The 127,361-nt window shown below is 43.8% G+C and overlaps 1 protein-coding gene and 1 non-coding gene across 6 annotated transcripts; one reads left to right on the top strand and one right to left on the bottom strand.

The window, feature by feature from the left end:
- Positions 1 to 11,696: 11,696 nt before the first annotated feature.
- Positions 11,697 to 110,940, bottom strand: MTR (5-methyltetrahydrofolate-homocysteine methyltransferase). 5 transcript variants are annotated; one of them, XM_028104523.2, is made up of 33 exons: positions 110,473 to 110,940; positions 106,847 to 107,061; positions 102,214 to 102,303; positions 99,927 to 99,996; positions 98,058 to 98,150; positions 96,540 to 96,646; positions 94,801 to 94,860; positions 93,948 to 94,042; positions 84,079 to 84,179; positions 82,882 to 82,943; positions 81,539 to 81,606; positions 79,287 to 79,366; positions 76,375 to 76,487; positions 72,987 to 73,127; positions 70,551 to 70,736; positions 58,569 to 58,748; positions 56,472 to 56,588; positions 56,057 to 56,197; positions 50,223 to 50,312; positions 48,793 to 48,945; positions 46,886 to 46,993; positions 45,654 to 45,754; positions 39,497 to 39,564; positions 38,794 to 38,914; positions 31,698 to 31,779; positions 27,580 to 27,678; positions 26,448 to 26,523; positions 23,132 to 23,287; positions 21,703 to 21,899; positions 19,016 to 19,216; positions 18,075 to 18,267; positions 16,849 to 16,961; positions 11,697 to 16,409 (listed from the first exon to the last, which is right to left on the bottom strand). In XM_028104523.2, the coding sequence occupies exons 1-33, from the start codon at positions 110,504 to 110,506 to the stop codon at positions 16,323 to 16,325; spliced, it is 3,798 nt and encodes a 1,265-aa protein (XP_027960324.1). In that variant the 5' UTR covers positions 110,507 to 110,940; the 3' UTR covers positions 11,697 to 16,322. The 5 variants fall into 5 exon arrangements, with proteins under 5 accessions (XP_027960324.1, XP_027960325.1, XP_027960326.1 ...); XM_028104524.2 differs by having other exon boundaries at positions 106,847 to 107,058; XM_028104525.2 differs by lacking the exon at positions 46,886 to 46,993.
- Positions 89,589 to 89,692, top strand: LOC114210382 (U6 spliceosomal RNA). The gene has a single exon (XR_003609522.1). It is a non-coding gene; the product is annotated as a U6 spliceosomal RNA (small nuclear RNA).
- Positions 110,941 to 127,361: the final 16,421 nt, after the last annotated feature.

Here is a 127,361-nt window from a genome sequence, read left to right as displayed (position 1 = left end):
GCACGGTCATCATCTGCTAAGCAGAACATCCTTTTGGAAAGTAATTTTGTTAAACACACCAACAGTTTTCAATGTAATGTTCCTTGGAGTAAATCATTCTTAGGACATTCTCAGAGATGTGAACAACAGTTTAGTGCTCAATTATGCTCACACTTTTGTAATCTACAATGACAAAAAAATTAGAAACAGCCTAATGTTCCACAAGGAGGAATAGTTACACAAATTATAGAATATATTTAGAATAGGGGTTTTGTTTTGTTTTTGAGACAGAGTGAGAGAGAGTGAGTTGGGGGGTGCAGAGACAGAATCTCAAGCAGGCTCCAAGCCCAGCGCAGAGCCCAATGCAGGGCCCAATCTCATGACTCTGAGATCCTGACCTGAACCGAAATCAAGAGTCGGATGCTTAACCAATTGAGCCACCCAGGCGACCCTAGAATAGATTGTTATATGGCCTTTAAAACGAAATCTTTAAAGACTTTGATACAAAACTGAGTGGGAAAAAGGTAATATGAAAATATACACGTATAAACCACCACTAGAGTGGCTGTTATAAAAAAAAGTAAGAAAATAGTAAATGTTGGCAAAGATGTGGGGAAACTGAGGTTCTTGTGCTCTGCTGATTATAATGTAAAATGATACAGGTGCTGTGGAAAGCAGTATGGCAATTCCTCAAAAAATTAGACATTGAATTACCATATGATCCAGCAATTCCGTTTCTGGGTATATACCCCAAAAGAAATGAAGGCAGCGATGTCAGTAGGTATTTGTACAACCATGTTGTTAGCAACTTTATGCAAAATGGCCAAAATGTGGAAGCAATCCAAGTGTCTGTCAACAAATGAATGGATAAACAAAATGTGGGACATCCATACAATGGAATAGTATTCAGCCTTAAAAAGGAAGGGAATTCTGATACCTGGTACTAAACGAATGAATCTTGAAGACATGATGCTCGGTGAAATAAGCCCATCACAAAAGGATAAATATCATACAGTTCCAAATATATGAAGTCCCTAAAGGAGTCAAATTCATAAACACAGAAAGTGGCATTGTGGTGACCAAGGGCTGGGAGTGGGAGGAGAGGAAATAGGGACTTAGTGTTCAATGAGGACAGAGTTTCAGTTGGGGAAGATGAAAAAGTTCTAGAGATGGATGGTGCTGATGGTTGCACAATGTGAATGGACTTAATGCCACAGAACTATACACTTGAAAGGTAAATTTTATCACAATAAATAAATATGTGAAAATATACAATATGTATAAAATATATGTTAATAATGTACATATACATATTGTACATATAATTATGTATATATGTATCTAGTAACATATAAGTCATATAAAGAAAGACAGCAGGTGGTGAATGGGTTGGTAGGTATAAAAACTGGTAAGATTCATGGTATATTCATTTCCTATCACTGCTATAACAAATTACCATAAATTTGATGTCTACAGTTACAGTCTCTTATAGTTTTGGGGGTTGGACATCAGAAATCCATATCGCTGGGCCAAAATCAAGGTGTCAGCAATGCTGGGCTCTTTCCAGAAGGCTCCAAGGGAGAATCCATTTCCTTGCTTTTGCAGCTTCTAGAAGCTGCCTGCATTCTTTGGCTCACAGCCCTTTCCTCCCTCTTCAAAGCCAGGGGCATCTTGCCTTAATGGTGACTTTGTCTTCTTCTGTGTCAAATCTCCCCTTGCTTCTCCCTTCTAAGGATACATATAACTGCATTTAGGCCCCATTGGATTATCCAGAATAATCTCCCCATTTCAAGATTCTTAATTTAAGGCCACCTTTCATCACAGAAGGTAACAGTCGTCCTTTTGCCATAGAAAGTAATATTCATAGGTTCTGGGGATTAAGACATGGCTATATTTGGGGGCCATTATTCAGCCTACTCACACATGGATGGAAAGATAACAGAAGGAAAGGTCATGAAATATTAGTAGTAGCTAAATGTATATTCTAGAATCATGAATTGTTTTCCTCTATATACTTTTATATAGTTTATAATTTTTTTGCAATAAACAAGTTTTAGGATAAAAAAATACTACTGAAAATGCAAATATAGCTCAGTGTATTGGGGGTGCTTTTCCAGGTGTGGGATGGATTTAACTCAATCTCATATAACTCTCCTGATGACCACAGTAATCTATCTGTAGACATCAATCCTCTAACAGGAATGTTGTCCATAATGTAGAACCAAAATAAGTTACCTACTTATGACTTTGTTCAGGAATGAATCCAGGCAAAATTAAAATGAATTTCCTATATAGAGAAAGGTTAATTTAAAAAAAAATGTGATGCTACAGTTAGAAGTCATTTCATAAAACCGAGCTCTTAATTCCCAGCATGGCCTTGGTTTGCACCCAGTTGGCTCATCTGTAGTATTTATGGCTCCTTTTGGAAATTTTCCAGTCTCGCCACAGTTAGGTCTCTTGTCCCTAAACTCATGTGCCACTAGCATTCATAATTAGACTTATACACATTGTCTATAAATGAGGTATATTTGATGTGGTGTTGCATTATTGTGGTAGCACGGTGAAAAAGTGAGAAAATTAAATCTCTCCCAAGGATCTTCACTATCATCCTTCAGTTAGTGATTTTTTTTTTTTAAGCAAAGCACCATGCCAGGTGTGCAGCCACATTCCAGCAGACTCTCAGCCAAAGGTGGGTGATGGTCCAGAGAGAACAAAGACAAGACAGCGATCAAGACATAGGTATACTGGGGGAACTTACATACAGGGAGTCTAGGAGCAGCCTACTGGACAAAGCATCTGCTCTGGGATCTACAAGCAGCAAGCTTTTATGGTGTAACTAGTCCAGCAACTATCTGTAGCTTCTCCCTCCTTAAACAGTCAGTGTTCCAAGGCGATCAAGGCTTGCCATCCAGACACTCTTCATTACAAAGGAAATGCTTCAGGTTGACCACCCCTGGAGCCCTTGACCTTGAACGCTGAACCACATGCTCCTCCACATACTCTGCTCGAGGGAACAGAGAGGGAGAACAGGATCTCCACTTTCCCAAGATAGTGATTAATGGGCATTCAGGGTGTGCTTGCACAAGCCAGCCTTCCAGCACATACCATGTAGCTGCGTGCTTTCCGTAGAGTACCACATTCAAGTTCCTACACAAGCATAATGGTCCTTCTACAGGTGGAGAAGCTGCAGCTTACAGAAGCCATGTAACTTGACCAAAGGCACCCAAGCTAGTAACTGTTGGAGGCATGAGTGGAGGGCGGGGGGCATCTATGAAGCAACACAGAACATATACTATGGCTGATCACACACCTGAGAAGATAAACAGTCTGACTCGAGTCCCCTCACACAACTGGTCACCTCAGGTCGGATTCTTCATTAACAAATGCCTAAGTATCTGCTCTCTTCAAAGTTTCAAAACATACAAAGAAAGCAGAAGAGATCGTTTTTGCTCTTTTAAATGCCCTACAATCTAAATTGGGAGCTAATACATTATAGCCTATGATGTAAATAGAGTTACGAAGCAATATGTAATCTCGAGAGCCCCGCACAAGTGACAGACGAAAGGCTAAAACTTACGAACTGAGGGAGCTGTAAGGCTGGCGTTCACCATAGAAGGGTATTGGCTGATTAAGGGCATTTATCTTTACTAGTCACTTGAAGGCAGACTTATTTAATGCAATAAACCAGGGTTCTAGAGATTTTGCTCACTATAAATACCCTTTAATGACAGAACAGAAAAGATGTTGTAAGTTAAGGTGGGGGCTTTTTAAAATTTATGTTACCATCAAACTCCTATCTCCTCATGTACCAAGGCTCCAAAAGCAAATTTTTAGGAAAGACATTAGGAGGGAAAAAAGAGGGAATCATGATTTAGGGCAATGGCAGGAAGGCAAGCTGCATCAATAAATCTGTAAAGAGCAGTCTGTTAAATAAATGGTTTCTCTCTGGAAGGCAGATGTTTATCAGTAAATACTCTTTGGAAGCACAGTTTGTTAATCTGCAGGGGGAGATTTCTGAGCACTTTTGTCCCTCAAAGGCCAGGGTGAGATAGGGCGGAGGGAAGCTTGACAGTTGCTCTTGGATCTGTGTTCATGAAGCGACGCAGAGCCGTGTTTCTGCTCATGGCTGATGGTAGACGTCTCCTGCTAGGATACACGCTGGGGCCGCTTGCGCACACACGTGCGGTGCACACAGCCACTGTACCTGATTCTGGCAGAGCAACAAGGAGATTAACATTCAGAAAGAGGTCTGTCACGGGATTGTACCAGTGTTTTTGATGGTACTACATAGCACACTGGTTTCAACCTGGGTTAAGCAAGAAGAAAGGCAACCAAACTTACCTGATGAAGTCTCAAATTGGGGCTGGTGAGGGGACAAAGCAAAAGGTCGTTTCCTAACCGCTGGCATTGCACTCAGAAGCATCTTGGGAAGGAGGCCTGAAATCTACATGGGTGGTGCAACATTCCTCCAGGCCTTGCCCCCAAGCAGACCAAGAGAGGGGAGGGATGCCTCCTCTGCTTTTAAATCTGCAGTGGAGGATGGGTTTAAGGCTTGAATGACACAAGGTACTGGAGAGAGTCAGCTGGCTAGAAACTCTGCGGAGAATTTTACTCTCCCTGAGCCCAGAGAATCTGACTCATTTGCTATCCTTGCATACCCAGCCCTAGAACAGGACCCAGCCCAATAAATAATTGATGAATGAGCACTGAAATGAATGAAGTGAATGAATATGAATGAATGCACAAATGTCATCTTAAGGCATGCATTCCCCCTCTTGGGGATCTCAGCCAGAGCAAAAGAGAGGTAACTTTCCCAGCCAGCATTTCATATCATGAGCGCTGTTTGAGCTCATGACAAAAGAAAAAAGTAGACGTCAACGGTTTTTCCCCTATGGCTGCAAATCTCAGCAGGGCCCTGATCACAAGGTACCAACCAAATCTACAAAATAATAAAAGTTTTTCAGATTTTTACCTGAAAGGAGTAAGAGAAATTACTGTATTCATAATACCAAAGCCACTGGCAACTGCATACACATATCTTTTTCCCTATGAAAGGCAGGCTTTACCCCTCTAATGCTGGTAAGAAAATATTTGGGTAAAGTCCCTCCTGCCCCCTCCCAAATATGCCCACAAATGTTTGCTACTTACATTACCAGACCCTTTGAAAAATTTACCCTCATTTCCCATCATCAACTTTCCACAACCCCTCGGACCCCGCACACTTTGTGAGTAAAAATTTACAGGTGGCATCCAAACCCAATGAAGTCATCACTAAACAAAACCCAATAATTAGTCTGCTTTCTAGAGTCAGATACTTCTGCTAATCGGATACAAACCATCCAAAATTAGCATCTTCCTTCCCCCTCGGTGCCAACGGCACTGAATGACTCAACCCCGCCATGCACCGGTCCCTAAAGCTCCCAGGGTTTGTGCTGACATCCTTATCACGACACACTCCCTCATCCTGTAACTGCATTCTGTCTGCATCTTCACACTCACCCTGATGAACCCCCTGCCCTTCAGCATCGCTTGGTCTGGTTTAAACACCGTCAGGCTGGGGGCTTTGGCCACACAGTGATAATGGCGGAAGATACTCTGGTAGCTGACATGATGGGGGAAGGAAGAATTCTTCTTAGTCTGTATTCTGGTTAAGGGAGAGGGATCACGCTTCTCATACTTGTTGGGTGGCCAGCCTTCAAATATAGTAATTCGCACGGGAAAATGTACTGCATGCTGGAGTTATCCTGAATTTTAACGAGTCTTTGATGATTCAGAAGGCACTGCGGGAATACTGCAATACTTGTGACTCATCGTTCTGAATATCAGTGATCACGGAGGAGTAGGTTTTGGAAAGGCCACTGACCGATGCTTCAGATTGGTTTCGGCTCAATTCTTTCTTTGCATTGAACAGGTGCAGCAAATCTCTGAATGTGCCTGGAAAAGCCCTAGGGAGTCCTAGCTGTTTTTATTATTACTATTATTATTATTGAAATATAACTGACATATAACATTGTGTAAGCTTAAGACCCACAATGTGTTGGTTTGATACATTTATATATTACAATATGATTATTACAGGGGATTAGCTAGTACCTTTACCACGTCACATATCATTTCTTTTTTATGTGAGAACAGTTACAACGTGGTCTCTTAGCAACTTAGAAGTTTATAATACAGTGTTGATGACTATAATCACTATGCTGGGTATTAAGTCTCCCTGACTCATTTGTCTACTAGTTGTAAGCTTATACCCTTAAAACAACATCTCCCCAGGCCCCCCACCATTCTACTGTTCCTGAGAACCACCATTCTACTGTTTTTACAAGTTCAGGTTTTTTTCAGATTCTACATACAAGTGAGATCATACAGTATTGATCTTTCTCTGTCTGACTTCTCTCCCTTCCTGGCTGGTTTCTTGGTGCTCGAGCCTCCAGTATGATTTCATCCATCCAACAAATATTTAAGTTCCGTCTACACGCCTGACAGAATTTCTAAATTTTTGGTTCTGGCATTACCTATTGCAAATGCTCTCCTTCCTTGAGTACCTCATCAAATAGAATAGAGGCCATGCCTCCTTGCCTCCAACTTTCTGGTAAAGGTTTGTCTTTGCCCATTTTCTTCACGATGGTCAATTATGGCAGACAGAGAAGTTTCATAGGGCTCTTGTCTTGGCTCATCTGGTCTGGTGGGTAAGAAGGCACCAAGTGTGAAACATGAAGAGGTTTTTAAATTATTTTCAGTTTATTGACCATTTTTCTAATTTTTTTAAAAAAGATTATTTATTTATTTGAGAGAGAGAGACAGCATGAGCCAGGGAGAGGCAGAGGAAGAAGCAGAATCCCCACTGAGCAGGGAGCCCGATGTGGGACTCGATCCCAGGACCCTGAAATCATGACCTGAGCCACAGGCATATGCTCAACTGACTGAGCCAGCCAGACACCCCCACTTTTCTAATCATAAAAAAGAACTGTACCCAAACTCATCCCTATGTCAAGCTGAGAGGCACCCCAAAACTTAGAACTGTACCCATCTCCTTCCTTTTATCATAACTCTCTGATTTGAGGGTGGGGGGAACAAGGAATATATCCACTCACTGATACTTGATGCTTAATTTTATTCAAAGTTTAATTAATTTGAAGGCACACTGGAGGGAAATAGGATTCTGCAAACCAGGGACCAACATTGGCTCTGCTAGTAACCAAGCTCTAACTTGGCTTTTCTGCACTTCAACTTCCTGAATAGTTTTAAAGCAGGTACGTTATGACCTGCCCAGAGCAATGCAAGAGCAAGCAGATGACTGAACAGAAGGCTTTATATAAAACCAGCCACTGAAAAATGTCTTGGAACTAACTGCTGCCTTTTCTCAAAAGAGTTGCAATATTTAAAAATTAACCAAGCACTTCTGACACTGAGATGTTTTCCACTGAAATTCTTTGCATTTTCTTGATATGCTCATTTCAACAGAATTAAAAAGCAATCTATCACATCAGGTATAAATGTTTTTAATTAGTGATATTTAGCACTATCCACCAGGACAGCTGGAGTTCACAGGTTCCTACTGAAGACATGCGCAAAATAAATGGCTCTTCTTTTCTATAATAGGATAAACAATGCCACATGATTGAACACAGGTAAGCCTTGAAATCCTTCAGAGAACCTGGGAGGAAATGTCACTTTTTTCTCTCTTCCTTCTCTCTCGGTAAAAGAACAAACAGGACCGCAGAAAGTTCAAAGTTCCTTTCTCAGCAGCCATGAGCATCATAGGCTGCAGGCTGCCATACATATCCCATTATGGAAGGCAGAGGCTGTGAGAAACATCACTCATCAGTCTGTCTGCTTTTTGTTTCTTCCATTTCACGCGATATCTAATTTTAAGGTTCTCAAAAATGATTTAATCCAATCCTTTTCTAGGCAACAATTACAGAAATCACTTGTTTTGTGAGTCTCCAAAAGGCTATAATAATACTTAAAAGCAAAGGACAAGGCAAGAGATAGCCTTGAAAATCACATTTGAAGAAGGGAGAATGTAAGTGGAATTAGATACTCCACGTGTTGAGAAATGGGACCAAGTTTGGGGCTTAATTGATTTAAATCCTAACTTTTCACTCAGATTATTCGAAATAGCATCTATTTCAAGCTGGGTTTGTTGCCAAGCTAATCTTTTTTTAAACTACAGCCATAGAGGCTTGTTGTAGAACTCTGAAGCAGTGCAGAAAGAACGAGCCATGCCCCAGCCATGGGTCCCTCACCCCTGGTCCCCCAGTCCCATTCCCCAGAACCTGTGTACCCTTCCAGACATTTTCACTGCATGTACTAGCGTGTTTTCACATACACATATGGAATTAAAACATACTCTGTGTCCTCGGGGGGCCTGCGTGGCTCAGTCGTTAAGCGTCTGCCTTCGGCTCAGGTCATGATCCCGGGGTCCTGCGATCGAGCCCCGCATTGGGCTCCCTGCTCGGCACGGAGTCTGCTTCTCCCTCTGCCTCTGCTCCTCCCCCTGCTTGTGCTCTCTCTCTCTCTCTCTCTCAGAAATAAATAAAATCTTAAAAAAAAATACTCTGTGTCCTATAATCTGACCATACATCCAGATGATCTGTAGCAAGTAAGCTATGAAGCAAGGTAGCTTTTCTGCAGGACTGTCAATGTGCTGTCTTCATGGGGCAGCATGGGGAATATGAACAGGGCTGTTTCTTCTAATATGAAATCGTGAAGATGGGTGTTTAGGGTGCTAGGGTTTATTTATGTCCCAGTCTCCTTCTGAGCAAGAGAAAATCATCCTGGTTCTACTCCCACTCACTCAGAAAACACTTTATGTAGTGAATTACATGGCAGCTGGTGGGCTAGGCTCTGGGGGTTCTGGGCCCAATCATCGAGCTTTGGTCCTGCCCTCATGGAGCTTCACAGAATGCTCTCCCTATAAACCACTGTCTCTGAGAGAATCTGCTCATCAACTCAAGCCAACCTTTATTGAGCACCTATCAGGAACTGAACTCTGTTTTAAACATGTTAATACAAAGATGAACAAGGTTTCAAATCTGTCCTTAAGAATCCCAGTCTAATGGGGAAATAGATTATTCTGTCACCATGGGAGCAGTGGGAAATATGCACGGTTCTATTGCCAGGCAGGAAGAGGGGTCACATAGCTTTTCGGGGACTGGAGGGTTGTTGGGAAGGTTTCCTGAAGCCTGTGGGTAGAGTTGGGGCAGGGTTATGTCAGGGGGGAGGAGACAAGGTGAGCAGTACCTCCTTCAGAGCACGCACAGGGAGAACGTGGAAAGCTTCGCAAGTGTGTAAGGACTTTGGACAGATCCTAGGCAAGATGGGCATACTGATCTGGGCAGCAGGATAGAGGTGGGCGTGAAGGTTCAGAGAGCTCACTAGTAACAGCTGTAGGAGCCCGAAAACCCACCCAGCGGACTGAGTCCAGAGGAGAAATGAGAATCTAAGCCTGGGCAGGGTAGGAGAGACAGACTGAAGACGTATTTTAGCGTGTAAAATGGTCAGAGTATGGCCCCCAACTGGATGTGATGTTTCACAAAAAGGGAGGGTAAGGGCAACTCCCAGGTTTAAAATGTGGGGGACTGGTAGATGGAAGTCCAGTCTCTCTGGACTTAGGGGAAAATATACATTTTTTACTTTTGCATTATCTGTAACCCTCTTATATTTCCTCTTGGCATAAAACTCCTTTTCTTATCTTAAAATACTCTCTCCATTCTACCTACCACTCCAACGTTATTTTTGTTTATTTGTTTCAAGTTTTTATTTAGATTCTAGTTAGTTAACATATAGTGTACATTAGTTTCAGGAGTAGAATTTAGTGAGTCACCACTTACATACAACACCCCGTGCTCATCACAGCAAGCGCCCTCCTTAATAGCCATCACCCATTCAAGCCACCCTCCCGCCACCCTGCCCTCCAGCAACCCTCAGTTTGTTCTCTATAGTTAAAAAGTCTGTTTCTTGGTTGCCTCTCCCCACCGCCATGTTCACCCGTTTCCTTTCTTAAGTTCCACATATGAGTGAAATCATATGGTATTCATCTTTCTGACTTATTTTGCTTAGCATAATACACTCTAGCTCCATCCACACCGTTGCAAACGGCAAGATTTCATTCTTTCTGATGGTTGGGTAATATCCCATTGTGTATGTGTGTGTGTGTATATATATATATACACACACACACACACACACACACATCTTTATCTATATATATATACACACACACACACCACATCTTTATCTATTCACTTATCGATGGACATTTGGGCTCTTTCCATAATTTGGCTCTTGTTGATAAAGCTGCTATAAATACTGGGGTGCAGGTACCCTTTCAAATCAGTACTTTTGTACCGTTTGGGTAAATATCTAGTAGTGCACTTGCGGGATCATAGGGTAGCTCTATTTTCAACTTTTTGAGGAACCTCCATACTGTTTTCCAGAGTGGCTGCACCAGCTTGCATTCCCACCAACAGTGTAAGAAGGTTCCCCTTTCTCTGCATCCTCATCAACATCTGTTGTTTCCTGTGTTAATTTTAGCCATTGTGACAGGTGTTAGGTTTTGATTTGTGTCTCACTGTGGATGTGTCTCACTGATTTGTGTCTCATTGTGTCTCACTGTGGTTTTGATTTGTATTTCCCTGATGATGAGTGATGTTGAACATCTCTGCATATGTCTGTTGGCCATCTGGATGTCTTCTTTGGAAAAATGTCTATTCCTGTCTTCTGCCCATTTTGTAACTGGATTATTTGTTTTTTGGGTGCTGAGTTTCAACAAATGGTGTTGGGAAAACAGGAGAGCAACATGCAAAAGAATGAAACTGGACCACTTTCTCACACTATACACAAAGATAAATTCAAAACGGGTGAAAGACCTCAATGTGAGACAGGAATCCATCAAAATCCTAGAGGAGAACACAGGCTGCAACCTCTCTGACATTGGTCATAGCAACTTCTTACTAGGGGTTATGTCTCCTGAGGTAAGGGAAACAAAAGCAAAAACAAACTTTTGGGACTACAGCAAAATAAAAAGCTTCTGCACAGCGAGGGAAACAATCAACAAAACTAAAAGGCAATCTTTGGAATGGGAGAAGGTATTTGCAAATAACATACCTGATAAAGGGTTAGTATCGAAAATCTGTAATAAACTAATCAAACCCAACACCCAATGTTCTTTAAATAACAGCTTTCTCACCTCCGATTCAATCTTCAACCCGCCACAGTCCACCAACGGCCCCCACAGCCCCGACGATGCCGCAGCTGCACCCTCTCTCCTGGACCTCTGGATGTGGGCTCTCCCAGCGGGCTGCCTTCCCGCCCCGTTCCTGGAATCCAGTTCTGTCTTGGGCTCCCTCCTCCTCACATCCTCCCCAGGCTGTCCTGTCCACGCTTGTGGCCTGACCTCCATCTCCACACTGAAGCCTCCCAATCCTAAGGCCAGACAGTCTTCCTAAATTCCAAAGTCACGTATCCGGCTGCCCGCATTCAGTCATGTCAACCTTGTCCCGAACTCATCTCTTCTCCCCTCCTACATCCTCTGCCGGAGCAAACGGCACTGCATGCACTCATTCGCCAAAGCCCGTGCACAAAGCACCCCTCTGCTCCCGCCTTTGCACTGCTGTTCACTCTGGCCGACATGTCCTTCCTTTCTGAAAAAAATCTATTTGACACATACACAACATTATATGCAAAGTCACCATCCCAGATTTTTGCTTATTCTGTCTTTATTTAAAATAGACTTAAAACATGCATTAAATACAACATTTAATACATATAAAACTCTGTTACTAAAGAATAATATAACAAACAGCCATAAACCTATCATACAACCCGAGAACTAGAGTATTACTAATGACCTGCATCCACCTAGGTGTCCCTCTGTGACCCGCTTAGGTTCCCCCTCTCAGGGTTAATTCCTCTGCTCAATTTTGGTTTATCAGTGTTACTTCTTCTTTTTTTTTACAACATAGTTGTACCAGTTACGTGCGGTTAGACAACATATTCTTTGGTTTTGCTTGTTTTTGAGCTCCATAAAAATAGCATCACAGCCCATGATCTCCTGGGGTCTGCTTTTGTTCTTATTTCCTGAGATTCATTCTTATTGTCCCATATAGCTGCAGTTCATTCATTTCCACTACTGAATAATAACCGCTTAGTATGAATATACCTAACTTATTTACCCATTCCCCTACAGACAGATGGGACATTTCGGGTGTTTCGGTTCTTGACTATCATGAAGACGCTGCTATGAACGTTCTTGCCCACACCCCCGGGCACATGTGTGCAAGTTCGTTGGATACCCGAGGGGGAGTCTGAGTCGTAAGCCAGATCCTAACGCGTGCAAGAGTTCAGCTTTGGGAGGTAGCATGGTTTTCTGAAGCAGAGGTGCCTGGTCATGTGCCTGCACCCTGAGAGTTCTCACAGAGCTTCTTCGGCACCCCGTATCATCAGGCTCCTTAACTTCTGCAAAATATGGATGTAAAATGGGATCTCGTTGTTGTCTTTATTCATACTTCTGATCTCCGAGGCTGTGGAACACCTGTTTTATAAGCCATGTGTATTTCCTCTTCTGGGAAATGCCTTTCCAGTCTAATTCTGCCAAGTTTCTCTTTTTCTTAAATAGGAACCCTCTATCTATTCTGCTTACTAATCCTTTGTCAGTCAAGTGTAGTACAAATATCTCAAGTCAGGGTTTGTCTTTTCACTACTTTAAATTATTAGCTTAACATCAATCTTTAAAAAAAAAAACAGTTGATTTAATCATCTTTTCTTTTTGTGGTTAGTCCTTTATGTCTCGAGGGATTCTTTCCTGCCCTTAGGCTTGTCCACGCAAACACTGAAATATATATTTTTTGTATTTAAGATCTCAATATATTTGGAATTGATGGTTGGATAACACGTGAGGCAGAAACCAAATTTCACCTTTTCCCTTCAGATAAGCATTGTTGCAGCACCCCGTGTGGAGTCACCCTGCCTGTCCTCCCGGATGCGCCAAGCCACCTCCACCATGTTGTGAAGGTCAACACACTCACAGGTTATCCTGCAGGCTCCTTATTTCACGGCACTGCTCGGAATGCCCACCTCTGCACCACGTACAACAAAACCTACTACCTCGTAACCTCTTCTTCACATTTGGAAGCACTCAGCCATTCTTAGTCCTTTGCTTTTCCATATAAATTTAAATATCTGCTTGTCATATTGAACCCAGACTCTACTATAATTTCTGCTGGAAATGGCACTGAACCTATAGATCAATTTGGGAAGATGTGATACCTTTACAACCCTTCATACTCCTGTTCATGAACAAAGACAGCTTGTTCCTGCCTTGTTTCTTCATCTTCATCCCTCACATCCCAAATCAGGCCTTCACCTAAGCATTGCCCTCCCAAAATATCCCTACCGCCATCCTGACTAAAGTAGGCTAAGTGTGTCTTTCATGTGCTGACTTTGTCAGATGCCTGCAATAGTCTAAGCCAAAGATGATACAGGCTGAGTGTGAGGTTTCATGTTGGAGTGGTGGCACCATTCTTCATGACTGAATTTCACGGTTGGAGAGGGATGAGACGAGACACATGGAGGTGTCTGTCTGTCTGCCTGCCTGGAAGAGGCTGCTGGGTGTACGCTGTGCTCTTCAGGACAGAGCTTAGATGGGGATGCTGACTCCGTGAGATCACCCACTGGAACTACACATGCCAAAGAGGCCACTAATGCCAGGCCCTTGAGGCACCAGGATTTAAATGGGCAGAGGAAGAAAAAAAAAACTATGAAAACGGCTGAGAAATGATCAGAAACACAGAAGGGTAAGCAGAGAGTGATGCCAAGGGGGAAGCAGGGAAAGGAGAGTTTTGAAGAAGTGGGTCTGCGTTGTCCAGGCCCACGCAGATGACAAATCTCCGTGAAGGCCACTGGGTCTAACCTCTGAGAGGTCACTGATGCCAGAAGAGGCAGGTAAAAACCTAACTTCACTGGGTTCAAGAGAGAAAGGGGGAGCAGGTGGGGGGCACACAGCAGTCAGTCAGTATCTGTTGAGGGCATGTCGGAGAGAAACAGAAAGAAGGCGGACTATTCTTACGCGAGTTCAGCTGTGAGCGCAGCGAGGACATAGGAGAATCTCTCAGAGGAGAAACGGGTTGTCATACACCCGATCTCCCCACCATCCCACCAACCAGACTCCTCAGTGTGGACAGCAGAGCAAGCGGCAGAGAGAGGAAGATGCCAAACAAGCGCCTCTTTACAGGGAAAAATACTGTGGGATCTTCAGTGAAAATGATGACTATGAGTGGGTTCGAATGACAGCCACAGACGGAGACAACCAGCAGAGGTTCTGCATGGACAGGCACTGACACTGCATTCAGGACGGCCACCTACCTGCCTTCCAAGTGTGTGACTTAAACAAGGGAGGGGGCTTCAACTTGCATTTTATATTCTTTCATGAATATACAGGGGCTCGAACTTGCACAAACTTGTTTCTGTCTTTGGAAAAAAAGGCATCCCTCATGGGATGAGATGAACAGTACATTTAAGGAAGCCATTCTGTCACATAACCAGCTGAGGGAAGAGATGGTAAATACCTAATGAAATCAGGAGACTCTTAGCAACTCTAATTCTGACGAAACACAGTCAAATATTCGGAGGAGGTTACCCTTTCTCACAGAAGAAGGTACCAAGAATAACACACCTGTTACAGAACAGAAGATAAGTCTCCCGACTAAGTGCCTCGGGAAACTGAGTCCCGTTCTCACTCACGCACAGACCGACTGTACCTCAAGAAGCACACAGCTGTGTATGCTTCAAGGGCAAGTGGTGGCTGAAAGGTCCGTTCCTCTGTAAGTCCACGTGGATACACTGCAGATGTGGAGGGTTCTCCTTCTCCGAAGATTTTTTCCTTTCACCTCCGATGCACTTGAATGTACATTTGCTAGAACTGCTTTGGGAACCAAGGCTTAAATCACGAGAGCCGAGGGAGAGGGCTGTCACACAGAACATGAGTCCTAACGGTTCATGGGACACGAAGGCAGCTTCCCTGTCCCAGTCACAGTGTAAACGGGGCTCTAATACCAGAAAGGGCACCTCATGCAGGCAGTCCAGTCTTTATCAACTGCGATCCCCTGGTATCTTTTCGCTTCCGTTAATCTATTCCCTTCCCAGGAAGACTAACCGTGTGCCGAGCTGGAGGCGCTACCCATTGAGCTCTACAGAAGCTACTGTGTGTCAGATCCCCTGCTACATGCCCTATGTGCATCACCTCATTTATCGGCCCCTCAGGCCCATGACAGAGGAACTGGTGTCCCCATTGTACAGATGAGAAGATAGTGTTGGAGAGTGGAAGCAATTTGCCCGCATTGCACAGCGAGTGGCAAAGGTGAAGTCCATGTTCTTAGCCATTTCCCCCAAAATAACTGAGAACACATCAGTGTGCTGTCCTACACTGCAGGAGTCTGCAGTCGGGTCGGCACAGAAATGGGGGAATTGAGTGCAATCTCACTGCTCGTCTGTCCAACTCTGCACAGGACACAGCGGCTCAGCCGAGAGCCTACTCAGCTCCAGAAAACAGTGACAAGATGCTAACTACCCTGAGCAGCCACTTCCTCGCCCCACCTCCTTCTTCGCCCTCAGGGCAGAGAATATGAAACTAGAAGAGGACAGAAATGCTAGAAGAACACCCCTGTGTCTGACCACCCTAGGGCAAACAGCCTGAGCATCTCTGAGCAGTCAGCGGTGAGAGCGGGCCTTCTGCCAAAGGGACTTCCGCACGCATGTAACCGGGACTTCAGAAAATGAAAATGAGGTCTTCCAGAGGGAGAGCAGAGTTGTACTTTCTTCCCTGTCAGAGTGCTGTTGCAACCGTTTTAGATTAAAATGCCCCATTTCGCACAGGGTGATTTTGCCACAGGGTCACGTTTTTCTATACATTTCTCTACTCAGCTAAGTCTCAGGCCTTTTTCTAAGAGAGCAAGAGAAAAAAAAAATAATAGTAAGTGGCCTCCTAGACGCAAGGTAAAAATGGGGAAAAAAAAAAAAAGCAAGTTGACTTGCTATGAAATGCAGAAGACCTCTAACTCCAGCTTGTCCTGTCTGTGGGGACCAGGAAAACCACCAGCGCTGTGCTTGCTGCTCTTCGTTCAAGGTCCCCCGGAAAGGAGCCGCTTGCTTCCCAAGGACACAGGAAGGCCCTGCTCCTCTACAAGGTTCCACCAAACAGTCTTCCAAAGCCTGGAGCAGAGTGAGGCGGCCGGGCTTATACGTTGCTACTACTGCTGTTCATTTTAAAGGCACTCTGGACTCTATTTCCTTGAGGATCCTCAAGCAGAGAAAAGGATTTTAAAAATAAATAAATAAACAAGTTACTCTGTGTCGTATCCCAAAATGGGTCCCAGCCATTTCTCAACCTCAGCCACAGACATGTTCTTCCGCAGAGCATAATCCTCAATCTGCAAAAGATTAGAAGCAGCATATCAAACCAAAATGATAAGACTTTCTGAAGTGAGGTTTCCACAGGATTTGCTAGGAAACCCGAAATGCCTTCCATTTCTTGTCGTAATAGCAATCTACTGAGTTAGATGGAGATGGATATTTATCTGTTCACCAAGTCGCCTCATTCTCTGGGCAGGAAACAACACGCAGTAAGTTGCTGGTGCCGAGATGCCGGCTGGAGTGTGTGAGCGCTGGGGGTGTAGGTGTGCAAATGGGAGGGCGAGCATCGGGGTAACGAGCTGATATCAAATTAAGACATTAACTGGGGGTAAATTTCATCACGCTTTCCCTCCCTTTTGATTCTCATTCACATGTAAAATAAAACAGGTTCTTCAGTTCCATTTAAGACAAGATAGGCATCTAGGGAAGCCATACACAAAGAAACGGCTAACTTACCTGATCCTTGGAAATTTTCCCCACTGCAAAGTATTTGGACTTCAAATTGGAGAAGTAAAGGCCGGATACTGCTGAAGCAGGTGCCATTGCTAGGGATTCCGTTAACCTAATGCCTGCAGAGAGCAACACGGGGGCGGGGGGTAGGGGTGGGGGGGAGAAAATGCTGATTTCTCCAGTGCCTAGCATAGGGCCTGGCGGTTGGCAGCACCCAATAAGCTCTTGTTTAGGAACGAACAGGTGAATGAAAGTGAGCTCACGCCTTGTAGGTGGACACATGACACAGCATGAAATTCAGGCCGATCTCCTCTAACCCAGGGGGACAGACCTTGAAAAGACCGTCTGTACCCCCCCGCCCCCTGCCAGTCCTCCAATCTCAGGGACAGAGGCCTCCACTTGGTCCTATACCTGGGCCTCTCAGAGAAGGAGCGCCAGCCCTGGGAGGAAGGCACCATCTGGACCCCCAAGCTCCTGCCCCTTGGGATGACCAACAGTTGGGCCCTGAGAACGAGCCCACAGGACACAGAGGGAGCACCGGGCTGCCCCATCCAAGCCTCTCATCTTATGGACAAGGAACAGAGCAACACAAAGCTTCAGCACTTTGCTGGAGATCACCAGGAAGCTCACGGCAGGGAAGGACTCGAACCTGTATCGTACAGTTCCGGGAGTCCACACCATTCCTGCCAACGTACGTCCAAAAGCCTCAGTCCCTCAGCTGAACCCAAGTCCCCTTCACCTGATCGGCACTGATGGCACACTTCTGATTCATTCCACTGACACTGTTAGTTGTGATAATAAAGGGGAAAAGCTGAGAGGCGGGGGCGGTGTCCAGAGACTCGGTCTGTGAGCGGAGGGAGGAGGAGCTGACGGGAACTACGTCACTGAAGGCTCTGAAGGCCGCTAATGGTGAGATTAGAAGCAGGGACAGCCCTGTAGCAGGAAGTCAGGGCGGGAGATGGGTGGGAGCTACGATAAGCTAAATTCTCATCCATTACAGCCCAAGATAAACTACTGGGAACTGATCCATCTAAAAGTGGGGGGTGTGAGACGGCTATTCAATAATGTGGACGTAAAACAGTGAGATCAAGGGCTAGACAGGAGGAAGGGGGGTTCATTCTGAGCCTTCCCACGTGTTGACACGGGTGGCCACATGTGCACTGCTGTGTGTGACCGGAGCAGGCCCATGACCCGCACAGGGAAGGAGGGCGCTCCCCGCTCCCCGCACACACCCGTGCACCGCTCCACGTCGGCGAGCTTCCACATGGTGAGCTTCTCGCTGTGGTCGGGCTGGCTGGGGTAGCCGGGCGCCGGCCGGATGCCCTCGTAGCGCAGCCGCCGCAGGTCGGCGACGTCCAGCTCTTCGTGCCTGCAGTAGGCCCACAGCTCCCTGCGGACCCGCTCGTGGAGCTCCTCCGCAAAGGCCTGCAGCAGGGAGCGAGGTGTGCGTGTGGGCAGAGGCAGGAGCCCCCTGCACCGGCGCCCCCCCGCCCCCCCGCCCCCGCCATCAAAGCGGACCGGGGCAACCCCCGCCCTCGCCTGCACCACAGGCGGGAGGAACTGGGCAAGAGGGGCCGACTGGATTCTCAGTTCGCTTGTCGCTTCATCAGCTGCTCTCTGCCCAGTTTTGGCCTCAGCCTGGGCTCTGACGTATCCTCTTCAGTGATCTGAGGATTCGAGGGCCTTGAACTGAAAGACTTCCCTGACAGTGGCCACGAGGAGAAGCGGGGACCACTACAGCTGCCAGTTCCTCCCCTGCCAGCCTCAGGGGAAGCAGAGGGGACTCCGGCCACGCACAGGAAGATGAATCTACAGAGGATCACAACACGAGAACGAGGAGCCCTGGCGTAGAAATCTGTCCTGAATTTTTCAGGCTCCTCAGGAAAACATCACACTACAAGCAAAGGGAGACATCAGAACTACAGCGAAGAGGTCGCGGTTCTAAGGACAGCTACAAACTACAGCATCGCTGGAGGCATTCCTTTGCCCAAAAGATGATGTATGAGAGCAATTCCAGAAGGGCTGATTTTTAAAATTGCGTGTGATGCTAAGGCCAGCCTCATCTGACTCGGTAAAAACAAAACGGCAGGACATGGGTGCTAAAAGGGCTGCTTAGCGCCTGGCACCGTCACGTGCTCCCCCACCCGGTCTGTCCCCAGCGCTGCCGCTCTACCTCAGCCAGCCGGTCTCCCAGAGCCTTGACCATGATGCTGCTATAGTCGTCACACTCCTGCTCATAGGCCTTGCTCAGCTCCTCCACCCCGAAGCAGGCGACGGCAAACAGACCCAGGTAGTCGCGGACGCCGGAATGCAGCGGAGCAATGAAGTCCGAGAGGCACTGGTATGGGTCCGCGCTGGCAGGGTCCTTCTCGGCCTTCAAACCCAACAGACGGGCAGACAGACCGTCAGCACGGATGTGGGAGCAACACGCAACAGCAATCTTGTCTCTTCAGACGGATCTCAGCTTCACACAGTGATGTCTGTTTTGTTCCCTGTTACATCCCCAGTACTTAGAAGAGGGCCTGATATGTAGCGAGTATTCAGTAAATATTTGTGGAATCAACAAGTGAAAGAAGATTCTAAAAAAATACATGATGTGACATGACAGACAGTCAAGAAACCACTGAATTTGCTCCTTCCCACATTTACTGCATGCCTCCAGGCACTGTGCTGGGAACTGGAACCCTAAACATTCATATAAAACAAATTTCCCCCAAAAGTGTTTTCAATTCAAGATCAACATTAAATCCAGAAGTTACATCCAAAAGGGATCCACAAATGCCTAAGCCTCTACTTAGCATCAACAGACACAGTTCAGCAAACTTCTGGTCAGCAACCCAGGGCCCCGTGCTGCCCGCCACAGTGGTGGCTCAGGAGACCGCGAGGCCACCCCTGGGCCAGCCTGACACCAAACCCAGAATTCAGCAGCCCAGCTTCGGGAGTCTCTCCTCAAGGCCAGGTGCCCGTACTTGCCCATTTCTCATGCCCAAATGGTGATGGACTCCCCCCTGCCACCAAGCAGACAAATAAGGTCGTATACATATCTCACAACCAACAAACACTTGCCCAGAAGGTAAAGAGCTAGTAACTAGTATTTACTGAGTGCTTACTGTACGTCAGGCACTACTCTTGCTGCTGTACAAGAACTCGCTAATTTCACGCTGTCAACAACCGTGTGAAGTAAAGAAGTGATACCATCAGCCCCATTTCACAGACAGGAAACCTGAGGCAGACAGAGCTTGATCAGCAAGCCCAGTGTCAGATGGTAGTAGGTCCAGGGGTCTGATAACCATAACCCACGCTCTTGACCGCTGTACGGCACATAAGACTGATCAATTAATCGGTGAGCAGCACGCCAGAGGCTTCAGAGCTATTATTTGCTTGCTGGCTCTGGAAACAAGCACAGCCTAACCAACACTGGGCAGGAAACGGTTAAATGGCCAGAAGGTGTTTGGTAATGGCCCGCGGAAATGTCACAGAGCACAGGGACCACTATGCGGGGGCCATTATCAAATGATGTACTCTGTCCATCCACCATTCTTCACTAACAAAAGCCAGAGGGAGACACAGAGCTTCCTGGCACCACAAGGGCAGACAGGTCACGGAGCCCCTTCACAGCTCGAAGAGACAGCCACTACAGTCTGAGACAGAAGCCTCCCAGAGCAGTAAGTGGCTGCAGCCAGAAGCATCTTCCGGAGCACTGGAAGAGAGCCCCTCCTCAGCAAGAGCTATCTGAATGTGTCACACATGCACATCGAGAAGTCCTGCTGTTAAATGCCCTAACACAGTCTGCCACAGCCTGCCGGGTCACGAATGGTGTTGGACATAAACACCAGGCCAGGGCAGAGGTTTGTGACCCGAATTACACCGGCAGAAGAAAAGTCACCAGTTGGCTAGTGGGGGGGCGGGGGGGGGGCGGGACTGTAACATTACAGCCGGTGGCCTTCTGTTCTGTGGTGTCGGAGCCTGGGGGCAGACAGGAGTGATGTAGCTGCCCTACCCGATCTTATTACGGTATCAATGTCCCAAGTTTAAGAATCCCTTCAGACGCTGTTACGGTGAAACTAGCTGTCATTATGAATTACGTGGTGGCTATGATTAAAAGCAATACTATTGCTTCTGAATGACTGAGAATGGTAGTGGAACTTTGCAGGACGATTTACTGCAACCCTCTGTTAATGGCTCTGGTGAGTTCTGGCTCCAACTCTGGATGAGGACAACTCTTTCATCGCGGCCACAGGGACACGCACGAGGTATCTGCGTTCTTCCGGGTGGGGACACAGGAGAGGCAACCGTGTTGAGAAATGCCAGTTCTCACCACACTGAGGGAAGCCACCGGGTGTGGACGAGGTGGGCTCTCCCCTCTAAAGCTCTGGACTTGGCACCATCTCCATCGGCCTTCATCCCCCTCCCCCCGTAGAATGGAAACATAAACTGTCTACAAGGCAGCGTGGAAATGAATGAAGATGGTCCATCCAGCACCCGACTAAGCACCTGGCACGTCACAGACGTGTCTTCCCCTTGAGAAAGGGAGCCACCGGCCTGTTTTAATAATATGCATGCACACAAACCGATGTTTTTGATCAAGGAAATGTCCGTCTGTGTGTGACCACCGAGGCGGCAACAGCGTGTCCCAGCGGCCTGTCCAACACCACATCTGACACCCCTCTCCTGCTGGTGCCAAAGGGCCAGCCTCTCAACCCACACTGGCTCCTTCTGTCCACTGTCCTCCCAAATGCCTCGGCCTCGGGCCTATGAGTGATCATTATTTGGGGTGAGGTGGGCAGACCTATCATGTATACACAGCCCAGGCTTGCTTAATTCCTAGTTATGATTTTTCCAGCACCGCGGCCCCTGTACCTGCTGCCTTAGCCCGTGGAAGGTGGCTATGGGCTCCGCGGCCGGTGGCGCAGCGTCCTCCGCGTACAGGTGGATGTCGTCGTCCACGCTCTGCGCCGGCCAGAACCCCACCACGCCCCTGGCTTGGAGCTTCTTCTCACTGATCAGCACTTCCAGCATGCCCTGGGCATCGTCATAGACCTTTTTGGCCTCTTCACCTATTAGGAAAACATAGTCAGAATTCACTTAAAAATGCCAATGATAGCCAGCAAAAAAGACTTCTTTTTAAAGCCACTCCCCCTCCTCAGCCAGCCTCTCCCATCCCCCCTCTAATCCCCCCAAATACTTCACTGGTGCCTGTCAGCAGCTGAGGGTTAGTGGTTCGGGCTGACTGCAGCGCCCCTGAATGCCTCTATTCAGTAAGAGGCAGAGAGAGCCCAATCTGGGGCTCCCCAACGCAGTCTCAGACAGCGAGTGAAACGGAGCCAGCCAGATCCTTCCATCACCGACCTTCTACATGCACCCATCACTCCAGTGACCTCACAGTGGCCTCTGGGGCCGTGGACCAGGTAGAGGAGGGAAGTGTGGGCCCAGCCCCTCTGCAGGGGCTCCAGCGCTGCACTTGGGTGGTTGTCCCTGCACGATGGGCACCTGGCTCCCCCTGACCCTCACCCCAACTTCCTAGCAGAACACCCCTCCACCTTGCTCTCCTCTGGCTCTCTCCTAATCCTCTAGCGGCTTGGCATTGTGATCCCATGCCTCTGGGGGCAGATTCTGGGGGTGGGGCTGGGCCTGAGAAGTGGGGCCAGCAGTTTACCAGCTCACCCACGTCTCCAGCTTGTCGCTCCCTCCCCCCACCAGTGATCCAGGCACAATGGGCTCCTGGCATTTCCCCCAATGGGCACATGTGACTGTGCCTTCCCAACCTGTCTCCTCTGCCGGGGACATCCTTTTCTCCAGGAACATCTCATATCCCCAATCCCAGTCCCTCCCACTTCATCTTCAAAAAGTACTTCACATACCACCTCCCCCAGGTCTGCCTCGTCATCGTATGTTCACAAACGCCCTGGACTCAGCCCCAAGGCAGGAGCTTGGCGGGCCACGCAGGAACTACCCATCGTTGGCGGCCACACCAGCTGTGAGTCCTGCACTGGAGGGCCGGGTTTACCCCCGTTACCTTCTGTTTATCCCCGGTGCCCGACACAGAGCCTGCCTCGTAACTGACATCAATAAGCATTTATCAAAGAACAGATCAACAGAATGCCCAATTATCCCATAAATAAGGACCGATCTAGCAGTTTAAAACCACAGAAGAGCTGAACAGGTGAACGATTATAGCAATAAACTATATCCGACAGAATCCAAACCCTCTGCCCTTTCTCCTCTTCAAAGTCCCAACACTATGTCTAGAAGAGCAGAGCAGAAAGGAAGAAGGGCTTACTGAACTAACCTACAGTTTTGTCCTTAAATATCTTGGGAAAGCTTCGATTCGGGTACTTGCCCCGGAGCTGCCAGACATCGAAGAAGGGCTTCCAGTCAATGTAGGCCACCAGCTTCCGCAGGTCATAGTCTTCGAAGACCCGAGTCCCAAGAAACGTGGGCTTCACTGTAAAAAGAAGCCCCAATGTCAAGGCCAATGCCAGGGACTGGGGCTGAGCCACCTGCATCAGACGCTCCTGGCTGGCTCTTCCCTGCTCTGGGGCTCCCCCTCTCCCTCCCTCCTGTTGCCTGTTGGACTTGTTTTACAAAGGGCGGAACTTTAAATGATCACGGAGGAGGAGTAACTCCGCAGTGAATCTTAAATCAAATCACTCTTCCCGAGGGGCTGACTGTCTACACCGCCCTTGGAAATTCTTCCCTCAGCCCTTCGGTCCAAGAGAAGAGACTTGGGCTTCTCTTCACTTGCACAAATGAAGACAATACTACAATAAATGCTACTGTAGAAAGGCACACACAGTAAGCCACTTAGAAAAACGTTAGAAACATGAATCAATCATCTCTACCGCCCACTGCTATATACGCCGGGAAAATATAAGGAAATGCACAGAAACAAGGCATCAAATTCAGGATCCTGCAGGGGAGGGAGGGGCGCTAGGGCGACTTCCACTATGTATGTGCTGCTTTGTTTTTGTTTTTGTTTTTAAATGGGCACGAGATTCTTTTTTTTTTTTCTAAAAGATTTTATTTGTCAGAGAGAGAGAGCATAAGCGGGGGGGGGGGGGGGGGGCGGCAACAGGCAGAGGGAGAAGCAGACTCCCCGCTAAGTAGGCAACCCAACAGGAGACTAGATCCCAGGACCCTAGCATCATGACCTGCGCCGAAGGCAGACGCTTAACCGACTGAGCCACTCAGGTGCCCTTATACCAGGGGTTATTTCTTAGGTGGCTAGCAGGTATACATGGGTGTTCAACATATTGTTCTTTTTTTTTCTTTTTAAAGATTTTATTTATTTATTTGAGAGAGAGAATGAGAGAGAGAGAGCACGAGAGGGAAGAGGGCCAGAGGGAGAAGCAGACTCCCTGCCGAGCAGGGAGCCCGATGCGGGACTCCATCCCGGGACTCCGGGATCATGACCTGAGCCGAAGGCAGTTGCTTAACCAACTGAGCCACCCAGGCACCCCAACATATTGTTCTTTACACTTCCCTGCGAGTCTAAAATAGATCATAAGTGAATTAATGACAAAGAATTTGGAGACAGATGGTGCCCTGGGGCCCTCTGGGATACCAGGAGTGACGTTACTGCACCCTGCCCCCCCAAACCTGCAGCAGGGTCGGGCCAGGGTCAGATGCCATGACCACCCCCCAGCTTCCTGGCCTCCGTGTCCTCAGTTCCCTGCTCTGTAAACAGGGATCAGAGAACTTACACTCTCCTACTCATCTCAGGTGCTATGGGATAACACCAGAGCCTCCAGAGTATTTTTGTGTCACCTGATAGTCAGAGGTAGACATGAGAGGGGGAAAAGTACAGGGAGAGTAGGCTCTGCTTCTTACTTCTGCCTGGAAACCGCTATCTTTTCATACATGCTAACAGGAGCTTTTCTCATTTGTTGTCATCTTTTTACTATTCAGAACAATCTCTTCTTCATAACATTAAATTGTGTTGCTGTGTTTGACCATTAAGAAGAAACTAGAATTCCTCTGGATGAAAGCTCCCTCTTGCCTTGTAGTCACTGAAGGATGCTATTCTGGGATTTTACCACCAAGGACCTTGAGAGAAGAGCTCTTCTTTTTCCCCTTAGTGACTTCCTGTGACTACTGGAAGACTGGGTTTTCCTCGGAAACTTCTCTGCGGGCTATACCTCAGGGCCTCAGCCCTTCTGAAGTAGCAGGTGCAGAGCCCCACAGCAGCCCCGCCCTGGGGACAGAGGGCCATTCGAAAAGTATCCCCACTGCTGCCTTCAGAGGACTGTCTCCGCTGAATCATGCTGGATATTTGGGCTAAAATGGAATTTTTCGGGGCGCCTGGGTGGCTCAGTCGTTAAGCGTCTGCCTTCGGCTCAGGTCATGATCCCAGGGTCCTGGGATCGAGCCCCACATCAGGCTCCCTGCTCTGTGGGGAGCCTGCTTCTCCCTCTCCTACTCTCTCTGCTTGTGTTCCCTCTCTTGCTGTGTTTCTGTCAAATGAATAAATAAAATCTTTAAAAAAAATAAAAAATAAAATGGAACTTTTCTTGTGATGTTTTTCTAATTTTGTAGTGAAAGGTAAAGGGAAAATAGCAGTTGGACTATCCAGTGATTTACATTTTTCAGAAGTTGATCTTTTATCCTCACAATCTTCCATAGGGTAACTCCTTTTTACACATTAGAAAATGTCAACCACGGAAGTGAGATGCTCAAGGTCATTCAGTGATTCGGAGCCGGGAACCAAACTGGGAGTAGAACCCAGACCTCCTGACTCCCGATGTGGGATTCCTCCTACTCACCCACACTGAACTCAGCAGGACTGAAAGTAGAACCAAGTACACCTACATTTCTAATTTAATGCTCTCCACTCTGCCAATCATATGCATAACACTGATGTTGTGAGCCAGGAGAGTGGATTTGAGGCATTACCTTGGAAATACGGATTCAAGTAATACAACCCCTGTTCACCCTGTCTCAGTTCTGCATTTGTACCTCATGCCCTTCTAAGCGTGTCAAAACATCTTCCATATTTTATTCCCTTATGAACACCTCCATAAGGCAAGAGAGATGGCTGGAAATAAGGAAAAAAAAGAAGAAAAAAAAAAAACAAAATAGAAGGAAGCATTCGGAGACAGCACGGGAAAGAGTGAACAGGAAATAGGAGCTCTTGCTTTGCTGGAATGTTCTAAAGGTCTGTTCAGGGTGAGGGCATCTTCAATCTCAGGCACTCCATGTCTACTAGACTTGGGCCTGCCCCATGACCCAGGCCACCCAGGCAGGTCTCCAGAACTTATGTCAACCTGCAGGGGGCCCCTCAAACCCCACAGAGAGGAAAGAGTGTGGGGTCATAAGACAGACCAGAGAGAGAATCCCAGTAACCTTTCGTGTTCTCACCCGAAATTCAGGGTCTTCACATGTGAGTGGGGACAACAGCACATTCACTACAAAGTGCAGTCAGTCTGGTCCTCCATAAATGGTACCTATTTCCTTTCCTTTTCAATCATCACTGTGCTTCATCACTATTATTAGACACAAGTAAGAGTCTCTAGCTGCCCATTTGATTCTGTAGCCAAGGACGTGCAAACACCTCTCCAGCTCTCACTATCACACACAGCCTTTCTCTAACCCATAGCCAGACAGACCTGGAGGGGGCTCCGACAGCCAGTCAATACGGAAACCGTTTTTTCTAGCTTGACTTAAGGTTAAGTATCTTCTCTCCTATGAAATAAAGAAAAGTTATTTTAGTTGGAGACTCTTCTCTCTCCAGCTGCTACTATGGAAGTATGTCCCCAAAGCTAGTACATGAGTTGTGTAAAAACAAAACAAAACAAACACAAATGCTTTTATTAATGAAAATTCATATCCTAAGAAGCTCTTCCTTTTCCACCCAATATGGCTCCATGTTAGCACCAGAACAATAGAGAGTAAAGATTCAGTAAATACGCATTAAATGTTGCTATGTAGCTCCCTCAACCTTGCGGTAAGCCCGGCAACAGACCGGCACCCCGCCTGTCCTTTTAGAACATCCGAGGCCAGGGCTAACTGGCCTGCCATCGACTGGCCCTAGGACCAGAAGGCAGAGCTAGGAAACTGTCAACTGTGGGCAAACCAGAGGAGAGGCAGAAAGCCAACCACAGAATTTTCGGCTAGTCAACACCTCAGAAACACCTTTTCTCTCCACGCCGTTTGTCGTCTCCTTTCGCTCGCCTAACCACCCCCAAAGTGCCCCCCACCATGGACAAAGTCCAACAGGCAGATGAACCAGGAAGAAATATCCCGGTGTCTTCTAACGAGTGATTACGTCTGCTGCCCAAGGATTCCCTGACGCTTATGTAGAGAGGGACAGTTCCCTTAACACTGCTCTGCAGCCTGCACTGGGCAGGAGGGAGAGAGGCTGCAATGGTCCTGTCTGATGTCCTCATTTTCTTCCATTATTTCAAGAACAAGGATCCGGGGGAGTCATGTCCACACACCGTTTCAGTTCCTGTTCTCCTGTTGGGTATGTTTCATTTGTTCTCATAACTCTGCTCTCGGGCACAGCACCTAACACCTAGAGTGTACCCAATAAATGTTTGGTGGAATAAATGAAATTAATTTTAGCATAACCCCAAATTACTGGGAACTCAGACACCAGAGAATTCTGATTTGAACTAGAAAACAGGGCTTCTCTAAAATGATCCTAAACCTTTGCCCTCCTTAAAACAATAAAGTCACATTCAAAAATGCAGGATCGTTTTAATGCCCAACCAGCAGGGACCTGTTTTTGTCACTTACCTTGAGAGACTCGTAATGGTCCTGTCTAATATCTTCATATTCTTCCATGATCTCCTCAAAATATTCATCCTTTAGATTCTCATCTAATAGTTGCGAGCACTGAACACGCAAGATCGAAGTTCAAGAACCACAGAGGAGCAAAAGGAGACAAACGAAACAGGAGCAACACTGGTCAGTTCTGGTGACGCCTCCTTCAGGGAGTTTTCCCTCGTTCATGTCATTCCCTCTCCCTTCGCCAGCTTCGCTAATTCCTGCCGGGGTGTGCAGCTGAGGGCTACCTCAGTAGACCTACGATGTCCAACTCTCACACATTCCAGAGAAACACCTGGCTCTTGATGGCTCCTGAGAGATAAGCTCTAAGTCCTTGCGATATCCTGCCTGATAAGAGTCTTTGTCCACCTGGAGCCCTGGGCCACCCTGCATAGTTTACGCTAACAATGTGATTTGCGGGGAGACCTGGCTTATGTTGTGTCTGTCTGACTCTGAAGTAACTAAGGCCAGTCAGGTGCTTAAAGCATTCCATTCCCATGGAACTGACTCCCAGGAGAAGCCCCAGATACCAAGGCTTAGCCGAGCTTCCCTGGTTGGCAATGCGCTGCCTGTGGTGTCCCGCCTCACTCTCGGAAGGATTAAGCACTGTCTGTAGGACTCCACCAGGGAGGACACCTGGAAGCTGGTGCCTGGCCTTTCTTGGATTCCACCTTTTGTATCTTTTGCCTCTGCTGATTTTAATCTGCATTCTTTCACTGCAATACGGCATAATTGTGAGTGTAATGGTGTTTCTGAGTTCTGTGAGTCCTTCTAGCAAATCACTGAAACTGAGGGTGGTCCCGGGGACCCATACAACAACACACTGGTCAGGTACCGATCTTCTATGCTTCAAAGGTACTTGGTGCATCTCTCCCTTACTGCATTTCCCACAGGCTTTTAGTATCTGTGTATCCACTTGGCTCACTAGAGGACAAGCCCTTGGAGGGCAGGACTGCACCTTAACCGCCTTCGTGTCCCCAGTTTCTAGCTCTGTGCCTGGCACGTACAAGGTGCCTCCTCACTAAATGTCTGCTGAAGGAATGAGGCTGATCTTCACAGTCAACTACGAGCTTGTGCTAAGGAAAGAAAGGAAACCCATCATCTGAGAAATGTGAGGCGACTCAGTCAACTGTAAAACTAGGATCAGCTAAATATTGTTTATGACTGGGATTATCAAGGTGATGGGAGAATAACCACCACCAAAGCTCAAAATACAATTATCCAGAAAGAGGAAATGGCTGCTGATCATCATCAGCTCAAAACCCTGCACTGCCCCATCTCATCTCTGAGCCTCCAGCTGGATCTTCCAACACAAGGGCTGGAAGGTCAGTATCATTATGTGAAACTGACCTAGTTAGGCTGGACGATGGCTGAGGTACCCACCGGCTTGAAATGCCTTTAATTCTACGTGAATTTTCTAAGTATCTCTAACAGCAATCCAATCCCCTAAGAGTTAGCATAAAGCCAAATCACTTTAAGGAACCTAATCAGAAAAGACCACCGTGACAAGCCTGACAACAGACTCCTGAATGGTATTCACACCACAAAGTACCTCCCAGCCTTTCATCCACCTTAACTCAATGGGGTCCTCGCTTAGGAAAGCCAGCAGAGCTAAATGGAGAAAGGAAGGGAACACCTGCTCTGGAGCCTGCCAATGTACATGGAATCGGTGTTTTTAAATATTGCTTAAAATATTGTTTAAAATCCTGCATTCTGTGAGATTTTAGACCCTGAGAAAGCAAAACCCTAATTTTTCTAAACATCCAAAGGACTTTTAACAGGACCCTGACATGGCTCCCATTGGGTAGACAGAGCACACCAGTTTGCTGGCACTGTCCACACCCTGGGGGCCCCAGCCCAGAGCCAGAGTGGCAAGCCCCTCCCTGCCTAGTCTGACTTGCTCATGGCCCATTATACGGGCGGATCTCTGTGATCTTTCCACCACAAATCAGCACTCGTCAAGGGTTTTCAGGCCAACCATTCACACGTTTTATGCTTTTATTCTTCAATTTTCATAACAGCAACAGCACAGTGAGGGGGAGAAGTTGAAAATACAGTTTATAATTTAGAAAGAACTAAATATCGGCACCTCGTTTTTTACTTAAAAAGAAAGGAAAGACAGCAGGGGCATCCTGAGGTCTAAAGCCCCAACAATCCCGTAGTTGCCACATTTCGGAATCTTTCAGATGCTGGAGCCAGTGGTCCCGAGCACGGGCCCGGACCACGCTCACTGTGGTCGGATCAAGAGACTCTGAACCGACAATCAGCCTAAATGAATTGTACCACTGACTCCTGAAAAGTGTCACCAGCAATGACCCAAATGACTTATCATTGCACTTATGTCTGAGTAATTTCAGAAGGGAGCCATCTCTTTGAATCTGAGAAGAGCTAACCACTGCCAGCTGTCCAGCCGGACCGACCAGAAAGAGCACCAGTGCCCACGCCTCATCTCTGGGCTTTCAGCTCAGCCCCTGCTGCATTAGCTCTTCAAGACGGTGATGGAGTGCCCTCAAAATAGAACCCAGAGGCCGGTTCCTTCCCCCCCCCCGAGTCGTCCCCCTGCCTGTCAGGGCAACGCTACCACTGTGGACTTAAAGAGGGACAACAGCCTGGTCTCCAAATGGGAAATGTTCAGTCATTCATTAGCATCTGAAAATAGCAACAAGCCTTAAAAAGAGGCCCAATGGTTACTCAGCCGTGAACTCAATGTAAGCTCGATATATGAAGCACAATCCAAATATAACATACAAAAAACTGTCCTGAAATTGTAGAAATGTAGTTTATTTACACATTAGTCTATGTCAATGGCAAATAAAAAACTGCAACTTTATGATCCCAGTCTGATTTAATTGTATCCTTTTGAATAAAGGAGGATCATTTAAATATTAATGGAAGCAAGTTTAACAGAGGCATAGAGTTAAGACCACCTGCCTTCACACCCCACACCTGCCGCTTGACGGACCTGTGGCTTCAAGAGGGGTACTAACCTCTCCATTCCTGTGTCCTCATCTCTCAAATGGGGATAATGAAAGTATCTGCTTCACGGGGTTTAAAAAAAAAAAATCCACGGAAAGCACTTAGCACAGTGTCTGGCACCCTATCAATTTCCAGTAATGTTAGCCATTATTGTTCAACTTCAATATAAATGAATTCCCAGATCTGGAAGGATGCCTTTGGAAAATGGCTTAGGACATGTGGTCACCCGAGCTCAGGCCACGTGATGTCACTGGGCGGTCTCACGAGTCATCAGAGCCCCTCGGTAACTCTCCTTGCCCGCAAATCAGAAGTCTGCGCTACATTAGCAGTTTTTAAAATTGTGCTCTTTTGAGAACGAGGTGCGGAATGAAGGATGGAAGGGGCCACTCTCACCCATGCGGTGCTGTACCCGCAGACAAGGTTTCCGTGGCTAAAACAAACCTGGAAACCACAGGACCACACGGTCCCTCAGACTCTCTCCAGCTATTATTTCCTATTACACAACGAAACAAACGAAACACGTAACAACAAGAGAGGATACTGGGCTTCACTGATGGACAGAAGCATAAAAACACACTCAGGTATGTTGTTTACTACATTCTTTGAGAAAAAGCATCTATTATTCCGGGTTTTGAACATCTAGAGAATGTTTTTCTCTCTTTGGGTAGGGTCAACTGGCCCATTCCGGGTTAAGGGTCTTTTTATATGGACATAGGTCATTTTTTAAAATTCCACATTCCTTTTAGCTCTGGCTTGGAGTTAAGACAGTATATATTCATATTTGTAAATGCATGTAAATGGCTGAAACCTCTCTCCCTCCAGGTTGGCGTCAAGGTCACGAGTGTCTTGGTACCATGTCTCTGTTACTCAGACCAGCGTTCCGCTGCTAGCTCAGGACGCAGTCTTCGAAAGCACAGGACACCTTGCCTGGCGCCCCCCTTCCAGCAGTGCAGACCCCCGCGGTGACACCGTGACAAGCTGTAGGCTCTTTTTCCACATTTTTTTTAGTAGACTTGGACAAAAATAAAAGAAGATCTTGGGAAATACCCTGAACTCTGCATCTTCTCCTCTCCTTACGACATATCTGAAGGAACGCAAGGCCCCACACTTACCACCACCACACTCTTGGATGCATCCAGGACGTGGATTACAGGCGCACTGTACCTTGGAGCTATTTTAACCGCTGTGTGGGTTCTAAAAAGAGGGGTCGGGAAGAAAAACACATCCATCAGGGCTGACAGTTCCTCCACAACATGTGTTTGGAACCATTAGAGATAATGTGTTTCTACAGAGTGCTTTCCAAGGAAAGATTGTAAGGTACTTCAAATATTGAACTTCACATTTTCCTTGTAAAACAAGGGGACTTCCTCCCCTCCCCCACCCCATAAGATGGGGAGACCGAGGGGAGAAGACATGGATTTGTCGGCTCGCACCACCAGGCAGGGGACGCATGCTCTAGCTCAGGACGTGGTCTTCGAAAAGCCGACCTCGGACCTGCAGTAAGGAACCTCAGACCCTGAATAAATTTGACACGAAGTAACACAGAGAGGCAAAAGCGGCAACAACATTCAGCCCCAAACCCCTCCTGCCAGACTGGGAAACAGGAGCAGCGAGGAAGAAACACCCTTTAACCGTTGGAGGGGCCTAACTGGCTACAGTGCGCAGCAAGCTGCCCTCTGATTACTGAATCTCATGGCCCAGGCTCTGCAGCTGCTAAAGTGAGACCCAGTCGCACACCCTCCCCGACAGTGGTCACACCAGGGCCCTGAAGGTGGGACCCAAGTGTGGACTTTGCCACAAGCACATTTAAAAGGGTAGCCACTGTGGCTCCCCCAGGATGGGCTGTCCTTTCCGGTCTTTTCCCGCCCCATCCTGTCCCCCTAAGGTAGCAGCACTCTTCCCGGGGTCAGATGCTTTCCCATTCTTCCCCCTCAACTAACATGCACTTTCCTGTGTAAAGATGTCCAGAATAAGCTACTACGTGGGGAGAAAACCAAAGTAACAGAACAGTCTGTTTAATACAATTCTGCTTTTTAAATAAACAAGTACTACCACCCTGAACCTGCCCTCACCTGCCAACCTTGTACATGTATTTAGAAAAAAACAGAGAGACACACATCAGATGTCAGCCCTGGTTACACGGAGGTTGGAGGTGGAATGGAAGGCAGGAAGGGAGAGACTAAATTTTACTTTCCATTCCTCTGAAGGGTTTGACATGTTCTAATAATAAGCGTGGATTACTGAGGTAATTTTTAACCAGGAGAATATTAAAGGCACAATATATGGGTGAGTGTGTTTTTAATAGGCTTCTCAGGGATGACTAAAAGTTTATTCCCAAGAAGACAGACAAGAGCCTGACATTTCACCTGTCCCCTTTCTTTTTTTTTTAAGATTTTATTTATTTATTTGACACACAGAGAGAGAGAGAGACAGCGAGAGAGGGAACACAAGCAGGGGGAGTGGGAGAGGGAGAAGCAGGCTTCCCGCTGAGTAGGGAGCCTGACGCGGGGCTTGATCCCAGGACCCTGGGACCATGACCTGAGCCGAAGGCAGATGCTCAACGACTGAGCCACCCAGGCGCCCCTCACCTGTCCCCTTTGTACAGGTCCCTCCACACATGGACAGGAAGCAGAGGACTAAAGCCCAAAGTCACAGGCACTGAGCTCTACAACAGATGTGCAGGCCCAAGGTGCTGGGCGCAGGAGGCTCTGCTGGACCGGGGGGCTGGGGCGTACAGAGGCAGAGGGAGTCAGACCCAACACCTCCACGGCCGTCCCAGGGAGTGCTGTTGGTGCCAACTGTGTGCACAAAAATTTGAAAGTATCTCTGGTATTCTACAAGGCAGAAGATTTTCAAACAGTGGGAATAGTTTTAAAGAAGAAACTGCTTCCGGCTTCTCAAGAGAACACGTGAGACTATGCTTTCTTCCTCTTCCTCAGGTGGTCAGCTCTTCGAACATGCAAATAGCGCTCAATATATATTCTGCATGAAGTTCCTCCAGGAAAAATAGCCCTCAATAAATATTCTGCATGAAGTTCCTCCGGGAAACATTAGGCCTGATGTGACTTGGCTACTTCTCTTAAAGGGAACCAGCGCAGTTTTAAATCTTAAAGTCAACACAATCAATATTCATTAAGCATCCAAGGATTCCCAGTGCAATTCTGGCCATTCTCTCATTGATGATCTTCTGGACAAGGGCACCGGGAAGAAATGGATGGATTCCACTATTTAGAACGAGCAACAACAAATAAAAGCAAAGTGCTGTTTTCCAGCGCGCGCGCGCGCGCGCACACACACACACACACACACACACACACACACACACACACACAAAGCTAAGGGAGCACAGCCATGAAATTTGAGTTGGCTCAGCCATCAAGAGCACTTCTGGTTTCCTTATAAAATAGTATGACATTGATTCTACTTTCTTCTAAGCTTCCATTTACGCATCCTGTCTCCAGCGGGAAGCAGACTTCTTTCCGAAGCCTGAAAAGATGGCAAACACTGTAATCTCCCCTCCCCTCCTACAGACCGACAGCACAGGCTGGGCCCTGAGGCTGAACCTCAGCTCTGTCTCTGCCGAGTCCCTCAGCAGTGCTGGGGATTCAGTGAGTTGCCCCCCATGGCTGCCCAACGGACAGGACAGTGTTAACTTCAGAAGGTCTTTTTAAAAACTCTGAAAAAGAACAAGTTAGTCCAAGAATTTTTTTTAATGCCTTATCCTTCCAGAATTAAAACGTTTTACATAAATGCAGCATGACCAAAAAAACCCTTAGAATTTGATGAGAAAAATGAGAGTCAGGGGAAACGAAGATGGGAGGCAATCAGCAGTGGGGTCAGACGCAGAAGTCGGGTCCGTGAAATCTCCCCCAGCACCTGAGCTCCAAGCTTCCCCCTAGCCAACGCCATGAGGAAAACAATGCTAGTTATGCGATTCAGCATCTTACCTCCTAACAATTCATAAAAAAAACAAAAACATGGGGCACCTGGGTGGCTCAGTCATTAAGCGTCTGCCTTCGGCTCAGGTCATCATCCTGGAGTCCCAGGATTGAGCCCCACATTGGGCTCCCTGCTCAGCGGGAAGCCTGCTTCTCCCTCTGCCACTCCCCCTGCTTGTGTTCCCTCTCTCACTGTGTCTCTCTCTGTCAAATAAATAAATAAAATCTTTAAAAAACAAAAACTGTCAAATAAATAAATAAAATCTTTAAAAAACAAAAACTCGGGAAATGACCTCTCTCTTCGAGCAATGTGACTTCCTTTTGAATTCTTCACTATTCACCAAAAAATAACTGAAAAAGACACTGTGAAGTTACTGGTTTTGAACCATTTATAAAATTGAGTGCTAACTACCAGACTTGTGCCTTTGAGAAGCTGTGCAGCTAACAGGGCCAGATTTCCATGCAAGTCATTTCTAGCTTGTGATACAAAACAATATGCATTACGGACGGAAGAATATTCAGTTTCTATCCTCTCGGAGCTACAGGTTAAAAAGGGAACTCCAGGCATGTTTCCATGTGCACATGACCCCAAGTCTGTAGAGCCCTTTCAACTCGTCCCGGGATCCATCAGTCAGCCGTAAGGCTCATTGCAAGTGTCCTGGGAGTAGGGTTCTAATTCCATCATGCCACCACAGGCCACTGAGATCTGGAAAAGCCATGGACGTGGTACAGCCCCTCATCTTCTTTAAGGACAACTTGGAAATCCTGAGCCGCCATCTGCTCAAATAACAGTTCGCAAAGGCAAAAAATGGAACACGGCTGCTCTCTCAACAGGTCTACAGGAGGTAAGAGTAAGAGCTCCCAGAGGGCTTCTGAGACATCCCAACTCTCCTTGCCTTCTAGCAAAGCTGACTCTCCCAGGAGTAGAGGGCATTCTTAGATGCAAAGAGCACTAACCGTAAAGGAAGAGACTGATAAATCAGACTTCCTGAAGATTAAAAACTTTGTTATCCAAAAATACAACTAAGACAGCAAAAGGCAAGCCATAATGGAAGAATCTATTTGCCATATATTTCTAAGAAAGGGCTTGCATCCAATATAAATAAAGAATGCATACCAATCGGTAAGAAAAAAGGCAGAATACCCAATTAAAAAAAAAAAAAAAAAACTTAGAAAGCAAACCCAAACGGTCAACATACACATGAAAAGGTAGTCAGCATCACTAGTCAGCAAGAAAGGCAAGTGAAAACCATACCAAGATACTATTATATATGTACTGAAATGGATAAAATTGAAAAGGGTGTGGAGTAACTGAACTCTCATAGTTGCTGGTGGGAGCGTAAATTAATACAAACACTTTGGAAAACTACCCAGCAACATCTAATGCCAATGATCGTATGCACAGGACCCAGCAAGTTTGCTTCAGGGCAGAAATACGAACACAGCAGCATTCTGCCCAATAGCCCCAAACTGGAAAAACCCAACGTCCACCAACAGTAGCCTGGATAACTAAGCCACAGTATATTATACAATGGAATATTATATACACCGCGGTGGAAAAACAACTACTATACCCGCCAGGTTGGGCCTCACAAGCAGAACGGTGCACAAAATAAGCGGGACACAAAAGAACACAAGCAACAGGATTCCACGTCTATGAAGCAAACCCAACCTACGGTGATGGGAGACAGCACAGTGGTCATTTTGTTGTAAAGGATGAGGAGGTGGGGGACCAGCCAAGCGCCCACAGGGCCGATAACGTTCTATTTCTTTATCTAGAGGTGCTTACATAGGGGGTTCAGTTTTGTAAAAATTCATTGAGTTGTAGATCTCTGACTTGTGTACTTCTCTGTATGACCGTTGTATTTCAGGAAAAGGGCTTCCTTAAAGAGGAGGGCTGGATTAAGCAAGACTGAGTGAGGCTTCACCCACTGTCACTACTTTAGAACGGAGTCAGAGTCAGGGAGTTTTATGCCGAGGTTCTTAGAATCTAAGAAATCTATCCTGCAAGGGCTGTTCTAGCAGAACGATGGAGAAGAGAACATGTAACTGGCAATTGGCTTTTATTTTCCAATTATTTTCCCAGAAACTGTAAGAGGTATGAAGAGAACAGCATGAAAAAAGGCAGAGTTCATACAGAAACAGAGCACTGGAGATCTGAAGGAACTTTGTGAGGTTGTAGGACCCAGATTTCCACCTTCAGGGAGGATCACGTCACCGATTCCCAGACCAAGAGAACAGAAGTTTTGCAGGAGCACGGAGAGACAGTGGGTAACTTCTGACCTGCCTCTGACTTGATATGCCAGGTTCTAACTGTCAGGAGGCATGTGTGGCTAATTTTGCATATGGTATATCTTGGGAAGCTAGTTATGTCACTTCTGAATGTTTTTTTAAAATCCTCTTTAATCTGGTGTCCCTTACTTGGTAAGAGATGTAACAGACTGGACCATTTATAATGTTCCAATTTGCATAAGAGCAATACGTGGTTTCCCGACGTTGAACTTCTCAGTGTGGTGTCCTGCCTTATAAAATGGTTTATTTGGAAACCAACATCACATCTATTTATTCTATTTTATAACTGTAATTTTAAAAGGTATTTCATCCTCACAACAGTGGGTAAATTCTGATCATTCTCTTTACTAAGCTGATGAATATTCACATTAAAATCATCAGTTACCCAAGACCCTGCTCACTGAAACCCCAATTCTTGACGGGTGGTCAGATCCCTAGAGAATAATCTGCCCCATATCCTAGTGGGTAAGTCCTGAGTGGAAAAACAAACCCAGTTTTCTAAGGTGAGCAACAATGGCCACATTATGGAGTCCTTCAAGTACGAAAAGCAGTTAGTGAATAAATGACACATAACACTGTTACTACTTGTGAAAATGATGCCCTCAGATTATAAATGGGACGATGGTTCATTTTATGTGTCCATTTGGCCACACCATGGGATCTAGGTTTTGGTCATACACCAATCTAGATGTTTCTGTGAAGGTATTTTTTTTAGATGTGATTTAACATTTAAATCAGTAGACTCTGGGTGAAGCAGATTACTCTTCCTAGTGTGGGTGGGCCTTGTCAAATCAGTTGAAGACCTTCAGAGAAGAGACTAAGGTGCCCCAAGGAAGAAGGAATCCTGCCTCCAGACAGCCTTTGGAACCAAGACTGCAACATCAGCTCCTGCCTGGTCTCCAGCCTGCTGACCTTCCCTGCAGATTTCAGTCTTACCAGACCCAAAAATGGCATGGGCCAACTCCTTAAAATAAACCTCTGTATATATAATATATAGTATATATTAATAATATAATATAGAGTAATATATATAACACAGGTAAAGTAAATATATACATACACATCCTATAGATTCTGTTTCTCTGGAAAACTTGGTTAATACGACTGGCTTAATGTACAGTTGTTTCTAGTGTGAAAGGAACTTTGGAATATCTTTGGACTCTACTGTATTCTTGTATCAGAAAAAAAATAAACTGTGTGCTAGTAGGATCATCAAGTTCAATGTTCCACCTGGGCATTATTCCCTGCCAAAGTAAATAACATGGGGCATAAGGAACATGTCAGAAAAAGTCTAAGAGTACCCATAAATTAACATATTTCTCACCAAATATCATTATGATCACGACCCCAGGAAAAATCTGACAAACTGAATAATGTCATGGAACCACCTTATAACTTTCTCCTCCTTAAATTGCTTAATGGAAAGTTTCTCAAAAGGCTCCCCCTTTCAAAAACAACTTCCCAAGGTGATCCTTTGGTTCATTCTTGCTAGCTTGGCCTCCTGCCTCAACTATTACAAAGCTGGAGTTTCTTCAAGGGAACCTGTAGTTACTCAGACACCTGCCTCCAGACAGAGAATGGGCTAAAGTTCAAGCACCGTCTTTGCGCCAAAAGATACACCTTTCTCCACTTGGTTTGATTTCAAGAGGAGTGTTTATCAGAAATCTCAGGAACTGAATGGGAGGTGAGGGGATTGAGGAAAAGACAATGACAAGCCCAAAGGAATCCAAAAAAAGGCAAAGGGTGGGGACATCACAAAGGGGTTTCCTAGACCATGCTCCAAAAGCACGCCGGCTCTTGTCCAAGGGAAGGCTGAATGCTCATGGGCTTATACAGAAGGAGCCAATGCACTGTGCATAAAAAACCAAACCAACAAACAACGTCCCCCCCAAAAAACCCACAGGTTTTATCACTGTTTTTAAACACTGGCATTTAGATGAATTTAAAGGAAAGCAAACAGTTCATTAGCATGACTTACCTCGAAGTGGTTGCTCCCCCAATCAACAGTGGAATCTTTATAGCCAATCTCTCCATTTCTTTGGCAACAAAAATCATTTCATCCAGGGAAGGAGTGATGAGTCCTGATAGGCCAATTATATCTATTATTTCAAAAAAGAAAAAAGGACGGTGAGAAGGAGCATGAGAGAAAACGCAGAAAAGTATGCAAGACTCACTTTAAAACCTTTGTAATAAAGACCAGGAGACCTCAAATGAATTCCCAACTTCTAATTCTAAGACATCTTTTCTGGGGAATCTCAATTTATTTGTTTGCTTTTGGTAGTAAACATGATTTGCAGCTTCAAGTTGCAATAATGTGCTTGCCACAGTTTGGGGAAGCCATGCAAATAAAATACACTGTTTAGGATTTCCCAGACTTAGATGTGTCACAGTGTCTCAAGAAACATAAAAACGATGATACACAGAGAAAAATCTAATACGACCCTGTAATAATCCTGTTCCCATTCCCCATCTTCAGAGCTGGGAGGAGTTTCACTGGTACCTATTCACCAATCCAAACCCCACTATAAACGACAGTGAAAGCCCCCCACGCAGGAACTGGCCCCTAACTGCCTGAATGCCCCACTGGTCCCACGCGGGCTGGGGCGTCGCCGTTCACCGACAGACACACCCTGCGGGTGAGGACATCCAGTGGAAAGCCCAGAAGCACAGGTGGACTGTACCTGCTTTGTGGTCAAGAGCAGCTTTCAGGATCTTGTCGCAGGGAGTCATGACTCCTAAATCAATAACTCTGGGGGGCAGAAAGGAGATGTGAGGAAATTAATGAGAACCCATCAGAGACAAAGTCGAGATGAACATTTTTACTTAGCCACCAAACACTCCTCTAATGTCAACTGGAGTCACAGGGACATGCTCACTAAGCACTGACAATCATCACAACTACAATGACCACTTATGAAGGAAGTACTTACCATATATGCCAGGTGCTATGCTAAGATTTTTAAAGCAGCTTTATTGATACAGAATTCACACAGCATAAAATTCACCCATTCAAAAAATACGATTCAATCATTTTTGGCATGTGGCATTATTTTTTTTTTTAAGTTCTGGTAAAATATGTAAAATATCGTTTGCCCTGTTACCCAATAAGTTTACCCAGAGGCACGAATTACACTCAGTCCCAATGTTGTGCAACCATCACCACTATTTTCAATACCCTGTCATCATCCCAAATATAAACTTGGATCATTCAGTAACAATTTCCCATTCCCCCCATCGTCAAGACGGAGAAAGGACCCACCATGCCAGTCATTTTTACAATTTAAGTTTATCATGAGTATGCATTTCACAGCATGCACTTTCACTTCTTTTACAATGTCATTAAAATAGGCAAAATAATTTTTTTTTCTTTTTCAAAGACTTTATTTATTTGACAGAGAGAGAGAGAGAGAGAGACAGCGAGAGAGGGAACACAAGCAGGGGGAGTGGGAGAGGGAGGAGCAGACTCCCCGCTGAGCAGGGAGCCCGATGCGGGGCTTGATCCCAGGGCCCCGGGATCACGACCTGAGCCGAAAGCAGACGCTTAACGACTGAGCCACCCAGGTGCAAAATAATTTTAGATTAAAAAAAAAAAAATCAATGCTTACGAACTACTACTTGACACAGTATCATCTGGTAACAGTGGATGCCGGGCAGGAAGGAGTTTGCTTCTTGCTATATACGTTTTATATTGACTTTTCAGCTTGCTCCCATATCACTTAAAAATTTCTTAAAAAATAAACTAGCACATACAGACTCCTCAGTAAAAACCAAGACAATTTCAAATCAATAATAACTATATTCAGGGTGTTAGCACTAACCTGGTAGAGGAAATGCTGCAGATTTTAATGCTGTCTTACCACAGGTTATAACAAGAGTCAGAGGACACGAGCTTTTTTTTTTTTTTTAGCATATTGAAAAAGTCTGGTAATTGAATCTTTTGCTAAACTATGACTAAATATAGACTGTTGCATATAAAACTAAGCAAAATAGTATACTGCCTTTATTTTTTTAATTTAAATTCAATTAATTAGTATATTATCTTTAAATCAAGACAAAAAGGCATACATTTCAAAGCTAACTGTAATCAACATTGTATATGTATTTTTAAAATTCAACTAAAAATCGTCAGTGTGATATAGGAATCAACTTGCTCTCGTGTCTTTTTCTTGTTTTAAGCGATGTGTCTTTCAGGAACATCTCTGCATGCTTGCTTGGTTTGAGGACAGTAAGGAGACCTCGTGACTGAACGGAATGGAGGAGAGGAAATGGGAGGCAGAGAGGTCAGGGGGGAGGAGGGAGCATCTTAAGGACCACAGATAGTTCAATTTTCAAAATACTAAGTTTGAGATTTCTTTCTTTCTTTCTTTTTTAAGAGAGAGTGCAACTGAGGATGGGGGGGTGGCAGACGGAGAGAATTTTAAGCAGGCTCCACGCCCAGCACAGAGCCCAATGTGGGGCTCAATCTCATGACCCTGAGACTATGACCTGAGCCGAAGTCAAGAGTCGGACACTCAGTCGACTGACCCACCCAGGCACCCCCTAAATTTGAGATTTCTTTAGTTACCCAAATGGAATCTGAAGCATCCCAGGAGGGCGATAGCTCAGCTGAATTTTCAAAGAATAAGTAGGTATCAGCTAGATGAAGGAAAAAAGGGAGCAGGCCAGGAAGAGACGGGCAGTAAAGGTCCAGAATGAGGAACCAGGTGCCCCAGGGACTTCGGCTGAAGGAAGGACCTGATGCCCGGAGGGGAGGGGAGGGTTACAAACCCAGCCCTGTGTTCCGCGGCTGCCGCCCTACTTCCCACCACCCCCTGCCGTTGTCCCCCATCTTCACTGCCACATCCTGTTTCCCCCACACCTCCATTCTCCATTCCCCCATGTCTTCCCTTCTCCACCTCCCTTCTCTATGCCCCACGTCCACAGGCCTCTTCTTATACACAGTCTTGTATTATGCCACGTGAGAGGTTAAAGACAATAAAAATTAATGTTATGGGAAAATGGTGATTTTAAAATCATCTTTCTAAAGTGTTTATAACAGCTGTACACGCAAGCAATAATTTGGGATTGTAATTCAGAAAAAAATGTAAGCTGCACTCGCTGCTTTAGCAAAGGCATCCGATACTACCTAAGAATACATATAACTTAAAAAGTACTGTAATAGATAAAGTCCCTTGTACTCTCTGGAAGAATTAAAAAGGAAACTCAGAGCCACGCATCTGCATCCATTCAGGGTGCCTCCTATCTGCTACAGTCTCCAGAAGTGAACTGAACAAAAAGACAGAATTTCCGTTCTGATCCTGCAATTCACAGGTGCTACCACCAGATGGCAGTACCCTACCACTCTGCAGTCCCCGTGGACCGTTTCCAATCTGAGGTTAAGCCGAGCTAATAGGGTCTGTTTCCATTTCTCCTTTAAAAAAAAAATAAATTCTGGAAAGTCTCCCTTTCAAATATAATAAGTTGGGCAGACATACTGAATAGCTATTTTTCCAAAGAAGACCTATAAAAGACCAACATGTATATGAGAAGATGCTCAGCATCACTAAGCATCAGGGAAATGCCAATCAAACCCATAATGAGACATCACCTCAAATCTGTTATAATGGCTGTTTTCAAAAAGACAAGTGGTAACAAGCGTTGACCAGGACGTGGAGAAAATGTTCTCACCACAAAAAAGAAATGATAATTATGCGAAGCGATGGTGGTATTAGCTAACACTATGGTGGTAATCATATTGCAACATGGGGCTGTATCAAATCAATACGTTGTACACCTTAAACTGACAAAATGTTACAGGTCAATTATATCTCAATTAAGCTGCACACACACCCATACACACATATACTCATACATACACACACGTCAGGTTGAAAGCCTATGAATAATCATCAAGTGAGCATGTGCGGTCAGGACAGGGTGGATTAGTGTGCCCTCGACTTAGTATAGTTGAACACTTTACCATTATTCTCTTCATTCATAACTCTTTGCTGCTTAATTTTTACTTATACTCCACAGGTAGATTAGCAAGCACTGGTTAAAATATAAACAGGCCTCTGTTATTACATTTCACCAGATCCATATTTTTAAAGTACTAGATATAGGATATCTAATTTTAAAATTTCTTTTGACATATCCTACTTTTTCTTACACAATTAAACAGTGTATTACCTGTTTATTAAGTGGGAAAAATCCACATTTTCTATGTAATAATTAGTAAGGAGTCTGTCTGAAATCCATTTTCATGTACTATCTGATCAAAAATCAAATTACATAAGAGGAATTTAACTAGAATATCAACATTAAACAGTACAGTTAAAGTTGTTTAACTTCATAACTAGAATCAATACTGGAAGATAAACTGACAGAGCACAGGGTCCTGACTTTTGGAACCAGAAGCCCTGAGCATATGGCCTGCCTCTTGCTGGCTGTGTGACCATGAAGAAACCGCTTAACCTCTCGAAGCCTCAGTTTCCTTGTGAGAAAGTGAGAAAGACAGTAACTGAAGCAGGCAGAGCAGGATCAAAACCATAAAAAGAAAGGAAGGATGAAAGAAAAGAAAGGAAAAGAAAAATATCAGGAAAAGACAGAAAAAAATCAGTGCTGTGAAAGCACTATCTAATTTGTGAAGTGGTAAACAAATGTTAGGTATTAGTAGACTCTCAGTGGATACATCCCTGAGGTCTATTCAGATTCTCAAATTTATACATTCTATTACAACATAGAATCTAATGCGTCATCCCCATAAAAATGTTCTCTGTCTAGACAGGACTATCGTCTTTAGTCCCCTTTACTTTCTTTTCCTTCACAAAGAAGGAAGTTCTTTCCATTTTATTAGATTTTCTGCATCAATGACAAACAGCCAGGAACTAGAAAGTTGTATTAGGATTTGGTACCGGATGGTTTGCTAGACTTACTCACTAGCTGGGTGGTTCACCCCAAATCCAGCCTAAAAACCTGATGCTCAGCAAAAGTACATGTTTAACTCCACAAGGTAGATTTTCGGGGCACGTGTCTACTAGCTGACGCCATAAAATTAAACTGACCAGGGGACCACGTGTTAAGAGACACAAGACCCAAAAGGGTGTCTGACGGGATAGAAAATGTTTGCACATTCACTTATATTTTTATAAAAGGAATAATTACAGTTTCACTGGAGAAGATATTCCTCCAGTTAGACTTATGAGCAAAGATAAGCAGACTTTCAATGCACAAGACAAAGGACTAGATGTGCTGGAGGAAAGCCTCGGGTTTAATAAGCAGGCTTTCACAAATGCTGACATTCCGCACTAGGAGCACCCTGGAGAAATGCCACAGTTCTCCCTGGCCTCTTACAATGTCTCTACTGGAGGAAAAAACATCCCTAGTGCGACTCTCTTGGCTACTTACCATTTTTCAAAATAAAAAATTATAAACACATGACAATTATATCTCAAGAATTGCTTTAGGAAGTTTACCTACAAACTGCTTTTTTCAACAGTTTCTGTTCCATGATCACGGTTGGCTATGCAACCTGGATATTTAGTAAACAATAAATTCCTTGAATTCTTGAGAAACGCCAACTAAACCATTTCAGGTGTCGCTAGTACAATGTGTGGTGTATAGGAGTTGACCTATTCACATTTACAAGCTGAATTCAATTTTAACTAATTATGATGAATGCCAACAGAAGCCAACAACATGGGACTTGAAAAGGTGAGATAAGAGCGGAAATGTCTTGTAAATTTCAGGAAGCAACCACCTTAACCAAATACTTATTCTACGGGGGAAATCTCATTACAACCACCTCCGCAGTATCTCCAATATATTTATCATTTAAAGAATAATGAATGCATTCCAAGAACAATATTCATTTCCAAGGACAAGAAGGAAGTGCTAAGTGTTCTGACAGTGAGTAGGCAGCAAACAGAAACACCAGTGAAGACAGAGGCAGAAAGGTGCCATCCTGACGCGGCTCCTCCATCTGGAGCCTCCCTGAGTGCTTCCTGGTTGCACTGAATTGCCTGGAAGGCAGAGATGGTTAACCAAGATGAGAGAGGGAGGGGATCAACAGGGAATTGTCATGGGACAGCAGGGGACACCTGTGAGGGGCTCCCGACTTCACAGAGAAAACAGCACATTGGAAAGAAGTCCATGACTCAAAGGGACTGGTGGTTGGACACGGACCAGAGAAGGCATTAGTTGTATTAGGCTTCTGATCATAAAGAATATGTTGAAATCTGGGCAAAATGTACACTTACGGTCATCAGCTCTCACATGGAAATAATTGAGGGCTGAATATTCACTCTAATGAGATGTATCAGCCAGAGATTTTACTTCTATACAACATTACAAAATCTAGCTTCATTGTTTCCAAGAGGGATACATGCTCCTGTTCTAAGCAGAGGAAAGAGAGAATTGTACAGTCAAAGCCTTTTTACAAAACCCCATTTAGCCAAAGTCTTATAAGATCTCAGTTCTAAAACATGGCACTTTATTGAGAAGAAAAACAGAATATGCCCCATGCCACTGGCTATGGGCAGGACCCCAGTGTTCTAGTTATTAGAGCCTAGGCCCAAGGTCAATTCTCTAGAAGCCTCTTGGTTGTTCTGACCCTGCTGGAATAGCTTTTACTGTTCTTTTTGTCCTTACCACACAGATCACAGATTAATTACTAATTTATTTCATTTGAAAAGGTGTATTCAATGTAGAGAATATACAAAACAGTCAGGAAACAGAAATTAAAAATCATCTACAATATCCACAGCCATACCCTCCCCCTCCTGACCAATAAAGAATCATCCTGTTAATGCTTTTATTTTTAAATAAGAAAGGGGTTGAAAGAGGTGGGTCTTAACTTACCTGAAATTATTGCAGCCAAGGACCACGCCAACTATGTTCTTGCCTATGTCGTGCACGTCGCCCTTCACAGTAGCCAACACAATGGTGCCCTGGTAAGGATCCTGGGGAGTAAGCCACGCAGCTGAGCATTGCTGTGCTCACTTAGAGCAGATCACCTAATTCCCTAGAGCCAGACAGGTGTTGCCACAGAAAGCACTTTCATAAAACCAAGACAACTTCAAAAGCAGACCTAGAACCCACATCCCATGCTCTGCCAGTAGAAAGCTGTAAGCCCGAGCTGGTTGAAGGAGGCCTGCCTCGTTGGTTAGCCCAAGAAGCTTCATCCGGGGGTTCCATCACCTCAAAGAACAGGTTAAGGTCAACTACAAAACAGTCCCATAGCTGAAGAACGTATCCTTAACTCCAAAAACGCTGCCTGATGAATATTTATTGTGAGCAGTAAGGGAGAAGGAGGGACCAGAGGGAGAAGCTGGAGAGTGCATACGGCCCGTCGGAACCCGAATCACCATCTCAACAGCCCACTGCAGGGGCATTTCATTGTATTTTGTTTCTTTAATACCATTGTGCTATGCATTGTGGGCACCCCTTCTCCCAAATACATAACTAAATGAATGAATAAATCATTTTTTTAAAAAGAGAAAAGAAAAGGGCACGCAAGGCAAGTGGGACTCTACATCTGTCGGGGCCATTGGCAAACGTCAGCGTAAGAACTCAGAATCCCACAGGCCAAAGCCGGCTGCACTTCACAGGACGCTAAACAAGGTCAAAGCTCAATGATTTACTCTGGTGGTGCAGCCAGCAGGAATTAAACTGGGTCCAGAAGCAGTGCCAAGAACGTTACCAGTGTACAGAGACAAATCAGTGAAGAGGTTTTCCAAAACCAAACATCACTCAGTTACCTCAAGGGCAGGGACCGAGCTCTAAAGCTATAGTGTGGAGCACCGTGCTGGGCACACAGTTGGAGCTCTGTTAAATGGTCAGCAGATGAATGAACGAACTGGTTTTGATTTGAAATCATGGGCTCTATCTGAAAAACTACGGTCATATTAAAAATTCACAAAGCCACACACAAAGGAAAAGCCCAGGGTATTCCGAGACTGGGTCAAAGAGATCGTTGCTCTATTTTATCTTCAATGACAAGCACAGCCAAGCCCCATGGTCCCTACCCCACCCCAGTAAGTCTTTGAGGCCAAGTGCTCCCAGGGCTCAGCGGCCTGGACAAAATGACTTGCCTCTTCTTCTTCTATGCCAGCATGCATTTTATTTTCTTCTCTTTCTTTTTCCATGAAGGGAATAAGGTGGCCAACAGCCTTCTTCATGACTCGAGCTGACTTTATAACCTAGGAAAAACACACGGAGTCGGGCGTCTTTACCTGACCCTAAATGGTTGCTGATGGCCACTTGTGAATTTCAGCAGAAATCAAGAATGCAAGCTTTGACCACTGGAGTCCCCTTTTGACCGCAGACAGGATAAGGAACAAGTTCCTTGTGGGCAGAGACGATGAGCAAGGCACAGCAGAAGGAAAACAAGGCTAGGCCCCGCGTGCTGTGGTTTCCGTCTTCCTAACTGCTGCACGGTGTTTTTTCCTCAGCCTAGAAGGCTGGCTGTCACTTCTCCAGGTTCTAGGCATCGTTTTCCAGCACGAGCCCTTTCTCAGCCTTCTCCTCTCGACCCCCAGCATTACAATTCACTTATAATTAAGGCTCATGCTTAAGCAAGAACAGGGCCTTTTACAAAATTCATCAATGTATGCTAAAACTCATGGGCGGAAGTATGATGGGAAACAGGATATTTGCGCAGTCTCCAGGTTTCTCCCTACAAGTAAACTCACAGTGCAGGAAACCTAGCAGACACCATTAACCAAACGAGCAGAGTTCATATAACCATTAATGAGACCCAGCAACATTCTGGAATTCCTGATAAGAGCCACTGTGAGGGGCACGGCAACGCTCTTATTCTTGCCGAAGAATGAGCAAACGTCAGACAAACTCAAACCGAGGAACAGTCTACATACTCACTGTACCGTACTGAGGAAGGTAGGATAAAAAAGTAGTGTGGGATCTTGGAATAAAAAGAAAACAGTAGTGGAAAACCTGGTGAAATCCGAATGAGGTCCTTCTTTAACGGCATTACGTCGATGTTAGTTTCTGGGTTCTGCATTACGTCGATGTTAATTTCTGGGTTCTGCTAACTGCGCGAGGGTCAAGTAAAAACGCTAACATGAGTGGAAGAAGTTGGGGGAGGGATACAAAACATTTTTCAAACTACACTGCAAAATGCCTAAAGTTCACTCAAAAATGCAAAGTGAAAAATAAGTCAGCACCATGAAGAACCAAGACGGAGGACCTGTCACAGGTTGGAGGAGATTAAGGGAACTGGACAAGGAAACGCTCCTCAGCTCGAGTGTGGCCAGAGTTTCACTGGTGCCTGGGTTAAAACTCATCAGACTGCATCCTCTAAATATGTGCACTTCACTGTATGTTAATTATAAAACAATAAAGCTGTTTAAAAAGGGGGGTAAATGTTATAAAGGAAATGGACAAAGAACTGAATACAGAGTAATAAAAAAAAAAACCAGAAACAAAAACAGGGCCTTTGAGTTTTGTGTAATGCCTCGCAGCCCTAACCCTGATGGCTCAACACAAGTTTGTTCACTGATATGGTCAGCCGCTTCTATAAATCAAAATGAGAGTTCTGGCTTTCTCAAAAGTTACAATGTAATGTATATCACTATTTTAAATGGGAATGATTTGTTCAAAATACACATCCTTAAAGATGAATACTAGCTGGCAAATCAAACGCAAATGCTATGAACTTTACATAGATCTTGGGTTTTATTGTAACTTGGGGGAAGAGCAGATGGGTGCTGGGAGTAACAGATGGGACACAGATCCAAACATGGAGATCAGAATGCCAACAGTTTCCAATGACCTCTAACCTGCACCTCACCCTAAAGATGGACCTTCCAGACACTACTCCTGAACACATTTAGAGAAAGAATGACCCAATCTCAAATGTCCACAAGCTCTTATCAAAACCAAAACCTGAGAAATATACCCAAACTTACTATTTATTAAAAGACAAAGTGTTTTTCTTCCAGTTGTAAAAACTACCCCCCCTTCCCCATCTTTTGCCAACCTGAGGTAGAAACATTTTTCCAGCTCCAAAAAGGTCACCGACAACTTTCATGCCGTTCATCAGAGGCCCTTCGATTATATTCAGAGGCCGGGGATATTTTTCCTGGTTTAACCTGGCTTCCTCAGTGTCCTCAATAATATATTTTTCAATACCCTATTTAAAAAAAATAAAGTTAGGGAAAAAAATCACATTAAAAATTGGCTTAAGTCCAAATACCCAATAAAGAATGAATCATGGAAATGCTTAAGAGTCTAGGTTTTGGAATCAGATTGCATGGGTTCAAATCCTGGCTCCTATCACTAATCTTAGCAATATACCAAGCCTCAGTTTCCTAAATTAAATTGTCATATAGCACCTGCCTCAGGTGGTTATTTTGAGGATTAAATGAAATACCCTATGTAAAGTGCTTAGATGACTGGACTGATACAACGTTAAGTACTCAGTAAAACTGTTACTAGTGAGGGAAGGAATACTGGTAAGTAAAGTTCAAATTCATCATAAAATACACTTTGCATCCTAGGGGTTCAGCAGAGTATCCATTACTAACGATCTCCTGTGAAATCAGCATGTTTTGTCCCTATGAAGCTCTGGGGCTGGGGGAGGAATGACAACAGGCAGGACCCTGAGGTAAAGTTCAAATCCATGAAGCCTCCGGGGGCTTCTCCAGCCTTCACTGATCAAGCCCCAATCCTCTGTGTCCACAGTTTGAGGTCCCTTTGGATGTGGCTGACTGATTGCACAACTTCAAATATGTGAATCTCAAAAGCTTCAAGAAGTTAAAAGTTAAATTTGAGAGCCAAATTTTTTTGAGAGCCAAAAAAAAAAAAACCTGAAATTCTCCAGACCACAATGAGGACAATGAAGCCAAGAGATTATGTTGTCTAAAATTCCAATTATCAGGATGCCTAGGTGGCTTAGTCAGTTAAGTGTCTGTCTTTGGCTCAGGTCATGATCCCAGGGTCCTGGGATCGAGTCCCGCATCAGGCTCCCTGCTCAGCAGGAAGTCTGCATTGCCCTCTCCCTCTGCCACCCCCCCCCCATTGGGCTTGCTCTCTCTCACTCTGACATATAAATAAATAAAATCTTAAAAAAAAATCCAATTATCAGCAGAAGAGCCCAGACTTGCCTGTTGATCAAAAGACAGCAATTTGGTCTGGGAGAGCGTTTCTCAACCTTCGCACCACAGACATTCTGGGCTGAACGACTGTCATGTGGAGCCTATCCTGTGCACTATGGGATGTCCACAGCATCCCTGGCCACTGGATGCCAGGAACACCTCCCACCCCCTTCTGTGACAACCAAAAATATCTCCAGACCCAGCCAACGGTCCTGGAGGTGGTTGGGGTGAGGGCACACTCCCTCGGGGCTGGTCTAGGGACTCTCCCCTCCAGCCGTCCCGTTCACGCTCACTCCAGGCTCCCACAACTCACCTTCACGAGGGCATACTCCAGGCGTTCTTCGATGGGGCCATTCCTCCACTCATCAGTCTGGATGACTTTCTTCCCTCCTTTGCCATGAGTCTGAGTTGAAATTAGGACAAACAGATGGGTACAACAGGCCCTCCTTGAACTATGTGGGAGCAAAAAACTGTGCCTCATTCTTCTCATATACTACCAGCACTTAGCTGAGTATCCAGCATGAATTAAGGTCTCAATAAATGTTTGCAGGAAGGAGAGATAAGGCGAGGTCTTTCAGGATTTGATCCTGTAGCAGAAGGACACAGTGAGGCCCCATTCTTCCTTTCCTACAAGGTAACAACTTCAAATGAAGGATTTCCAGGGCAGTAAGAGAAGCTCTTCCCCACATGTGAGGGGCCTCCAGAGCCCTCCACAAGGAGCATCATTACCCACAAATATGTGCAGAGAGCTGAGGGGTGGAGTCAGCATCCGGGAGGTGGGCATGCCAAGAGCCACAGGACATGGTCTACGACCTCCAGGACGTGGCCACATCCTAGGGGATGCAGAGAGGGCAGGCCACCAGAGAAAGCACGCGCCGGGGTCTGAATGAGCAGATAATACGGACAACTGCGTGATACAAACTAGACCGGGAACTTTGAGCAACGAGTCATCATCACAAACCAGGGTGGAGAGAGACCTCGAAGAAACGGATGGATTCAGCAAAGGGACAAAAAGTGCCACAATCGTGGCCCATCAGGTGAACCGCATGACCTTATTATCTGTTTTCTCCACATCAACTGGTGAAATCACTTGCCCCAACCAAAAATCTATGGAACATTCTTTAATATTCATTCCTCTCGTTCGGTCACTCCCCAAGTCCTAATGACTACACCTCCTCTAAACTTCCTGCCCCGTTTCCACATTTTCATGGTCCAGGCCACTAGCTGGTCTCTGCAGCCCAGAATCCGCCCAGACTGCAGTGTATCTTCTGCACTGTAACCAGAGGGGCCTTCCCAAACTGCAAATCTCATCAAACCAACCCCACGTGACAAAAGTCATCATTAGTGTCCCATCCCTCCCAGGACAGAGTAGCTTCCATGCCAAGCACTCCTTTTCAAGGCTGCTCTCGGTGCCATGCAAAGCCCCCCGCTGGCTCTCTCCAAATGCTTCATCTTCTGCCATGCCCAGCAAGCTCAGCTCTCCCAAACACTTCAGTTCCTCACACTCTCTGTCATCTCTTTCACCTCTGGACCTCCACATTCATTCGCATGACACACATTTATTCAGCACCTACCCTCACGCCGGTCCCCGGCTAGACGCAAATTCCCCACCCTGGCAGGGACCACCAGCCCTGCACTCCAATGCCAGAGCCCAGCCCGGCTAAGTCCCATTTAGCTTTCACGTCTGCCCTGACCCGCGCCTCCTGGGAAGCCTGCCCGCACCACCTCTACTTTTGGGATCAGGAGCCCTCCTGTGCATTCTCACAGCCTCCTGCACTTGCCCTATCCCAGCACCAACCCGACTGGGTTACAAATGCCTCTTGCTTTTCGTACACCTCACTCAACCGTAGGCCCTGGAGGGGCCCATCTCTCTTACTGGTTAGATCCTCTAGGCTCAGTGAAGTGCACAGCACAGAACAAGAGCTCAGTAAATACTAGCTGAGTGATTTCATGCTGAACAAAACCAGATTTTCTGGAGCCACGTTTATGCAGGATAGTAGAGGCCAAGTCTCAGAGCACCAGAAATCCATGCTATCGAGTTTGGATTTAACCTTCCAGGCAGTTGGGGACGAGGGGCGGTGAGAGCAGGACCAAATTCAAAATTCTGAAGCTGCCGGGGCGCCTGGGGGGCTCCGTCGTTAAGTGTCCGCCTTCGGCTCAGGTCATGGTCCCGGGGTCCTGGGATCGAGCCCCGCGTCGGGCTCCCTGCTCGGCGGGAAGCCTGCTTCTCCCTCTCCCACTCCCCCTGCTTGTGTCCCCTCTCTTGCTGTCTCTCCCTCTGTCAAATAAATGAATAAAATCTTTAAAAATTCTGAAGCTGCAGAATAGCAAAGCAGTATTTTTAAGAGCACCCAAGAAGGGTGAAGAGATTTTAAAAGTCTGTGGTCAAGGCCTGGACCACAGCGGTGGTGACAGGAAGGAAAGAAGACAAGCATAAAGACATTACGTAACGGACACCACGTTAGAAGAGAAGGAAGGAAGGACCCGGGGAGAGCACCCAGAACCGCAGGGCTAGGGTGCTAACGGCAAGACTGATGGCACAAGGGCTTCCTCCCCCACCGGAAAAACTAAAGATGGTGACTCCAAAAGAATGACTGGCAGCATTATTGCCAGTAGCCGGGCACAGAAGTGACCTAAATGTGCATGAGTGGATAAACAGACACAGAAAACGTGGCATAGACACATACAAGGTAATACTATTCGGCCATAAAGAAGAAAAACCCAAACCAGAGCTTTGAGGCAATGCCAGAAGAAAACCAAAAAGAGAAGAGAAAAGGAAGTCCTTCTGAAGCTCACAATCCTCTCACTTGAGACGTGCGATGCACCATTTGCTCTGTTAGCCATGGCATCGGGCAATTCCTGCCGGTGGGACAGAGTCTGAGGAGTGAAAACAGGACAGGGTTCCTGACACTCTTGGAGAAAGGACTGGTGTGTTCACAGAAAGATCCCAGGGTGCGCAGTGCCGTGGGGTGGGGAGCGGTCAGGACCTATGTGATGATGAACAGTGGCTACTGAGGATCTGGGGAAGGCCAACAAAGATTTCATCCGAGTGTCGGAGGCTGCAACGAATGAAAACTACCCAACCTGATGACCATGCTTCAGAAAATCAAAACTTAAAACAAAAGGCACCTTTGAAAGCTGCTATTTCAGGAGTACAACATGGCATGCTGAGCCCACCTTGCTTTCCAACTAGTTATTTGAAAGAATGCTCTTCACAATCTAAGTGCAAAATCCGCACAGGTGGGACCACACATCAGCCACACTGTGGATGCTCATCGAACACAAGGTTACCGAGCAAACCGACCAACGGTCATGTCCATCTGGCTATCCGTGTCTCTGTCGCTACTACTCTAGAGTAGATCCCGAGTCAGAGGCTCCCCACGGGATCTGTGCTTTGTTTCTGACAAACAAAAAAGCTGAACAGGCATCAAGGGGAGTAAACTGCTCGAGAGGAAGACAAAGAAGAACATGACCTCCAGTGGCAATGAGGAAGATGAAGGACAGACCAAGGATCCAATAACTTTTTTCCCAGAAAAGCATCAAAAATATTCTCATAACCCACGGTCATTCAGGAGCCACTGTATTCAGAGCAGAGATCCTTCCAGGCCAAAGGGGTCATGACCTCTATTAGGGTACCACTTAATAAAGAAACTCCATGGGAAAAAAAGGAAAGAAAAAAACTCCATGGAAATCATACGGTACCACGATTCCTGGAACTTTTCGTTACCAAAAATAATTTACTTACCACAGGTCAGGCTGCGCCAAATTTAAATAATTATTTTTCGATAAACCCATTAGGTCCCCCAAAGTGGGATTAGAGAGCTTAGCAAGATCAGAGAAAAGACTCTTTCCACCTTTTCTTTTAAGATTTTATTTGAGAGAGAAAGAGAGAGAACAAGCAAGGGGAGGGGCAGAGGGAGAGGGAGAAGCGGACTCCCCACTGAGCAGGGAGCCTGACGTGGGGCTCGATCCCAGGACCCAAGATTATGAGCTGAGCTCAAGGCAGATACTTAACCAACTGAGCCACCCAGGCGCCCCTCCACCTTTTCAATAACATATCACACAGGAACTTGGGTGCAGACTTCATCATTTAGTAACAAAAAGAGATAATAATTCTCTTACAAAGGGAAAAAAAAATCCTTGCCCCTTATTTGCCTCTTAACTTCACTGCTTTTTATGCTCCATTTGCACTCAGTATATCCTGAGAAATTGCTACAGAGCTGGCAACTCCTGGGACTTATTAAGTATACCTGTTTTGGTTATTAATTCCCTTAATGGTAACAGAAGTCACCTTGAATGTAGACAGCCTACTTGACAGAGGGGTCAATGGCTTGTAATAAGTCCTTGTGGTTACATTAAGAGGGAGGAAATTTCTTATATGATGGATTATTAAACTCTTGCAATTGCTATTAAGATTTCCCTGAGTTTGGCTGTGCCCCAGAGGCAAGACCTCTTGACAGCTCAGCACAACATGTAGAAAGAAAAACTTGTAAACAAATGCTAACAGGGAACAGACCCAAAAGAATGACTGACATAAAATACGAAGTAAACAACACCTTAAATGAGAATAGTCTTCCAATGAAGGAGCCCGATCTTTCCTACGTGAGAGAGTGGAGGAAAAATTGAAATAGCGCATCCTTGAGTGGGTTAAGAACTCTCTGGTATAACTTCATGTTTATAGAACCTGTGATGCCCTTTTGGCCTTCAACAGAACCCTGTCTGAGTTATTATTCCACTGGGTGGAACACAGGCGAAGAAGAAAACGGGGTAGTGTTCCACACTCAGGGGCTAAGTACTTTGTCTAGATGAGCAGAAACAGCCCTGGAAAGGGGGGGGGGGGGTGGAATCTAGAGACTGTTTCTTATGCAATGAGCTGAGAAGCAGAACATGATTATATTTGCAATAATCAAGACCTGAGACATTCTGTCCTGGGTCCACAAGAGAAATCAGCAAAGTTTTTAAGGAATTGGGAGGAGGGTCCTGTGTTCGCCGGCACAGTCTGATCTCCATCAGCTTTGCTGAGCCTATGGCAATTTCAGAAATTTAAATCTTGCCACCCATAAAGCTGATAAATCAAGGATGCAGTTAATCCTAAATGGTCCTAGCCTTCTTCCAGAACACTCTAGTACTCACTCTGCGATAGAAGAGGAAAAGTGAACATTTCTGCCAGAGTTATATTCAGATTCTAACACGGAAAGCATTAACAAAGGGGACAACATCCATGAAAGCATTCTACCACTTTCCCCACGTACTTTGTGAGAAAATGTCCTTCCTTGCCATTGCTTTCTGAAATAAATTAAAAAGCTTTTTTTGAGGTAAAGATCTCATCTCCCCTTAAACAGAATTCCAGGAAGCAGCACCTATGATAGATGCTTAATGTACCTACGACTGCCCAGCACATAGTAAGAGGAAAACAAGGAACCAATTTTTGGATTAACTATCATATTCTCATGTCTTGAGATCAAATGTGTATAGACCCCCAAGCCTCAAACTGCAGAACCTTGCCACAGATGGACCAGATCCTGATATAAACAAATGTAAACACATTGCAATGGGTACCAAGTAATAACACAGCCACACAAGAAAAGCCAAAATAGCGAATTTAAATTATGAGGTGGAAAAATATCTCGTAAAATGGAAAGATGTTCCCAACATACTGCTCAACAAATAGGTTACCAAAAAGCATCTAGAATAGAGGTCTGTTTTTGTAAAACTGTGTGTGTATGTGTGTGTGTGTGCGTGTGTGTGAGTGTGTGTGTGTACACATCTGTGAGGACATAATCATTTTGAAAATAAACCAAAACCATGACTGGAAGGTCATAACATCTCAACAGTGGTTAACTTTGGGTGACGGGGTTCTGAGTGATTTTTATTTCCTTCTTTTGCTTGTCTATATTTTATAAATTTTCTAGAATAACTATGTGTTACTTCGGTATGGGACGAAATTAGTTTTACCATTTAAAATAAATTTAAAGAAACCTAGACCCTTAACTAAAATGGCTTCTCTAGACTCTCTGTAGAAATCTTCAGTGACCCAAAGACATGATTAGACGCCTGCTCCTGGTCTACAACGGAGGTCAAATAACTATAAGTGGGTGACAAGTTCGAAGGCAGGAAAAGCCCTCATCAGAACACTTTTCTCTCTACCTGAGCATAGCGCAGGAGCTTCTCAGTGGCTTCAGGGTCTTTATTCCAGATGAGATCTTCACAGAGCTGGAGAAGCTCCTTGTGGATATCATCATATACCGGGAGGCTTCCCGCATTCACTATCCCCATGTCCATACCAAACTAAGGGCAAGAAAAAGAAAAAAATGAGAATTTCCAGGGATACTCTACATCAGGAGTCAGCAAACATTTTCTGTAGAAAATATTTTTAGGTCATGGTCTCTGTCACAGCTACTCAGCTCTGCAACTGTCCCAGAAAAGCTGCCACGGACAACATAAATAGTACGAATAAGACATTATTCACAGAGTCTGACAGCAGGCCAGAGTCAGTACCCCCATAGGGGGCAAACCCCTGCCCTAAGCTGCTTTCAAAGGGCAAACGGGTGTTCTACCGTACCTTGATTGCGTGGTAAAGGAAAACCCCATGCATTGCTTCTCGAATGGCTTCCATTCCACGGAAAGAGAAGGACAAGTTGGAAAGACCTCCACTCACTCGGGCTCCAGGTAGGGTTTCCTGGCAAAAATTTTAAAATGTGAAAAAATTTCCCTATTTTGCCAAAAGAAGCAATCACAGCCCTCAAGCTTTATACGTAAGAGTGGAAAGTAAAAAACATGAAGTTCGACATAATCCGGAGCTTTTTTAGCCAGACAGAGACCAAAACTTGCCATATTATGGCATCGCCAAAGCACGGACTCATAGAGTTTTTCCTACTAGACTCTACTATCCCTGAGAGAAAATAAAAAATTCTGCCTTATCTCTGTAGATATCCTCAGTGGGCCTGATGAGGCCGCGGTACCTAGTGAGTGTGCCATAAAATATCTCCTGAGTCGGTAACAGAGAAAGAACAACACAGAGACAAGAGTACTTTGTCGTTCACTCAAAGGCTTCTGGAGCCTGAATGAACCAACTCCCTAATTCACCACAACCTTGACTAATTCTAACAGGATAGAATGAAACTGAGGTTCCCAGCACACCTTAGGACGACGTCCAGCATCAGCACGCATATGGGAACAGCAGGAACTCCTACTTCCTGTCGGCTAAAGTGCAAACCAGCTCAAGTGTTTAGGGAGACAGCTCACCATACCTACTGCTGTGACCCGAGCATCCCACTTCTGGGGTATACGCTATAGAGAAACGCATGTGCACCCAAGTTACACGTACAAGAACGACCACAGCATTGCTCATACTGTCCAAAATGGGAAACAAACCAAATGTCTATCAACAGTAGAACAGTTAATTGTGGAATAGTTACACGATGAAATGTTACACCTTCATGAAAATGAACAAAGTCCAAGCTACGACAACATAGATGAATTCTTTAAATAAGTTTGGGTAAGCCAAAAAGGCCTAAGAACCTTAAGACTCTATTTATATGAAGCTCAAAAATTGGCCAAACTAAATCGCATTGTTTATACAGCCGATTCTCAGTATTTGCGGGAGTTATGTTGTATAAAGTCACCGTGAACAATGAATCTGGGAATATCGAGAACCACTGCTCCTCAGGGGAAAAGTAGAGTTTTGCTCCTGTGAACCCCTGGTCACACAATTTTCATCTACTCATCAATACAGAAACCTGTTTCATGTCTGTTTCTGTGTAAAGACATCTTGTTTAACGAATACTATTGATTCACTAACACCGAGCTCGTGGCCAACTGGCTCTCAATGACTCACGTCTAAACAAAGCTTATCGAAACACAAGCATTTTCTCCGTAAGGCTCATCATGGCCTTCCTGCAACCAGGAACATTAGAAAGCACGTTCGCACTATACTTGGGGGCCATTTAGACAGAGAAATAAATTACCAAGAGAAAGGCCAAAACGGTGAAAAACATGGCACTACGTAGACTGTGCACTGGACACTTGTTTACAGAATGAGAGCTGAAACAAGTAGCAGAGTTTGTTGGCCTCATCTGGGAACACGTGGGTTGGGCCACTCAAATTGTTCACCTCTCTGCACGCAGGTGTGTCCGAGAATGATTGCAAAAGCACCAAGAGAATTGATTTTGGGGTCACAAATAAACTTTAGCAAGTAGGTGAATTTGCAAACACAAAATCCATGGATAATTCAGACTGTACATAAGCGATAAAATAACAAAGAAAAGCAACAAAGTGGTATCATAAAACAGGATGACAGTTGCATCACAAAATTCAAAAGTTGAGGGTGTAATCTGAAAGGGAGAGTCACAGGGGCGCTAGGCATGGTCTGCTTCATGACCTACATGAAAGCTATTATGAAAGCTTCCTAATTATTTATTATACCCTATATTTTTTATATATTTTCTTCAGTATGTACATTCTACTTCATAGCGTAAAACATCACATCAAAGAAAAATAATAAAGGGCCCTAAGTTTCAGAAAACCAATTTACTACCTAAGAGTAAACTGTCAACATTCCCAGCCAATAAACAGGTATGTTAGCTCAAACTATTCACTGGAGCCATGAGATAAATTTGAGTGATGTCCTGAGTAGAAGAGAGAAAATACCCATACTTACTTTAATGATTTTTGTTGCCTGGATAAAATTAACAGCATACAAGTTGTGCTCTTCCAACCCGGTACCAATGGTGAGGATGTTAGGGTCAAAGATGATGTCATTTGGATTAAAGCCCAGTTTTTTCACAAGTAGATGGTAGGCCCGCATGCACACTCTGGTTTTGGTGTCTGTTTCTGTCGCCTGGGGAAAGGAGCAAAAGATGTAATTTAAAATAGAAAAATGAAGTGTTATCTATGAAAACAGAAGCACATTTCACTTTTCAAAGGCACTTAACTATCAATGCTTGGATTTCATAGAAATCCAAATGCCAAGCAGCCTCTCAGCATTTATCAAATTATCTCAGAGGAGGAGATGGTTTAAAGTCACTTTGTGTTTTCATCCGCACAACAGCTACACTGCTTCTGTGAAAATCACATCTTACACACACACAGATGGTAGATTAATAAACAGGCTTCATACAAAATACACACATGTGATAAAGATTCAAATGCTCCTAAGGAACAATGAACAAAAAAGCTTCCCTGCAGTACCTTAATGCATCATCCAGGCAACACTACCACAACCTTCTTAGATCTTCCTGCTCTGACATTCCACAAAGATTCAAGGATATGTCCCCAGCTTCTTCCCAACCCCCCAAACACTAGCTAATTAACGTGGGCCTTAAGCCATCAATATAAATTAGTATTGCTCTTCAAAATAATGACATTGGAAGGCAAAGGACTGACTCCAGCAAAGACTCAAACTCCCAGTCGCTTCCCCTCATCCTCAGAATCAGGGCCCACATCTCCGGTTTGATTTCCTGCCATCTGCCCGTCCTCTACTCTCCCCTCAGTTCCTCTGACGGTCCTGAAACCTGCCAAGCTCCTCCTACCTTAGGGCCTTTCCATTTATCAATGCCACTGCTCAGGACACACCGGGACCTGGCCATGTGCCTCACGTCACGTCACTCGAGTCTCTTCCCAGTAAGGCCTTCCTCACTCACCGGCTCCAAACCAGCCCCTCCGCCATCTTGCCTGCTTCCTTTGTCTTCTTTATAGTACCTCTTTCTGGAACTTGTATTTATTTGGCAACTTCTTTATCTGTTTTTTTATTATTAACTTGTTGAGATACAATGCCAATCTTGCTATACCCCCCGAGTCTAGAGCAGTGCCTGCCCAGAGTATGTACTCAATACTGTTCACTGAATGAATGTATGCTGCTTTTACTCAAAGCCTTTCCAAACTTTGTCATGGAGACTCTCTTCCCATCTAATTTACAACCTCAACACAGAGCTTATGCCACAAAGTACATGCTGAGTGATTTCTTATATAAAAAATCAAATCTGGGGTGCCTGGGTGGCTCAGTTGGTTAAATGTATGCCTTCGGCTCAGATCATGATCCCAGGGTCCTGGGATCGAGTCCCACATCGGGCTCCCTGCTTTGTGGGGAGTCTGCTTCTCCCTCTCCCTTTACCCCTGCCCACCCCTGCCGTGTTCTCCCTTGCTCTGCTCTCTCTCAAATAAATAAATAAATAATCTTAAAAAAATATATCAAATCCACTCTGAAGAAAAACCGAACACTTGCTAGCACTAGAGTGGTTCCAAAAAACTAAGTCACATACAATTCTGGAAGAGATGTGCAAAATGCTCCTGAAAAGTGGCCAACACCACTGAACTGCGTGTTGAGTCTTCAAGCTGCCTACTTTGAGGGAGGGTGCCCTTGGCTAGATGTGGACACTAAGCATGGTGAAGACTCAGGTCCTGATCACACACATTCTGACCTCCGGAGAAGGCTCTCCAGGCAAGCACACAGATGAGGGTGGGGACACTGCTGTAGCTCTGGGGTATTCAGGGAGGCCCCACCTTCCAGAGAAAGACATGGTAGTCTAATTACACAAAGAGCTCGCGCTTACACCGAGGCTTTCAATAGCTTACCTACTTTGGTACCCATTCAACTATTCCCTTCAGTCTCAAATGTCTCCCTGCTTCCTGCAGCTGGTGGGGTTTGATTTCACCTCTGGCTGCCTCAGTGCCCCCATGACAAAGCAGACCAAGGGGCGCAGGGAGAGGGAGACAGGAGTGGGCTCTGTGGCCTCACTGCTCCAGGCTGTAGGGAAGGTGGCAAGCTCTCGTCTTCCTTAATTGAATTTCTTCAACAACTTACTTACTCCTTCAGTGAGAGTGACAAGGTTAAAAGCAAGATGTGAGCCCAGAAGAAAGGAGTCAGGAACAGGTCACCCAGGGAAGCCTTTAGTCTTAAGACTTTGGTTCACCCTTTACCAGCGAGCCAAATAAGAATTCGAGGTTCCAGGTTCATGGCCCAGCTAAGCTCCCTAAGAAAGAAGGTACAGGGGTTTGGGGCTACAAAGCTAGAAGCTAGACCTTCTTAGAACCTAGTTTGGTTGGTAGGTCAAGAAATCAAGGTCCTGCTCATTTCTCCAAGCCACAAAGGACACCTTGGCCTTATCTGGCTGGCTAAGTATGCTCCACACAGGGAGGAGGAAGTCCAGCCACCGCATAAGCAACAAGAAGGAAGGTCTTCCCAGGACAGGAATCCTTTTATAGGGCCGGAACAGAATCACCAACTATCAGCCTCAGAAGGATGGGGCCTTGTCAAATTGTTCCTGTAGCACCCAGCAGAGTGCCTATCACCTTAACAGACAACTCCTATCTGCTGGATAAACAAAAGAATCTCAGAATGACCAGGCTTTCGGGGTACGGGCCTTTGCCAGGAGCAGGTCATATCACATTAGATTCGCCAAAGTTTTCTTTGTCGTGTTCCTCAGCCAGGGTTATGAAATACGCACATCAGTCAGTCTCAGTCATGCCTGAGGATCTCACAGACCTAGAAGAGAGGTCCAGGAGGCCCGGAAGAGAGGTCCAGGAAAGAACGGAATGGGAGCCTTCCTCTATTTGCAAGGGCTCTCAACTTTGGTTGCACATTATCGCTGGAGGCTTCTTGTTCGTGTGCTAATACCTGGACCGCACCCTAGACCCATTAGATCAGGATCTTGAGAAGAGACCTAAAGCAAGAGTATCTTTAGGAGCCCCTAGTGATTCTAACATACAGACAGGATGGGGCCCCGGGGTGGTGAGGCAACATCTTCTCCGGTCAAGCTATGAGAAAACCTGAGTGACAATACCACAAATCTAGGAGTCAAGAAGGAATAAATACTTTTAATGATTTTACGATTTACCCAGTTTACTCTTGAGTTTACTCTTCTAGCTTACTCTAGAACCACTGTTGATGTACGTAGAAGCTTTAGTTAAGAAATCCAATAGTCAGGCTTTGCTAGAATATCACGCTCAGGGAAAAAGGAGATAAAATAATTTTTGATTGACTCATCAAGGTGGATGCTGGGAGGAAGAGAAAGAAAAGGTGGAAGATACCTAGAATCTGTAAGAACGCAGCCGGACAAGGAACAGGGAAGGAACAAGACCAACTGCTGAGGTAGGTCAAAGGTTCCCCGTGGAATGAGCTTCACATGGGCCAGGGAATGCGGCAGGAGGCCCATCCTGCTGCCACCAAGTCCCCAACAGCAGTGATGGAAAGGGACGTCTGTGCCACCATCAGGAGGGCACTGACAAGTCAGAAGGAAAAAAGCCAAAGAAAGGGAAGTTTATGAGGACAAACGCTCTGGCTTTTCAGAACCACTGAGGGCGTCAGCTTAGTTCAGAAATTTTCTGGATGGACTGTCCACTGTGGGCAGGAGTTAGGGATGCAGAAGCAGCATCTCAAGGTCAGAAGCGAAGGCACGGGGTAAAGACGGGGGTGGAGGAAGAGCAGAGTAGAAGACCGAGCTGGGGTCACTAGAAATGCAAGGCCAACCTGGAACGCGGTGCCCCCGAGCACAGCTCATGTTCCAGCAGGGAATCCAGAAGCCAGGGACTCGGGACTGAGCAGGAAACAGACACGATGTCAGACAGGGAACGAGACTGAGAGGCCATCTCCACAGTGTGCCAACCCCAGGGAGGAGAAATGGGTCTCATCTGGGACCCCTGGTGACAAAGCAAATGAGGAAATCGGACACCAGACTCATCCGCCTGGTCATCATCATGATCCAATGCCCACCCATGGCTTTTTTTCTAGAAACCACAGGGAGAGGCTGCTTGCTGGAAAAATCCTACTCGGAAGTGCCCAGGTGAAGCAGCACCATATCCTAATGGGGGCACACGACCCGGTTCAAATCTTCTTTCACAAACAAGAATGCCAGGTGTGTGTGCTGGGAAGCTGGAGGGCCTGAGCTGAGGGAGACGCCAGCTATATGCTGTGCTGTTACTTCTGGGAAGTCAATGAACATCCCAGGCTCTGTGGATGTCTTAGGACTGAGTGCTTGGAGGCCCCCTATTCCTCACATCCCTACATGAACTCCCACCTCCGAAGGTAACCTGGAGAAGTCTCTTTCTTACTAAGAATTTAAGATCTGGGGTGCCTAGCTGGCTCAGTCAGAGGAGCATGCAGCTCTTGATCTCGGGGTTGTGAGTTTGAGCCCCACGTTAGGTGTAGAGATACTTAAATAAATAAATAAATAGATAAATAAATTTAAAAAAATAATTTAAGATCTATAGTCCATCTTATAAGGAAAGGCCCAAGAATGGAAATAATCATGTAAGCTTAGCCAGGGAGTGGGGACCTCTCTAGAACCACTGAAAAGGAGGCACTTAAAATGCAGAAATATAGGTCGGATTTTCAGAAGGTCAGAGGAGAACATGTGAGAATCAGTTCCTAGGTGTGGGCCAACTGCCTTCAGGAAGGTAAAAATGAAGGGAATGTTAAGAACTATTACTTCCGTTTCCTAGAACTATTTATAATACCATGGTGCATATTTTCCTGGAAAATACAACTGAAAAACAGTATCAATTTATCTAAATTCAATAAAGAGGCTGTTACCAAATACAAATCCAAAAAATCACTACCAAAGGAAAAATATTTACGAAAGGAAAAATAAGCCAATCACAACAAAGTAACACAAAATACCTAGGAACGTTCTTGAGATTTCCTATTTAAGAACAACTATAAAACTTGATAAATAGTAACTGGACAGACATACCATGCTCCTGAATGACAACTCTGAATATTGCCAAGATAGCACTATTTTTAGGTTAGGGTTAATTAAATTTTAATCACTATCCCAACGGGGCTTTATTACTCCATAAACTGGAAAATTATTTTTCACATCAGTTGAACACAGTTTGAAAATGTGTTGAATGGATGCATTTATAGAATATTGATTCTTCTTTTATATAGTTTGCATAGGTGCAAACAAAAATGATACAGCCCATTCTATCATGTGATAATTATATTTCTACGAAATCGACCTTATCAAAAATTATCACTTAAAATAATCATTTCAATTAGAAAAGGAAAAATTAAATCTAGAAGTGAGTAGGAATAAAGTTACTTTCCCATAGAAATTTCAATGATAAAGTTGTTTAGTATTTTGTTAGAGTTAAAATAACAGGAGGGGGCCCCTGGGTGGCTCAGTCAGTTAAGCATCCGGCTCTTGATTTTGGTTCAGGTCATGATCTCAGGGTTGTGAGAGCGAGCCCTGCATTGGGCTTTGCGCTTGGCACAGAGTCAGTTTGGAATCCTCCCTCTCCCTCTGCCTCTCCTCCCTCTCGTGTTCTCTCTCTCTGAAATAAATAAAATCTTAGAAAAAAAAGTGATCAAAACTACTGACATCAACAGAAGACAGAGAAATGCTTCCTTATTCGCCTTTTATTCCAGAAGTTTCAGGGCCAGTCCCCTCTGCCACAGATGGCTTTGACTTGGCAGTCTTCATTGCAACATGAATCATAAACGTAAACTGAAACTGAAATCGCAGGCAGATACTGCAACAAAAGCAGGTGTGAGTTCTTCTTGCTCTCTTCAGTTGCAACAGTGGTTTTCCATCTGAGAGAGCCACATTCTCCTTAGAAGCAACTGTGTCATGCATGCAAAGCAGATTCTGGTTAATGGACCATTACACCCAAAAGCATGACGAGAACTCGTCGATAGAAGACATGCTTTATAGCAAAATATCTGGATTGTTGGTTTCTGAGCTTTGCAAATACATGAATTTTTTGTTTTGCTCTTTATAACTGCTTACCACAATCCTTCAGTGAGCATTTACATCTATAGTCATATAGAAAAATTACTTTGTAATAGGAAAAGCAGTATTTAAAAGGAATCTTTAGTTCTACCACCTTACTCTAGCAATTACTTCCCTTTACAGCATTTTCTGCCCATCTTTATCAAATGTAGTTTTTACATCATCATATACACAGCGTCTAATTTTCAGTTTTACATTTTTATTTACATTTTTTATAAGCAGTCATCTTGCTCCATAATCTTCATAATTATTATCTGAATACTCTGAATAATATTCCAACAGAATGATGTAATCTAAGTTAGCATTTCTCTCCAGTTGGGCATTTAGGTTGTTTTTTTCTTCAATAAAGCTAGTGAAAAATCTTTGCATATATTGCGTTCTTATGCTGTTGAATTCTTTTACTGGGATAATTTCCCAGAAATGAGATCATTAGCTCAAAGGGTAGGAAGTTTTATGCCCCTTGGCGGGTATTATGGTGTTTTTCAAAAGGACCGTCCCAGTTGATGCTACGCTCTAGAATGAATAAGGCTTTCTGTTTCCTACTGCTGGACCAGCACAGATCTTGATCATTTTTAAGTTTACTTTTACTAACTTAGTATGGATAAAACACTACCTTAAAACTGCTCTAATCTGCATTCTTTCATAAATAGCAAGTTAAAAATTTTTTTGCCCTACACTTGCTTTTTCTTTGTAGTCACATTCAGATCTAAAATGGAAAGGCTTGTTCTCAGACAGGATCAAACACTGTGCAATGCTAACAGATAAAGCATGGGGATTACACAAGGCTTGGAAACATGCATCAGTCTGCAGACTGGCAGAGCAGGGATCCAAACTTGGCTCCAGCTTGTCCTAGCTGACCTTGGCTCACTGTAAAATGGGACGACAGCTACCCCAGGTGGTTGCTATGAGGACTGAGATCCACTCTGTTGGTGGTTTTCAACCAGAGTATATGTACATCACCTCTGCGGCTTTAAAATTCCTGAAGCCAGATTTTAAAAACAAAACAAATGAGCAAAGGAAGAAAAGAGAGAGGCAAACCAAGAAACAGACCCTTGACTACAGAGAATCAACTGATGGTAACCTGAGGGGCGGGGGTGGGGGGATGAGTGAACGGGTGATGGGTCGTGACGAGCACCAGGTGATGCAGAGAACTGCTGAATCACTATACTGTACACCTGAAATTAATGTCACACTGTATGTTAACTATACTGGAACTTAAAATTTGAAAAAAAATGAAAAAATTACTGAAGACAGGTCTCACCCCCGACCCAGTGAGTCAGGAACTCCAGGGGTGGAGCCCAGGGACGTATGTGGTTTTTAAAAGCACCCATAGAGACTACCCTTCCCCACGGGAGTGTTTCTGCCTCACATTCCAGGTTAAGCACCACAGACACGCAAAGCACACAACACTGCATTCTCATTCTCATTCTCAGAGCTGATCTTGCTTCCTACTTTCACTGAGAAAACAGAAGCAATTATAGACTCCCACCAGCACACCGCCCAGCGTGCCTCTGGATCCACACTCTTACACTCGGCTTCCTCTCCCGCCGCGTGAGCCAGGCTCCCCCTCCACTAGCACACTGATTGCCCTCCCTCTCCACTTACAAGGTCACGGACCCAGCAAATGCCCCCTTTCTCTGGTGCTTCCCTCTCTACCAGATCATTCCCATCATCAGCTTCCGGATATCCGGACACATACTGTCACATCACCTATCTTCACACACACACACACACACACACACACACACACACACCCTTCCTTAACCTCCTATCCATGTCTGGTTTCCACACTATGTCTCTGTTCCCTTTTACAGCAAAACTCCTCAAAAAAGGCTGTTTACACCTGCTGCCACCAATTTTCCTTATTCTCTCTTGAACCCACTCCAATCAGGCTTTCATTTCCTTGGAAACAGTACAGCAAGATCATAAACTATCCCATTTCTAAATCCATCCAAACAATGACAAATTCTTTGTTTCATCCAACTCGATCCACCACAGCTCTTTTAAAATAGCTCATCATGCCTTTCTTGAAGCTTGTTCTTTTCTTGGCTTCCAAGTGAACCCTGTCTTTTGGTTCCTCTCCTACCAAATAGGATGCTCCTCCTCAAATTCTTCTGATGAGGATGGTGTCTCCTCTTCTCCCCAGCCCTGAGCACTGCAGCTCCAAAATGCACTTAGTCCTAGGACCTCTGCTCGACAGTCATTCCTTTGGTGACAGAGTAGTCTCCCTGCTTTAAATCCTATCCATGTACAAATTATTCCCAAGTTTATCCACATATGTCTATGTATGTTGGATGATGTATGTGACCTGTGTTTTTGTTTCTTACTCCCTTTGCCATCTAAGAATATAAATTGCACAAGGACAGAGACTAGGCTTTTCCCTGCAATCTCCCCAGGGCCTGGCACACACTAGGTGCTCAAGATAGATTTGAAAGGATTAAGGCCGGTATCTGCCTCCATCAAACAATAACAGATTTCCGTATCAATTCTTAAAAGAACACTTAGGTAACAGCAACAACAAAGAGCTCCTAGAAAAAGAAGAGATAAGGACTCAACAAAGGGTTTGGAGAATAAATGTTAAGTGTAGAAATCTCACACTGAGCAGAGCAAAATGCTAGAGCTCAAAAAACAGGAAGGACAAGAAAATTAGGCAATCTTTCCAAAACATCGAATATCTGAAGGCCCCACCTGCCAAAAGAGAAGATAAAACCATTCAAGAAAACTTGCTACAACTGTGGCCGCAAGTTTCCCAAATGAAAGGGCCCAGTGAGGGCCCAACATAACGGCTGGCTCATCATGAAGCAATTTCAGAACATCATGGGCACAGAAGGTCCAAGAAGCATCCAGAAAGCAGGAAAATAAATAGGTTTTGCAAAAAAGGAACCAAGGGTTAGAAGAGCACCAGGGTGGAAAACGATTCAAAATGATGTCAAGCTTGTACTCCGATACCCATACAATTGTCCCGGAAGTGTCAAAGTAGAACAGGGCCACTTTCAGACATGTAAGGCTTCAAAAATATTTACTGCCATGTTTTCTTTCCTAGGCAGCTGAGCGAGGACGCACTCCACCAAATGAGAGATGAATCCAAGACCTCGGACGTAACGAGATGGAAAAGCCTGAGAGAGGGGCGAGAAGAATCCCTGGGATGGTGGCTGAGGAGCCAGGGGGGCAGCCAGCCTACGACCCTCCAGACCATGTCAGGAGACCGGGAGGGAGAATTCTTCAAGAAATCAAAATGACCATCTACTGAGACCTAGTCTCTGTCCTGGAAGTGTACACAACCAGGGGGTATTGTGAATATACACTCTGTAAGAAACAAAGCAGACGGAAGGCCCTGATCTTGGGGTGCAGGAGAGGACCAGAGCTCTCGCACCGTCTCAGCCTGTGCACTGCTTACTGATGTGAGCGCCGAAAATAGTTACAACTAAAATTAACTGTACTGGGAGGGGGGTAGAGGAGAGTAAAAACGCCAGATCTGCGGCCACTACAGAGAGGCAATGATTAACAGCTGAAACTGGGATTTGGAGATAAGGAGGTAAATGCTACAAGGAGCAGGTAAGAAAGCCCACAGCCGGTGCCTCTGGGGGTCTGGAGGGCTGCCGGCTTCTGTTTTCCACACAGAGCCACACAGAACCATTTGTCTCTGGAACCACCCACAGAGACATCTCAGGGAAAAATAAAAATTACGTCCGAGGGTCCCACCGCACGGAACTACAGTGGAAGAGGGCTGGTAACAACTTCGCAGACGCGCGAGTTAGCAGCGTGTGTCCAAATGCTGCAGGCGCATGCGCTTTGACCTAGCAGCCCCACTTCCACGAACGGACGAGGAAAACCAGGGCACGGGGGTAAAGGACTGAATGAATTCGGGTATTTGCTGACCACACTCATTCCACTAAAAAATCAAGAAAACAACTGTCATTTCACTCTGCTGAATGATAGCAGATCTCGGCTCAAATCCTAGTACTACTATTTGCTACCTGTGACTGCAGGGACTCAAGTGCATGGAATACAAAAATAATAATATATACCCAACATTTATACGTTGGGAGGAAAAGCTGATTTAACGTGTGAGGTGTGCCTGCTTGGTAAGAGTAAAGGTTCAATACCCGTTCATTATCAAAATGATCTCCTCTGCACTCTTCTGAATTATTTGAATTTCTCTCTTGATGAAAATACATCTTTTGTACAAATACAATAACCCTTTAGTTAAAAACAATTTTATTCTAAAAATACACAAAGCAGAGAAAGAAAAATGACATATAATCCCACCGCTTGTCAATTATATAAAAGAAGTCAGTATGGCCCCATCTGAAACCATCCCTACCCTCCAGGTACCTAGCAATTTTTTTCTCTGCTTATACAGACACACGTACACCCATATAATTCCATTTTCCGATATATTGTATCCATGGCTCCCATCACCTCATTCTTTTTACCTGGTACACAGTATTCCTTGTGGCATGTAGTAAGAACTGAGGCAATCCACTACTGAAGAACTTTCAGAGTATTTCCCATTTTTTGCTACCGCAGAGCCACAATAAGTGTGAACACATACCCTTACATATCAGCTTATTATTAAGATTCCAAGAGGGGGCTGATTCATAAGGAATGGAGTTTTTCTCATTGTTTTTTAAAAAATATTGAATAGACACAAAAATAGTTGTACAAGTCATGTGAGGTATATAGCAACAACAGGGGCGCCTGGGTGGCTCAGTCAGTTGAGCATCCAACTCTTGGTTTCAGCTCAGGTCATGATCTCAGGGTCATGAGATCACCCGGTCGGGCTCTGCACTTAGTGGGGAGTCTGCGTGAAGATTCTCTCCCTCTGCCCCACCCCCCCACCCATATTTTCTCTCTCTCTTTAAAATAAATAAATCTTTAAAAAATAGTAAAGCAACAATACAATATAACCACTGCATGCCCTCCCTCGTTGAACTATCATTATGTTTGAAGTTTCCCATTGCCCCTCCCTGACTCCACAGCAGAGACATTATGAGGTGCCATGTATCAATCTTTTACTTTTTTTCTCTTTGCTAAGAGAAACAAATATCTCATTAATGCTTCCTTTTTCCTATCTTTAATCATTACAACATATAGTATCTTCTCATAGGTTTATAGGCTATTTGCATTTTTTTCTATAAGCTGCTTATTCATTTCCTTTATCTTTTTTTTTTTTTAAAGATTTTATTTATCTGACAGAGAGAGACACAGCGAGAGAGGGAACACAAGCAGGGGGAGTGGGAGAGGGAGAAGCAGACTCCCCACTGAGCAGGGAGCCCAATGCGGGGCTTGATCCCAGGACCCTGGGATCATGACCTGAGCCGAAGACAGACGCTTAACGACTGAGCCACCCAGGCGCCCCTCCTTTATCTTCTTTTGGGCTGATCTGGGTGTTTTATTTTCTGATTTATGGAAACGCTGCATATTGGGGATATTAACTCTCTGTTACTACACATGTTGCAGATAATACCATGCCCTTCACCAGAGAAAGTGTTACATTCCCATGCGGATAGCTCTATTAATTTTCCCTCTGGCCTCCCAACTTTAGGTGAGGATTTGCCCATACACTCTTTAGAATTTTGTTTTATATGTTTAGATCGTTCACTGACACAGACTTTTAGTAGATGGTGGGAAATGGTTCTGCACTTTATTTTCTCCCAAGTGCACAGCCAGTAGGTCTAACAGCTTTTACTGAATAATTCCTTTCGCCATCGATACAGCTACTACACATCCAATTTTCACGCACATACATGGATCCAAGTGTCCGTACGGGTATATGATGCGCGTGTGTGTGTCTATGTGTACACATACGCATTTATGGTGTTTACACGGCTGTTTCACACTCTGTTCTCTTCCACTGCTCTGTCTCGCCCAGGGACCGCCATGGAGCGAGGTCCAAAGAAATCACTCACCTGCCCTTCTTCGTCAAAAGCCATGACCACCACAGCAGCTCCAAACTTCTTAATCTTTCTAGCCTTCGCCAAGAAGTCATCCTCTCCCTCCTTCAGGCTGATGCTGTTGACAATGCACTTGCCCTGGCAGCACTTCAAGCCGGCTTCAATCACGGCAAAATTGGAAGAGTCGATGCACAAGGGCACCTAGATCAGAGGGGCAGGAAGAAGCAGGGAAAAATCACAAGTCACCACGGATTGCCTTCCGAGGGCCAGCTCCCAAACAGTCCTCCTTTCGTATGTAGGAAAACACTACACCAATAATAGTAGTGTGGCAGAAAAAGGATTTTAATGTACTTGTTCTTTTAAAGCCCATAACACTTGGAGTGATTCCGGTCCTACAGGAGACCCCATACATGAGTCCAAAATTTATACACATCAAAGATCACAGCTAAACACCAGGACGAAATCACTGAGCTCAGCTCATCCGCTTCATCCCCAGTTTACACCTTCCAGTGCCTACAGCTTAAACAGGATTCCAGTATCCCTGATCTGACTCTGGGATTAAGGTTTGGCCTCACACCCTCGAGAACAGCCCTTCAGCCAAGTTATTCACATCCAATCTTCCCTTTAGAAAATCAAGTTCCTGACTGGAAACACAAAATTCTACTCTTAGAAAGGAAAAGACGTAATATTTAATAAATGTATATAAGAAAGGACAGAGTTGGAAGGCACAATGAGAACAGGGCCATTTTTACTAGTCTCCATGCATTCATGCCTCTGTTCTGGAAAAGGTGAAAGTAAGGGTTTCGAGGCAGGACTCGAGTCAAGCACAGAAATGAAACAGGGCAGCTGATCTAGGCTCCATTGCTTAAGTCACTCAATAAGTATATAAGTAAGCGACAACCACATGAGGCCCCATGCTAGCCTTGGGGGCAATGACAGAGTAGGTGGCTCCCTGGCTTCCCAGAGCTTTATAAAGATAAACGAGCTTATATAAAGATAAACAAGTAACGACATAAAGTGTGGGGGACGTGAGGGCAGGAGAGGAGCACAGCTGTCATGAAAGCCTGCTTCAGGGGCACCAGACCCCACCTGTGCATGGCAGGGGAGCAGGAGAATCACAGCAAGGTTCCCAGGGCAATCGGCTCTTCCTCAGGCCACATCTCCAAAGGAGAGAGAGCACAACGGAACACGGGATCCTCGATTCTACCCTTTCCCAGCACGCTGGTAATGACAGGTTTGCGGTCAAGTACCAGTGCCAATACCAGGCCAATGTTTTAAAGTGCTGGCTGAGTCTGGTGTCCCAACTCCGCTGGTGAAAATGTGCTAGTCACACCTTTTTACGCTCGACTCCAGATGTTCATAATTTGGCCTCAAATAAATTGTGGTAGGAGGTCCAATCCAGGAAAGATAAGGAAGAACAATGACTGGAGCAATCAGAACAGTAATTAATTAATCATGTCTTAAGTTACACAGGCTGTTCATAGTGAAGGCACTTTTATCTTCAGGGTCCGAGAGTCAGACACAGCAGGTATGACTGCTTCCACCTCGGGGCAGAGGAAGGAAACTCGGGTCAATGGTCAGTTGGCTTGCCTGGGACTGTAAAAGTCTTCCAACTCCCAGCAGAGCCCCCTTCCCATCCCTCAGCTGATGAACAGCGGCTCCTCCTTCTCCGCATCTTAAATTCTCAAAATATTTACTCCCAGAGGAGTGATGAGGCTTTTTTACTGAGGAGTTTAAAGACACAAATGAAAGATGGATTAATGTAATCCACTGCTTACCACAAGACGCCTAACTTAAGCACTGGCTGAAGGCCTAATGAAACACTGACAGCCCCATCTCTCAAAGCACTAGGAAGTTTCTTTAAAAAAGAACTTCACAAATCACTTCCCCATCACAAATGCAATGGTAGAGAAATGAAGTAAAAACTTTAAAGATTTTAGGATCCACCTAAAAAATGTTCTAAAGAAATGGACACACAAATTAGTTTTCATCTTTTAAAGAACAAATGTAAAAGCTGACATATGCTATTTTGATTTAATCTTGTCTTATAATTTTGTTTACTCTGATAAGCCCCAGAAGGTCTCTTCCTCCCGCAGTAAGGAAGAACTGCCTGAGTGACACTGTGCTCAGAATAGAACTAATGTCTTGGTGGGAACAGGCAAGTGTATCCTTCAGAGACGTGGGAAGGAGGTTCTTCGTCCGTCCAGACATCAGAGGAAACTCAATTCTTGTGAGCAGTTCCAGAAGCCTTGGAAACAGCTGAGCTGAAGTCACAGCTCTCTCTGGTTTACATCGAAAGGCTACCATTAGGGAAGAAAGTGACAAACAGAAACTGTTGGGCTTTCACTGTAGGAAAACAGAACAGGGTGTGAGATGACGGATCCCTGGAACAAGTGACAAAGTTAAATGAGTGACAGAGGAGGGCAGGTAAATCCCCTCATTTTGTACAACCTTGGCGATGTCGGGCTCGGAAGCAATGAAGCTGCAAAATCTGGTCATTGCACTCGAACCATCCAGCATGCCATCATCCATGTTGATATCCAACACCTGCGCTCCCATTTCCACCTGCACTTTGGCAACACTCAGTGCTTCCTGAGAGAAGAACGCCAGAGGAGGCAGCATTAGGAGAAGGTGACTCAAGAGAAGTCCTTTCAAATCAGACTGGACGAACCAGCCTCCCCAAGTCCCGGCCTGCTCTCCTCCCGTCCATCGTCACAGTCTGATGATTGGCCTTTCCTCCACATCTCCTCCCGCATGTCAGTTCACAACTCAGAATCCACCAAGGTTCTGTGCTGCCATAAAGAAGCTCAACTCCCTCAGCCTGGCATTCAAGGCCCTCCGTGACCCAGCCCCACTCTTCCCCTCCTGGTTCCCTTCACCCAACCACATCTGTTTCCACTTCAGGGCCACAGATCACGTTGTCTCCTCTGCTTGGGATACAATCCCCTTCCCTTCTGTACTGTTGAGGACCCAGCTCAAGCCCCAGCTCTGCCAAAAAAGTCCTCAGAGAAACCATCCACAACTTCTGTGACTCTTCAGTGCTTGCCAAGACATGCAAAGTGTGTTGCAGACTGTTGGTAAGAGTTACATGAAATAGGAGTTAAATAAAATCCAGCAGGTTTTTATACTGGAAGGCTTTTCAAATCCTTTAATACACTGTCACCTGCTGTAAGTATCCAAGAACAGAATACGCAGCATTTCCCAACTTATGACCACTGAAGGAGTATCTTGTAGGCTCAGTGCTCCAGAAAACATACTTTGGGTGGGAAACATGGCTTATTCCACAATGACCTGCTGCCTCTGTAACTTCTGTAACGACTGTGATCGTTATATCATCGTGGTCTATGAGATCATCATTTCCTCAGCATTTCATGAGCATTAGCTTATTCCTCAAAATAGAGTGTAAGTGTTTGGAACTCTGGAAAGGTCTTAGGTTTCTCCTGCTCTCCTCTGAACAATGCTGGGAAAATATACACATTCCAAAATGCTTTCTAACTAACTGATAAAACAGAGAGTTTATTTTAGGTCTTCATCGTACACTTTGTAATGTAGTAAAATAAATAAGGATAAAATCAATAGTAGCTTCTGATGTTGTCTTATTTTTTCTTTAGCTTAAGAAAACCACATCGAAATTTTAAGCAATCATTGTGACAGAGCAGGCATGAGACCTTTTGCATATGCCACAAGGAAAGACCATTCGTAATGACCCAAGGTTACACAGGAAAAGGATCACAATAAAATTCAGCACATCAAAAAATGTTTTTTCAGTGTCGGCAATGTGTTAAATACTATAAAGAGTCGAGAGCATGCGTCCCAATCCCTGTTCCTGGAGGGCTTACATCTAGCTGAGGGCATATGACATAGTCACACAAACAGCCAGCAGTGTTGCCATGTGAGGTGCGAGTCAAGTTCGAGATGACCTACAAAGCAGGAGAGGGCCAGTCTCTGCGGACTGCAATGGAGGAAGCCACCTCAGAGGGACAGTCTTCAGCTGGCCCCTGGGAGACAGACTGGAGGAAGCAGAGCGGAGACAGCTAGCAACCTGGTGAGACCAGAGATTGAAAGAGCTGGAAAGCAGAGATGCCAATATCTGACCTTTCTCTTCCAGAAAAGTCACGGAGTAAAACCTTGGAGGTCCAACCCTCCCAAATGGGCTGGCTACGATGACATCATTTGTACAAGGTGAGCAAAAATCAGCCCTGGAGCTTCTTTCAGGGTCAGTGCTCCTTCTGTTAAACCACAAAGGCTCGAGGGATCGCTGACTCCGGGAAAACCAGAATCAAATGAGGAGTTAGCCCTAGCGGCCCCCTGACAGATCCCACGCCTCCTCCTGTGTCCTGAAGGCAGGGACAGCAGAGTGGTCTTGGGGTCTATCATTCACTTGCTGTGAACAACAGGCGAGTCGTTTGCCTTCCCCCAGATGTACGTGGGAAAAATAGGGGTAATAATGGAACCTATCTCATGGGTCTGTGAGGATTCGGTGAGTAATGATGGAAAGCGCCTCGCACCATGACTGGCACATAGTAAGACCCTACTAAAGGCTAGATATTATTACTCCCATCCGCTTTCATGTTCCTAAGTTGCCCTCTGTCCTCAGTATCAAATCTATCAAATCTGACAGCTCAAAGGTATACCACAGAATGGCCACAATAATCAAAAAGTAAATAGAAACATGGCCAACTGAAGAATGCTATGTAACTACTAAGGGTCATCAGGATTTCAGAGAGGAACGAACAAGAAAAAAAAGGCATGGGTGCAGAAGCAAGTCTTCTGGAATGTTCGGGTGACAGGCTGGGATGGGAAGACGGTCTGGTGTCTAAGTGAGCTAAATGAATGGTGGCCTAAAGAGTTTGGATTTTCTCCCACCTGCACAAAATGCGACCCCTGTGAAAGCTTCTGATCGGGGGGAGGGCTGTGACAGGAGCTCACAGCGGCAGCAGCAGGAATGCAGGGCAGAGGGCAGACAGCACCTGCCAGGAAGCAGCAAAGCAGCTAAGCAGGCCTTGTCGGTGTGCCTCAGAGGGGCGCCACTGAGGGCTACCATGGAGCAGTAACTAGTAAGTCCATGAAGGCTGATAAATGGGTCCTTTCTTGGTGATTAAAATGAAGTCTGCTTTGATACTGATTTCTGGAAAATCTATTTCCTAAAGCTTGCAAAACCTCCAAGTGACAGTTGATGATAAAATAAATCATCACGAAAGCCCAGACTAAATTCCTCCAATGTTTAACTTACTATTCTAATAAGAAAAAAAAAAAAAAAATCCATCCGGCTGTGTAGGGTAGGCTCTGTGGGGATCAGAGTTTGCTGACCCACAGAGTGACCAAGCTGAGAAATACTATGGCTAAGCCGTCATGCAGACTCTCCAAGGCAGGGGCCTATTCCTTCTTTTCTGTGTGCTTGTTTATTTTAGTCTGGAGCCAGCAGAATCAAGACCACCGCACTAGTCAGCTGTTGGATGTGGTCACGAGGAAGTAACTAGGAATGCTCTTGGCTTCCCCTTTCCCTGTAAGGATTTGTGAGAAGCCAACATGAAGAGTATTCTCAAATTCTTAAACTTACTTCACAGTTAATAGAAATAGCCAGAACCTGGATCCCTCCCACCTCACCCCACTTCAGACCCCAGAGGCAGTTCTTTTTGACAAATATTAATAATAGCAGCTTCCGTCTTACAAAGCCGCAGGCTCCCACCCGCCCACCTGCTGCAGACACACGTGACCGTCCTCCTCACGGTCCCCAGAAGCTCTGCTAAGAGCGCTCCCGAAGGCAGAGCTGTCTCATTTACATGCTGTCTAGCCAAAAACATGGCAGATGCCTCAAGGGTCTTAATGAGATGCTCACTTCATAGTTTCCTGCCATGATGAGTTTAGCAAACTTCCTGGATCCTGCCACGTTACAGCGCTCTCCAATGTTAACAAAGTTGGTGTACGGTCCGATCCTGAAGGGCTCTAGACCTTAAAAGGAGAAGCATTTTGAAAATTTTCTGAAAAGTCATATGATGACATGAGACAGACAGAAAACAAATGTTTTCATTGAGAAAGAAGCCTCGGCGGCACAGCCCATAGGACCAGAGAGGATCCCTGATGTGGGATTAGGACCGTGGCCCCCTCCCCCAGGGATATTTAAACACAACAAAGGCTACATGTTACAGCTACATGGACACCCAGAACTCCCACAAGAAGTATTTTCGGAGTGGAGATGCAAAATGTTTCTAAAGAACTGCTTCATACCAGCTCTGAGAAACAAGGAAACATTATCATCATACCCCTATTTCACCAAGAGTGGGGGGTGGAAGCCGTGAAGGTAGAATCGAAGGATCACTCTGCAGCTGTCCACCCAGACATCAGCTTGAAGCCAGATGGAGTAAGCTTTCGTCATCCCACCAGCCGTGAGCTGAGAGCTTTACCGTGTGTCTTTGATCCAGGGGCCAAGAACCCATAACCAGCAAGGACGCATGAGATCACAAGGAAGGACCCAGGCTGAGCCCTGGGAGACAGGATTTGCCGCGGCACACCCCCCACTCATGAGCTGATGCTGGAAAAACCGGGGCTCTCTGCACCTCTCTCCTTATCTCTCTCCTGTTACAGGCCAACTGAGGGGCGAATACCAGCTTTCTAATTATGAACACATTCACGGAGGTAAAAAGCAAGATGAGGCGTAAAGTATCACTAGAGAAACAGCCCTTAACTGTTTTTGTTCTACTTGTTCTATTGAAAGTGTGAGGCGAGGGGGGCTTGCAGCGTGGTTACAGGCAGGATGGAGGGACAGCCAGCCGCGGGTTCAAAGCCCAGGGACACTTCTTTCATAGCCTCTGATCGTATAAAAGAGAGACATAAAAGGATGGTTTTTCATAATTGTTTTACACATTTCATAGCACTATTACAAAAATGAGACTAGAGAACACTGATAAGCATAAAATTAGCACCAGCAATCATTGCCATTGTTGTCAATAAAAGAAAATGGCTTTTGTGTCCTTTGTCAAAGCACTGGTTGAGAAAGAACAAAATATCAGGGAGAGGAAAAAAACGAATATGAGATGAGTAATCACAAAAGTGTTCCCGACTGTTTAAGGGACTGGGGAAGCTATCCCTTCCCAGTTTTGTCCTGTCATTTCTTCCCACTGGGAGTGACCCTCCGAGGGAGCTGCAGGGTGGTCCCGGGCCTTAGTCAGACCCGGGAGCGCGCAGGGCAGGCAGACAGCCGGGCCAAAGCGTAAATGCTCAAGGGGCCCTGCATCATCGCCCTATGAGCGCCGCATACAGAGGGCTTCTCATCGGTTATACATGTGAAGTATCTGATATAAAAACTACAATTTTCTTAAGTTTGTAATCCATGAAAGAGTATGTTTGATGTCATTCTTTTAAAATCTGATTGCAGGTGATTTTTAAAGCAATTTAGAAATAGCACATGAAATTCAAATCAGAAGAAGAGGATTCTTTTATTCTTACATCTAAATTCTTTTTTAAAAAATCATATCTAGGGGCGCCTGGGTGGCTCAGTCAGTTAAGCATCTGCTTCGGGCTCAGCGCATGATCCCGGGGGTCCTGGGATAGAGCTCCGTGTCGGGCTCCCTGCCCCGCGGGGAGCCTGCTCCTCCCTCTGTCCCTTCCCCTGCTTGAGCCCGCTCTCTGTCAAATAAATAAAATCTTAAAAAATAAATTAAAATAAAAATCATATCTAAGTGGTTCTCTTCTTGTTTCAATTGTGGCAAAGCCTGACTATTTAAACTGCTAGTCCTTGGCTGAAGCAAACAATAGTTTTAAGATCTAAGGATGACATAAACTATCCTACCACACCTCTCTCTGTTTTCTGGAGAATAAAAAGAAAACAAGGAAGACTGAAGAGGGTTTTTAACCCAACTTCACACTCACTCACTGGGATGAATTCGATGAAGTTATATTCCAACTGAGAAAAGTAGGTGTTCCTTTTACTTTCCCTTGTATTTTATTTCAATTTTCTTAGAGGAACATAAGGAACAAAAATACTTAAATTCAGAGAAATGCTAAATTCTAAATTATTAGGGTGCCTAATTTCCCATGTGCGCTATTTGCATGTTCTCTAAGAATCTGTGTGTATATTATATATATATACATATATAATATACACACAATTGTTTTCCTTAGAAATGCTACCTAACAATACATCATTGAAGTATTATGGGGAAAACATAAAATTTAAAGTTATGTTTCTAATGGATGGCATGATAAACTCTTTTATTAACGTTCCTTATTTGAACATCAACACTCATTCTCAAAAAGGGAAGCTGCCCACCTTATGGGACTGTCGAGCACCAGAGAACAGTCAATACCACACCTCTTTGTAAAGTCCTAAATACATGGTGAATCTAAAATGGCGACAATAATGTTGTAGAAGCAAGCACAATTTTCTATGAAGAGGCTGCTGTTGTGACAAACCATTGAGCCTTGGAATTTTCAATAACTAATAGCAAGTCTGACGATTAAAACAACCTGTGGCCAAGAATATGTTTTCAAAGCAGTACCTCACAGAGCCAGGACCATGTGAGTTCTAAATCTAAGCAAGGGCCCCACCTGGGCAAACCACCTGTGCCTTCTGCCCATTTCCCACCCCTGATCTTCACTAGAATTCATCTAAATGCAAGAAAAAATATGGACGCTTCTTTGACCTAAGAAACAAGTTATTTGCCACACACATCACTACCACTTAGGATAAACATATGAAATTAACCCACAAATGGTTTCTGAAATGATAAAAATCATGTCTTTATCACTTACCAGATAGTAACATATGCTCTTCAAAAACAGTGGCAGGTGGAACTCTAGGCTTACAGTTTTTCACAGCTTTAGCAATCTCCCTGAGTTAAAAGAGAAAACATTGCCTCCATTAATTCAGAATAAAATAAATTTAATTAACTAATTCCCAGCTATGAAATTAAGCCTATTTAACATAACTATGCACATAATTATATACCTAATTCCAAATGTGCAGCAACAGTTATGCCTTTTAGTTTTCTCAGCAATGCAGAAAATGAATGTGTCAACTTTAACTTTTCTGTATTTTCCCAGTCTGCTGTGTACTGACTGCACGAGCTTCTGCCCTCAAGAGATAGAAACCGAGATACGCGATGGTTTACACAAATGCAAACAGCAAATCTCCTTTCTTTCTCAAACCCATAGATGCCCTTTACTCCACGAAATATGTGCTTGCTTCTTAGTGGTTTAAAAGAAAAAAAGGCTTCATCGTTGAGAAGGAGGAGCATACAGGAGAGGTGCCAGGATTGGAGGCCCGTGTTTCAGGTCAGTTTTTCCCGGGCACAGAAAGCACAGAGTAGGGAGGGACCATTGTAATAAATCACTAAAACTCCAAGATGATTAGTCTTCAAAATTTGCTTTGATTATACATATACTTTTTAACCTTATTGGCTGTGGTAAATTATGTCTTTGATCAACCTGGAAAAATCTGGCTACTCCACTAAATTTATCAGGGCCAGTATGAACTCCTCGCTCTGCTGCCCCCTAGACTGGTATGCCCAAGTAAAAGCAGCACGCACACACACACACACACACACACACACACACACACACACACACACGTAGGAGATAAGTAGATACAGACATATATATACCTGCATTTCGATACACACGGACACAGAAACACAAACACACAGGTATTTTTAAAACAACTCTTTTTAAAAAGGAGGAGATAACCTTAAAAACAAAAAGAGATCCAAAGATTTAAAAACAAAAAGAGATCCGCCTTCAACTATTGATAGCTTTTAGATACTATTTAAAAGATATTTCAGGGGCGCCTGGGTGGCTCAGTCGTTAAGCGTCTGCCTTCGGCTCAGGTCATGATCCCAGGGTCCTGGGATCGAGTCCCACATCGGGCTCCCTGCTCCACGGGAAGCCTGCTTCTCCCTCTCCCACTCCCCCTGCTTGTGTTCCCTCTCTCACTGTCGTCTGTCAAATAAATAAAATCTTAAAAAAAAAAAAGATATTTTTAAAAAATTCCATAGGCTCTTCACAGAGTCTATCACAGAAGCCAACAAAAGCAGTGAACTGTTAGGTACTTCAGGATGGCAGACACATCGTGTGCACAAAAACAGACTCAGAACAGTGAGATGACTGGCTCAAAACAGGATCATCAGTCATGGGAGAGAAAAAACAAATTACAAACAGTCTGAAACTGGATTTTATTCCACCTCTTATTCCTCTTATCAGTCACAAAATGGCAAGGACTTGGAACACATACTCCACCGGGCTCTTCTTCCACACCGCCATGCTTCACACGCTCACTCAACAACATGGAGTACGCAATGACCTTAAGGTGCCTGGTTGTCTTACTGTCTTCCCCTTCCATGAGACAATTAATGGAGACATGTACTTGCCCACAAGATATATGAACCGTCCCTCCTTAATTTTCTGAATACTAGTATTTAAGGATAGAATATCATGATATCTGGAATTTGTTTCACAATATTCTAAGGGGGAAAAAGTTGGAAAATAGACAAAAAAACAATAGCAAAATCTAGAAAATTATCGAAACTCTGTGGTAGGCACATGGAAATTCATTTTATTATTTTTCTACTTTGCTTTTGGAATTTTTCACAATATAAAGGCATCTCGGTTTGCTAGGGCTGCCAAAATAAAATACCACAGGCTGAGTAGCTTAAAGAGCAGCAATTCCTCAAGGTTCCGGAAGCTAGAAATTGAGACGAAGGTGTGTGGACAGGGCAGGGCCAGTCTCCCCTCAGGCCACTCTGGCTTGGAGACAGCTGTCTTCCCCCTATGTGTTCACTCGATCCCTTCCTCTGTGTGTCTGTCTCACAAAGACACCAGTTACACTGGATTAGGGTCCACCCATAGGATCTTGTCTTACCTTCATTATCTCTTTAAAGATCCTATCTCCAAATACAGTCACGTTCAAAGGAACTGGGCGGCTGGAACTTCAACACATGAATGGTGGGGGGGTGGAGGACATGACTGGTCCCATGACAAAAGATAGCGCATTTAGAAGTGATTCCTACCTGATATGATCTGGTGTCGTACCACAGCAACCACCCACTATATTGACCAAGCCATCCACAGCAAAGGCCTGCATTTCGGAAAAGAAAAGGTTTCACAGAGCCCATCTGAATTCTAAACTCGCCTCCACCAATTTAGCAGAAGGAGATCTATGTTTCCTGAATAACGAATTTTTCATTGTAAAGAGAGTTAAACATACTTAATCCAAGATATAAAGCTTTCACGCGCCTTGGATGTAAGTTTAAAAGCAGTAAACAGTTCAGATGCTATGAAATCCTTTACACCATTTATAAGTACAATGACATAATCATTTGCCTACTTGGTCATAATAGAGATTTCTTTTTTTTCCCCATATGCTGAGGTGAATGACTGTGAGCTGGAGAGTGTATCGAATAACACATACAGTGAGCATCAGTTTTTATATTTAAGTTAATTTTAAATTTTAATGAACTAAAAATTCAGGGGCGCCTGGGTGGCTCAGTCAGTTAAGCATCTGCCTTCAGCTCAGGTCATGATCCCAGGGTCCTGGGATCGAGTCCCGCATCAGGCTCCTGAGCAGGGAGCCCACTTCTCCCTCTCCCTCTGCTCCTCCTCCTGCTCATGTGCGCATGCACACTCTCTCTATAATAAATAAAATCTTTAAAAAAATAAAGAACTAAAAATTCAGTTCCTCAGTCACATTTCAAGTTCTGCAATAACCACATGGTAGTGGCTACATACTGGGCAGTGTGGGTCTAGAGTTTAACCATACGCTAGTTAGCAAAAGACAGTAACTGAGGCAGGAAGTCAAGAAACTGAGAAGTCAGAGTATTGGAAAGATCATCTACGAGATAAGGAACTGAAATCACAAGAATCAAGTCAGAAATCATTTAGGAGGGAATGTTAGTGAGCCAAAAGTTGAAAGTTCAAGGAATGAGGAAGAGACCCGGGAGTTAGTGGGCAGTATGGTCCCATGACCTGGAATTCAAAGATGGGAGGTATGTGGGCGATAAGGTGTGCAGGTGTCAACAGGGAGCAAGGAGGACACCTACTCCACCCAGCAGTTTGGTTGGGGCGGAGTGGGGAAGGAAGCCACCACAAGAGAGGATTGCAGAAGACAGCAAAGTTTCAATTAGTCTGGGTCCAGCCCGATTGGGGATTTTCCAACAGCCCCAGGGCCAGATGGGGAGAAAAATACTGCCGGTGAGCCCCTCCCTCTGCCTCTACCATCATAATTCAGAGTGGGTAAGCTTTTGTTATATAGACACTGGGATTTCTTTAGGAGAAAATTCTATTTCTAAATATTCTAAATCTAAGATTCCATTACTCCATCTCTTAAAAAACCAAATGAAAGACCATCCTTAACCTTCAGTTGCGTGGCCATCATATGCGGAGTTTCGTCGTAGTCACCAAACGTGTTGGGAAGACCTAAGAAAGCACATTTCAAGCATTACTGAAAACCATCTTAACAAATAGGCTAGTGTCTGTGAGGCTGCAGGTTTAAAAGTTTGGAAATTTTATATTTATAATTAAATAGTGATTACTTGCAAAAACAAATAATAGTTCTTAATATTGAACACAGTAAATGCAGAGATACACCTCTCCCCCCACCCCCAAAAAAAAAAATCACAGAGACAAATAAACAGACTATTTCTCTTCCATTTGAAAGAAAAGAGTCACTACTATATGGGACAGAATTTCTCCAACCCCATCCCCTTCCCACAGAGGAAACTCAATCTTGCCAGCTAGCTGCTTGAGGGTAGAGGCTGGGGACTACTACATACCCTTTGAACTAATGAGCACCTGGCGATATGAATTAAAAACAAACTCAAAACACAACCAGTTCTCAAATAAATTTTTCCAAGTTCAAAGATTCAAATAAATTTTCCCAAGTAAAATTTTAGCATCAAATTAACCAGTTTCCTGTTTTATCTATTAGCTCCTTCCAGTTATCTTACTCCTTCTGGTGAAATAAAATTTGGTGAGCATTAAGATATACATATTTCAAGAAAGAAAGCTGGAAAATGATGGTTAGCCGTAAGGAGCTAAGCAAATACTCAAAAACATTCACCAGGAAATCTGGTTAATGCAGAATGGGTTACTAATTTCTAATTGGATAGTTTGAGAACGGTCTATAAATATCTGTATCTGTATCTATACATAGTAAGCTAGAAGTGCTAACTTTTAGAAAAGAAAAAGCTGACAAAGGTTGTTAACACAGAACAGAGAGGAGGGCTCCCTCTCCTCTTCTTTTCACTCATCTCTTTGGCTATGTTCCCATGGCCAGCACTGTCACCCCCAAAGCAAGGCTCTGTAACTGGGCTTCATTCCCCCAAAGTTCTGTCCAATCCTGAAGCTTGCAGGCTGAGTCAAATTGTTCCTTCAGGTCTACAGACAAGCAGTGGTCTAGACCCAAATACTCTTCATTTAGAAAATGGCCACTGAATTTCAACTACATACCAAGACCAGCAAAACAAATTCTTTCAGCCAAACTCTTTTAACCCTACCTACCCTGTCGTGTGTATTTGGATTTACCCGTGTGCAACTCCCTAGAAATACACACCTGCATTGGGATAACAGAGGACATAGGCTGTTGTACATTTTCCAATTGTTTCAATAAAAGGTCTCATTTCAGCTGCACCCAGAGCACAGTTTAATCCAATGCTGTAAAAACAAAAAGCAGGTATCAGAAGCATCATCTTGTATGCAAGGTATTTATGTATATAAAACATTACAATAAAGAAAGGACTATATTTAAAACCAAGCAGATAATAAATCTCCACTTTAGCTTTAGCACCTTTATGCAGATATAGTCAAAGCCATTTCACTGAAGTCCCTCTGAATGTTTCTGTCCATGTCTCCAATGTCAGACGATCTTACAGCTAAAGGCCCCTGCCTGTGGTAGCTCCTTTAAGAATTTGACAGTTTGGTTACCAGTATACCGAAAACAGAAATGCCAGCAAACTACCAGTGCTAACAGACGTCTGATCTGAAAGCAATACTTATGAGAAGGAGAAAAGAAAATCATGGAGGTAGAAGAGAAGGCACAGTAATGATACATGGAAGCCACTGTGGGAGTCCAGAAGACCAAGACTGAGTAGTCATTGCTCTATAACTGACTTGCAAGGTGACCTTGGCCTTACAGTTTGTCCTCTTATAAATTAAACTGATTTATCTATAAAACCAAGTTTCATTTTGCATATGAAACTTACTGATTCAAATGAAACAGATCCAAACAGAGCTGCTCTAACTGAAGTTTTTAGGGTGGAGGGCCTGAAACCCCTCCAATACCACTCTCAGAGGGGCCCCTGGGGCCCTCAGGAATTCAGAAATTAACTAGGAAGATACTAGACCATTTCAATTGTTTTCTTTTACAATGATTCCTAAGTGCAATGTGATACACTAGATTAGATCCTGAGGCAGAAAAAAAGGGCAATTGTGAAAACACTTGAAATCTGAATAAAGTCTGGAATTTAGTTAATAGTAATACTATTCTTAGTTTGACAAAAGGACCATAGTTATGTAAGATGCTAACATTAGGGAAAACTAGATGAAGAGTATATGGAAATTCTCTCTACTGTCTTTGCAACTTTTCTTGTAAATCTGAAATTACCCCAAAATAAAAAGTTTATTTAACAAATACACACAACACCCATTCATGATAAAAACTCTCAGCAAACTAGGAATTGAGGGGAACTTCCTCAACTTGATAAAGAACATCTACAAAAAAACCTATAGCTGACATCATAACTTGATGTAAAACTAGACGCTTTTCCCCTAAGATGGGCAACAAAATAGAGAATGTCCATTTTCAACTCCTACTTGATATTATACTGGAAGTCCTGGCTAATGCAAGAAGAGAAGGAAAATACAAGCTATACAGATTGGAAAGGAAGACATAAAACCATCTTTATTCACAGACAGGATGTAGAAAATCCCAAAGAATCAACTAAAAAATTCTTGGAACCAATAAGCACTGATAGCAAGGTTGCAAAATACAAGGTTAATATACAAAAGTCAATTGTTTACCTATATCCCAGCCATGAGCTATTGAAATTAGAAATTAAAAACACAATACCATTTGCATCAGCACCAAAACAGATGAAAGAGTGGGGTATGATTCTAACAAATATGTACAAGACCTACATGAAGAAAACTACAAAATGATAAGACTCAGAAGAAAGAAATCAAAGCAAATCTAAGTAGGTGAAAAGATATTCCATGGACATGAACAGGAAGACTCAGTATTATTAAGATGCCAGCTCTTCTCAATTTTATATATATATATACATATATACATATACTCATTCACACAAACCCAGGGAAAATTCTAGCCAGGTATTTTGTAGCTATCAACAAAATGACTCCAACATGTATATGGACAGGCAAACAACCCAGAGTAGCTAATACAATATTGAAGGAAAAGAACAAAGTTGAAGGACTGACACTAAAAGCTAAAGTAATCAACGATATTGGTGAAAGAAGAGACAAAGAGATCAATGCAATGAAACAGGGAGTCCAGAAAAAGAAACACACAAACACAGTCAACCGATCTTTGATAAAGCAGCAAAGGCAAGCCAACGGACAAAGGACTCCCTTCTTTCAGCAAACAGTGCTGGAACAAATGGACATTCACATGTGAAAAAATTCGATGAGACACAGACCTTACACCTTTCACAAAAATTAACTCAAAATGGATCACAGACCTAAATATAAACTGCAGAACTATTAAAGATATAAAGATACATAAAAAGATAACACAGCCTGAAACTAATATTATACCATATGTTTACTAACTGGAATCTAAATAAAAACGTGGAAGAAAAAAAAAGAGGTAACATGGGAGAAGACTTAGGTGGCCATGAGTTTGGCCATGAGTTTTTAGATAAACACTGAAAGTAGGATCAATGAATGAAAAAGCTGATACGCTGGACTTCACTAAAATCAACAACTTCTGCCCAGTGAAAGACACGATGCTGTTAAAAGCATGGGAAGACAAGCCACAGACTGGGAGAAAATATTTGCAAAACACATATTTGATAAAATAAGTGGTAACCAAAAGATAAAAAATTCTTAAAATTCAACAATACATATGCACCTAACGTAGGAGCAACAAAACATATAAACATTATTAACAGACTTAAAGGGAGAAACTGACAGCAACACAACAACAGGGGACTTTAGTACACCACTTCCATCAATTGTGATCATCCAGGCAGAAAATCAATACGGAAACATTGGTCTTAATAAGACACATTAGACCAACGGACTTAAATGATATATACAGAACCTTCCATCCAAAAGCAGCAGAATACACGTTCTTCTCAAGTGTACACCGAACATTCCCTGCAACACATGTTAGGCCACAAAACAAGTCTCAAAAAATTAAAGAGAAATCATACCAAGCATCTTTTCCAACCACAATGGTAGAAAACTAGAAATCAATTACAGGAAGAAAACTGGGAAAACTACAAATATGTGGAGATTAAACATGTTACTGAACTACTGAGTCATAGAAGAAATCAAAGGAGAAATTTAAAAATACCTAGAGACAAGTGAAAATAAAAATACAATACACCAAAATCTACGGGAGGCAGCAAAAGTGACTCTCTAAGGGGAAAGTTCAGAGCAAGAGAGGTCAACCTCAAGAAACAAGAGAAATCTCAAATGAACAATTTCACTTTACACCAGAGGAACTAGAATAAGAATAAACGAAGCCCAAAGTTAGCAAAAGGAAGGGAATAATAAAGTTCAGAGTAAAAATAAATGAAATAGACAGGGCACCTGGGTGGCTCAGTCAGTTAAGAAGCCAACTCTTGATTTCGGCTCAGGACATGATCTCAGAGTGGTGAGACTGAGCCCCACATCAGGCTCTGCATTCAGCAGAGAGTTGGAGCCTGCTTGAGATTCTCTTTCTCTCTCTCCCTCTGCCCCTCCCCCTGCTTGTGTGCTCTCTCTAAAACAAATAAATCTTTAAAAAAATATAATAAAAAAATAAAATACAGACTAAAAAGACAAATAGAAAAGATCAATGAAACTCAGAGCTGGTTCTTTGAAAAGATAAACAAAATTGACAAACCTTCAGCTAAACTCACTGAGAAAAAAGGAGAACCCTCAAATAAATAAAATCAGAAATGAAAGCAGAAGTTACAATCGATACCACAGAAATACAAAAGAATCATAAGAGACTATTATGAACAATTATATGCCAACAAGTTGAAACTTCAAGAAGTGGAGAAATTCCCAGAAACTTACAACCTTCCAAGACTGAATCGCAAAGAAATAGAAAATCTCAATAGACCAATTACTAGTAAGGAGCCTGAAGCAGTAATCAAAAACCTCCCAAAAAACAAAAGTCCAGGACCAGAAGGCTCCACTCGTGAATTCTACCAAAACGTTCAAAGAAAATGTCATACCTATCTTTCTCAAACTCTTTCAAAAAATTGAAGAGGAGGAAATGCTTCCAAACCTCCTTAAGAGGTCAGTATTACCCTGATACCAAAACCAGACAAGGACAGCTCCAAAAAAGAAAATTACTGGCCAATATCCCTGATGAACACAGATGCAAAAATCCTCAACAAAATATTAGCAAACCAAATTCAACAATACATTAAAAGGATCACACCATGATCAAGTGGGATTTATTCCAGGGGTGCAATGATGCTCCAACATCTGCAAGTCGGCCGATGTAATATACTGTGTGAGCAGAATGAAATCTTAAAAACCACACGATCATCTCAAAAGATGTCGAAAAAGCATCTGCCGAAATTCAACATCCACTTATGATAAAAACTCTCAACAAAGAGCGTATAGAGGGAACATACCTCAAGATTATAAAAACCCTATATGGCAAACCTACAGCTAACATCATACTCAATAGTGAAAAGCTAAAGCTTTTCTTCTAAAACCAGAAAAGGATGCCCACTCTCTCCACTTTGATTCAACACGGTATCAGAAGTTGTAGCCACAGCAATTGGGCCAAAAGAAATAAAAGGCATTCTAATCAGAAAGAAGTAAAACACACTATTTGCAGATGATACGAACTCTACAGAAAACCCTAAAGACGCCACTAAAAAAATTGCTAGAACTAATAAATGAATTCAGTAAAGTTGCAGGACACAAAATTCATATACAAAAAAAATTCGTTGCATGTCTATACACTAATAGCAAACTATCAAAAAGAGAAATTAAGAAAACAATCCCATACAACTGCATCAAAAAGAATAAAATACCTAGGAATAAATTTAACCAAGACGTGAAAAACCAGTATACTGAAAACCGTAAGACACACTGATGAAAAAAACTGAAGATGACACAAAGAAATGGAAAGATATCCATGCTCGTGGAATAAAAGAATACTGTGAAAATGTCCACAGTACCCAAAGCAATGTACAGATTCTAAAGCAATCTACAGCACAATCCGTATCAAAATTCCAATGCATTTTTCATAGAACTAGAACAAATACTTCTAAAATGTATATGGAACCACAAAAGACCCTCAAAGCCAAAACAATTCTGAGAAAAAAAAGAAAACTGGAGATATCACATGCCTGGATTTCAGACCATGCTACAAAGCTGTAGTCATCAAAATAGTATGGTATTGGCCTAAAAACAGACACACAGATGAGTGGAAGAAAAGAGAGCCCAGAAATAAATCCATGCATATACAGTCAATTAATTTACAACAAGAAAGGCAAGAATATGCACTGGGGAAAGCACAGTCTCTTCAATAAATGGTGCTGGGAAAACTGGACAGCCACATGAAAAAGAGTGAAACTGGATCGCTGTCTTACACCAGACACAGAAACAAACTCAAAATGGATTAAAGACTTGAATATAAGAATGGAAACCATAAAACTCCCGAGAGAAAACATAGGCAGCAAGCTCCCTGATATCCATCTTAGTAATGTTTTTTTGGGGGGGATCTGATTCCAAAGACAAGGGAAACAAAAATGAAAATAAACAATTGAGACCACATCAAACTAAAAAGCTTCTGCACAGTAAAGAAAACAATCAACAAAACTAAAAGGCAGCCTATGGAATAGGAGAAGATATTTGCAAATCATACATCTGGTGCTCACTTTGGCAGCACATGTACTAAAAACAGAACGATACAGAGATCAGCAGGCCCCCTGCGCACGGATGACATGCAAATCATCTATCTGATAAGGGGCTTATATCCCAAATATATTAAGAACTCATGCAACTCAATAACAACAAAAAAATCCAATTAAGAAATGGACAGAAGATCTGAATGGATATTTTTCCAAAGAAGATACTCAACAGGCCCATGAAAAGATGCTCAACATCACTCATCATCAGGGAAATCCAAATCGAACCCCAATGAGAGATCACCTGACACCTATCAGATTGGCTGGTATCAAAACGACAAGAAACAACAAATGCTAGGGAGGATGTGGAGAAAAGGGAACCCTTGTGCACTGTTGGTGGGGATGCAAACTGGTGCAGCCACTACAGGAAACAGCAGGAAGGTTCCTCAAAAAATGAGACAGAAATACCATATAACCCAGCAGTTCCACTACTGGGTATCTATCCAAAGAAAATAAAAACACTAATTCAAAAAAAATACATGTATCCCTATGTTCAACTGCAGCATTACTTACAATAGTCAATGAGGGTATGATGCTAAGTGAAATAAGTCAGAGAAAGACAAACGTCACATGATTTGACTTGCACGTAGAATTTAAAAAACAAAACAAAACGAAACCCAGACTCACAGAAGAGAACAGACTGATAACTGCCAGAGGGGAGGGGCCTTGGGGCTGGAAGTAATATGGGTGCAAATCAAGAAGCACAAACTGCCAGTTACAAAAGAGTAAGTCACTGGGATGTCATGTACATCATGGGGAATACAGTCAGTAATATGGTGTTAACTTTGTACGGGGACAGACGATAACGAGATTTATTGTGGCAATCGTTTTGCAATGTACACAAATGTCAAACCACTATGTTGTACACTTGAAACTAGTATAATATTTTAAGGCAGTTATACCTCCATTTAAAGAAAAAAAAAAAAGACTGCACAGCTAAGTTACAAGCCTTGAAGAGACCTGTTCGGTTGCACCGGTCTCCATTTAGAATGCTTTTACTCTTTTTTTTTTTTTTCAATCTTGTGCTACTGTCATCCACACTCAACACCAGATAATAAACTAATTTTTTTTTAAATCATCACATTATCATTAGAAAGGATCCTAGACTTTTTCTAAACTTCGTTCCGATCCTAACTCATCCGGTTCAATAGTAAGGTGGCTTCAGGTCCTCATTTGCGGCATGAGAAAACAATGCCCAATCAGCAGTGAGGGTCAAGTGAAAGTAACATCAGTAATACGAAAATGTTTCAGAAAAATGCAGTCCTTCTCCTGCTGTTTGCTCATTCTAACACATCCATCTGCCTCTGCCTAGTGAACTCTGACTCATGCTTCAAAAACCAGCTCAAGTGTCACCTTCTCGACAAAGCCATCCCTGAATCTCACAAGGACAACATTAATCCGTCCTCTGTCCGGCCAGATTTGTGTTCATACTTCTGTACAGCAGTTGATATTTCATATTTGTTAACAGGACTCCTCTATACTAAGACTTAGTATTGAACTAGAAAGAAAACCAGTAGGCACTACTCAGAGTTCTGAACCTGGAACAATATAAATAAGACCTGATACAATTCTCCAATTCCTGGGCTGCCTTCCATCCACCTATCTGTCCATTCGGTCTGTAAGATTCCTAACAAATCAGAGACCAAATAAATTCTCTCTGTGAATGGGCTACAGATGAATGCTGAAGACATAGAAAGAATTACAGGATAACAATAAAAAAAAAAAAAGTGAAACCACTGAGTGGGTCAAAAGTTAGAATTCATTGCATGTTTGCTTAAGGAACAGAAATATAAATTTTTGAAGCTGCATAAAGATATCATCCTTGGATTCCCGCCAGTGAGGCAGGGAGTGGGAGAACAGCCTCTAAAGATGTCCTCTGGGAACAGTCAAGCAGACTAAAGAGCAACATGACACTTGGGGCAATGCAGGGGGTTTCATCTACACATCTAGGGGTTCCAACTAGATCACAAATTAAGACTCAGTAAAGGGGGCGGGGAAGAGAGCAAGAGAATAAAAGGAGGAATGCTCAAAATATATGAGGGAAGACAAAAAAAATCGAAAGTAAACTAGATAAGGTTTGTCCTCAGAGACCCCTACATTTTCCTATCCCCAGTTTTCCTGTTAAACATTTACTGCAGCCATCCTACACGCCAAGGACTCTGTTAAGCACTAGAGACATAAAGATGATGAAGAGATTGCTTTGGAAAAGCTCATAAGCTGTTAAGGGGTCAATCACAGTCCAGTTCAATACAGTTACTTTCTTAATTATGAGGCCCAGTCAACTGGATAACAAACCACTCCAAATTAACAGCAGCTTTTAAGAAATCACACAACCACACTAACTCAACTGTAAGGCATGTCATGAAATTAGAAACATTAGAACATGAAAAAAAAATCATCAAATAACTGATAAAGAGTGGTCGAGCCCATGGCTGTGAGCATGCCCCTATACTAGACCCACTACTGACTGCACGCTGGGCAAGTCACAACCTCCGAGCGTCTCTGTCCCCTTCTCATCAAAATGAGGACATGAACAGCAGGGCCTAGCTCAAGGTGTTGTTGCTGGAATTAGAAGAAGTCAGTCACATAAAGCACTTAAATCAGCAAACTCTCAATAAATGCCTATTACTATTATTTTTACGGCAAAGACTATAATAAAGTAAACAGAGTGCTCTGAGGACATCAACCTGGGCTAGTCAGAGGGGGAAAGTTCCCTGGAAAGGACCCTGGAGAGGATTCTTAAAAGCTAACAAGTGTGTGTGTGTGTGTGTGTGTGAGTGAGTGTGTTGGGCGGGGACAGGCACAGCTTCCAGGAAGGAGCCAGGATCCGGCAGAGTATGAGTGAGTGAGTGAGAGTGAGCGTGTGCGAGTGTGTTGGCGGGGACAGGCACAGCTTCCAGGATGGAAGGAGCCGGCAGAGCATGACTGTGTGTGAGTGTGTGTGTGTGTGTGTGAGTGTGTGTATGTGTGTGTGTGTGTGAGTGTGTTGGGCAGGGACAGGCACAGCTTCCAGGATGGAAGGAGCCGGCAGAGCATGGCTCTGTGTGAGTGTGTGTGTGTGTGTGAGTGTGTGTGTGTGTGTGAGTGTGTGTGTGTGTGTGTGTGTGTGTGTGTGAGAGAGTGTGTTGGGCGGGGACAGGCACAGCTTCCAGGATGGAAGGAGCCGGCAGAGCATGACTGTGTGAGTGTGTGTGTGTGTGTGTGTGTGTGTGTGTGTGAGTGTGTTGGGCAGGGACAGGCCCAGCTTCCAGGATGGAAGGAGCCGGCAGAGCATGCCTCTGTGTGTGTGTGTGTGTGTGTGTGTGTGTGTGTGAGACTGTGTGGGGCGGGGACAGGCACAGCTTCCAGGACGGAAGGAGCCGGCAGAGCATGACTGTGTGTGTGTGTGTGTGTGTGTGTGAGTGTGTTGGGCAGGGACAGGCACAGCTTCCAGGACGGAGCCAGCAGAGCATGACTGTGTGTGTGTGTGAGTGTGTTGGGCAGGGACAGGCACAGCTTCCAGGAAGGAAGGAGCCAGGATCCGGCAGAGCATGACTGTGTGTGTGTGTGTGTGTGTTGGGGGGGTGGGGGCGGCAGGCACAGCTTTCCGGCAGGAAGATCAGTACATGTGTGGAAAAGGCACAGGTGACAACAGCATATACTCTTGGAGGTTCTGTTTCATTCACAGTATGTAATTTAAAACATTTCTGACAAGAAAAATAGAATGTAAAAGCCATTTTTAAGATTTATTTATTTTAGAGAGAGAGCACGAACAGGAGGGAAAGAGAATCTCAAGCAGACTCCCTGCTGAGTGCGGAGCGTGATGCGGGGCTCGATTCCAGGACCCTGAGATCGGGACCTGAGCAGAAACCAAGAGTCGGACACTTAACTGACTGTGCCACCTAGCCGCCCCAAAGCCAGGTTAACTTTAAAGATAAAAATCTGAGCTTTAGAATTCCCACCTTATTCCAAGCTGGACTGCTTCTGTTTGCTCCATAAGCATGGAGATAAAACACTTTGCAAAGCCCTGCCCTAGGAACGTAAGCACTGTTTTTGCAGCATTACGACTGAGCCAAGCACAGCCTTAAATTGTGAGGGACGCACTTACAGACAGACAGCCAACCGTGTGCTGATCCAAGGGGCAGGAGCACTTGCCCAGACCCTCAAATTGACTCATTCAGGCAGGGGTCTTCTGACACCCTTAAGAAAAGTCTGAATGTACTTCCCAGAAATCCAACATCCCATGCGGGTGGTTCAGTGGAAATACGCAGGAGCAATTTTTGTAGCCACGAGAAAAGATCCCTCTAAAAGGAATGGGGTCAAGGAAAGAATGATCACTTACCAGAGGGGGTCTGCGTGAGACACACTGATGACAAATGCCTCTCCTGTCTGTCCAGAAAGAGTTCTCCCACTTTTATCAATAATTGTCCCTGAAATCTGAATTAACAAAGTAAACTCAGTCAACAATAGAGGCTCAAATTAAGAACATGGTCACAAACATGAAATAAAAACAGAAAACTGTTGTTCTACGAGGAAGGGGAGTGTGGAGCTCTCCCACAGGAAGCCCTTTTCATCATGGTCAGAAAGGACACAGGCAAAGGGATTGTGGGGATGAGTCAGGAAGCCATAAACACAGATAACAGGGAAAGTCACTGAGGCAAAAGCAATGACCAACAAAGCTTTAGAACTCACACATCCAGTCCCATCGCAGAAGGCTTTCCCAGAGACCTCAGGCTGTCCTGGCTACCTCCCCTGGTTCGTCTAACACCCCCTGATTTGATTCTAGTCTTTTCCCACCAAGCAGTCTTGGGACTCTCCCGGGGGTCTACTCGTGCAGGCTGGTGTCATCGGGTCTGGGAACTTCAGTCGGCATGCAAGCCCACCTCTCCCGGGGCCCCTATCAGAGGGAGTCCCGAAGCCTTTGACTTCAGGGGACCAATTCAGCCAGGCTTCTTTTGAACAGCCTGCCTTCCACCAACCACTTCTGGGTTCACCTTCTTCGCATTTCCAGAGCTGAGACAGCTACTGGTCTACAGCTGCCGGGAGGAGGAAGGTGAACAGAGGAAGTTGAAGTGGGTGGTTCCTTAAAGATACTACAGCTAGTTCTCCTATGCCAGGAAAACAAACACCCTACCCTCGAGCTGACAGTATTAGTAATAAAAGACAAAAATCATCATGCAAATTTTAGAACTTACGAAGATAGGCCGGGGGGGATACTCCTCTTCAAAAAGTGTTTGGAGTGCGAACAAGGCTGCCTGTCAGTGAGAAAAAGAACATCTTTATTTCTGAGAGACTGTGTCCCCGGTCAGCCTAACCGGCTGATGAGAATGCTCCCTTTTCCAAAACCTCTCTAGATGTGATCAACATTGCGCACTCTGGGACAGAAACACATCCTCTCTGTAAGGTACGATCTTGACACCCCTTTCCCGAGGAGAACATGGTACCTACTGAAACTAAACAGATGCCGGCTCAGAGTTTACCTAACAAACTAATATTTTCTCCAAAGAGGAGCTCAAGAGCTATGCTCTTTCTTCCTTCTCCCAGTCAAAATTAAAAATAGATGAATAAGAATGCCTCTACCATCCACATCCTCACAGATACACGGGAGGTACAGAAATGAACAGCACACGCTGTTCACATGCAAATTAGAGTGAGCTGAGAATGGGCTGTGTAGGTAGTAATGCTAAGTAACTCAGTGCACGCCCGTGATGCATTAAGTTCCAGGGAACATCTTCTCCTTCTTTTGATCACTGTAGTTCCTGATTCCAAGACGTGCACATTTTCATAATCTGCGGAAGTCAGAATGCAACCCGTCCTTAATGTATTCCTTTCATGGGGATGGTGGGTTTCTTTCACATAGGAAGGTACTAAATCAACATTTTTTTTTTAAGAACTAGCCAAGTTGATCCTAAAGATCTTATGGAAAAGTAAATGGGGAGGAAGAACCAGGAAAATTCTGGGGGAAAAACGGACAGTGAGGGAGGTTAATGAAAGCCTACCAGTTATTCAAGAGGTATTTTAATCGCAATGCTATGGAAAATAGTAGGATAGGAGTGTGACATCAGACAGATGACTGGAATAGATTCTACCCAGATGCACTTCTGAATTTAGGGTGGTACACGATTCCTATCACTGGGAAATGGTAGGATATTTAATAGATGGTGTTAAGAAAACTAGGTAAACCTTAGAGAAAAAGAGTACCTAGTTAGATCTCTACCACATTCCTCACTCCAAAATAAATTTGATGCGTCATGGGGACAACCTGTCCCTCAATAATCAAAAGAATGTTGGGGCGCCTGGGTAGCTCAGTCGTCAAGCGACTGCCTTCGGCTCGGGTCATGATCCCAGGGTCCTGGGATCAAGCCCCGCGTCAGGTGCTCTGCTCAGCAGAGAGCCTGCTTCTCCCTCTCCCACTCCCCCTGCTTGTGTTCCCTCTCTCGCTGTGTCTCTCTGTCAAATAAATAAATAAAATACTTAAAAATAATAATAATAATCAAAAGAATGTTACGTCACACTTTCCTCTACCTGCGTAGCATCTCTATCAGGACCCCCACACCGGTAACAGCTGTCCCAGGAAAGACCTTGATGCCCAGGGAATAGCAGAAGGAAGGGTATTTACTTTTCACTCCATACATTTATGTTCACTTTAAATTTAGAACCACGTGTATATATTTACTACATCTGCATATGTGCACCTAATTAATAGCTATATGTGTATTTACTTTCATAATTTAAAAAAAATGCTTTTGAAAGTTAAAAAGATAATCTTTTGAGGTTTTCCTCATCCCACTGGCCTCAACTAGAAATGCTCAAAAATAGAATGGAACAGAAGATTTTTATTTAACTTTGACAATGGCTGTGATGGTCTTCTCGCCCCACTGGGGGACTCATCACAGCCCCCCCCCGGCTGTCCCTTTCATCTCCCTTAACTCACCTTGGCATTAGCAGTATCAAAAATAGTTTCAATGAGTAAGATATCAACCCCACCATCCAGAAGCCCTTTGGCCTGCTCTTTGTATGCTTCAACGAGCTCATCAAATGCTGCAAAAAAATAAATCGCATCCAGGACGTCAGTCATCAAAATCCTCTCAATGACCAGGACAAGCTATGTTCAGGCCTGGCACCTGTCAGCTAACTATTGCTGGTTTCTAATGCTCAATTTAAGGACATCACCTTTTGTGAGAAACCAAATAAAGAAATGGAGCAGTGATGTTGCTGAAAGCTGTAGACTGAACACAGTCACTCCTAAACACTTACCACACAACCTCCTCGTCCCACTTATGAGCCAAGAATGACTGAGTGAGCAGGAAGGTACATGGTTTCATGAGCCCTGTACCTTATTTTCAACACCTTTAAGGTACATCATTCTTCCCAGGAATGGTTTTAATCAGTCCAGTTAAGGGATGAGTGCGAGGAACAAGTAGAGAAACCTATCACCCTGCCTTGGAAAGATAGCAGGTCTAGTCACATTCTCTCATACTCGCTGTGGTAAAAGGCTTCAGTCCTATGGACTTCACTCCTGCCTGAGAGAAAACCTGTCTTGAAGGGCAATTTCGGTCTGAAACCAAAGTGTTCAATAATTCCTGGGTACAATTTTTGTTAGAAACATCTTGAGTTGTCCATTTCCATTTGAGAGGTCATCCCCCTCCCCATTTACCTCCCAATGAGAAAAAGACAAAGGCTTGGATATTCAACAGGAAAACCCAAGTAGTACCTTTATGCTTGCTGTATACAGCACAAGAAAAAGGAAAACTTAGCCCCTCGTGGTCATGCCTAGATCAAAGAGGGCATCGACCACGCATAAGTCCAGCATGAGCAACCCCTGGTGAAGAACTATGATATCACCACATGGAAAGTTCTATAACCAAAAACCTACAAACCATACTTGCCTGAACTTGTCATCTACACAAAATTCTTCACCATACAAAGTATCAGTACTATTCAGCTAAGTTTAATTCTTTTTGTATTTCATTGTCTTGATGCTTAAGAAATTGACCTAGATAGCTAGATTTTTTTCATAAAATCTCAATGTAAGTATGTTTATATATGTTAATTTATAATGTCAAAAATGCTAGTATGTTTATATAGTCTGGAGTGCTTTCTGACATAAAATGGGGGCCCAGTGGGTTATTCCATAATAGACCAAGGCCTAGTGTCCATATTTGCTCAACTTCTCAGTTTAAAGCTTTCTCTTGATTAGTTTTCTTTCCTCAGCTGATAAAGAAGCATGATCACAATACCATGTACATTTGAAATAATAATAGTAGTAATAATAACAAGATCTTTTTATTTAGATATTTACTACATTCCAGGGACCATTATAAGCCCTTTATGTCCATTAAGTCACAATAACCCTGAGGAAGAGCCTGTTATTGATCCCATTTTACAGATTTTAAGATCACTGAAACACAGATGTACTTGCAGGAGGTCAAAGATTATTTACAATACTCACTAATGTTCCTGTAATCTGGTCTCTCCACAGACGGGGACACAGATAGTGTCTTATTAGTTGGACCCAGAGCTCCTGCCACAAACCTCTTAATTCCTTTGGGAAAAGAAAAACAAATGTAAAAATCTCTAAAGAGCTTGACCTTTTTGTTGTGACTCAATAGGCTATAAGATTTTCCCCTAGAACATAGGTCTATAATCCTTTATCCACAACTCGGAAATACAAAAGCACAGATTATTTTCTTAATTCATTTGACAGGAAAACTTGACTTCTGGACCAACAAGAGGCTCTTTATAGTCTTTATCACACTCAGTGAGACAATGCACAGATTTGACTGCAAATGTGTATCTGAGGATGGGAGCTATCCCGACCCCACTGGGAAAATTATGAAATACAGGGATGTGTACAGCTGATTGCCAAGCCAATCCAAAAGACTCCGAATTCTTGCCTATTGGGCTTCAAAGTGTGTCAGTAACTAACTCTTTTTTATCTCCACAGCCATGTTTAGATAAATTACCTCCCCTTACTCTTAAGGAATCTGGAAGGTCCTGAACCTAACACAGATTCTACAAAAGCTCCTCACAGAAGTGTTCAACGTGAAATGCTTTCCAGTATCGTGCTGCAGGCCCTTCACTGGGGGGAGACTATCAGATCGGGATTAACAATTATAAAGCCCAAAATTAAAATATGAAACAGAGCAAATCTTACTGTAAGCACTCTTTTAATAATTCTTTAATAACCTTTCCTCCAGGCTAGAGTCCAGGTGCTTCTACAAGAGCCTCAAAAGTTAGGTTCATCTACATGTCATAACTGAAGCCGGGGGTACACGGCTCATCACCTTTGGTGATGGTAACCACTCAGTAACCTGGGTTACACTTCACAATTTAAGTGGTGAAGACTACCGACGAGTTGATAACCCAGCCTTTGAACAGGTTACCTTGCCCAAAGCTGAACAATAATGTGCGTATAAGAAAAATGTCCTTATCTTTCCCTGCTTTCGCTGGTTTCATATTCTCTGACCCGCGACTCTGTTGGGGTAACAGTCTATGCACATCCGTGGATTTTAAACACTATCTCCCAGAAGCGGAGTTCCCATAAATTGCTTCGGTCTCTCTTCATTAGTATGCTGTGTCTCACTTCCTAGCAATTTTGCTTTATATTCTCCCCCGTTGGCAATAATTCTACATTTCCAAATCTTAAGGGGCTCCATATATTTCTTCTATTCCTTTCCCTCCCTCAGAGCCTCCCCACCAGCTGGCGCCCAAGTCATGCTATGGCAGCCAGCCAGGAGGGTAGTTATTTCAAGAGGCCGCTTTTCATGTTCCAGCAAGGCTGAGTCTCATGCCACACTCCTGTGTGTGCTGCACAGAGCCTTCAAAGACATTAGGGATAGGATGCGGAATATGCTCAAAAGGCAATGGCTCCTCACCTACAGAAGCCAATCACAAGGATGATGGTTGCTTCAAAGATATTTGAGAAGATCAAATATCTTCATGTTAATCGAAATAACCAGAGCAGGCAACTGCCACCTGCATTAGCTATTAATGTGCTTCTAAAAGGAGAAAAATCACCTTAGCTGTAAACATGCGAAGAAGCTGTAACTATGAAACGAAAAAGTAGCTATGGCTACAAAGTGAAGCTGGAACCCGCAGTAGAGGAAACCCCCAGCCCAAAACCCAGGGGGACAGAATCAATTCAGAGAGACCCAGGAGGGCTTGATTATGAAACTGCAAAGAAGTCACCTACCCACAGGTACAAAACAGTACCTGCAGTGTTGCTGGTGGGCCACTTGTCACGAAGGGCAAAGTGCAACAAAGACAGCATATGATAGCTGCGACTCTCAAAGGAGCCACCCTTGCAGCCGTCCCTTACCTGTCTGGAGAGACACATCCTCGGCTGCCTTTCTGGCCACCCCCGCAGAGCACTTGTTCATCTGGTAGGCCTACACATCAATGCAAACATTAGCTAGCACTTCTCTCCCTCCACCCAATAAATCAGGGATTCGTGACCTTATAAAACCCAGTTTTATTCAGTAAGGAAATGTCGAGTGAATTAATAGGAGGTCTGAGCGAAATCTTAGCCGAGAAGGAAGCAGGTGAGCCAAGAGTCCTTGAGAACCGCTCTGAGCTTCTTCCCCTTAGCCATGAGCTAACTGATAGAAAAAGGGCAATCTCTTGGACATCTGGTATGTCAAAGAGTAAGCTGATGCAGTTAAATCCTCTGCGAATCAGAGAAAGCACAGGAATGGAAAAAGCACAGGCTTCAGAGACAGGAGACAGGGGGTTGAGGACCAGCTCTCTCAGTGCCTGCCTGGGCAGTTCCCTTAGCAACTTCTCCAGGCCCTGACTTCCTTCTCTGTACAGTGGTTGTACTCAGGGGTTCTCAACTTTTTGCAGATTATTAACCTCTTTAAAATTTGGTAAAGGGCCATGAACCCCCTCACTAGGAAATAAAAAGTATGCATATACACACAAAATAATGCCTACAATTTAAAGAGGTTCATAGGCCTCCTGAAACCCTTTCCCAGAACAGGTTAGAAGGTGCTAGACTTGTGGTCTTCATGAGCCCTTCTCAGATCCTATGCGCCATGGTAATTAAGAAACCAGACAGAATATCCTAAAATAGGGGTTGGCAAACTCAATAGGTCCCAGGGCAAATCTAGCCTAGGCCAGTTTTATAAATAAAGTTTTATTGGGATACAATCAAGCTCATTCATTTGCATATTGTTTACTGTTGTTCTTGCACTATAATAACAGAGTTCAGTGGTTGCTATATATGGTCCACAAAGCCTAAAATATTCACTTATCTGGCCCTTTACAGAAAAAGGTTGCCAACTCCTGCCCTAAATAAATCACACAAAACTAATCATTTTCCCTTGATAACCCAAAGGACGCGAGATCTCACAAAGTGCCAACATCATGAGAGAAATCAGTGTTGCATGAAAACAGAGGCATGCGTCTGGAAAAATCCCACACAGACATGGGTACGGCAGCACCTACTATGTACTCCCATCATCCACATTTTACAAAATTTGAAAAAGAAGCATCATATTGATTAAAAAGAAACCAGATCCTTCACCCCACACCCACTAGTATGGCTACTATCAAAAAAAAAAAAAAAAAAAAGAAGATAACAAGTGTCAATAAAGCCGTACAAAATTTGGAATCCTTGCATACTGCTGGTGGGAATATAAAATGGTGCAGCCAATGTGGAAAACAGTATGGTGGTTTCTCAAAAAAGGCAACAGAATTACCACTTCTGAGTATATAATCAAAGGAAATGAAAGCAGGGATGCAAACAGATTTTCTGTACACCCATGTTCACAGCAGCACTGTTCACAATCACCAAAAGGTGGAATCAACCCAAGTGTCCCTAACAAATGAATGGACAAACAAAATGTAATACACACACACACACACACACACACACACACAGGCCTACATATATATACATACATACATACAGGGGAGCATTATGCAGCCTTAAAAAGGAAATTCTGACATTTGCTACGACACAAGCGAACTTTGAAAACGTTAAGCTAAGAGTCATAAAAGGACAAAAACTGTACGAGTCCATTTACGTGGGGTACCTAGAGGAGTCAAATTCATAGAGAAAGACAGTACGAGGTGGTTTCTGGGGCCCGGTGGGTGAGGGGAGGATGGGGAGTTACTGAATGTAATGGGTACAGAGCTTCAGTTTTATAAGATAACAAGAGTTCTGGAGATGGATGGTGGTGCTGGTTGCACAGCAAGCAACATGAATATATTTAATCCCACTGAACCGTACACTTAAAAATGGCTAAGACGGTCCATTTTATGTTACACATGTTTTGTCACAATTAAAAAAAAAAAAAAACTGCCACCCAGGGCATAAAAAAGGTGCACACACAGCTGATCATTGTGTTTTTATCAGCAACCACACTGCTTAATAAGTATCATTTTTTACCTGATCACTTGCCCATAAAAGAAACCAGTTAGAAATGAATGGTCTGCTATGTTCATAAGCAGAGAGATTCAAAGCGTTTTCCCAGTCTGACCACAAGCAGCAGACAGCTAGGCATCGGCTTGACGCTGCAGCGTCTGATGGTTTTCTCACTAGCAACTATCAAGGAAGTAAATGCCCAGAAATATCTTAGTTTGAGGAGCAATGGCATTCTTACCAAGTGTTCAAGGCCATAGTCGGCTTGGGCAATGTGAGTGCTGCTGAAAGTATTTGTTTCGATGATATCTGCCCCAGCCAGCAAGTAATCCTGCAACGAGATAGCAGTGTCAGTGCTTGCAGTTTCAGAGCCCCCGTACCCCGGCAATAAACACATCTGTACATCCCCACCAAACACCTTGTGACTGCTCACTAAGCAAAGGCACTGCACTAGAGGCCAGAGATGCAAAAAGATCCGAGGATTTCACAGAGAGGAATGTGGTATAAATAAACAAACGCAGAGCTTGAATTCGGACACAGTCCACATGCTAAGCTGGGTGAATGGAATCAAGTTCCTTAAACCCTGAGTTTCAGTTTCCTCATGGAAAGTACTAGAACCCAGCTCCATGGCGTGGCTGCGTGATGACACAAGTTCTGACCCAGGATGGCGCTCTCCAGCCTCAGCACAATTTGATCCCCACTGGCGACGGCTCTATCTCTGAGAGCCCAGTTCTGCCCGTAATTGTTTCAGTCTCTCTCTGCGAGTCCCTCTGAGTCAGATCTGCACTCCTTCTAGAACCTGAGGATCTTGGTGACTTCCTCTCCTCCCTGTTCGAAACCATCTTCCTCATTTCACTCTTTGGACGATATCTCCTCAACCTCGATGTGATGAACACTCTGGAATCTCTCGACTCCCTTGATTTTCCAATAGTGACTAAACCCAACCCCTCCCAAACTGATGAACACTGCTTACAGAATAGCTGGGAAATGAAAACCAAGATTTACACATATCTATAGGAAGTCACAAACATCCTAAATATCCACCAACTGGAAAAAACTAAGCTAGAATGTATCCATTTTATAACATGCTTTATGGCAGCTAAAAACATTGTGTATAGTTACATATACTGACACGCAAAGATCTCCAAAAATATTGAGGAGAAACCAAAATTGACTGATATGTAAAACAGGACACCATTAAGTGTAAAGCATACATGTACACAACAGCATGAGTTTTCTACAGGTAAGTATGTATACACATATACATATGTACATGTATATGTAAATGCTTAACAAAGAAATCTGGAAAGACATACAGCAACTAATGTAAGTGGTTATCTCAGGAGAAAAAATAGAAATTTGGAGTAGTGGTCAAAAGTGAATTTATTCTCTGGGGCGCCTGGGTGGCTTAGTCGTTAAGCATCTGCCTTCGGCTCGGGTCGTGATCCCAGGGTCCTGGGACGGAGCCCCACATCGGGCTCCCTGCTCCGCGGGGAAGCCTGTTTCTCCCTCTCCCACTCCCCCTGCTTGTGTTCCCTCTCTCGCTGTGTCTCTCTCTGTCAAATAAATAAATAAAATCTTTAAAAAAAAAATAAATAAGTGAATTTATTCTCATCTATGGGTTTTGTTTTATGAGAGCAAATTGAATTTTTTAAAAAAGAACAAGAAAAATTGGAAACAACATTAATGCCTAGGAATAAGTGAATTACTTATCAATAATATATACACAGAATATATTATGAAGTTATTAAACCATGTTTCAGAATATTTAATGCTCATACATACAGATAAAATGCAAATTATAAAACAGTATCAACGAATATAATTAAAATTTAATTTTTAAAATCCCAGTATAAACACTAGATTAAAATGTAAGTTAAAATATGTGAATGAATAGTAGTTACGTCTTGGTATTGATATGTCCTGGTTTTGATTTTCTCTTTTATGGTTTTTTTTTTTTTTTTAAGATTTTATTTATTTATTTGTCAGAGAGAGAGAGAGAGAGAGAGCACAAGCGGGGGGAGCAGCAGGGCAGAGGGAGAAGCAGGCTCCCCGCTCAGCAGGGAGCCCGATGTGGTGGGACTCGATCCCAGGACCCTGAGATCATGACCTGAGCCAAAGGCAGATGCTTAACCATCTGGGCCACCCAGGCATCCCTCTTTTATGGTTTTCTCTATTATCTACTTTTTTTTTAAGGCAATAAACATGTATTGTCTTTACAATTAGGGAAAAAAATTTCTAAGTTCACAGTTTTCTCCAATTTTGTGTAGATTTGAAAATTTCCATACTATACAGTTTATTTTTTTTTTTCATACTATACAGTTTAGAAGGGATTTCTTCTAGCTCTTCATCCTCTCTCTCTGTCTTTTCTCCTGGCTCAATATCCCACTCGTGGACTCAGGCAGGACGTCCCTCTATTCCAAACCTATTCCAAACCTATTCTTGTCGATTTCCAAACCTATTCTTGCCAGTTTAAAAAACGTGTGATCTGAGGCAAGCTACTCAATTTCTCTACTCCTCACGTTTCTCATGGAGAAAGCTGTCAGGAGTAGAGGAGGTCATGAAGGACAGCATTTGTAGAGGCTAGCAGAGGTTTTGACTTCTGTTTCATGAGAGAGATGCTATAGGCTAGGAATGCCTGAGGTGCTCACCCGCACTCCTCACGGACAGCTCCCACACACATTTCCCTGGGCAGAGCCCAAGGTGTGGCGACACCAGCCCTTGTGGTATCTCAGCAACAACCGTGGGAACTTTTGGGAGAAAAAGGTGTATTACTCACAAGTCCTGGCGGGTTCAGGCATGCCCAGGGCCATGCTTCAAAGGGTGAGGGGCAGATGGGCGGCAGGGGCCTGAGCACAGACATGGGGTTCTGCCTTTTTGGGGGGTACAAAGATGGGGTACCTAGGGTTTCACAGTTTCACTCTTTACTGCTGAATTTGGGAATCAGGGTGTGGAAAGGGAACAATGAGAACAGTCAGTTGTCTGGGTCATCCAGGGCTCTCCAAGAGCAGAACTCATGGGTGGGAGCAGCCTGGTATCTAGTTGTTCAGCGAGTAGCAGCATCATGTTTAATACAAGAGAGATGTCTCTGAAATGGATATCTTGGCAACCAAAAGCCTAATGTCAGGCATTTACATTACCACCAAAGCAGCTTACTGTCAGGCACCTACATTACAAATATAACTTGGACATTCCATTAAAATTAAACACCAAGGTATCTGATCTATGGTCACTAGCTCTACTAGAAATAGCCACGTGTGAAAAAACCACAGTCTGTTTTCCTTCTTCATCCATGAACACAGCATGCTCTCCACATCTCCGGCTAGTAAATGCGCCCCCAGAAATGGGACACCCCAGGTATACTTTGTTGTATTTACAGCCATTTTTGTTCCATGTACCTATTGTGGGAACCTCATTATTCCATCTAGATGCCTACCTAATACACAGGGCAAGGATTCTTTCCTCTAACAAGTATTTACTGAGCGCCTCCTATATGGGAGAAATGTTCTAGGCAGTAGGGATTCGGTAGTGAAAAAGAGGCATAAATTCTCGCTCCGCAGAAATTTATAATCTAGCGATAATCCACATGAACAATAATGACAAAGCCATGGGCATGACAGTTCATGTGATTTCATCAGCTACACTGTAAGAAGTGTATTTGTGGGGCACCCGGGTGGCTCAGTCATTAAGCATCTGCCTTTGGCCCAGGCCATGATCCCAGGTTCCTTGGATCAAGCCCTGCGTCAGGCTCCTTGCTCAGCGGGGAGCCTGCTTCTCCCTCTCCTTCTGCCTCTGCCTGCCACTCCCCATTTGTGCTCTCTCTAATAAATTTTTTTTATAAAAAAAGTGTATTTGTAACCATACAAAGCAATTCATACCCATGATGACATTCCCAATCTATAAAAGACTAGGATTTTATAATAGGATTTAACTACATATTCTCAAGGCCTAGCAGAAACACTTAGTTACCATTCTTCTGGCAGAACCACACCTTTTCAAGGACCAATTTTCAATGTTCTAGGACCTAGAATTCCCATTATGAGCAAAGGAAAGGCATTCTCAGCTTTTCTTCAAATGAACGCCATTCTGCATGTAACCTAGAACAAAGTCTTGACCACGCAAGAGAATGATCCCTTCCATTCTCGATGGATCATTTAATCACAAAGTGATTTGTTTAAATGACTTTTTTTTTCCTTAAGAAGAGCCTGAAAACACCTACAGCAATGCCCTTCTCCAGAAAATAAAACCTTCTCACTTCACTGGTAAATACACTTTGTCCTTCTAACTGAATCCAGACCAGGAAAACAGATTCAATCACCTCAATACCTCTTCTGGTTGTAATTCTATGAAATTCTGATGATAACCTATCAAACAATTTCGTTCTGTGTTTATTTCTAAATTTTTAAAAATCTACCGCGCCCAGTTCCTCATTTCTTTATGCTAGCTAACCATTTTTATTGGAGACAGAAAAAATGGAATGAAAGAACATAGGATTTCAAGTCAGGAAGCCTCCCTAACATCAGGCTCTGGGAGCCTCAACTTCCAAATCTTCAAAATGAGAATAACCACCATCTTTTGGTTTTTCTTTATCGGGGCTATTGTGGTGACTTAGGTAAAGTAGTGTATGTGAAAAGCCCAATTTGCCCAAGATTTTTATGGTCTTTCACTGGAGTTTAACTGTCTCGAAGGCAGAAAAACTACCTTTCTCATCTCCTTATCCTGAATGCTCGTCTCAGTGCAAGACCTTTATTTGGTGCCCAACACCTTCTTTGTGAACAAATCACCTCTTTCTTCTGTACCTTCTAGAGCCCTCAATTTGTGGAGCGGCTCATAGAATAATGGACTGAGAACAGGAGACACAGCGGATACTATACCTTATGGATTTGGTAAATGACATTGGGTTGAGTTATACTTAAAATGTCATTGTTGCCTTTCAGCGGCCTGGCGTGATCTTGAAATTCGTGACCTCGGAAGTCTTCTTCACTTAGCTTATGCCGCTGGATCATGGTCCCCATCCCTCCATCCAGCACCATGATCCTCTCCCGCAGAATGGTTTCAATCTCATCCTGCAGGCTTTTCTTCACACCTGCTTCAAAGAAAGTGAAAATCTGACTTTCAAAACCAGGGGGAAAAGATGTGTGGGAAAGGTTTCTAAGAAATACTGGAAAGCCACAGAAACTATGCTGATTGGAGTCCCTGAAAATTCCTAACATGGAGCCTCCTCCCTGGTCAGCTTTTCTTGGCTACCCTCAACACAGCCCACATCTACTGTCCCAAACTGCACTCTTTTAGCTCCAAATCCTTGCACTCTTTTAGCTCCAAATCCTTCTCCCTCTGTAGGAGATTCTACCTAATCCCATCCAAAGAAGTCTTCTATTGGGAGCTCCAAAATTCACCCCACCCTCCACCTCATAATCCTCTTACAGCTTGGCTTAAGCTACTTTCCTTCTCTCTGCACTTAGGGAAGAGCACATCTGTACCCACTGCAGGTCTGTCTGTACCCACTGCAGGTCTGATGAAGCATGCCTCTATTCCTCCTCCCATTTTCATAAAAAATCTAAGCACTTTCCCATGGGGTCCCTACTGTATTCACTTCTCAATCCAGAAATATAAACTATTTTCGGTCTTTAAGACAGTTTAGTATTTACCATAAAACAACCTCACCCCCACATATACAAGTTCTGAGATCTTGTGAAAGGAGTTATATGCAAGAAATCAAAGCTTTTTTTTTTTAAACTCTAAACAAAATATTTGACTTTTTTTAAAGATTTTATTTATTTATTTGGCAGAGAGATAGAGAAAACAAGCAGGCAGAGAGGCAGGCAGAGGGAGAGGAAGAAGCAGGGAGCCCGATGCGGGGCTTGATCCCAGGACCCCGGGACCATGACCCGAGCCGAAGGCAGACGCTTAACCAACTGAGCCACCCAGGCGCCCCCAAAACATCTGATTTTTTATTAGAAATTTGACAAACATATTCTATAATTTATGTGGAAGACTAAAAGTCCAGAAAAGGCTAAATTAACTTTGAAAAAGTAGAAAGAGGTTATTTGACCCACTAAATATTACAACATACCATAAAACTATATTCCCACGAAAAAGGAAAAGTAAAATATAGAATATCTTCATTACAAGTCTCAAAAAGCCCAACCTATAATATTAAAAAAAAAAGATGAATTTGATTCCATAAAAACTAAGGATTCCTATGAAATGAAAGTTACCATCAACAAAAATAATAGATTATGGATTGGGGGAAGATTTTGCAATATCTAAAACTCAAAGGGACTAACAGCTGTAATGTACAAGGAACTCCTACAAAGATACGAATAGACAAGTCAAGGAAGAAGAAAATAATACCCAGCAACTATATGAAGAGATGCTCAAACTCATTAGCGAAGATGTGAATTAAAACAAGATGATACCCATTTGTACCCAGTAGTTGGACAATAATTAGAAAACTGGATAATGCCAAAGAAAATCTGAACCCTCCAGGATGCTTGCTGGACAGCCATTCTGGAGAGCAGCCTAGCAGAACTTGGTGAAAATTAAGTACGCGGAAAACCCAGCAATCTCAATCCCAGGTGTATTTCCCAAACAAAATCTCAGGTTGATCCGTCAGGAACACCGAAGAGGATGTCTGCAGGAGTGGCACGTTGGAGACAATGTTGGGAAATGGCCAAGTGAAATGTGGTGGATACTCCTGGGGAACACTGCACTGCTATACGGTAACGATGGAATACTGAGCCAAAGGGTCAGAAATCGTCAACTTACCAAGGTACTATTTACATAAATTAAAAATACACACACAGAATAGAGTACAAGGAAACATATGAATACATGGCAATATGGGAAACAGGCCACCTGTGGGAGCAAGAAAACTGTGAGCAGAAAATGAGATTAAATGGGATACATAATAAAATGGGAATTGCATGCATTGGATACAAAACTCCCCTCCAACTGAGGCCCTTAAAAATCCCCTGCTTCTACATCATCCACATGCTTATTTAATCTTTAGGGGATAAGATTTCCCTTCTAGAGAAACTAAGAGGTCTTCCTGCCGGATTTGTTGGTTTAAGTGTTCACTGGTCTTATCCTAATGTATTCCCCAAGCTTTTCCAGTAGGGGGTTATCACTCACTGGCTTCTAATCACTGCCGCCCCTCCAGAACCTTCTCATTAGGGTAAGCCACCTTAGCAATTCTCCTTTCCCTTGGTGAGCAGTCACTGAGATCTTCCATGAAGAACAATGATAACCTAAACACCCTCATATTTATCTATATTCGGTTCATTACATACCGAACATTCTGTACAGTTTACTCCTGACTAATCAGGTTCTTAACAGAGCAGATTCTCCCCAACATCTCTCACAGCGAAAACAAAAATATACAGCTCTGCATTTCCCCCATTTAGCCAAGGCATTCTGCTGCTGATGAATTTAGATGAGAGGAAAATCACGTATTTCCTTTTTTAATTAAATGGAAAGGCAAGAAGTCATGAGGCAGAGATATTATTCAAAGAACTATATGATCTGCCTCTCTACCTCTTCTTTTATAGCAACAGTGATAAAATGTTTCAGTCACCTTTCCACTGGTTTCAAGAACAATTTTACCAGTCCCATATCAGAATCCTAGAATCAACAGGGTCACTAGCTCACCTCTGATAAATTTCCTTCTGAGTTATGAATTCAATATTCACCACCCTGCCAAGCGGAACACCCTCATTCCCCCACAGCCAGCTACGCTCTGTCTACTTAGGAGTGGTTCTCTTCTTTCTACATTTCCTACCTCATACCTCACATGTTTTTATGGGTATGTTTGACCACAGCTTTTAACCAGGGATGACCTTAGAGGCCCAGATCCCATCAAAAAGTTGAAATTATTGTCCGTTCTTGAGCCAAACTCGTTTTTTTCTCATTAGTCTCAGAGCCATCCACATCAGAATCACTTGAGATTGCTACTCCCCATCACAACTCACTGCTCATTTTACACAGTGATTCTATGCCACTGGAGTTTGCAGAACGACTGCTCTAACCCTGATGTGGAAAAGAAACGTTTACTGTAAGTTTTAAATAGTTCTCTGGGTTTCCTTATCTGTCCCTCAACACGTGAACTTTTTTTGTATGAGCACAGCAGGTGCTCAATAAATATGTATTGAACTGAGACCGTTAACGCGGGGAAAACTGCCATTGCGCCCCGCCGGAATACGTTGCACTGAACTGCGAAGTTACTTTGACATTAAGAGGTGTTTCGGGCGCGCGGGGAGAGCCCGGTGCCTCGTGGCTGCTGATGGTCTGTCTGGTGAGGAAGGGGTGCAGGTGGGGAAGGAATCCAGCAGAACAACGTGGAACCTCCCGGCTCCTCCGCCAGTTCAAAGGTGCCGCCCTCCCGCCCAAGGGGAAACCTGGCGCGCGCCTCCAGGTGGCGAGGAAAATTACCCCAGGGATTAGGAGCCCACAACAGGAGTCAATAAACAACCCAGCCGCGGAGAGCGGGTGGCAGCGTTACCGGAAGGCGTCAGCTCTGGCAGCGCGGGTGACATGCCGCCGAGTCTCCTCCTCCGCAGGCCAGGGGCGAAGCCGGGAAGTCGCACTCTGCACAGGAGGACAGGGCCAAGAGTGACGCCAGCCAGCCCCGGCCTCCGCGGCCCAGGTAGCTGCTCCGGAGCCCGCGGCGCCCGGGGCCTTCCGCACACCGTACGCCGCGCGGGGGACCTCCCGCTGGACCTGGGCGCGGCGTGGGGATGACAGGCGCGCCCTCGGCCGCTACAATGCTCGAGCACGTGCTTTCTTCCCGGTCACCCGGCCGGTCCTCGGCGCGGGGCTGGCGGCCACACACGCGCGACCCGAAGTCGGGTCGCGGGAAAGGCGCAGACTGGACCCGAAGAGGAAGACGACGTGGCGCCCGGGGCGCAGAACCGAGGATCGCAGCCCCTAGTGCTTTGGGACACCTTACAACGTTAGTTTCTCCGCTCAATCTAGCCTCTGCGTGGGAGGTCCTGCCCCTTCCGGCCTATGATTGGTCTGTACGAGCACGTCGCGGGCATTGGCGGATCCCATTTTAACCAATTACCGGAGGGTTTGCCCCAGGGCTCTCTGGGAGATGTAGTCCAAGGTCCCACGCAGCCAGTGTTGCGGGAGCCCAAAACTGTAAGTCCTGCGGAGGCTGGACACATCTCCAAGCCCGAGCTCCGGAAGTGCGGCCCGCGTGGCCTCTCCCAGTTTAAGTCGTGGTGCCAAGTGGGCGCTGGCTTCAACCTGTTGTGGTGTCCAGAGCGGGGAATTTGGAGTCAAGACCAGTTCTGGTCACGTTTTGCTACAGACTGGTGCGGGGCAAGATAATTAACCTCTGAGTCTCACCACTCTACAAGCAGGAAATGATAGGGTGGCAGTAACTGCTATTTTATAAGATTGTAGCAGGGAGAAAATGAGATCCTGCGAAAGCTCTATGAAAACTTTGAAGTACATATGTACGTGTTAATTGTCACTTATTGACAGTATAACTACGTATCATGCATTGGGCTACGCACTTGGAATGCAAAGAAAGACAAGCTACATCTCACCCCCGGGGGCCTCTGTTTTGGAGAAAGAACTCACAAACTAGTTAAAACTAACAATTGAACAGGAAAAAAATGAGAACCACATACAGTGTGCCAAAAGAGCTGCATTAGGGGCGCCTGGGTGGCTTAGTCTGCCTTCAGCTCTGGTCATGATCCCAGGATCCTGAGACTGAGTCCTGCAATGGGCTCCTTGTTGGGTGGGGAGCCTGCTTCTCCCTCTCTCACTCCCCTTGGTTGTGTTCCCTTTCTCGCTGTCTCTCCCTCTGTGTCAAATAAATAAAAATCTTAAAAAAAAAAAAAAAAAAAGAGCTGCATTACTCTAAGGGTTTGGGGGGAAAGCTTCAGGAAGTAACTGGGATTTGAAGTAAGAGCTCTCCAAGGGGAAGAAACTCCCTGAGTAGAACACAGCACTTGAAATAATTTGAAAATAAAGGACAGCTCCGTAAGGATGAGCATGGTAGAGGGGAGGAAAGCAAATGAATCTAGAAAAATAAAATTGAGACCAAATTGCGAAGTTTACTAATCTTTTTATTTTGAAGTGCAAATTTGCATGCCATTCTCATTTTACTGTATGTAATTATACCTCAATTTTTTTATATCTAAAATAGTATAATAATAATGTGTATAGCATCTTTGCCAAAAATGGTCATACTTGGAGATGGAAAAACCGGAGTGGGGGAGAATGGAACAAAGAAGAAGAGTGTGGGAGGGATAGGATGGCCCTAAAGAGCTGAGGATCTTGTTAAGGTTGTAAGGTTTTAAATTATCACCTATTTCACTGTTTGTTGAGGTGTCCCTTGGGGGGGGAATCTTTTGGGTACCTAGTTACTTAGTATCCTCTATCTTAGCAGAAATTGCAGGAATTGTGGATCAGACTCTGTTTAACAAGCCATCAGATATTTGCTTTGTCAGCTAAAACTGACCAGACCTAGGGTTTTCTTAGTCTTTTTTTTTTTTTTAAAGATTTTACTTATTTGAGAAAGTGAGAATGAGAGAGAGAACACATGAGAGGGGGAAGGGTCAGAGGGAGAAGCAGACTCCCTGCTGAGCAGGGAGCCCGATGTGGGACTCGATCCTGGGACTCCAGGATCATGACCTGAGCTGAAGGTAGTCGCTTAACCGACTGAGCCACCCAGGTGCCCCCAGGGTTTTCTTAGTCTTAAAAGAGTAGCAAATAAGACTAAAGGGGGGGTGAATTCCTAGTGCAAAAATTTGCACAACTTAAAGAAAATTTCCAAGAATACTGTTATGGGTTGAAATGTGTCCCCCAACAGATGCAACTGAAGCCCTAAACCCTAGTACTTCAGAATGGAACTTACTTGGAAATAGAGTTCGTGCACATGTAACTAGTTAAGATGAGGTCCAAGGAGAATGGACCCTTAGTCCAACATGGGAAAGAGATTCACAAGGAAAAAACAGCCATGTGACAGCAAAAACGGAGGTGAGCATGGCCCTGCTGACACCTTGGTTTTAGACCTGTAGTTTCCAGAACTGTGACACAGTACATTACTGATGTTTTAGGCCACCCAACTTGAGGTACTTCCATTACACTAGGCCTAGGAAACTAATACAAATACATCTATAGATGAGGTAGGACCGCTGAGACAAAGCCTCAATTTCTCTATTTCTGTAGTAAAGCATCTATTATCTTATTTTGAAGAAAATCTGCTAGCCCAACCCCCACCCTCATCTTCAGCCTTTCATTAGGCTCATCCATCATACATCCAGTTTGTAGAGGTAAAACTCCAAAAACCCCTCGTTGTTTTTTTGGTTGTTCTGGGGTTCTCTCCCAGCGGGTTTGTCTTCATAGAAAGAAGCTCTGATTGATGAACCTCAATCTCCAACTCTTACTGTACGCCAGTAAGTAAACTGTATTCTAACTTTATACATTATTCTATGGGCTTTGGGTGGCTCAGTCGGTTAAGCATCTGCCTTCGGCTCAGGTCATGATCTCAGGGTCCTGGGATCAAGCCCCACATCAGACTCCCTGCTCAGAGGAGAGTCTGCTTCTCCCTCTCCCTCTGACCCTCCTCCCGGCTTGTGCACATTCACTCTCTCTGTCTCTGTCTCAAATAAATAAATAAAATCTTTAAAAAAAAAAAAAACATTATTCTATGGGCTTGATTGTGTGTGTCAAGCCCATTGGGTTGCTTTGCTGTCCTGCTAGTCAGAGTCCTAAGAATGTCAACTGAGAGTCAGTTCTGGAATAAGGGATTGCTACCTCTGGAGGGTGTCAAGGTGACCATGGCTTTCCCCAGAAGACTCCTGACTTTGTCCTTCTTCCCTCAAATCCTTTCATAATCTCAAGATTATGACCCACTCCCAGAGTCACATAGGTCAACAAGCATTTTGATAACCCACCTGGATTGTAGTAATTGAGTTGAATTTATGGAGTCTGTGATATACAGTATTGTTGCCAAGTATAAGGTAGTAAAAAAGAATACAAAGGAAATTTGAAATTATTTTATTGTCACCAGTAGCCCTAGAGAGGCCTTGCTCCCCCTTTTCTCCTGAATGAAGAGAATTACCATCTCTCTCTCTGTAGGACTTTGGCACCTGGGGAGGTCAGTTGGCTCAATTCGTTCCACCTGCTGCACTAACTCCAAAAGCATTCTTTTTTTTTTTTTTTTTTTTTTTTTTTCGAGAGAGAGAGCACACTTTAGTGGGGAGGAGGGGCAGAGGGAGAGGGAGAAGCAGACTCCTCGCTGAGCCTGGAGCCCAACGCAGGGCTCGATCCCAGGATGCTGGGATCATGACCTGAGTCGAAGGCAGACACTTAACCCACTGAGCCACCCAGGTGCCCCTCCAAAAAAGTATTCTTAGTCATCAAAATGTAGCTCATCTTCGACCTGGCTAATTATGCCAGCACTGTATGTAGACATCACGCTTGACTAAAAGGAAATACAAAAAATGGGCTTGATCTGGTTACATGGTAATACTGGCTCTTGTGTATGGAACTCTTAAGTTCTTATGTGCCATCTCTTATTTTAAACTTCATTCTTATAAAATAGGATTCATATATTTGTTCCTATTTTAGAGAGGCAGAAATTAAGCAAGAAGGAAATATTCAAGGGCTCGTACAACTAGAGAGCAGTAGAGTGGGGACCCAGGCAGCCCCACGCCAGAGCCCAACACAGTAAATTATAGGTTGAACAAAAACTTAATTCCAAATACTGAAAATATCAGCATTCAGAAAACAAAGAGGAGAACATTTGTGGATTTAATTGAGAGGATATTTAAAACTTTTTCAGAAAATCCGAGCAAAGTGTGGAGGGTTTTGCTTTTACGACTGGGGGGAAAGGGGGAGGAGCAGAGGGAGAGGGAGAAGCAGACTCCCTGCTGAGCAGGGAGCCCCACATGGGGCTCCATTCCAGGACCCCGGGATCATGACCTGAGCTAAAGGCAGATGCTCAACCTACTGAGCCACCAGGCACCCCAGATTTTGGCTTTTTAAAATTTGCTTTGGCTTGGATTTTTAGTTTTGGGCTTTGGGGGGATGGTTGATTTGGTTTGGTTTGGTTTGGTTTTGCCTAGGAGTACAGCAAATCATTTTTGTCTAATAGACAGGAAGGTGGTATTTAATCAGTTTAAGATGATGAACTGAGAGCTAAACTTTTAGCTAACTGCTAAACTTTTACTTTTATAAATGAGATATAAGGAGGCAAAGTGACCTGACAAACACTTTTTGAAGTCTTATCTTTGAAGTCTGGAAATTTATTGTATAGACCCGGAGGGAAATCAGAAAATAAGTTTTAAATTGAAAAGAGTTCATTGAGAACAAACTCTTTTCTCATAACTACAAAAAGAAATTGGTTAGGGTTCAGTGCTGAAAAAGTTCAGCAATTTTAGCCAAGTTAATATTTTGTTCTTGTTTTCCTTTAAAGGGCAAATTTTAAAATAGAGATGATTTAAAACATTATTTTCTGGCCATCCTTGGGAAGCAGGGACGCAAGTTCCAATTAAGATGTGTACTGGCGTATAAAGATCTGATTGCGTGCGCCTGGGTGGCTCAGTTGGCTGGGGGTCTGCCTTCAACTCAGGTCATGATCCCAGGGTCCTGGGATTGAGCCCCACATAGCATCGGGCTCCCTGCTCAGCGGGAAGTCTGCTTCTCCCTCCCTCTGCCGCTCTCCCTGTTCATGCTCTCTCTCTCTCTCTCTCTCTCTCTCTCTCTCTCTCGCCCTCTCACTCTCTCAAATAAATAAATATTAAAATATAGATATAATTTTTTAAAATTTCCAATTGTTGAAATCCTATGAATTGTTGGTGTTATTATTTGTTTTGTTTAACAAATATTTGTTGACACTGGCCAGGCACTGGGGCTAAAGTAATGAGACAGACCCAGGTCCTGCAGCCTAGAGCCTAGGAAGAATGATAATCACATATATCATTATAAAGCAAGATTAGTGCCATGGAGGAGGATCTCCATAAGCTAGGTGCTCTGATTACCCTTGTTTCACGATGAAAAAACCAAGGGAAAGAGAATTTGGCTGGTCAGAGTGCAGTCGTAATTGATCACGTTACAGATTTCTTTGTACCTTCTCCACTTGCTTTGCTTTACTGATTAACCCAAAAGAAAAGGAAAAGAAAGAAGAGAGAGAACTTAAACAACTTGCCCAAGGTCACATTTCCAGGGAACGCAGCTGGTCCTCAAACCTGGAAAAACTGGTTTCAGTATTCCTACACTCTGTCACTAAGCCAAGACTTCCCTGTGGGCAGCCCTTTCCCCAGAAAACTGGATGTCCCAAATTGCTTATAATCTCAGCTGTCACTCAGATGCGCTGGCCCTCATTTACAATAAATATAACATGGGTTTATAAAATGTTACCACTTTCTTAGTAGTTAAATAAATGCCATCCTCATTCCCGAAACCCTGAAATTTTAAATATGCTACATTTTCAATGGGAGATACTCGTACGTGGCTTTTGGGGCCAGATAAAAATTTAATGTTCAAAGGAAGATCATAAACATCATCCCCAGAGTGTTAGTACAAGACCTTCCTGAGTTCTGGAAGGTCAGGTACCTTGCCTGCTACCCTGTCTGCCCTTTTGCCTTGCATACTTAAGTCTTTTATTCAGTTTAAGAAAGTCTTTTTTTTTTTTTTTTAAGATTTTATTTATTTGAGAGACAGAGAGCACGAGTGGGGAGAGGGTCAGAAGGAGAGGGAGCAGCAGGATCCGGCAGGGAGCCGTATTCCTGGGACTCCGGGATCATGACCTGAGCTGAAGGCGGGCGCTTAACCACCTGAGCCACCCAGGGGCCCCAAGAAAGTCTTATTTAAGTACAGACTTTTTCTGGCTTGGTCCTAACTACATCTACAGCAACATCTAGTACCTGGGCACACAGTGGTAAGTGAATACATATTTGTAAGAATACATTACTGGGTCATGCATGGCTGGTTCAGTTGGTAAAACATGAGACTCTCGATCTCGGGGTTGTAAATTTGAGCCCCACACTGAGTGTAGACATTCCTTAAAAATAAAATCTTAAAAAAAAAAGAATAAATTCCTGGAGAAACATGGCAGTCGCCATTTTTCAGACCTTATCAAATGAACACTGCTAGCTCAAATTTCACAGCAGACTCTAGAAAAGGCACAGAGAGAATTTTGTGTGCTTGTTTTTGTTTTTACCAGGGTATCACTTGAAAGCTATAATCATTCCCTAAAACTGGAGATACGATTCTTTTGTTTTCCAATGGTAAGATAAATCTCACAGGGTTAATAATAAAGCAAAATAATCCCCGGATGAAGGTGACTATAATTTAATGAAAGGTGATAATCCTGGTAGAGAAACACCGTGTTCCTCAGAAAATGGGGGGGATTGGGAGTGGCTGAGTATGGGTGAGGAATGGAGGCACAGAGAAGGAACTCGGGAATGTCCACCTTGCTAGTGGGCTCTTTACCCTTGTTTCTGGTACAGTGGGTATGTATACTAGAGATCATACCTCCGGCTGTCATGGTTTGACAACACTAACCTTCAGAGTCATCTAACTATTGCCTGGTGACAAACTAGTCCTTCTCTGTGGACAGACAACCATGCTGGGATAGTTCTTTCCATTTTAAGGAGGACAATAAGGGCACCTGGGTGGCTCAGTTGTGAAGCGTCTGCCTTCAGCTCCAGTCATGATCCCAGAGTCCTGCATCAGGCTCCCCACCCAGTGGGGAGTCTGCTTCTCCCTCTCCCTCTCCCTCTGCCCACCGCTCCCCCTGCTTGTGGTCTCTCTCTCTGTCAAATAAATAAAGAAAATTAAAAAAATAATAAAATAAAAAAATAAAGTAGAACAATAGTATACCTATAGGTGATTGAGAATATCCATGTGTAAGTATCATGTACTTCTAATAATATTTGGGGTAGCTTTCCACTTGGATGACCCTTTGGTGTCAAGGACCTTGATATAAAGTCCTTATTAAAGCCATTAATTTGGACGCCTCTCAAAAATGAAATATTGCCTGAAAACATCACGCAATCTATGTTTTTCTTCAAGTAAATATTTAATCAACAATCACTTATTCATTCTATGTGTCAAACATTTCAATTTACATTGCAGCGTTAATTCGGTAGTGTGTTGAATCTTGGGATTTTTTTTTCTAGGAGCTAATTTAATTTCAAAGAAATTGAAACCTATGGCATTATTCAGACTATCAAAATGTATAATTAATGTTGATAGCAGAGCCTTAAAAAATTCAATAAAACAAGTACTAATTAAGTGCTGGAAGTAGATAGGTACTATGTCAGGGGCTTTGGGGGAAAACAGAGATGTTCAAAATAGGATTTCTAGGGGCGCCTGGGTGCCTCAGTTGGTTAAGCGTCTGCCTTCAGCTCAGGTTATGATCCCAGGGTCGTGGGATTGAGCCCCCTGCTGGGCTCCCTGCTCAGCGGGGAGTCTGCTTCTCCCTCTCCCTCTGCTGGCTTGCTCTCTCAAATAAATAAATAAAATCTTCAAAATAGGATTTTTACCCCAAAAATCCTGCAGTATAGATGAAGACAGATTATAACTGAATAAGACAAAGCAGAAATGGCATAAGGGAAATACAAATGAAAAGCTCCTGACTAGAGGAAAGGAAGACGTTCATTCAAAATATAAAGAACTGATGCCCGATGTGATGGTATTGGGAGGTGGGGCCTTTGGACGGTGCTTAGATTATAAGAGTAGAACCCTCGTGAATGGGATAGGGCTCTTATAAAAGAGGCCCAAGACAGCTTCCTTGGAAAAGGGTATTCCTTGGTCACAGGAAATTGAAGAAGGGCACATAGATGTTCTGAACTCTGCCATATGTAACATGTCTTTCTACTGCTCATATGCTTGAATGGCTGGCTGATTACCTATGAAATTCTTGAATCACAACCTTTTCCCCTCAAAACTGACTTTTTTAAACAGCTCTACTGAGATATAATTCAGATACCATGCAATTCACTTATTTAAGGCATACAATTCAATGGTTTTTGGTATATTACATTATCAATTTTTTAAAATTGCTTTACAGGCTCCATAGCTCAGTGGTTAGAGCACTGGTCTTGTAAAATTGTGTTATAATATATAACAAAATTTGCCATTTTAACCTTTTTTTTAAGGATACAATTTAGTGGCATGGATTACAGTTACAGGATTGGGCAACCATCACCATTGTATACTTCCGAAACTTTTTCACCATCCCAAACAGAAAGTTTATAATAATTAAGCAGTAACTCCCCATTCCTCCTCATCCCAGTCCCTGGTAACCTATAATCTGCTTTCTGTCTCTATGAATTTGACTACTCTAGGTACCTCATGTAAATGGAATTATATTTGTCCTTTATGTATCTGAGTTATTTCATTTAGCATAATGTTTTCAAGGTTCACCCACATTGTAGCATATATTGGAGCTTTGTTCCTTTTTAAGGCCAAATAGTATTCCATTGTATGAATACACCACATATTGTTTATCCATTCATCTGTTCATGGACACGTGGATAGTTTCCACCTTTTAACCGTTGTGATTAATGCTACAATGAACACCGGCAGACAAGTATTTGCTCCAGGCCCTGCTTTCAACCTTTTGGGTATATACTTGGGAACTGGAAATGCTAGATCATATGGTAATTCTACGTTTAGCTTTCTGAGGAACTTCCCAACTGTTTTCCATAGTGGCTGCCACATTTTACATTCCGACCAGCAATGTAGAAAGGTTCTAATTTCTCTGCATCCTTGCCAACACTTGTCATTTTTCATCTTATTGATAATAGCCATCTTAATAGGCATAACATGTTATCTCATTGTGGTTTTGGTTTGCATTTCTCTTAAGATTAGTAATGCTGAACAACCTTCCTGTGCTTATTGGCCATTCATCTATCTTCTTTGGAGAAATGTCTACTTAAATCCTTTGCCCATTTTTGAATTGGGTTGTTTATTTTTGTTGTATTATTTATATTTATATTTATATATTCTGGATATTAATCCCTTATCAGATGCACTGTTTGTGTGGGTTTTCACTCTCTTGATAGTGTCCCTTGAGGCACAAAAGTTTTTAGTTTTGTTGAAGTCCAATTTATGTATGTTTTCATTTTATGACTTGTGCTCTTGGTGCCATATCCATGAAATCATTGCTAAATCCAATGGCATGAACATTTTCCCCTATGTTCCCTATGTTTTCTTCCAAGATTTTTGTAGTTTTAGCTATACGGATTAGGCCTCTCATTCATTTTGAGTTAATTTTTGCATATGGTGTGACAGAAGTGTCCAAATTTATTTTTTGCATGTGAAATCCAAATTTTCCCACCACAATTTGTTGAAAACTTTTCTTTCCCTATTGAATGGTCTTGGCATCCTTGTCAGAAATCAATTAACCATACATGTGAGGGTTTATTCTTGGGTTCTGTAGTTTATTCTATTGGCCTAAATGTTTATCCTTGTGCCAGTACCACACCGTTTAGCTTTGTAGTACATTTTGAAATCAGGAAATGTGAGTCCTTCAACTTTGTTCTTTTTTCTCAAGGTAGTTTGGTTACTTGAGGTTCCTTGAGATTTCAGATGAATTTTAGGGTGAGTTTTTCTGTTTCTATAAAAATGCCATTGGGATTTTAATACAGATTGCATTGAATCTCTACATAGTTTTAGGTAGTATTGACATTTAACAATATTTCAATTCATGGATGTGTGATATCTTTCCATTTCTTACAGCAGTGTCTCGTAGTTTTCACCGTGCAAGCCTTTTGCCTCCTTGATTAAATCGATTCCTAAGTATTTTATTCTGTTCAATGCTATGGCAAATGGAATCATTTCATAAGTTCCTTTTTAGATTGTTCACTGCAAATGTATAGAAATACAACTGATTTGGGGGTGTTGATTTTGTATTTGAATCTTTACTGAATTCATTTATTGCCTCTATTTTTGCATGTGTGAATTCTTTAGGGTTTTCTACATAGAAGATTGTGTCATCTGTGAACAGAGATCAACTTACTTTCTTACCAGTTTAGATGTGTTTTATTTCTTTTTTTGCCTAGTTGCTCTGGCTAGAACTTCCAGTACTACATTGAATAGCAGTGATGAAAGCAGACATCCTTGCCTTGTTCCTGATCTTGGAGGAAAAGCTTTCAGCCTTTCACCATTGAATATGATGTTAGCTGTGAGTTTTTTATTTCATATGGTCTTTATCATCTTGAGGAAGTACCCTACTGTTTCTATTTTAATAAGTGTTTTTATCATGTAAGGGTGTTAAATATTATCATATTCTTTTTCCAGCTCAATTCAGACAATCATGGGTTTGTTTGTTTGTTTTTCCCCCTTCTTTGTGCACATTAGACAAAAAAGATAAAACTAGGCAGGGACCCTAAACTGAGTGGTTTCAAACTCAGATTGGATGACTCTGTGGAGGTTTCTCTGCCCTTCTGCCTCTCTGCCTTAGGCCAGGCCCTTATCTCACACTTGAACTCTTACAACCACCTTCTCAAAATATGTCTTCATTTTAATGTCAGCGGATCTTGGAATGATTGTTACTAGCATACATGAAAGAATTTTCTGTCTTAAAACTGCCTAGCACTCTATGGGGGGTGGAGGTGGGTGCTGCTGGCCTTTCTCAGGCTCTCTCCCAGTCGCTCCATCTGCACACTGCTCACTGTCTGACCAATCCTCCTAACACCACCTCTCAGCAGGCCTCTCCTTCATTTACCAGTCGGCCCTCCTCATTTCTGGCCACAACTAACCGTGAGGAAATTGGCAGTGAGCAGTGAGCTCTGGAGTATGCATCCTTTCTGTTGCACCAATGAGCTGCCCTGGAGACAGCCATCAGGAAGGAGCCATGGTCTCTGGGAAATACTGGGCGGCCCAAGCCCCGGAACAGAGGGAGGCAGTCAAGTCTTGAATAGTGGCAGGCATTGGCATAAAGCAGGTGCAAGCACTGACTGTGGCCATGTATCCTGTGCCAAAGAAAACATACTTAGAAGAAGCTTAGACATCATTTATTCAATGAAGATTTATTGAATGCCTATTTTATGCAAGCACTGTGATAAGCAGTAAGGATTAAGAGAAATAAGGCATGGCCCCTGTCTTTAAAAACTTGTGGTCGGTCTGCTGGGGATAAAGAACTTCCAATTCAGTGATCTTATTGGACACTGGACTTTTAATGAAAGACTACTGGGTTGCATTGTCTGAGAGACCTGGTTGCTCCTGATCTCCAGGCTCTAGGTAACCTGTTTCATTTTTAACCTCATAATAATCTCGAATGTGTACATATGTTAGGACATAAATATAAATATCGTTTAGTGTTTAAATCTAGAGTCTTAAGGGCTTTCATACATCTGAAGCAAACAGTCTGCTTCTTATATATTTATTGCTTAAATGAATACTCCAGCAGGCCGGGGAATTATCTGGTTTTGCAAATTTCATACATATTTCCATTTAATATTTTATCTATTTATCTTTCCCTGAACCATTCAGTATGGAACATCTCATGCATCACACAGAATTGGGTGATTCAGACACCCTGCCTGGTGGGGAAAAAGTGTGGATTTTTTGAAAAAGAAGAATGGCTCTTACAGTCCACCCTGGCAGGAAATGGAATGTGGCCTATGTGTGGTATTAGAATCAGATTCAGAATTGCCTACCCTCAAAATTCATCTTGGGGTAATGGATAAGAATAGTTCTGGAAGTCCCAACTCTGCTAGCTGGGCAATCACAGTCATTTAACCACAGTGGGCTTAATTTTCTGCAGAATGAAGATAATAATTAATTCAACAGGACCGCTGTGAGGAGCAGCTGTGAAAATGGGTGTCACTTTTCTTCTCTGAGACTCATTTCTACCAAATGAAGGAATTTGGATGAGATTATCTCTGGGCCATAATTTCCTGAAATCTTGTTTATAACTTTAAATGGGTATTTCCCAAAGCATGTTTCACAAGAGGATTTTAGGTATGTGACAGGTATGTGACAGAACAGTCCTTGTTTTAACAGTCCTTGTCTGGTGGCAGACAAGGAAGAGTTGACCAAAGGGCCAGCACTGTTCAGGGTATATGCCTGAGGCCTGCCGTCAGATTTGCTGGGTCTCACAAATCCTCAGCTGCCTGTCAAGACTCTACCCACAGCCTTTCATAAGTATCAAAAGTAAGTGGGGTGATGAATGGTTGGCATTATGATAACCACTTGGGGGCCGTCAGATATAGGAAGAAACAGCAATAAAAGTTTAATTCCATAGCAACAACTTGGTGCCCATAGAGCTCCCCACTGGGATTCAGATGTGTAGATTCCCTTCAGCACGTGAACTTCTGGAGGAATCCTAAAGTAGACCCCTCAGCTGGAGAGGGGAGAGAGCTGGGGCTGGGACTGCCGTGTGGACCCCAGGCCGGAGGCCCACTGCACTTTAAGGAGGGAACAGGCAGTAGCCTTAACACTTGTGGCTGATGTCTTGGGCTCAGAAGCACTGTGGTAGCAAGAGTACAATGGGAGTGGCAGGCCGAGCTGTATGTGGTATGACGTGCCAATATAACCAGCATCCCAAACACACTGGGTGATCAGGGACCAAAAAAATAAAATGACGAGGAGCGAGGCAAGGTTGACCAGCAGCCTTTCCCCACTGATGCCATCTTCTCATAAGAAAGTGACGTCATAACAGAAGATCCAAGTGGAAGATAAGGCGTTTGGCACGCTTATCCTTCAAGATCCATATCACATAGTCTCTTTTGATAAAACAAACAATGTTCTCAAGAGAGAAGAGAGATTATTATCTGAAAGAGAATAAATGGATGGGTGGGGACAGGAGAAAGACAAAGAACCTTAGCTCCAGAGATAAAAGCATTCTGTGTCAGCAAAACTGCCTACATTCACTCTGACGGGAAAGAGTCAGAGGGGCGTTGGGTGGTAAAACCATGTAGAAAAGAGAGGAAAAAAGCATGTGAAAACAAAAAATGTCTGAAAATTGTGCTTAAAATTATATGCAGTGGTCGTAAAATGAACGAGTAAATGGGTGGACTGAATGAATGGATGTGTTGAATTTGGTACAAATGTCACTATCTTCCATTATTAAATATATATAAAGATGAGTTGACAGAAAAAAATGTGAAAATGTTTAGTGGAATCTCAAACACCGTAACTAGGGGCACCTGGGTGGCTCAGTTGGTTAAGCGTTTGCCTTTGACTCAGGTCATGATTTCAGGGTCCTGGGATGGAGCCCCAAGTTGGGCTCCCAGCTCAGTGGGGAGTCTGTTTGTTCTCCCTCTGCCCCTTCCCCCACTCATGCTCCTGCATGCTCTCTCTCTCAAATAAGTAAGATCTTTAAAAATAAAATAAAATAAATACCATAAATATAGCTGTGCAACCAGGTCAGGAAACTGTCAAGGTTCCTATTGTATTATTTGGGGTAAAGCTAAGCCACTAAAATAGAGATCCTAAATACAGCGGCTTAAAGCATATACAGTTGACCCTTGAACAACATGGCGATTAAGGGCACCAACCCCCCACCCAGTGCAGTTGAAAACCTGCATAGAACTTTTGACTCCCCGCAAACGTCACTACTAATAGCCTACTGTCTACTGGATAACCGATAACAGTCGATTAATACGTATTTGTATGTTACATGCATTATGTACTGTATTCTTACAATAAAGTAAGCCAGAGAAAAGAAAATGTTATTAAGAAAATCATAAGGAAAACACATTCATAGTACTGTACTGTATTTATGTATATTTTTAAAAACCCTGCATATAAATGGACCCACGCAGTTCAAACGGGTATGTTTAAGGGTCAAATGTACAAGTGTGTCTCTTTCCCTATGGCAGTCTTGAGGTGAGCAGCCCACATCACTGGGGCAAATCTGTCACACAGGAACCCAGATGTCTTCTCGCCAGTAGCATTCCATCCTTTGGACTTAAAAACTGACTGTTGGTGACGCTTGCTGTCTTTCTCTTACAGACTCCTTGTTTAGTCCATTATAGTCAGGAAGGGTTGGGGGCAATTGTTCATTTCAACACACCTTTGCCAGTATCTCTTTGAAAATGAAATGCTTTTATCATGTGCTTTAATTGTATTTCCGTCAAAACATCGGAGCTGCAGCTTTAGATAATTGAAAAAATGGAAAACGTCTCCATGGAACCCAATTACCAAATTCAGGCTAAATGGTTAACTACATCACTGTCATTAAAAAAATGACAGTAAAAATGTCTTACTTCCTGTCATAAAAAAAAATCAGACTTTATTCTTCTATTGAAATAAACTGTTAACACATTTTGAGCAATAGAATAAAAACCACTGAGAGAGAAAGGATGCAACAAATCCTGTAAAAGCAGTTAAGTCAAGATTAAAAGGCTGTGCTGCTAATAGAAATTGATCATTATGTAAATTTTTCTCACTTACTTATGCAACATAATATGTAGCTACAATTTTAAATTATTCCGGAAGCTAAAAGGAATGATACTCCTTTGATACATCTGTATCCTGAACTCTGGTGTTTGGAAACAAATACAAATCATGTATAAAATTAAGAAGTAATTCCATTAATTTTGTTAGACATACTGATCAAACTTTTTCCAAGTATTTAGTGAAAGACTTAGGATAGACTGCTAAAAACTAATTGGTCTGGTAGTTAGTATAGCTTTTATTTATTTATTTATTGCTAACATGAAATTACATACTAAATATATTTTTTTAAGATTCTATTTATTTATTTGACAGAGAGAGACGGCGAGAGAGGGAACACAGGCGGGGGAGCGGGAGAGGGAGAAGCAGGCTTCCCGTGGAGCAGGGAGCCCGATGCGGGGCTCGATCCCAGGACCCTGGGATCATGACCTGAGTCGAAGGCAGACGCTTAACTGACTGAGCCACCCAGGTGCCCCTAAATATTTTCTAAGATGAAGTAAGTTCAAGACTGCCACTGGAATATTTTATATGCCTGGATAATTATGTTTTTAAAAAATACCTTTTTGTATAATACACACCACAGCTTAGAGAAGTCATGTAAAAAATGACCACGGGCTGGTGAAATTTGCAAACTGTGGTTGTCTCAGAAAACACTCCTGTGCTGGCCTCTGATGCTTTGGTTGCTTGGTGGTGCTTTTCTAACCAGCTAACTCATTCTAAGGATAATTCTTGAGTATAGCTGAAAAGAATTGCTTTTGCTTAAATACAGGACCAAAAAAGCACCATTTAGATGGTTAATCTTTCTTACTGATGCTCTGATTTTCCTTTTTTACCCCATGAATGTATCTTTCCATTTATTTATGTCTTTTTAAATTTTTACCAAGTAACTATTGGTAGTACAAAATTTAGTTCAATGAATCATACACCTGAATGTAATGGGTAAAATTTCAAAAATCCTAGGGGTCCTGGGTGGTTCGGTTGGTTAAGCGTCTGCCTTCGGCTCAGGTCACGATCCCAGCGTCCTGGGATTGAGCCCCGTATCAGGGCTCCCTGCTCAGCAGGGCGTCTGTTTCTCCCTTTCACTTTGCCTCTCCCTCTCCCTTTGCTCATGCTCTCTCTTTCTCATATAAAATGTTTTTAAAAATTACAAAAATTCCTGGGGCACCGGGGTGGCTCAGTCGTTAAGCGTCTGCCTTTGGCTCAGGTCATGATCCCAGGGTCCTGGGATCGAGCCCCGCATCGGGGCTCCCTGCTCCGCGGGAAGCCTGCTTCTCCCTCTCCCACTCGCCCTGCTTGTGTTCCTGCTCTCGCTGTGTCTCTCTCTGTAATTACAAAAATTCTAGAAGAAAACAGGAAAATTCTTTTTTTTTAAAGATTTTATTTATTTGAGAGAGAGAGAGCATGAGAGGGAAGAGGGTCAGAGGGAGAAGCAGACCCCCCGCTGAGCAGGGAGCCCGATGTGGGACTCGATCCCGGGACTCCAGGATCATGACCTGAGCCGAAGGCAGTCGCTCAACCAACTGAGCCACCCAGGCGCCCCAAAACAGGAAAATTCTTAGTGACCCTATATTTAGCCAAGATTTCTTTAACAGGACACACAGAAAAAAAGTCCCAAACTATAAGATAAAACAACAAACTGGACATCACCAAACTTAAAATTATGTTCTTCTAAAGACACTACTCCAAAACTGAAAGGTAAGCCTCAGACTGGGGACGAACATTCCAATGCTCTGATTTTCCATCACCAATCTCCCTCATGAGTAGTTCAATAATTGAGGAACGGAAAAGGTGAGGTAAGTGAGAACCGGTATTACTGCCGCTCCCAATACTTTATAATGCACGTATCTGATTCCAGAATGTCCCCACAAGGGCCAGTGTGTTCCATCCCTAAATGCTGTGGTTCACCTTCAGCAGGACAATGAATAAGACCGGAAAAGGTAGAAAGTTTCAGGGTTGGAAGCATGGTGCCTTGATTAAGAACCCCACTAAGGGATTCAAATAAGAGTTCAAAGAATC

The sequence above is a fragment of the Eumetopias jubatus genome, unplaced genomic scaffold (genome assembly GCF_037043125.1).
Source record: "Eumetopias jubatus isolate StellerSeaLion01/CBP00866 unplaced genomic scaffold, mEumJub1_p1.0 scaffold_17, whole genome shotgun sequence".
Taxonomy (NCBI): Eukaryota; Metazoa; Chordata; class Mammalia; order Carnivora; family Otariidae; genus Eumetopias; species Eumetopias jubatus.
This window is presented reverse-complemented; position numbering and strand designations above follow the sequence as displayed.

Excerpts from the sequence above, each read along its gene's own strand:
- MTR (XM_028104523.2), bottom strand. The coding sequence starts at position 110,506 with ATGTCACCCGCGCTGCCAGAGCTGACGCCTTCCG. Across the intron at positions 56,589-58,568 it reads AGGCAACAAAAATCATTAAA|GAAACCCTACCTGGAGCCCG; the intron begins GTAAGTATGGGT and ends AATTTTTGCCAG. Across the intron at positions 16,962-18,074 it reads CGACGTGGAGCGGTGCACGG|GCATTAGGTTAACGGAATCC; the intron begins GTGTGTGCGGGG and ends TGCTCTCTGCAG.